Genomic DNA, 121896 nt, shown 5'->3' on the forward strand with positions numbered 1-121896 from the left:
CATCTTAACCACCCGCAACCATCAGAGGATGTATATGCAAAGGAGCAGAAAAACCCAGAAATGTAAGAAGGAACAATAGAAATAAGGATAAATGTATATATAGCTATGTATAGTAATATAGATAAATAAGTATTGTATTATAATGTAGGAATTATATAAATGAGTAAGGATTTAGGAATTAAGTTATGAATTTATTTGTAGTAAATGACTTTAATTGACACTAATAGAGATATACACTGTTATGAAAACACTGCAAAATGTGGTAACATGGTTCTCTTTTTAAAATATTTTTTTCTTGAAACTTTGAATAAATGAAATAAAAAAGAAGAAGAAGAGAATTGTCATTACTCATATCTTTCTTCTAAGAATGCCTACCTTCTGAAGGCAGAAGAACCTGGCCAGAGAAGAAGATGGCAACCTCAAGAAAATGCAAGCTATTAATTGGGTCATAAATTAATTCGGAACACAGGATGTCACCTCCTATCATGTCACATAGTTGAACTTTCATTCTTGGTATGGATAATGTCGGTGTTTTCTAACTTTAGCAACTTCCGGATGTGTGGACTTCAACTCCCAGAATTCTCAGCAAAGACCACATGGAATTATGGGAAATGAAATCCACCTATCAGGAAGCTGTCAAGGCTGAGAAAACATTGACCAGTACTAACTGGACAATTCCTCTATAAGTGTTCAGACAAGAGTTAAGCTGAGATCTATTTAGGAGGCACTTCAAAGATCTCACGTTCAATGAATGTTTTGGCAGCTTTTATTTATTTTTGTAGAAGCGTTTGTGGATTACCTACATCCAGAAACGAGATGACCCTGACTCACAACAACAAATAAAAACATAAACTAAAAAGTCTTGGTCATCTTGACTGAAACTAGCCAACTAGCAGCACAGACCTCATGATTAGGTTTTAAAAAGAACATTTTTAAACCAGTAAAAAGGCCAAACTTTTTTTGTTGTTGTTTAAAGTCTTGCTGTTTTTAAATTGTTTTACAAGAAAAGAAGGGCCAGATAAGGAAGTTCTTCACTCTATTGGAAACAGATGGTTAAAAATTATCATAACTCAAGGAGCCCATTCAAATGCAGGTGTTTGTGGGCAGCTATGAATGGCCAAGTACTATGAAGATAACAGTCATATCACAGACTTAAGCAGGTCTTCCAAAAACATACGATATAAAATGGAAGACAGAAAGATTATCATTCAAGGAAGGATTGCAAGAAAAATGGAGAATAAAATCCTGTTTTGCAGAAGTTCATTCTAGGCCCTAGGGGATATAACCCCAAGTCCTCAATTTTGGATATTATATCCTCAGTTAAAACCAAGTAGATTAAAAGCTGGGCTTCCTGCCTGGGTAGGGAGTTTGACTAGAAGACTTCTAAAACCCCTTCCAACTCTGTTATTCTATTCTTCTTATCTAACTGCACAACTTGAAGATCAGTTTAGGTCAGAATATTGACTAATACGGTTCTGGGTAAGGCATCACATTTATCATGATACAAGTAATTCTCAATTTACAACAGTTCATTTACTGACGGTTCGAAGTTACAACGGCACTGAAAAAGTGACTTATGGCCAATTTTGACCTTCTGACAAGCAAAATCAATGGGGAAGCCAGATTCACTTAACAATCGCGTTACTTAACTTGACAGCTGCAGTGACTCACTTAATGACGGTGGCAAGAAAGGTCTAAAATGGGGCAAAACTCACTTCACAGCTGCCTCGCTTAGCAACGGAACTGTAAGGCCTTTTAGTGAAACACCATTTGAGGCAAGCTAAGTGTTTTGTACATCTGTTCAAACTGTGAAAATAACTCAATAATTTACAGTACTTCAGCTGTTCCTTCACTATGAGCCAGGTAAAATTGTTATACAGAACAACAGAACAGAATAATGGAGTTGGAAGGGACCTTGGAGGTCTTCTAGTCCAACCCCCTGCACAAGCAAGGAGACCCTAAACCTGTGATGGCGAACCTATGGCACGCTTGCCACAGGTGGCATGCAAAGCCATTTGTGCCGGCAGGCGAGCTGCAGGCAAACTTATCTCACTGCGCATGTGTGCACCCACAGCTGATTTTCGGCCAGAGGCTTGAGGAAGGCTTCTGCAGGCTTTTCAGGCCGAAAACTAGGTCCGTTTTATCACTTCCTGTTTTTCCAGAAATACCGGAAGTGACAAAACAGATCTAGTTTTCGGCCCGAAAAGCCTTCACAAGCCTTCCTCAAGCCTCTGGGAGGCTGAAAAAGGCCTCAAACGGGCCGAAAATCAGCTGTGAGGCACAGTGCAGGTAAGGGGGCAGCGTGGGTGGGTGGGGATTGTGCACACATGTGTGGGGGCCGTGGGGGGCCACTCATTGCCTTCTGGGTGCTGGCACGCGAGTGTGCAAGCATGAGCACAATTTTAGGCACAGGAGCCCAAAAAGATTATCCACCACTGCCCTAGACCATTTCAGACAAATAGCTATCCAATCTCTCCTTGGAAACCTCCAGTGATGGAGCACCTACAACTTCTGGAGTTCTGTGTAATATTTTTAAGACACCTGTTAACTCTCATTTAACTTTACTTTGAATGGTTCTTCATTATTTCCTTCAATAAAAATATCCTTTTTGTTCTCAGTATGCATTCAAAATCTTTTTGAGTGAACTTCTACATGAAGATGAAAACTCAAAACAGCATATGTGGATTTCAGTCCTTTTAGAAATGCGAAGCAATGCTACATAAATTGTTCCAGATCCTGCAAAATCCTAATTCAAAAGACCTTGATTCATAAATAGGAATAAAATAAATATTCTCAGTACTTTTGCCGTAGTTCTGTTTGCCACAGCCTGTCTCTTAAGTTCTGGCTCAGGTTACATCTCCACCTCAACCCCCAAACCTGAAAAGTTGGGATTTATATACAGGTAGTCCTCGACTTCCAATAGTTCATTTAGTGACTGTTCAAAGTAATGACATTACTGGAAAAAAGGGTGACTTATGACTGTTTTTCACACTTAACGACCATTGCAGCACCTCCGTGGTCACATGATCAAAATTGGACTATTTATGCCGGTTGCAGCATCTCGGGGTCATGTAATCCCCTTTTGTGACCTTCTGACAAGTGGAAGTTGTTACTTCTAGTAGCAAGTTGTTACTAACTTAACAACTGCAGAGACTCAATTAACAAGAAAGGTTGTAAAATCGAGCAAAACTCACTTAACAAATGTTTCATTTAGCAACATATATTTTGCAGTCCGTTGCGGTCGTAACTCAAGGACTGCCTCTACTTACTAAGCATCCACAGTATGTGTCCTCTGGGTAAGTAACAGTATTAATCACAGCTAAAAGTTGCCAGCTTTACTTAAATCGCATGACAAAACCATAGAAGCTTAATTAGATTTTATGTAATGCTAAATACCAGGCATGGTTGGATCTCATGTTGTTTTGTTTTGTTTTAAGTGAAAGAGGAAAGCTTTCATTTTAGTTGAAAGAGGGTATTTTTTTTTAACCCTTTACCTTGAGCAAATAGCAAGTGTCGGAGGGGGGGAAATCACAAATGTACACAAATTCAGTCTCTGCTGGTTCTACAGAAGAAAAACCTCAGGGCAATATTTTAAGGCCTCAGCCAGCCTAATTTAATGGGAACTCAACTTCTTAAAAAGACGTTTAGAATTGCAGGCAATATTGAAGTCCGATATTAGTGTCTGCTTTATTGCAAATATTCATTTCAGTTGCAATCTGTTGCTGAATAAGATCATATAATGGGAGGGAATAAAGCCAAAAATAACAGCGGTAAATTACAGGTAGTCATCAACTTACAACAGTTAATTTAGAAGTTACGATGATGATGATGATGACACTTGAAAAAAGAAACTTACAACCAATTTTCACAATCATTCCATGGTGAATGATTCCCTTCACTACTGTGGCAAGAAAGGTTGCAAAATGGGGCAAAATTCACTTAACAAAGGTTTCACCTAATGATGGAAATGTTGGGTTCAGTTGCAGTCATAAGTTGAGGATTAGCTGCCTCTATAAATGGAGAACTGAATCAAGCTGGACTACAAAAAAAAATGGAATTCCTTTTGTTTTCATCTGCACGTTTGGGACAGTTTTAGCACAACACACAAAACACTGCTAACCCTAATGTACCATTGAAAGATCATAAGCCATTTTCTGTCTCAGCCAGTCCTACCTCAAAGGAGTGTTGTTAAACCAAAAACACAAAGAGTGGGGAACAGCAAGAAAACTATAGATGCAATCCACTTGAGATTGTGAGATAGAAATGAAGCAAAATAAAACTAATTAAATGTTATCCAACTATAGTGTAGAATGGGATGGGATGGGATGGAATGGAATGGAATGGAATGGAATGGAATGGAATAGAATAGAATAGAATAGAATAGAATAGAATAGAATAGAATAGAATAGAATAGAATAGGAATTCTTTATTGGCCAAGTGTGATTGGACACACAAGGAATTTGTCTTGGTGCAAGTACTCTCAGTGTACATAAAAGAAAAGATACATTTGTCAAGAGTCAAGAATCACAAGGTACAATACTTAATAATAGTCATACGGTACAATAAAGCAATCAAATCAACAGGAAACAGTCAATATAGATCGTAAGCGACAAAGTTACAGTCATACAGTCACAAGTGGGAGGGGATGGGCGGTAAGGCACCTACATTTTAAAATTTGAACCTAACATTTGTAGATTTTTTTTCTTTTTCTTCTTCTTATTATTTTGGCTCCTGTGCATTGACCCTCCTACATTTTGAGCCACCTTTCACCTGTCATAAACACATTCACATGCAAATTATATAGCATCCTATTCCTGAAAGGTTTTGTGGACTTGACATGCAAATCCGCCACCTTCTTTGATCAGGACTCCATAGTCCAAAGGCCAAACAATTTCCTCCATTCTAAAGAAGAAGAAGGGGGGGGGGATCACTTTTAAATCATTTGTTTTCCCGTGATTTATCCTCCTGTAAGATTTGGTTTTTTAAGTCAGCCGAGAGAAATACCCACAAATCTTTTGCAAACCTTCGCAAAAGCTGGAATCCTGTATGTGTACATTTTAAAAAGAAAGAAAAAAGCAACATTATTGTGTCAAGGTTTCTATTCTTTCTGCTTGGAAGGGGGTTTCAAAACAAACTTTCACTTATGCAAACACAAAGCTGCAGAAGGAGGTTAAAAAAAAAAAAGGGAAACCGTCGGTCCCTTGCCGACTTCCACGTTAATTTTGAACTGATTTTGCAATATTTGGCTGATACACACCTACAGGCCCAAGGTGACGTTTGGTGGGGGTAGTAGAGAGAGCATTGAGAGTAATCTGTCTATTCCAAATAAATCCAAATCCTCTTTCTAGACTGATCCAAAATCCACAGAAGAGGAAAAAGGGGAAAAGAGAGAAAGAGAGACCTAGGGAATCATTTTTTTTAAAAAAAGAAAAAGGACAGTAACACTTATGAAACTGGCGACTCACCAGCTAAAACGCTCAGCACCTTACTAGACAGCTTAAACCGACTTGCCCGGGGCCAGCGACCTGTTTGGTGTGTAAGTCTTGTGGACTTCACGAAGTTCTACCCCCCCCCCCCAACCCGGTCCCGGATTCCCGAAGGACACGTTTGGTTCCCCACCTCTCCCCATTTACCTTCACGCTGGATCTCTTGGTCCTCGATTCTGCCTCCATGTTATCCCGAGAGTCCTTTTTCGTTAGGTTAGTTCTCAACTTGTACGAGGTGGTGTTGGAAGATTTAATGAATAATCCAGAGACTTGCTGGGACGAATTGGAGTCCTCCGGATCTTTGTTACTGTGATAAACCACCCGGCTGTCAGATATATGAATGCTGGGAGCACAACCCATGGCTGTTTTCTTTGCGGTTTTTTCCCCTCCTAAGCCGCTAGATCTCAAGGTTACTTCTCTCTCTCTCAGTCTCTCTCTCTTTTTTTAATTTCCCTCACTCGCTTGGGAACGTTGTCCTTTTTTTTTTTCCCAAAAGGGGTTAACAACAGGCCGTTTCTGCCGAATGGTCCAGGGTCCCCCTCCACGCCGTCAGCTGCTTCTCAGGCACGGCCCCCCAAATCCGGAGAAACATCGTTCCGGGCGGCCCCTCCGAAGGTCTGGATCCGAAGGCGCAGTGGGTGCGGCGAGGTAGAAGAGAGGGGGCTTGAAATTCCGGCTGGGCACTTAAATCACGACATTCTCTCTCTCTCTCTCTCTCTCTCTTTTTTTTTTTCCTTCCCCCCCTCTCCCCTCCACGCAAAAGGGGAGAGGGAAAAATAGTCACCCCCTCTTTCTCCCCAAGGTTTGGGGGGGATTAAGAGGAGGGGAGGAGACACATCACTTCTGGGCGGCGCTTCTCCCAGAACACCCCCCCACACACCCCTTTCTCTCTCTCTTAGCAAATCGACCTAGTCCGGTTTGGGGAAGGGGCGAAGGTGGGGTGGAGGGGTCTCAATGGAGACCTTGCAATGAAAAGGCAAGGTAGGGGCGCCTCTCTGCTCCCACCCCAAGCCCAGCCCCTCGCCTGGCACACCTCGCCCCCCTCCTGCCCGCACCCGCTCTCCCTGCGCACATTGGCAGCCCCCTCCCCGCTTTCTCGAGCTCCCAAACGCGGCTCCCCTAGCCGGGCTGGGAGGGGGTGGCGGCGACGGGCCCCCTCCGGGGTTATGCTCCCGCCTTCATGGAGCGCCCGTCCGAGTCATCTCCGCGGACAGACCCTCGTCCCCCCCCTTCCCTCCCTCCCTCCCTTTCCCACCGCGGCGCTTGCTTTGCAACCCTCCCCCACCCCACCACCACCACGACCCCACCAGGGAGCCGGGGAAGCGCATTCACACGTTCGCCTCCCCCTTTCTGCCCCAAAGAGGCTTCCCCCTTCCGCCGCAACCTCGAGCAGGTCCCGCAGATTCCACCACGGGAAGGGCCTGCAAGGCAGATGGGGCCACCCAGTTGCGCGCCCCCTCCGCTCCCTCCCCGCCCCCAAAAAAGAGAGAGGAGGGGGAGAGAAGAACCGTCCAAAGGAGAAGACAGGAGGAATGGGGTGGGGGCAATGCAGAAAGGGACGGGGGCGGGGGCTGGAGGAAAAGGAGGGAATCCTAAACTTTAGAAGGATCCAGAGCACAAGAAGCCGATCTGCTCGCCGGGGACTGACCCCCCCGCCGCCACCAACGCCGCCAACCCCACCAACCCCGCCGTCGCCGCCTCTTCTTGCCCCAGCACCATCGCTCTGCGCTCTTGGCCGATCCGTCCTCCCCCCTTCCCCTCCCCACCCCCCCAAAAAGTCTCGCTTTGGTTTGGGGCACCCAAAGCGCTGCCAAATCCAAGCCCCGGAGGAGGAGAGTGGAGAGGGAGGGGGGGGGGGAGAGAAATCTAGGCAGGGAGGGGAGGGGGCGTCCGATCTGCTGCGGAATGAATTAAAATGGCGAGAGAAGGGGGGCTGCCGCTCGGTGCCCAAAGCCAGCTGCAGCCGAGGCGAGGCGCGGATCCCAGGCAAGGGCGCACCGCCGGCGGCTCCTCGCGCTCCTGCAAAGGGTCGGCTCGGCTCGGCTCCTCCGGCTTTGCAAAGGGCTGCCTCGGCTGCGGCGGCGGCGGCGGCGGCGGTTCCTGCTTCTGCTCCCGCCCCGCAAGGGAGCCCCGGGGCCGTTCAGCTTGGCGGCTCCCCCCAGCAGCCTCCCTGGCTCGCCAGTCCGCTCCGGCGGAGTTTGACAGCCCCGGCGGGGCGCAGCATCGGCGCGGGCGGCGGCGCAGCCAATAAAAGTCCCCGCAAGGGCTGACCTCCAGCCTTTAGTGGCGTCAATGCAAACGAGCTTCCCGGCCCAATCCGGAGCCACCGGCGGCGGCGGCGGAGCGAACTTCAAACGCGCCTCGCTCCGCCCGCCCGACGCCCGCCAGGGGCGCCCTTGCAAGGCGGAGGCGGGGGGTGCGGGGAGAACCGAGCGCGCCCCGGGCGGTGCAGCAGCCCGGAGGGAAAGTTCCTTGGTTGCCAGCCTTGGCGGGGGTGGGGAGGAATCCCGCATTTGCAACCCCGCCTTTCCTTGCCTTCCTCCCCACCCACCGCACCCCAGGAACTCCCCGCGACTGGAAGGGGCAGACGGGGGGGGGGGCAGTTTCCACGCCTCCGCCTTCCTGCGCTCCGGAGCGCCCGCAGATGATGAGGTTCCAGGTGGGAAATCTTCAGAGATCCCGGGAAAAGGCAAGACCCCCGGAAGATGCTTGGATGGAGAAGTCAGGCTCAGATGGTGTTGCACACGAACGACAGACACACAGAGACAGACAGACACGCAAACACACACATACAGACACACGAACCTGGCCTCCTTCAGACACTGGCAAAATTTCAGGAGCAGCATTTATAGAAGCTTTGAATTTTGCAGGATAGCTTTTAAACCGTTTTTATTCAACAGCGGAGGCCCCTGTTACTTCTGTGGCTTGTATTCTGTTGAATAGCAATCGTTGGGATTAAATATTTATACACACACACACACATATATACATACATACATACAGTCAATATATATGTTTGATTGTTGTGCCTTGAGGCCAGGTGTGTTTTTGTTGTTGTTTTGACACCTGGACAAGCCTACAGGTTTCTTTTTGTCAAGGCTTTTCAGAAGGGCTTTGCCTTCTTTCCTCCTTTCCCAGGGCTAAGAGAGAATTTTATTTTTATTTATTTTATTTTATTTGTCAGTCACTTATAAGATAATAGGTATAAGTATAAACATGAGTAAGAATACAGGAAATAGCTACAAATAAATGGGGACAAAAGGACAGGAACAGGAGGCACGATGGTGTGCAAGCACCCTTAGTGTGCATGCATAAGAATGACTGGCCCAAGGCCACCCAGCTAGCTTCCTGCCTCAGATGAGACTAGAACTCACTTCTCTCAGTTTCGGCCCCCACAATGTCTTAACTGTCATATCAAGCTGGCTCTCAGCCCTGGTACTATATAAGAATTTAATACAAATGTAGAAGGGTAAGTTTAGTGAATTGGCCACATCTAATAAATACAGAGAACCAACCTGCAATGCATACTTATTATTATTATTTAGCGTGTGAAGAGAACATGACAAAAGAGAGGTAAACATATACACACACAATCCACATAATTATATAGAAAACTTCTGTGGGGATATTAGCAGTGGCCTAATAACTGGATGTCCAATTCAGCTATCCAGGTGATCTTTAGAGTTGCTTCCTGCAGGTCTTCTAAGGAATAGCTGCGAATCAGGAATCAGAGAACACACATCATGGACAATTTTGCACAATATGTTTAATAGTTTAACAGAAATGTATAAAGCAACACAAAGTAGTAGTTCTGTCTAATAAAACCCAAGTGTCAATACACACAATAACTTTCATGATATTAAGTCACTTTTTATCCAGAGTCAAAAGAATGTTTTCAAAAATATCATTGTTAGGATTTATTTTAGATGTTTGGAGCTAGATTGTAAAATATCTGGACATCCAGATTAGGCAGTCCAGTTTTGGCTCTTATTATAAGGAACAAGGCCTCTTTAAATTCTTTCATAATCCAGACTCACTTCTGTTTTCTTTTGGGGTTAAGAAAGGAGAACAAGAGATTTCTAGGCCAAAAGTGAAAAAAATTCCGATAGAAGAGGAGGTGATTAAGAAAATAATAGAAAGTGCAGAAATGAGTAAATTGACATTAGAAATTAGAGAGCAAGAAGATAAAGAATATTATAAAATATGGGATTTATTTTATCAATGGCTATAAGAAAATAGGGAAATAAAATATACTATAATGATATAGTAAAGTTAAGATAATACAATGATATAATATAACTGATTATAATAAAATGAATGATATTATGAACTCGGTTTTGTAAAAGTTGAGATTTGCTCGAAAAGGATGACATGAATTCATAATTATAGTGTAATAAGGAGTTAATAATAATATAGTATGCATATTTGATCTATTTAACATGAATTTTAATCTAAATTTAGAAGGGAAAGACTGTTGATATTGTGCATGAGAGATGTGTACCAACTGACACACCATACAATGGAAAGATGGTTTTATTTTATGTTTTATGTTTGTATTTGCCAATGTTTGTTGTCAAAATAAAATAAAAACATTTAAAAAAAAGAGATTTCCAGGACATTCCTACAAATGGATCATCAAAACAAGAATATTTACTGAAGTATCCCATAGGTGCTTTGTTTAAGAGACAATTGGACTTTCTGGTTTTTTTCTTTTGAAGCCTTTTCGCTTCTCACCCAGGAAGCTTCTGAATTCATTCTGAATCCGAATGAGGATTCTTGGATGAGAAGCGAAACGTCTTCCAAAAAAACCCAGAAAATCCAGTTGCTTCCTGAAAAAAGCACCTTTGGGGCAACCATGACCCGGAGGACCGAGAATCTCCATAGACATTTATTGAAGCAGTCAAGGATGGCCATGGAGTGGGGTGGAGGAATGTCCAAAAAGTCAGAAGGGCAGGTGTGAGATCAAAGCCCTCTCCCTTTGGATCTCGGTTGCTGCATCTTAGGCAAAAGGCCTTCCTTGCCAGAAAATGCATTACTAAATTAGAAAGGCAAGAGAAGAGCTGATGGCCATTTTACGCCGACGATGTTCCTCAAAAGCCATGCTCGGTGCCAACAGTCACAGTGACAGCAAATGTTAGGACTGCAGAGCGTGAAACGCTGGGCTTTTAAGACAAAGAACAGTACAGTTCAGCAACCTGGAAACCTGCCATCTACCAAGCCCAATCTATGTCCTCAGCCATTCAGAACATCTGATAGCAATCTTCCAAAATCCCTGCCTGGATTTTGTTTTTTTGTTTTTTTCATCCTTCACTCGGGGTGTCCAGGACCAAACTTGGATGTCAGAGTCACCAATTTTTGGGAGGCGATGACTTGGAGTTGATTGGAACTGCTACGTAGAAAGATGGGTTCAGGATCGAGGTAGTGTTCTGACCAAGACTTCCTGAGACAGTAAACAATCACATGCTGTTCCCAAAAACCTTTCTTTTTATTTCAACAGCTGTGAATTATATGCATTCACAGCCCGTAATGAGTCCCACACAGTTTATGAATAGTCCAACAGAAGTCTGCCACATGGATAAGGCTGATAAGAACCCACCTTTATCTAACTTGAAATGCTGCCAATGACTAAATTGCCAATTAGCTGTACAAGGCCAAACAGAGCACAAAGTCAACACAGAGCTTCAGAGTTAAACCAACCATAATGAATAAAGTTGCTTCCTGCAAAGGCTCACTTCCCTTTGCCCCTCCTTTATGTCGTATGGGAGGGGCCAATCATCTCCAAGCCTTACTCCCAAGTCGTCCTTTTTGTCTTAACTATTCTTGCCTTCTGTCAGCTCTGTGCAAGTGCACACTGGGAACAGGCTCCCCCTGTTCCTCTGCCTCGCTGCTGTCCGATTCTGGAGGCTCCAGTCTCATCACATAACTCGCAGATGGCCATGGCCCCATCTCTGTATCGGATGCAGGACCCTCGTCTGAGCCCTCCCCAGACTTCAGGACTGGCCCATGTTCCTCCCCACTGTCCGACCTCACCTTGTGACCACAACTGAGCCCAAAATGTATGTTGCCATGTGAGAAATTGGTTATGTGAGTTATGCCCTGTTTGGGGGCGTTTCTTGCCCCATTTGCTAAGGGAATCACTGCAGTTGTTAAATTGGTAACACAGTTGTTAAGTGAATCTGGTTGCCCTATGGCCCTTTGCTTGTCAGAAGGTTGCAAAAGGGATCACATGACCCTGGGATACTGCAGCCATCATAAAGGTGAATCCACTGTCAAGCATCCGAATGTAAATCACGTGACCTGTGATGACCAGGGCATGGCACAAAAGCCACAAAGTCACAAAAGTAGGTAAAGTCCCTTTAATACCTCCAATTTAGCCCCCAATGTCCAGTTATCATCGCCTGGAGAAAAAACTCTCCCAAGAACAGTTTTTAAAGGGACTTTATCTATTTTTGTGACTTTGTTGCTTTTGTGCCACGCCCCAGGTCATCACATTTTGCTTCCAGAAACTTTGCCGTGCACAGTTTGCCCTTTTAAATAGTCTTCCCAACTGCAGCCAATGAAGGGGATCAGGGCCCTTTCCTTCCCCATAAACCACGCAACTCACGTTGCTTTGTTCTCCATTCCTCCCTTTGTGCTCTAGGATGAAGAGGGTGGGCCTGGGTCTTCCTCTGAATGCCCAACCAAACTGTGCCCTTCCCCAGTTTCTTCCACAGCCACTGGAGCCACACTCCCACTCCCGGTCAGCTGTTCCACCTCCCCCTCGGAACCAGATTCCAACAGGGGCATGACATGACCACAGGGATGCTGCAATGGTCATAAGTGTGAAAAATGGTCATAAGTCGCTTTTTTCAATGCTGTTGTAACTTCAAACAGTCACTAAGTGAACTGTTGTAAGTCAAAGATTGCTTGTGTTTGTTTGTTCTCTAGCCCTTCATGCCTCTTCTCTCTTCGATGCCCTTAAACCTAGAGTATTTATTTTATTATTTTATTTTATTCTATTACAATCTATTCTAGGGAGACCAGATAATTTCTATGTGAAGCATCCTCTTCAGGACTCAAATCCAGCCATCCCTTGTGCAGTAGCAAAATTTTGTGTTGCTGTAATGATAATAAGGAAAAACTAGTTAAAGAACAGTAAGCTCCTTATTTTTATCAATATTTTGCTTAGTTACCTTCTAATTTTAGACATCTATTTTAATATATAATCTTATTATCTTAGAGTTAGATAAATAAACAAGGTGCTATTGTAACAAGGTGTTCAGCGTGTACCATATTCAATTTATTTTACAAAGGTCAAATTTATAACTGCACCTTCTTCTCTTTGTTAATGCTAATTATTTATCATTCTTTTTACTGAGCCCAGAGCTGTGAATGCTCCAACACTGGAAGTTTCTAAGAAGGGATTGGACTCCCATTTGTCTGAAGTGGTATAGGGTTTTCTGCCAGAGCAGTGGGTTGGACTAGAAGACCTCCAAAGTCCCTTCCAACTTTGTGATTCTGCATTCAGCATTACCTCATGTTGCTGGTCATTGACCAAATAGGTAAATAAATTCCAATTTCCAATTTCAATTTATTTATTAAATTTGTTGGCCGCCCTCCTCGTTGCAAGGTTGAGTTTGGCAAACTGGGTGTACTGGAAGCTACAAAATATATATATATTTGTGACTCTGTGTGTGTGTGTGTGTGTGTGTGTGTGTGTGTGTGTGTGTGCGCGCGTTCTTGTGGCCTCAGGGTGCTCACCTCTGAACTAGAGAAAGCAGCTGTGAAAGCATGATTATAACCTGCGGGGAAATCATTCCTGTTAGATCTTCAGTTGCACACCTATTCCAGGCATGGAAGCCTTGATGTTTAATGAAATTTAATGAAGCCACCCAGAGTCATCGTACAGGGTGGCCCACAACTTTAGTAAATTCTTAAGTTGGTTTTTTTTTCCCTCCCCTTCTATTCAATCGTGTCTGATTCTCAGAGAGTGTATGCGCACGTGTTACTTACTTATTAATATGTTATCTATAAGAGACAAGGAATACTTGCCCGTTATTATTTATTATTGTTTATTACGAACTATCAAACCTATTATCAAATGTAATAGAAAGAAATATGTTTACCGTCCTATTAGTACGTTTACTATTTTTTATTTCTGTATACTCGTAGGTTCATATCTTTTTAATCCATTGCAAATAAATAAAGTTCGTTTTAAAACTCAAAGAGAGAGAGAAAGAGAAAGAAAGAGAGAGAGTGCGTGCAGAAGTCCCTGCAGTTGGCTTGCCTTTTTCAGAAGTGGTTTTTGCCATTGTTTTCTTTTCCAGGGCTGGGGGAACGTGACTGGCCCAGTCACCCAGCTGGCATTGTGCCCAGCGGGTAGGCTTCAAAAATGTTAGCGATGGGTTCTCTGCCCGGTGGCTGGGTGGGCGGGGCCATGATGGGCGGGGCCTTGTTGACCTCCTCCACCAGGGCAGGAGGGGGGGGGCGCAGTTTTTTTGACCTCCCAGGTCTCCGCAGGCTTTCCTCGAGCCTCCAGGAGGGCCTCCCTGGGCTCTGGAGGTTCTCTAGAAGCCAGAAACAGGCCCATTTCCGGCCTTCCCAAACTTCCGGGAGGCCCATTTTTTTCACCCTCCTCAAGCCACCCTGCACTTATCTGCATGGGGACTCCTGGGAGAGATGGGCTGGGCTGGGCTGGGCTGGGCTGGGCAAGCCAAGAGTGGGAACCGAACTGCACAGAATCTTAGGGGCTCTCCTGAACCCCTGCAAACCCCCCAGCAGCCCCCCCCCTCCATTATTGTGCCTAAGTGAGTGACTGGAATTCACAGTCAATTCCTGTCTAGGAAGATTCTCAGTCATCCAGATGATGGTTGTCCCAAAGGTGCTTTTTTTTTTTTTCAAGAGGCAATTGGACTTTCTGGTTTTTCTTTGAAGACGTTTCGCTTCTTATCCAAGAAGCTTCTTCAGCTCTGACTCGATGGTAGGGAATGGGGAATCCAGAAAGTCCAGTTTCCTCTTGAAAAAAATATTGCAATATAACTAAACCCAGTCAAAGTCTATCCCAAAGGTGCTTTTTCAAGAGACACTTGGACTTTCCGGTTTTTCTTTGAAGCCGTTTCACTTCTCATCCAAGAAGCTTCTTCGGCTCTGATTGAAACATTCCCCACCAATCCAGTCAGAGCTGAAGAAGCTTCTTGGATGAGACGCAAAATGTCTCCAAAGAAAAACCAGAAAGACCAGTTGCCTCTCGCAAAAAGCACCTTTAGGTCACAGTTTCCCAGTTTCTAGCCTGATGCCTTCATTACTACTCCACGCTGACTCTTGCAATTAAGTTGTTAACTTTATCCTCTACCTCCTAGAATAGTGAGAAATGTTTGCTGTCATCTTTCCAGAGCTTGCTTTTACTTAATTGGGAATAATTGCTGTCTCCTTTCATCTTTTGATCAGCGATAGGTGCTTGTGGTTAGGTTTCCTGGGAAGAACTGCATAATTAAATCCCAGAAAAGCATTGATGAAAGTGAGCAGGACAACCTATTAATCAATAGCAACAGTGACATCCATGAAACAACCAGACATGAACAATATTACTTGCAAGGTTCCCGCCCCCCCTGCTTAAATAGCATGAAAGAACAACGTTTGGTTTTAAGTGCTCTTGTAGTTTTGTGTGATTTATAAAGCAGATTTTATGATGCATAAAATCAAGTGTATTTTTTTTAAGCACGAAGTCCAAGCTGAATAAAACGGATTGAATCAAGCAAGATTCAGTTAACTATGGATAAGGAGCTGTGCAAAATGCAGCCTTTGTTTTTAAGCACAAGTACAAATGCAGCAAAATTAAGGGAGGCAGGGAATGTATGCAGTTTTCCAAAAGTTATGCAACCATCATCATTTTTTTCCACCGAATGCACTCATGGTTTCTTTCTGGTTCCTTTATAAAGCCATCTAACAACTACCAAACTAACAATGGAGCTGATGCTAACCTATTCCATAGGGTTTGTGTGTATACTGACTCTCACTGTATTCAAACTGAGTAAGAGTAGCAACATAAAGTTTACGACTTTATGCAACAGGCTAATCCGGAGTAGTCAACCTTTTTATACTTACCGCCCACTTTTGTATCTCTGTTAGTAGCAAAGTTTTCTCTAACCGCCCACCGGTTCCATAGTAATGGTGATTTATAAAGTAGGGGACAAAACCTCTACCGCCCACCATGAAAGCTGGAATGCCCACTAGTGGGCAGTAGGGACCAGGTTGACTACCACTGGGCTAACCCATAAGCCGCCGTTCATAAGCCACAGGGTTCACCTATTGCACTAAGCCAAACCTAAACCAAATCCGTGTAGTATCGATTAAGGTGTTGATCTAGGATGCAATGATTATCCTTCATTTATAACTTGCATTTCTTCTATGGTACTCAAGATGGCAGAATTCCTGGACGCAATGTCTGCTCCAAGGTTATTCCCATCTGGAGTTATTAGCAAAACTGTTTTGGTCTAAGCCTTCGTGCTGTGAATTCACACCAAAGAAGCTTTTATAAAGTGGCTGATGGCAAGATTGAAGACTGCCGGCATAATCAATTCTGCAACCTTGTTGCAAGCATGGATTGCCAACGAAATTCCAGTCCCAACGGCAGATATAAATTGAGGATAACCCCTAGGGGAAAAAAATCAGCTCTGTATGCAATTACAACATAGAGAAAGAAGCAGGTAAATAGAGCTTGTCTCTCATTACTAAAAAAAAAGAGATGATTTATTTACTTCCCTTTTGTTATATGAAAGAAGAAAAATAGGGGCAGACTGATCATTTCCTAATATATGCTGATATATAATGTCCTGAATTTTCCATTTAAATGGTGGTAACGGATGAACAGGAAACCAGAGTTCTTAAAAAATTCTCTCTCAACCCCCTCCCTATTATACATACATACATACATACATTGCTTTGACTAATTCCAGAAAATTAATATCATTTAACGTTTTTTTTTCCTGTTTAGCTTAAAATGTTCAGAAGTTTTGAGTCAGCTTTCTCTGGGGACAAAGTACAGGTATGCAAGAAAACAGCAAAGTGGAAGGAAAGGAGAAAACAGCATGAAAAAGCCATTCGTACTGAACAAACAAGCTTTGGAAACAGAGTGGAGATTTCAAAACATCATACCAAAACTTTCTACCTATTTAAACTTGAAAATGGCATAAGTGTGTGTGTGTGTGTGTGTGTGTGTGTGTGTGTGTGTATTCTTAAGTTTTCACGGGTACTTACATGTATGGCATTCAGCTTTGTTTGGGTATTTTCCCACGTCATTGTAGTTGTGCTTTTAAAGTTGTAGCAACGTTTCGGCAGAATCTCATCTGCCATCATCAGGCTTCTGTATAGTGTTCATCTGTGAGTCAGACTTTTACAGTGGTTTCAGATTTAAATTTGGGGTAGCCTACTGCTGTGCCAGAATGTTTTTTTCTTCACCCTGATTGGTTGGGAGCCTTGGTCTATGTTTATTGGTCTTGGAGTTTGCTGTGTTCTGCTTGATTGGTGTTTCTAATATCTTCTGTCTGTTTTGTGGCTCTTTTTGTGTCTTGATTGGCTGGCAACATTGTGTTCCTGTGTGGTGTGGAGATAGATAGATAGATAGATAGATAGATAGATAGATAGATAGATAGATAGATAGATAGATAGATAGATAGATAGATAGATGCTCTGCTGAAAGAAAATACCAATTTTTAATCCCTGGACTTCAGTCTTCTCCAACTGGTGTCCAATTATATGTTGGGAAATTAAAAGGATTGAAGTGCAATGTATCCGAAGGAACTAGAGAAGGAGCTTCACTAGGATGTTTCTACTTAGGAACCTGGTTTTTCTACTATCTTTCCAGTGGTGGGATTCAAAAATTTTTACTACCAGTTCTGTGGGTGTGGTGTGGCTTGGTGGGCGTTGCTTGGCAGGCATGGCAGGGGAAGGATATACTGTAAAATCTCTATTCCCTCCCCACTCCTGGGGAAAGGTTACTGCAAAATCCCCATTCCCTCCGCACCCCACTAACCTGCTTTCCAGCTCTGTTCTCCTGTGCAGGGCAACCAAAGAAGACCCAGCCAATCAGCTGGGACTCGGGAGAATAGATGGGGGTGGGGCCAGTCAGAGGTGGGATTTGCCGGTTCTCCGAACTACTCAAAATTTCGGCTACTGGTTCTCCAGAACTGGTCAGAACTGGCTAAATACCATCTCTGTATCTTTCCAACCCCAGATTTCAACCCCATGTCGAAAAAAGGCAAGATGGCGGCCACAGCAAATGACAGAAGCTTTCTCCTTTGCATCTTTCGCAAGGCAGGCCTTTTATTCTGAAAAGTGTTGTATTCCTCCATGGGGAATTACAACAGAGACAAGCTTGTGTTTCTAAACTAAACTAAACTAAATTTCCATGGGTTTTAACTGTACCATTTACATGATCCGTGCACTTAACATGTTTACATTTCAGAGAAGATGGTGGAGAATGACCATCTTTGGCGATAGCGGGTTCACAGAAAAATAAAAATAACACATGAAATGCATATGCAAAACCCAGGATAAGTTTTCCTCACTCTCCTCACCCCACCCCAGGCATTTTGAGTGACGCATAATGGATGGGGAAACAGAACTGAAAATACACACCAAGACAAAACATAGAACATAGAACAACAGAGTTGGAAGGGACCTTTGAGGTCATCTAGTCCAACCCACTACTTGAGTAGGGGAGCTATTCCAAATATTAGCCTCTACCTGGGATCAAACTCACAGCCTCCTGATTGTGAGATGAGAATTCCACCTCCAGGCTACCACACATTATTCAAAAGAATGACATATTTCACTGTGTGATCTCAGCAAGCTGGACAGCTTCCTATCCAGAGCCCCCCCCCCCAAAAAAAAAAAAGAAAGTTGCACCGGCTTAGGATCATGCAGGTTTAGGATATGACCCTTAAAGGCAGGGAAAATAGGAGAATGAAAGGAGAAATTTCTTACGGTAAATATAGCACCTCATTTACAATATCTGAATTTAAATGATGCCCTAAAAACTTATGGTGGCTCATCCATGCTGAGATGAATGAATTGCAGATTGAAATTCAACTGTTATAGCGTAATGGATTGGGAGAACCTAGCCAACTGATGTTTGTTGTTTGTTCAATAAACAACCATTTAAAAAACAACAACAGGTAACCATGTTGTGTTAACACAACCAATAAACAGGAAATTTGCCTTTGATTTGTGTTAAGTTTTAGAGATCAAACTCGCATTATCATTCCATGGAAGAAAGGAACCAATAGTCTCTGATGAGGTAGAGATGTCCCAGAATTTTGCAAACATTGAGATGATTTCATAATTTTGTGTCGGGCTACCAAAAATCTGGACTACATGTTAAGTTCTAGTTCATCTGATTTATTGCTCAGGCCTACACACAAGAATCTAGCCAATTTAACAGTCAGCACTAAACTGCGGCTAGATAAGAGTTAATAGAATCCAAGAGGGGTTGTATTTAGACCAGTTGTGGGAATGTAATGATTCCAGGCTGATTCCTCTTTTGACTCCAACCCCACCCCACCCCATTCTCTGCCTATCCTACATTTTGTGCGCTCAAGTCGGTCTTGATTCCTGGTTGCAACAGAAGAAGTCCGTGCCATTTTCTTGGTAGGATTTTCTGAATGTGGTTGTTTGTGCTGCCTTCTTTCCTAGGCTGAGAAAAGGGACATGCCCAACATCACCTTGTTGGCTTTGTGCTCAAGAAATGGAACTCGTGGTCTACTAATTTCTGGCCTGGTGCTTTTATAATGGTTGGGAAGAATACCAGAAACAGGATGTGAGCCCTATACAAGGGACTACAAAAACCTACATCGTCATACATTATCTTTATACACTCTGCAACATACAAAATGCTGCCATCTTTTACCCCCCTGTCTTTAGGATCATGCCCTGCAAAACAGCAGCCTTATTTAACAGTGCAAGAAAATGAGCAGTGTGAGCTATGCTCTCTAAATCCAAGAAAGCTATAACTCCCACAGAGCAAGCTTACCAAAAGAGTTCTCCATCAACTATTCCTTAAATAACCATGTGAGGCTCAAGGCTGTTGATTTTCTTCCATATTTCAAGACCCTTTGAGAGCTGAAGGCAGAAGAATCAGCTATCGCTTGGGGGTTATTTAATCCCACATTCCCCATAGCATTGGGACTCTTCTAAAACAGTGTCTTTCAAGCTTGGGAGCTTTCAGATGTGTGGACTTCAAGTCCCAGAATTCCCCAACCAGCCTGCAATCCTGAAACTGGCTGGGGAATTCTGGGAGTTGAAGTCCACACAGCAGAAAGTCACTACGTTTGAAAAACACTGCTTCCAAAGCTCACAGACAGCTAGGCTATATCTGATAAAGCTCTCCTACATCAATTTGCCAAGGAGGCAAGAAAGCAAAACCAAAGAAAACAAGGAATTCCCAGATGTCAAAACTCAGGTTTTGTAGAGAGCTAAAAAATGCTTTTGACAAGGTACCAGACGTTCCTTGAATACTTGGAATGTGCCTCAGTTAAAGGCTGCTACTCATAAAAAAATGCCTTTGAGGAGCTTCAAAGATTCTCATCTCAAAAGCAGGCAGATTCTGCAACATTTCTCCAACACCCTAAAGCTGAGAAAGTTCTACTATGAACTTTGAAAAAGCAACTTTAGGGTGACCTGGGCCATGTTTGCTTTTCACATAACAAATGACCACCACTTTGCCTTCTAAGAATCATTTCCTGGTAACCATCTAGAGCAGGGGTATCCAACCTTGGCAACTTTAAGACCTGTGGACTTCAGCTCCCAGAATTCCCCAGCCTTGACTCTTGACCTATCAAACGATATTAAGTGTAGCCTCTCACTACAATACCTAAATCCAGGAGTGGGTGAATTTCAGTGATTTCACAATTGCAGATGAGTGAAGCCAGGACTTTTTAAAAATGAATTTATTGACAGAAAGGAGACAGCATTGTATTAAAAAGAATGTTAAGCATATTTTATGTTTAATAATTCATATGTTTGGGAAACTCTTCTGTTGGATTTCAGCAACAATGATGGTTCCATATTCCCAAGGGGTAGACTTGTAAGGCATGTGTGATACAACCAATGTTGTAATTACCGGTACTCAAGTTTTAGGGAACACAAATTGGAACAATAGTTATGTAACTAATGTATCGGAGTCAGACTTCACAAGAAATGTTGCAAGGTTGTTTTCTTTCTTAAAAAACAACTTTGAAGTTAATCCAAGAAATGACCTATAACCAAGAGATTGTTGTGGCACATCCTTTTTACCTTTTCATTCAAATATGGACATAACCAACTTTGTGAAACTGATTTTATTAAATAATTTACTTAGGACTGTTTATTTTTTTCCCCAAGATTCCACAGGCGTCTGAATCACAAATGTGAGGTGGATGGTGATAGCAATCAAATAAATGAAGCAGGGGAAATTTAAATTGGCTGGGGAATTTCCAGCAAAATTTGAACCAACCTAGGTTCTTATAAGAAAACTTGGCTATGATCAGAACAAACAAGAGCTACAGCAGAGCCTTGAATACAACCTTCTCTGTGTAAAGGAATTAATCTCAGCAATCAGCCTATTAGTTCCAAGGCAACTAGAAATTTATGTTGAATTGAAATGTTAAAATGTAGAAGAATTACCAGTCAGTTTACTGAAGAGAATGTATAAGAAAATTCCATAGGAAGAGCATCTTTGGGGACCTTGTACAAATTATATATATTTTTCCTTGTATTATATTTTTGAAAAGATATATCTGCATATTATTAAGTGTGCATGTTTGGTACTGGTGGTAACATGGGTTGGAGATGAATATGTGCTCCCATCACTAGAGGTTTTCAAAAACAGAATAGAAAACCATTTGGACAACCAGGATGGTATAAGGCACCTACCATATGCAGGGGGGTTGGACTAAAAGACCTCCCAGGTCCCTTTCAGCCCTATGATTTGAGGAGAACTCTAAGATGCTATCTTTCCTTACATATCCAGTATGACCTCAAAACTGAGGTGTCCTTGGTGCTCTCAGCTTGCTTGTTTTCTTGCAGACTAGAGGTGGTGTATTCAGCTGGTTCTGACCAGTTCTGGAGAACCAGTAGTGGAAATTTTGAGTGGTTCGGAGAACCGGCAAATACCACCTCTGACTGGAGATTTTACAGTATCCTTCCCCTGCCATGCCCACCAAGCCACGCCCACAGAACCGGTAGTAAAAAAAAAGGAATCCCACCACTGTTGCAGACATTTCATTACCCAACTAGATAACATAATCAGTGCTAGTAAGGAGCATTGTTTGCTATCAGTTTATAGTCTGGTGACTTGCCTGTCTGTGTGGATGGGAGTGGTCTTAGAGATTCTTTGGTTGGGCTGTTTTCTTATGGTTTCTTTGGCAGTTTCTTAATTGGGGTATTGTTTACTTGATTGTTGGTCTGAAGTTAACCTTGGAGTTAATCTAGACTGATCTGGGTGCTGATTCCTGGTGGAAAGGTGCTTGGATCTTTTTGTTCCTTTTTTGGCTGGTTGATTGTTTCTTTTGCACAGTCTATAGATGTTCTTTTTTTAAAAAATAAAGTTTTATTTGGGTTTTCACACATACAAAATACAAGTAAAACATCTTTTTTGAAAATAGCATGGTCCCGGGTTGAACTTCTTTATACAGACACAAACTCAATTTCATGCTCATTTTTGTGTTCTATTCCATATCTTATACTATTCTACATTTTCTATATAGTTTTTCCCCTCTTTTAATTTTCTCAATTTTATTTTGATTATCTCATCTCAATTCAAATCATTATGTTTATACTTTTGTCTGTTCTGTTTCAATTTCATATTATCTTTTCTCATTAAACAAATTTTCTCCTGTAGTTACTAATTGGAGAATGACACCTTTATATCTTTTAATTATATCAATTCAACTCTTATTCAAACTTCAATATATACCTTAAGGTTATGACCTTCAATATAATACATAATACATAACTTCCAATCGAATTCTGCTTGGAGGATACATTCTTATAATACACACTATATTCTTTTTTTTAAAAAAAGAAGTATAAATATATGTAATTATAAATCCTCATTCCATTCCAATTCAGTTCTATCATTAATAATCATTAAAGTCTTAACATCTTTAACATTTCTTTTCAATTAAATATCATACTTCCTTAAAGACACATATATTCTCCATAATTAATTTTTCCCTTATTTCTCTTCAACATATGTTTTATAAATCATTAAATATACCTTTTGTTACATTTATTTATTGACAAGCATTCCACTAAGTTACGATAACTATTTTATCAAACATTTTAATCATACATTGTTTCATATTTTCTGAAATTATTTCTATTTCTAATATAACAATACTATCTTATGTACCTTTTCAGAATCCCTTTTCCATTATCTCTAAATAGGCCCTGTTTCTCTATATTTTGCTTCTGTCCTTTATAACTTCTTTTCCTCTCTTTCTTCCCTCTCTTCTTCTCCCTCCCCTTTTTTTTACCCCCTTGTCTCTCTACTTCTAATTCTCTCTTCTGCATTTCCCTCTTCTGTTGCTTTCTGATTTTATACTTATTTTTCACTCTATTCTTTTTTGGGGTTGTTTTTCCCAATCTTAAACTTTCCATTCTCTTTCCCCCCTTTCCTTTTTGTTCCCCACCTAAGATTACTTGTTCATTAAAGATGGCTTCTTCTTTGTCCCAATCTTCTTGTTCTGCAGGCATTTCTTGTTGTTTCTCATAGTTCCAAATCTCCATTTCTAAGAACTGAAATACGAAGCCAAATGAACCTCTCCCTTCTTGTGCATCTTCTTTGTACTTTTTAAGTTCCATTTTCAGTTCTTCTAAAAGTGGAGCCATTTTAAACAGTTTTAAACAACCACCCAATTGATTTTAGCCATTAAAATGCAATAACCAAGAATCCAGAGATCACCAAGTAATCCAAATAGTCCCAATCTGTTTCTTCTTATTTCTTTTTCACTTTCTCTTCCTGGGGTTTTACTATTTTGTTGCGATGTTTCAGTTAAGATGTATCTTTTGGAAGTCTTCTTGAGATTTTGCTGTAAGTTCTTTTTAATTCCAGGCAGTCTCCTCCCTTCCAGATCCTGCCCTTTTATTCTTTTTCTCTCCTTTCCTGGTTTCAAAAGCTTTTAATTATCCAGAAATCTTTATTATCCCTTTGGCTTTTTATTTTCAGCATTAAATGCCTATTAATGTCAAAGAGGATCTTTTTCCAATTTCTTGCTTAAGTCGCTTAGCTGTCAGTATAGGAAGAGGAGGAAAAAAAAGTCTATAGATGTTCTTAATGTCCATGTGTCTATCAATGGCTGATTTGACAGAGTGCCAGGCTTTTAGAAATTTCCTGGCGTTTTTGGACTTGGCTTGTTCTGGGATGGTCACATTTTCCCAACTGAAACTGTGGTTAAGTCTGTCTCTATGTTGTGAAATTAAAAGAGTTTTCATCACAACTTCTGACTGCCAGTTGGTGTTCATGGATGCGTTCTGCCAGTCTTCAGCCTGTTGGTCTTACCTAGTGGTTGTACCTCAAAAACTCTCTCTCTTTCTCCTTCTTCCAATCTGCCCAAACTAAGTCATCACCTTCCCCTTTCAGGAGCTGCCAAAAGCATATTTACATTAGTTGCAATCTTTTTTGTTGTTTTTTTAAAGCACCCACTCAATTAGAGCAGGACAATAGAGCAAACACAGCAATTGCTTCCTACAATTGTTCGCAGCAGCTTGCAAGTAAGACAATCGGCTGAGGATAAAAGTTGGCCAGGCAGTTTGCTACTTCTTCTTCTTTGTTTTTTTTACTGTCCAGTTCCATTAGGGGAAGAGAGGCGTATTTCATAACTCCCATTGCCAAAAAAGGGGGTGTTATTCTCGCCTTACTTGAAAGCCTTGATGACAGAGCTGTTTGCAAGGATGTCTAGCCACCACCAGTAGTGTTTCAAGAATCGAGTCGGCACATTTTTCATTCCAAAACAATAGACTTCCATGAGGAAGTGGCCTATAGAATAGAATAACAGAGTTGGAAGGGAACTTGGAGGTCCTCTAGTCCAACCCCCTGCTTAGGCAGGAAACCCTACACCACTTCAGACAAATGGTTATCCAATCTCTTCTTAAAACTTCCAGTGTTGGAGCAATCACAACTTCTGAAGGCAAGTCGTTCCCCTGATTAATTGTTCTAACTGCCAGGAAATTTCTCCTTTGTTCTAGGTTGCTTCTCTCCTTGATTAGTTTCCACCCATTGCTTCTTGTCCTGCTTTCAGGTGCTTTGGAGAATAGCTTGACTCCCTCTTCTTTGGGGCAGCCCCTGAGATATTGGAACACTGCTATCATGTCTCCCCTAATCCTTCTTTTCATTAAATTAGCCTCTAGTCCCCTAATCATCTTTGTTGCTCTTATTTGCACTCTTTCTAGAGTCTCAACATCTTTTTTACATCGTGGCGACCAAAACTGAATGCAGTATTCCAAGTGTGGCCTTACCAAGGCATTATGAAGTGGCATTATATCATGAAACAGAAGAAACCTATCGATTGTGTCTCGATGATCCCATTGGTAAATGTGCATATTGTGCAGACTTCAGGAGGCATTGTTTTATTCATTACTGTTTTTCCTCAACAAGTCTAAGGCAGGGTACCCTTTGTCCCCTCCTCTGATTTCATGCAACAAATCTGAAATCTTAGCTAAGAGAGAAAAATAGTGGCTGGCCCCAAACCTATCTGATCTAGCAATATCATTTAGGCTTATATACTGCCCCAAATACTTTGGCCACCTCATGACAAGGAAGGACTCACTGGAGAAGAGCGTAATGCTGGGAAGGATTGAGGGCAATAGAAGAAAAAGGGGATGACAGAGAATGAGGTGGCTGGATGGAGTCACTGAAGCAATTGGCATGAGCTTAAATGGACTCCAGAAGATGGTAGAGGACAGCAAGGCCTGGAGGAACATTGTCCATGGGGTCGCGATGGTGAGACATGACTTCTCAACTAACAACTAACAACAACAACATCTGCCCCATAGGACTTTACAGCACTCTATGAGCTATTTACAATCTAAATATGATTTGCTTGAGCTACGGTGGCACAATGGTCAGCGTGCAGTACTGCAGTCTACTTCTACTGTCTGCTGGCTGCCTACAATTTTGGCAGTTCGAATCTCATCAGGCTCAAGGTTGACTCAGCCGTCCATCCTTCCAAGGTGGGTAAAATAAAGACCTAGATTGTTGGGGGAAAGAGGCTGACTCTGTAAAACCACTTACAGAGGGCTGTAAAGCACTGTAAAGCGGTATATAGGTCTAAGTGCTATTGCATATTGCCCCCAACAATATGGGTTCTCATTTTACCGACCTTGGAAGGATGGAAGACTGAGTCAACCTTGAGCACTATCAAGATCGAACTCCAGGCTGTGGGCAGAGTTTGCTTGCAATCTTGCATTGTAACCATTGTGCCATCAGAGCTCCTGGTGAAAAGCTGAGGGTTACCTTGGATCTGAGCCTTCCTATCCATCTTTCTACCTTATACAACTACATTTGCAGTAGACTTGGTTGGCATCCAACAATGGGATGAAGACACGACGAACCCTAACTAAGGTAGTTCAGTCTGCGTATTTATTTCAGTGCTCATGTCTTTATTCAATGTGATTTATTCCTGTATCTCTTTATTAATCCTGTTTTGACTGTTGAACTGATCTAAATCACTTTTCATCTGTGCGGAGAACTCCAATTATTGATATGGATTCCCAGCGCCACAACATTTAAGTAAATAAACCATGAGCTGAAATTCCACACCTGGGAATTCACTAATCCTAGGTATCCAAAGTCAGAGAGAGATAGTCTAAAGCCATTAAAAAAAAATTTTCCCATTGTTATTGCTCAGTAGAAGCTATGGGGAGTTTTCTTATGGAACTGTCCAGGAGCATCTGTGAACCAATAAAAAGAAACATGGTTTCAATCATATAATTGAAGTTTTAACTTTTTTTTTTTTTTTGACCCCACTGCAGATGCCCTGAACCATTTTAAAAGCTGCTGTTGATGTGTTTTGCAAAACATGACTGTTTTAGGTCAGGGGATCTGTGCAGCCAAAAGCTGTTTGGGTACAATTCCCAGAAGTTCTTGATCTTCGTGACCAAGAGTGAAGGCAACTGGGAAATTGCAATTCATAGCCCCACCTAAGAATCACAGCTCCCGTTTTCTTTTTCTTGGGATCTGCAGAAGACTCATGGATAGCCTTGTCCCCTTGGGAAAAGAAGGAGACCAAATACAGGGGCCCTCTGAATTGATCTTCTTCCAGCTGGATGAGTAAGATAGCAGCACATCATTCAGCAAAAACTGCTGTCCTTCCAATAAAACAATGTTCTTTGACCTCAGCAACTTGAAGACAGGTAGACTTCAACTCCCAGAATTCCTTGGTCTGCATGAAGTTGAAATTCAATCCATCTTGAAATTGCTGAGGTTGAAAAGCCTTTCTTTCTTTCTTTCTTTCTTTCTTTCTTTCTTTCTTTCTTTCTTTCTTTCTTTCTTTCTTTCTTTCTTTCTTTCTTTCTTCCTTCCTTCCTTCCTTCCTTCCTTCCTTCCTTCTTTCCTTCCTTCCTTCCTTCTCTCTCTCTCTTTCCTTTCCTACCTTCTTTTTCTTTCTTTCTCTCTTTCCTCCCTTCCTTTCTTCTTCCTTTCTCTCTTTCCCTCCCTCCATCCCTCCCTTCTTCCCTCCCTTCCTTCCTTCCTTCCATTTTAAATGTTAACACCACCCATTTGTTTAAATGTTCTAGGCAATTTACCACATAATAGAACAAAATATAAAGATACTGTTGAAAGGCTGTCAAAATGCCTTTCTTCTGAGGATTCGATTTTCCTCCTGGGAGAGCTCCGGTGCAAGGATACAGACAACTGCTTGAAAGCTGGATCTTTTTATTTTCAGGAAGACGAGAGATAGCAAGAAGTCTGCGTTCCTGGGGCTAGCTAGCTTTGTATGATAAGCCCCTGATTTTTTATACCTTTTCTCCTTTTGTGTGTGTGTGTGCTTGTGTTTCTATTTCTTAATGTTTTGAAACCCAATGGTTTGATTGGGTTATCAGTTTCGTCCTAGTCTTTTTTTTTTTTTTGCTTAATGGTTTCTTATATTTGTTTTGTGGCAATCTCCTATCTGTCTCCTTTGCAATATATTTTGTGTCTTTTTTCTGTTTGTTTTGCTGATTTGGCATGTCTTGTGTTTGTAAGGGTTTTCTTTTCTTGTTTCCTTAGTTTTCTTAATTATTTGGGCTTTTGTCTAAGGGGCTTCTTTAATACCTTTTATTTGATTTCTTTTCCTACGCAAGTTTGTTTTATGGCTGGCTTGATGTTCCATTGGGCTTTTCCTGCTTGGGTGACACCACTGTCCTCGTGAAATTCCCTTTCCACAATACAATAAAAGCACAGGTTAAAAACAGGGTTAAGAACAAAATTAAAACTTACAAGTTTAAAAAACCTCAAGTTCCAACATTCAGAAAGTTAAAATGTTATCAAGGCAGCTGGAAGGGCCCTCAAGAGGTCAGAGGTCATCCCCAGGGTTCCTACATTCCTAGACTCTCCACTGCTAATTGGCAGGCCCAGGTCTTAACCTTCTTCTGGAAAACCAAAAGAATGGAGGCCCACCTCACCTCTGAACACCAGTTGTTCCAAAGTGAGGGGGAAACAGAGAAGGCTACCCCTAAGCAGGAGCATCGATTAATTAATTTGTACATGGAATGGTGGGGAAACACCATTAGTCCTCTGAATTCCTATTCACCACCTTTCAAACTAATCTTATGTAAACCTCCTTCCACCTAGAAGCCTAAACTTCTGTTCAGCTTAACGTTTTTGGAAATCTTCCAAGGCACTGGGATAAATTAGCTCATCCTGTATATTCTCTGGGTTTGTTCACAGAGGATAAGATCAGCTACTGGATTTTCACCCCCCTGGATTTGAACAGCTGCCCTATGCAAACAATCCATGATCATAAATGTCAATTTAGGTTTTTTTTTAGACTTTGAAAAACTCGGGTGGAGAAGGCAAAGCTAGGGAATATTTCCATTTGCAAGAGTTTCTCAGACATGAAAGTATATGACCGACAGAAGTACAGTATTTGTACAATGACCTAAGTCATGGTTTATTGAATAAACCATAATGATTGGCTTGTCTAGCAGGCTTATCAAATACACCGCATTAGTGTGGATTAGTGAAATGCGTAAAATATGTTGGCAACCAGTAGCTATCTCATCAGAAACACCCGTAGTCCCTCAGCAGGTTATGAACAGACTGTTTTATAGAGCTATGTTCATAGGAATATATTTACATAATCAAATTAAACATCAAACCAACCCAGAAGATTTAAAACCTTGATAAAAACAGCAAAGAACAAGTCAGACATTACCCCACAGGAAAAAAAAACCCCTTTGTATTAGCGGAAGAAACAACATTAAGAAAAGGAAGACCATTAAATCTGTTGACCAAAGAACTAAATTTGAAACTCATATAATTTTTTTAAAAAATAGTCCTGGCAAACCTCCAGGTAGAAAGTCCGTTTGGCTGTCTGGAATGTAAAACCAACTGTCAATATTGCATTTTTCTTATCTAATGTTGACAGAGAGGGACGGAGAGAAAGAGTCTGGAATAGGGCTTGGCAAAGAAATCTTGGCTTTAGAAAGTTCATGAGATTCTCCAATCAACAGGTCTTCTCCAACCTGTTGATTTCAACTCCCACTATTCTTTCCATAACAACACAAATCTTGATTCTGTCATTTTTATTAGTTCATAGGACTAAGCATAACGACCTCAATAACTGAGGATTCTGGGAGTTTCAATCCTGCTACATCTTAGAATGCAGACTGGAAAAAAAAAAGGTCTGTAGGCCAGGGGTCTCTCATGCTGGCTGAGGAATTCTGGGAGTTGGAGTCCACAAGTCTTAAAGTTGTCAAGTTTGAAGATTCCTAACCTTGAATGTGGTGGCTCAGTGGCTAAGACGCTGAGCTTATCAATCAGAAAGGTCAGTAGTTCAAATCCCTAGTGCTGCATAACGGAGTGAGCTCCCATTACTTGTCCCAGTTTCTGCCAACCTAGCAGTTCAAAAGCATGTAAAAAAAATGCAAGTAGAAAAATAGGGGCCACTTTGGTGGGAAGGTGACAGCATTCCATGCACCTTTGGCGTTTAGTCATGCTGGCCACATGGCCACGGAGAAGTCTTCGGACAACGCTGGCTCTTCAGCTTTGTAATGGAGATGAGCACCATCCCCTAGAGCCGGAAACGACTAGCACGTTTTTAACTTGGGCCATCGATCACTTCTACTCTGGAAGAATTCATGGCTGAAGCAAGAGCAAAACCTGACCATTAGGCTTGGAAGCCATCCTTTCTCCAATAAGTGGTAGAAACCGAATGGTCTTGGTTTATAATTCTTCAAGATCAGCTATTTCAGGAGATAAATCACTGAATATCTTAACTAAGCCCAATCTGAAAATACCTCAAGGATGTAGTTAAATGCCATTCTGTGGGGTGTAACACATTCAACATGTCTAATGCTGTCCCTTATCTGATCATTCCCCAGACTAAGTTTCTTGGCACATTCTTCCAAGGTTTTTCCCACTTATTATTACAGTGTGTTATGTTCTGCTATTTTTTTTCTCTTTCTTTGTATATATATTTTATTATACATACATATGTTATGGAAGGCACAATGACTAAGTCAGAGGTGGTATTCAGCAGGTTCTGACCAGTTCTGGAGAACTGGTAGTGGAAATTTTGAGTAGTTCGCAAATCCCACCTCTGACTGGCCCCACTCCCATCTATTCTCTGCCTCCTGAGTCCCAACTGATCGGCTGGGTCTCCTTTGGTTGCCCTGCACAGGAGAACGGAGCTGAAAAGCAGGCTAGTGAGGTGGGGAGGGAAGGGATTTTGCACCCACCAAGCCACGCCCACCAAGCCACATCACACCCACCAAGCCACGCCCAGAACCGGTAGTAAAAAAAATTTGAATCCCACCACTGGACTAAGTGATCAAAGACACTGAGCTTGTCAACTGGAGAGCTAACCGCCAGGGTTTGAGACCCAAACGTTGTGAGTTCCCGTCCCTTGCTCCAGCTCCTGCCCACCTAGCCATTCAAAAGCATGCAAATGTGAGTAGATAAATAGGTACCACTTCGGTGGGACAGCATTGGTGTATAGTCATGCCAGCTGCATGGACATAGAAGGATCTTCAGACAAGGCTGGCTCCCTCAGCCAAAAAAAATAAAACAGAGATGAGCACTGCCCCCTACAGTCAGACAGGGGAAATGTTTACCTTTACTATAACATTGCAGTGTGTCTTATGGCAATTGGTGGTATAGAACTGTATCACGCAATATAATATAAAAGGTGCGTGATTCCCCAGCAATTTTTCTGCAGAGGTCATCCAGTTCTGGAATGCCCTCCAGAGTCAAACAGACTCACCATTTACTTTGGTCGCTTTCCACTTGCAAGCAAATATGTGAGGTTTTTTTTCTTCCCTTTCTTTTCAATTTTTTTTTAAACATTGGGTTTTATGCTGCAGCGTTTTTTTAAAAAAATATTTCTGATGCATCACTATTTATTATGGTTACTTACCTACTAAGCCTTGCAGCCTGCTGTTTTTCATTTAAACAGTTTTATCAGTTATATTAAAAGTTGCTGTAGGAAAATATTCTTTGGAAGGAGAGCATATAATTTTTTTTTTTTAAATAAACAAAGGATGGTTTGCCAAAGTCCACATGAATTCTGACTGGAAGGGTTCCAAGGCTTCAGTGGAAATGCTTCCCAATTAAACGTTCATACCGATACAATTTTATCTCAGGAAGCATTTGAATCAGATTCATACCTGGCTACTACGTTAACCTACCAAGTTACATAATATAAGCCAGGGACAGTTTCATGTCCAAAGCGCGGAGGGCGGGGTGGGGGGGGGGGAACCTTTGGAAATTTGGTTAAGTTGTGACTTTGAACTAGCCTTGTGCTATTTATAGCCTTGATTAAGCTACTATTACAGATTGGTATTTCAGCAATATAATGGGCTTTATATATTATGATTATTTTGGCTGTACTGTTTTATGATCTGTTGCTACAGCAAAAACTTTATATATATTATTAAGCTTTTTCAGGAAATTATTTATTTTAAAAAACTGATTCCCTTTCTCTCTCCATCTCTCTCTCTCTCCATTTCTCTTGCTCTCTCTCTCTCTCTCCATCTCTTTTTTTCCACCTCTCTCTTTTTCTCCCCCTCTCTCCATCTTTTTCTCTTTCCATTTCGCTCTCTTTCTCTCTCTCTCCTTCTCCCTCTCTCCATCCCTTTCTCTTTGTTTTTTTCTCATTTGATATACAAATAGTTTCCGACTTACAACAATTTGTTTAGTGACCGTTCAAAGTTACACTGAAAAAGGTGACTCATAACTGTTTTTCACACTTACAACCATTGGAGGATGCCTACGGTCATGTGATCAAAACCCAGATGTTTGGCAATTGACTCATCTTTATGGTAGTTGCAGGGTTTCTGGGGTCATTTGACTCCCCCTTTTCCCTCTATTTTATTCTACTACTCTAATTCCTATTTCTATTCCTAATTCTGCTCTGCTCTGTTCTATTCTATTCTCTGTTCTATTCTATTCTACTCTACTCTACTAATTCCTATTCTTGTTCTGTTCTGTTCTGTTCTGTTCTATTCTTCTATTCCATTCTATTCTTTTGTAATTTCTATTCTACTCTACTCCACTCTACTCTAATTCTTATTCCTGTTCTGTTCTGTTCTATTCTTTTATAATTTCTATTCTATTCTTTTGTAATTTCTATTCTACTCCACTCTACTCTAATTCCTATTCTTGTTCTGTTCTGTTCTATCTTTTATAAATTCTGTTCTGTTCTGTTCTATTCTATTCTTTTGTAATTTCTATTCTACTCCACTCTACTCTAATTCCTATTCTTGTTCTGTTCTTTTATAAATTCTGTTCTGTTCTATTCTATTCTATTCTATTCTATTCTATTCTATTCTATTCTATTCTATTCTTTTGTAATTTCTATTCTACTCCACTCTACTCTAATTCCTATTCTTGTTCTGTTCTGTTCTTTTATAAATTCTGTTCTGTTCTGTTCTGTTCTGTTCTGTTCTTTTCTGTTCTATTCTATTCTATTCCATTCCATTCCATTCTTTTGTAATTTCTATTCTACTCCACTCTAATTCCTATTCCTGTTCTGTTCTATTCTATTCTTTTATAATTTTTATTCTATTCTATTTTATTCTATTTTATTCTATTCTATTCTGTTCTATTCTATCCTTTTATAATTTCTGCTCTGTTCTACTCTACTCTAATTCCTATTCTTGTTCTGTTCTGTTCTATACTATTCTATTCTATTCTTTTATAAGTTCTATTCTATTCCATCCTATTTGCTGATTGCACCTAATTGCTGATTTTGCTGCTGCCTAAGCAATCAATCTCTTGCAGGTGTCCAGTCCATCCTCTAACCTTTTGGAAACCCACTCAGAATCACGTGACTTGCTCTGGAAAACTGAACCTGTTTCACTCAGGGAACAGGATGAGATTAATATAAAGCCTTGAACCTGACCCAGCTGGCACCGTATGACTTTTCTCACCCATAGGAAATAATATGGGGAGGGGTTCTTTTCCTTCTGCCCGCCCTGAGTTTCTTTTTTTAAACTGGATGTCCAAATGGCTGCTCTAGCAATGTGTGAACTGAGGACAAGTTCGCCATCAGCCGTCGCCGTAGGTTAGAAGGACATCCAAAGTAAAGAGAAATCTGGCAACAGTCCACGACCACTTCTCCTAAAGACGGAAGGTGGATAAGACGGCTGGGATAAGAAGGAATGTTGTTTCTTGTAGGGAAGAGTTATGAAGTTAAATTGTGCTGATTTAAAATCGTATCTGGCCCAGCAACGTTGCAAGCTAGCGTTTATAAATGATCCAGCACTATGACACAAAAAGCAAACAAGCATACACACACACACACACAAACACAAACACACACACAAAGAAAGAAAGAACAAGTTTTACAGGTAGTTCTCAACTTACAAACATTCATTTAGGGACCATTTAAAGTTATAACGGTGCTGGAAAAGCGACTCGTGACCGTTTTTGAGCCGTGGTGGCGCAGTGGTTATTCATTACTGTTTTTCCTCAAGGAGTCTAAGGCCTTTGCACTCTCCTCTGATTTCGTGCAACAAATCTGAAATCTTAGCTAAGAGAGAGGAGAGTGGCTGGCCCCAAACCCATCCGATCTAGCAATAGCAATAGCAGTTAGGCATATATACTGCCCCTTAGGGCTTTACAGCCCTCTCTCTGGGCTGTTTACAATATAAACATGATTTGCTTGAGCTACAGTGGCGCAGTAGTTAGAGTGCAGTACTGCAGGATGCTTATGCTGACTGCTGGCTGCCTGAAATTTGGCAGTTCGAATCTTACCAGGCTCAAGGTTGACTTAGCTTCCCATCCTTCCGAGGTGGGTCAAATGAGGAGCCAGATTATTGGGGGCTAGAGGCTGACTCTGTAAAACTGCTTAGAGAGGGCTGTAAAGCACTGTAAAGTGGCATATAAGTCTAAGTGTTATTGCATATTGCCCCCAACAATCTGGGATCTCGTTTTACCGACCTTGGAAGGTTGAAAGTCTGAGTCAACCTTGAGCACTATCAAGATCGAACTCCAGGCTGTGGGCAGAGTTTGCCTGCAATCCTGCATTGTAACCACTGTGCCATCAGAGCTCCTGGTGAAAAGCTGAGGGTTACCTTGGATATGAGCCTTGGTATATGTAAGTCTAAGTGCTATTAGGAAAGAAGGAAGGAAGGAAGGAAGGAAGGAAGGAAGGAAGGAAGGAAGGAAGGAAGGAAGGAAGGAAGGAAGGAAGTTGAGAAGGAAGCAAGGGAAACCACTTAGAGAGGGCTGTAAAGCACTGTCAAGTGGTATAAACTGCCGTTGCTATTGCTAATCTTCACACTTGTGACCATTGCATCATCCCCATAGTCACGTGAACAAAATTCAGACACTTGGCATCTGACTCAAATTAATGATGATTAATGATTAATAATGTCCCGGAATCACGAGATCCCCTTTTGTGGACCTCCGGACAAGCCAAGTCCATGGAAAAGCCAGATTCACTTAACAACTGTGTTACTAACTTAACAACTGCAGGACTCACTTAACAACTGTGGCAAGGAAGGTCATAAAAATAGGGCAAAACTCACTCAACACATGTTTCAGCAACATATATTTTGGGCTCCATTGTAGTCATAAATCGAGGACTACCTGTATACCTCATGTACCTCATGGCAGTACCGTAGCCAGACATGTTCTTGTCCAAGCTGCATATATTGGAGGGCTCTGCCTATCATCAAGATTGTTTCCATCAGAAGAATAGCAACAGCAATAGCACTTAGACTTATATACCACTTTATAGTGCTTTACAGCCCTCTCTAAGCGGTTTATAGAGTCAGCCTCTTGCCCCCCACAATCTGGGTCCTCATTTTACTCATCTTGGAAGGATGGAAGGCTGAGTCACCCTTGAGCCTGGTGAGATTCGAACTGCCAAATTTTAGGCAGCTGGCAGGCAGTAGAAGTAGCCCGCAGTACTGCACTCTAACCACTGCGCCACAGAGGCTCATAAAGAAGAAGAAAAGTCCTAACTCAGATGTGATAGGATCAATACACAAGTAACAGACCCTTTTGCCTTTTTGATTCCGAGGATACATCTTAGTTACGCTTTTTCCAAGGTCTTGATTTACACACGTTGCTAGCATCTTATGTTTCTTTTAAAAAGCAAATAACATTCACCTTGGTCTGCACATCAACCCCTTTGGCCATCCCTGATCCAGATGTTAAAGATGAACACTGGAGGCTTTGAAAAAGAGATTGGACTGCCATCTGTCAGAAATGGTGTAGAGTCTCCTGCTTGGGCAAGGGGTTGGACTAAATGACCTATAAGGTCCCTTCCAACTCTGTTAATCTAAAGTAACCAAGTACAACACACACAAATTAAATGAATATCCAGGAATTCAAAGTGATTAGTTTTTAAGACCTTGAAACCAAAGCCACTCCACCTGCGGTTCCACTACATAACCCATACAACTCTTTTTCTTGGCCCCACACCCTCTGTGATCACAATTGCCCAAGCTCATGGCACAATTCCTCACCAAACTGTGGCTTCTGCTAAGGACTCCAGAGAAAGATGGTGTTTCTAAAGCTCTCTTAAGAACCCAAATCCTTTAATCATCACATCGTACCTCACCGAGTTCTTAAGATGCACCAAACAACTGGAGGTGTTTCATGGCTGTCCTCAGCAGTGACAGAAGATGTGATCAGCATAAGCTGGTTTCTGGTCTTCTTCTTCTTCACATTAGCTCTCTTCTTAAAACCAAACCAGGTTGCATCCAAGGAGACCCAGGAAGAGTGGAAGTTCCCAAAACAAAACAAAACAAAACAAAAAAAGAAAATTCAATAGGTTATCCAGTCCTGTTTTCAGATATTATATGTGTGTCTGTCTATCAGGTGCACAGTTGCTTAGCAACCCATCTGTTTACGTCACTATAGGTAATAAAGTCGACTTACATCCATGTGAGGTATTGGATTGGGTAAATATCGTCGTTGGGATGGAAAAAAAACAACCTCAGGGTGGAAGAGAATTTCATTTGGAAATCTCATCTTCTGAGTCCAGGGTGGTGGGGCTCAGCATAGGTCAAGAATTAACAACTGGTTCCTGCACTTTTTCCTCGTTATTTAAATAGGCATAGGAATATGATAACAAACTGTATTTTTAGTATGATGCCATCAGGAAATTTGTAGAGGAGGGAGAATCTGGAGCAATAAACTTCTTCTGGTACTAAGCTGAATCATCACGGAAAAGTATAGAATAACATGAATATATTTGGCATATTATGTGTAAATACATCCAATTAGTGGGAACTTCTGGGAACTTTAATCTTGATCTCCCAGTTAGGGAAAGCTTATGGATGCCATTTGGTATTAAATTAAAAATAGAACAATTCCCCAAAATTACAGCGCTAAACAAGCTTTCAATGAAAACACAAAGGATAGTACTTATTTTTCATTATAGTATCCTTGCATTTTAGCCTTCTTGCATTTGGCTAATCTCTGCTGATTTGACACTCTGATCAGCTACTCCCTGTTTAAAAGTAGCAGTATCTCTCATTCAACAAGCGGGCATCGGTTTGTCAAGTATCTCTCCATCCATCTGTCCATCCATCCTGTGTCTCCAAAGTGGCAAGCGGTATTTCCTTGGTTGGGAAAAGAGACTAAAGAACCATCCACTCATAATTTTGTATTCAACAACTGCATGTGATTTCAAAACTCTGTGCCGGAAAAAGTCAATCAGATCTTATGAAGGGTGTGCTTCAAATCATTTTAATGAAGTGAAAATTCAGAGAGAGAGAGAGAAGGGGAGAGAAAGCAGAACCTCTTGGTTAGATTAACCTTCCAAATCTTGGGTTTCCAAATCTAGCAGAAAGGGAAGGAAAATTCAGCATCTATATTTTTAACAGGGGTTAAGAGCCAAGAAAAAATGGGCAGCGCTGCAGTTTTCCTCCTTTCTCCCGTGACAATCTGCAAATGATAAAGTATCTTCTAGGTAACACTTAAAGGTACAGGGTTCAGCTGCGATCCTATCCATCAACTTTAAATTACCTGGGGGCCCTCCAGATAGTTTGGATTCCAACTGCTTCTGAACCCACACAGCAGAGCCAATAGTCTAGGATTATAGGAACAGTAGTCCAGAAACATTTGGAAAACAGCAGGTTGTGTGCAGCCTCTGTGATTCCTTTCTTAATAAAGGGAATCGATTAATCCATCAGTTAAGAATCACTAAGTAGAAATGTTATGCAGGTGCTGAAGTCCAAGAGGCAATAGATGGAAACTCATCAAGGAGAGAAGCAACCTAGAATTTCCTAATATTTACAACAATTAATCAGTTGGACAACTTGCCTCCAGAAGTTGCAAATGCTCCAACACTGGAGGTTTATAAGAAGAGGTTGGATAACCATTTGTCTGGAGTGGTATAGGGTTTGCTGCCTAAGCAGGGGATTGGACTAGAAGACCTCTAATGACCCTTCCAATTCTGTTATTCTGTTACCTAGTGTGGCTAACCCAGACCTGGTTTTCTAATGTTTTGGTAAGTGGTCTCTGCTATAATAATCTCCAGTGCCTTCCACTGATGTTCTAAGGGGCATTGTGGGTAATTATCACAGTGGTTTCTCATTGCTTTTTACCATCCTAGAATGGGCTGCAGAAGCAAATTAATTTAGAAACAGTTGACTTCTATAGATGCCTATATTGTAAATACAAGCTTGAGTGATTCAAGAGACAATATTGTATTTATTTTAAATATTTAGGACATGCTTAGGTCCCCAAAACCCCAAACAAAGGAGGCCCAATGTTTGTTATTTTAAGGTGCTGACTAGAGTTCAGGAGATTCAGGTTTAAGTCTGCCCTCAGTCATATGAATGGACTAGTCTGGGCACACACACACACACTCACACACACCACAGCCAAATCTACTTCATTTTAGGCCTCCTCAAACATCTAAAATAATGGTGGGATATAAGTCTGACAAACAAGCAAAAATGCTGAATATAAATAAATAAGGGAGAATTGCAATAGGACAAACAGGGCTGAGGCCATGGGACTTTTGAACCTCCATACCAGCTCTTCCTTAGCCTTCAAGCTTAAGGCAGAATACAGAGAAGTGTATGAGGAATAAATCAGAATACAGAATAACAGCACTGATTAATTGTTATCGCTCTCAGAAAATTTATCCTCAGCTTTAGGTTGGTTCTCTCCTTGGTGAGTTTCCATCCATTGCTGCTTCTTCAGGTGCTGATGGGTCATCTGCTAAAATAAAGCCAGATCATGGCACACACCTAAAAGTAAATCAGGAAGACTGCAATTGTGGGGTCTGTGTCTGGCAAGAACAAAGAATGCTTATCCACAGGAAATATGCCTGTGTAAATCTTGTAATAATCCTGGCTAATTAGAAAGCTGATAAAAGTAAACACGAGTTAGACAATTTGCAGGCCTCTGCTAAAAGTTAGGTCTGCAGCAAATGAAATGTCTATTAGATAATTCCTAGGGGATTCATTAGCCAAGACTTGGGAACAGAGACAGGTAGAGACCAATAGAACAAATTGTAGAATTATCACTAAAATGTTTAGTAGGTGATATTTCTTATTATCTCGCTTTCTCCCACCTTCTCCTTTAGAGAAAATGTGTACAACTTGCTCAATCCTTTGTTCTTGGCTCTTGGCATTTTGACCAGAAGCCCTTTTCCTTGGAGTACTCCAATAAAAAGCAATCAGCAAACCTGCACCTCGTGTCTGGTGTCTGTTCTTGGCTTTGGCACCAGGCTCAGACCCGAATTGGGTTGTTGGCCCTATTCTCCAAATTAGCAATGCCCTCCCTTGGAGCCCCTCTCCAGCAACGACTGCTCCGCACCATGTTTTGGCTCTGCTCAGCCCTCCTTACAAATTCTGCAGACCTGACTGGTTGCCCCAATTCAAGGCCAGGTCTTGCTGCCCTGCTGCTCAGACGTCGCTTGGCTAACCTCCCTGCCCCGCCCCCCCCACTCCAATAATAACCTCGTTCTCCTGAGTGGCTATCAGCTTCTTGTCTCATGGGAGACAAGATGTGGGAGGCTATTTTGACGGGCAGGGAACACACAACATCCCGTCCTCTCTCCCCCACCCCCATTGCAACATGGGGAGCTGCTCCGTATAATCTCTGCAGCTGCTCTGGATGTAGGTCAGGGGAAGGCTGCTTTCACAATACATAACAGAATAACAGAGTTGTAAGGGACCTTGGAGGTCTTCTAGTCCAACCCCCTGCTCAGGCAGGAAGCCCTCTACTATTTTAGGCAAACGCTTGTCCAATCTTTTCTTTAAAAACCTCCAGTGTTGGAGCATTCACAATTTCCAGAGGCAAGCTGTTCCACAGGTTAATTGTTCTGTCAGGAAATTTCTTCTTAATTCCAGGTTGCTTCTCTCTTTGATATGTTTCCATCCGTTGCTTCTTGTCTGTCTGCTGAAGTCCTCGTAGAGTTGAGGGGGGGGGAGTCTTAGCCCCTTAGCCCCATCTGTAAGGCCAAAATTGGAGCAGCAATTTGGACAACTATTGTTGGGACAATTGAATGATTTTAGACCCCGGAGTTAATTATTCCTTGGGGGGAGGGGGCTCTTTGCATAGCCATGCGTATGACTTCCATTCTAGAATTGCAAGTAATTTGTTTCTTTCCCTCCATTTTCCCTTCCTCTCTGTCTTTCTGTTTCTCTCTCCCTCTCACCCTCCCTCCTCTCTCTCTCTCTCTCTCTTTCTCTCTCTCACACACACATACATGCACACACGTTGCCTACGTCATTACAGCAAAACAAAGCAAAAGGCTCGCCAGCAGCTTCTCCTGTGTGGCTGATATTTTCAAACACTTCAGTCAGAAGACAGTTACGATTACAGAAGGTGTGGGGTGGGGGGGATCATGCACGCACAGGCAGTTCCCTGAAGCATCATGATGTTTTGGGACAGCCCCGTGCATGTTTAACGTGAACCATCACAGAATTCAAGGAGGATGGGAAAAAAAGTAATAATTGTGTGGAGGGACCTTCGGCTCCCACATTTGCTGATGTCACAAAAACTGAAGCGTTTGGGTATCATTTGGTGGGCTTGGAACTGCTAGATTCTGAAGTTTATTTTAACTTCAGTTTTCTACTTCAAGTGGCTATGCCACAGAGGTTTTGCAGTATTTCTGATAGATAGATAGATAGATAGATAGATAGATAGATAGATAGATAGATAGATAGATAGATAGATAGATAGATAGATAGATAGATGATAGGAAAACTGGTGCCAGGGAGCACCCATATTTTTGGAACCCAAATGCAAAAACGGATGCTAGGGCAAGGCTCAAGTTGGAATTCCATGCTTAAAAATGGTATCGCTTGTTATTTTTAAAAATTGAACCTTTTTGGTCCGTGGGGAAGAGGATGCCTCAGCCAGGAATATCGGTGCCAGGGGAGGCAAATATTTTTTGAAATCAAATGCAGAAATGGACATCAGGATGAGATTTGCTGTAGAATAAAATGCTTTAAAATGGTGTTGCTTGCTTTTTTTTTTTTTAAGAGACTTTTTGGTGCCAGGGGAAGAAAACGGGTGATGCCGCAGTTAGGAAAACTAGCGCCTAGGGAGGAAAATATTTTTGGAACCCAAATGCAAAAACGGACACTAGGACGAGATTCAGGATAGAATATAGATGAGAGGAGGGAGGAGGGAGGGGTGGGAGAGAAAGAGAGAGAGGGAGGATGGATGGAGAGATGGAGATGATAGAAGATAAATAGATGATGATAGATGATAGATGGAGATAGACAGGCAGGCAGGCAAGATTTCTCCAGACTTCCCTCCTATTTCCCTAAACAGTAGATGGTGGGAGAATTTAGAAACTCTGATGCCCAAAGGATGAATTTTCTTTGTTTCTATATTTGGGTGATTTCAACCTATAATTTCTTTAATAAAATAAAATCATGGATAATAGGCACCACACCGCATTCAGTCCTTAAGCAAGATTTATTTAATGGTGCATTTTAATCAAAGAATCCTAAGAAATATGTTCACCCCAAAACCTGCCTGCATGCTTAGCTCAACCTTGCTTTAGATTGTCCATTATTTTATCCATAAAGAAGGCAATACACTTTTGAAATAATACTCATACAAAGTTATTCCAATATACCTTGGTATGTGACAAGTCTGTACAGTTTTTTTTTAAATTAAATAATATGATTGTGGTTTATTCCTTTGATCACTTTGAGTTCATAACTCTTATCTTGGCATTAGGAGACTAAATTAAGCAGAAAAAGGAACAGAATGAGAAGAAAGGGGAAACTAATAGATCTCTTGAGAATGAAGCAGTACTATAATTTTAAAAATGCAAAATATTATGCTATAAATTGTTTGGTAATAAATTGAATTCATAGATAACTATCAATTCAATGTGGCTTATTCCCAGACATCTATAAAAATGGTTGTTGACATACTTAGCTTCATAGGAGAGAGGTGTCAAGGTTGGATTGGCAGAAGAAGTCATCTCTGGTTTAACAACCTGTGTTATAAGTATGAATCTTATTCCACAATGGAGCAGAATTAATCCAACCTTTTTGTTGCTAGTTCCCACAATGGGAATTTTTCTTTCTCCTATTTGGGTTGTCATAGCTGCTGTTTGAAATGTTTACATGGCCACATCTATGTGTTTGCATTTATATACCAATATATTATAAAGTGGTATTAAGGCCACACTTGGAATATTTGCATCCAGTTTCAGTCGCCACGATGTAAAAAAGATGTTGAGATTCTAGAAAGAGTGCAGAGAAGAGCAACCAAGAGGATTAGGGAACTGGAGGATAAAACATATGAAGAATGGTTGCTGGAACTGGACATGGCTGGTCTAGTAAAGAGAAGGAGCAGGGGAGATATGATAGCAGTATTCCAATATTGGAGGGGCTGCCCCCAAAAGAAGAGGGAGTCAAACTATTCTCCAAAACACCTGAAGGCAGGACAAGAAGCAACGGGTGGAAATTAATCAAGAAGAGAAGCAACTTAGAACTAAGGAGAAATTTCCTGACAGTTCAAACAATTAACCAGTGGAACAACTTGCCTCTAGAGGCTGTGGATGGTCCAACACTAGAAGTTTTTAAGAAGAGATTGGACAACCATTTGTCTGAAGTGGTGTAGGGTTTCCTGCCTAAGCAGGGGGTTGGACTAGAAGACCTCCAAGGTCCCTTCCAAACTCTGTTATTCTATTCTATTCTATTCTATTCTATTCTATATACAGTTGCAACTGAGGTGATATGCGTGGTTTTTGGGGTTAAATTTCCAGGGATTTAGGGAGAGAGAACTCTGAAAGGATTATTATTCTGGCAATTCAGATGCTTCTACCAAGGGATCCCCAATGAGAAAAATAAGCAGAATGCCTGGGAAGTAAACACAGCTTTTCGTAAATCTGGTCAGGAACACTTGATTGAACACTGCCTCGCTCAATCCTTTGCACGAAAACAAGCAGGCTCAGCTTCGTAAGTCCTTAAATAAAACACATTTGTTTTTATTTGTGCCTTAAATAAAACAATTTTGCATGCTCCCTTGAGAAAGGATGCTTCTATTTTATGATCAGCGGTGTTAGCCAAATCTCTGTTATGTGAGCACTGTTTTCTTCCATTCCTTATAAAGAGTTTAGGATTCACATTTTTAATTTGGTCACCAATTCCCCACTGGGTTCATTCATTCTGGGAAGGAAGAAGGCAGCTGGCCAACCTGAAATTTCGAATTGCTTTGTGTTGTTGATAAATGGTTTATTTTGGTTCTTTTTCAAGGTCAGCAGCCGTGGCCGCTTTTCAGAGCTGGCTTTATGAATCAATTGACAATCTTGCTCCATTGCAAAGTGGTAACAGTCCAATGATGCATCGGGTCGCTTGTAAAATTTCCACCCTTTGATGCATCTTTTTGTAACTTGTGTGAATTTCAGATCAAAAGTTTCTTTGCCAATAGAAGAGAATATTTGTAATTCAGAATTGAAAGAGTTATTTATTTATTTGATTTATTTGATTTGTCAATCGCTTATAAGACAATAGGTAAAAGTATAAACATGAGTAAGAATACAGGTAATAGGTACGAATAAGTTAGTTACTTTACTTTGTTGTCATTGCACCTCATACAACGAAATTAAATGCCATCTTCAGTGTACAATTATAACTATAAAAATAAAACACAAACATACATCCTTTACATTCTATACACTTGAATTGAAAACCGCTGATATTGCATTAATATTGCACTTGGTGCAATATTAATCCTTGATGCTCTCTGGGTTTGGCTGTTTTCTTGCAGATGTTTCATTACCCAACTAAGTAAAGTTATCAGTGCTAGAAGGGGGTGAAGTTTGGAGGAGGAGGAGGAGGAGGAGGAGGACTGAGGGTTCTTGGTGCAGTCCAAGTTGGTGGTTTACTAGCAGATATTTCATTACCAAACTAAGTAGCATAGTGCAGTGAATAAGTTTCACAATAAAATGTATCAATGTGGTGAATAAAACTTTATTCATTTTTCATTTGTCAAGGCCTACTTCACCCTGAAAGACAAGGCTGCAGCAGGAATAGCAGACTGAAGTTCTGGTGACTGACCTGTCGTTCACCCCAAATACTCTCGCTGTAGGTTGAAAATTAGCAGATCAGAATCAACTTTTGCAAGCATCACCCTCTTCCTGTTTTGATGGTTTTCTACAGGTGGAGCTAGGCTCACCGTTGAGTGAAGAATACAACTGAGTTATTAACTGTTTAGAAAATATCTGATGGGTATATAGTTCCTATTGGCAGTTAGCTGGTGCCCAGGAGCTTTAGAAGATGCTGGTAATTTTAAAGCATCTTTCAGTACATAAACAAACCTCCAGTGATGGAGAACCTGCAACTTTGGAAAGCTGTTCCACTGGTTTATTGTCCTCACCATCAGGAAATTTCTCCTTAGTTCTAGACAGGATCTCTTCTTGATAAGTTTCCATCCATTACTTCTTGTCCTGTCGTCAGTGCTTTGGAGAATAGGTTGACCCCTTCTTGTTTGTTGCAGCCTCTCAAATATTGTAGGGCTGTTATCATGTCACTCCTAGTCCTTTCTCTTTGTTAGATGAGACATATACCCAGTTCCTGCAACTGTTCATTGTGTGCTTTGGCCTCCAGTCCCCTAATCATCTCAGTTTGCTCGTCTCTTCAAGTCATCCAAACCAAAACATTGAGTACAAACTTCAGAAGGTCTAAATAGCTTGGGGAACAATGTTCTATGGTGGCTGAAGTGTTGGGGCTTTGCGGAGAGGCCTTTTTTGAAACCGTCAATTTACAATGGAGCTCCCTCAATCCAGAGGTGGGATTCAGCAGATTCTGACCAGTTCTGGAGAACTGGTAGTGGAAATTTTGAGTAGTTTGGAGACCCAGCAAATCTCACCTCTGACTGGCCCCGCCAACCCCATCTATTCTCTGCCTCCTGAGTCTCAGCTGATCGGCTGGGTCTTTTTTTGTTGCCCTGCACAGGAGAACGGAGCTGGAAAGCAGGTTAGTGGGGCAGGGAAGGGAATGGGGATTTTGCAGTATCCTTCCCCTGCCACACCCACCAAGCCACACCCACCAAACCATGCCCACAGAACTGGAAGTAAAAAAATAATAATCCTACCACTGCCCCAATCATTTGGAGGAGGTCACTTCCTCTCAGTCCTTGGTTCCTCACAGGAGGGTTGTGAGGGTTACTCTTGAGGAAGAAAAGTGAGTCTGAAAATATATCAATAAACTCCTCTCCGAGGTAGCTAGGTAGGCCAGAGATCTCCAAACTTGGCAAGTTTAAGACTTGTGGACTTCAACTCCCAGAATTCTCCAGCCAACCGAGCTATGCTGAGGAATTCTGGGCGTTGAAGTCCACAATTCTTAAACTTGCTAAGTTTGGGGACCCCTGATGTAGGCAATAAAGTCCCAACCTGTGGGATAATGTTGAATGAGTAGGTACAGAGAAGAGCAGCCTCAGTAACTGAGACCCCTGCTTATAGATTGCCCTTCCCTAAGGAGGTTCACCTGGCACAATTGCATAGCTTTTAAAAAATTCTATAAGTCTTTGCTGCGGGTATTTTACATTTGAATGGTTTAATCAATAATGTCAAACAGCGTCCCTAGAGATATACTTAGCCCTGTTCAAGCTTTTGGAAAGCATATTTATTGCTTGTTGGTTTCAATGCAGGTGATGTTCGCTTCCATAGCAGCTCTGGGCAATTCACAATACAACAAGCAATAAAAACACAATACAGAAGAAAACAAGATGGGATCCAATTGCTTGGAGGAAAAAAAAAAACAGATCCAAATCCTTCCCAAAAGAATCCATCCTGGCCTAAGTCTTCCTTTTTAAATGGGTCTTTTAGGATTGTGATGCCTAGTGGGTAAAGAGCAAGATTTTCGCTTGCACTGCATTGCTTCTTTGTCTTTTGAGACGGCTCGGCTGAACTCACAATACACCCCCTTGCCTCCGAGTTAGAGTGGGACAGGATGGAAATGTGGCTAGTTAATTAACCACAAGAAGTTGTTCTGCCTTGGCTCATTTTGCCTGCACTCATGTTGCAGTTTATCTTCTTAATCTTCTAATTTGTGATGTGACTTGAGAAGATTTGCTTTGTAAATCAAAAGGCAGTTTGAAAAATAACAAAAATAACTGGATGTTCCCGCAAAACGTTTGGCGCTACCACACTGCCCTCTAGTGCAATTTCCACCTCCGTTTCCTTTCCCCCAGGGTGCAACTTTGCAAAAGAAATCAAAACACGACTAAAAAAGAAAAGCAAACACCTACTAGAAAGGGCATCTTGGGGGGGTGGGGGCGGAATCCAAGCTTTTACCACCAGGTGAGATTCTATCCCAGGCTGAGAAAAAGCTTTCAGAACGAAGTACGGAGAAAACAGTCAGATTCACACTTTCAGTATGTATTCCCCATGCATGCCTGTTTACGCTCTTATAATCCCTTCTTCTCCGAGGTAAATATATACATTAATTCCAATTTGCTAATTTTAGAACGAAGCAGGGAGAGAACAGTCAGATTCACACTTTCAGTATGTATTCCCCATGCATGTTTGTTTACTCTTTTATAATCCCTTCCTCTCCAATGTAAAATACATACATTAATTCCAACTTGATCATTATCCCAGCATCAGGATGAACACGCCAAAGGGTTGGGGAATGAAAAGTATGAAACTGTTTAGTCTTGTCACTTTTAAACAGGAAGCCCAGTTGCAATCACACAATTCCACACTTTGTGACAGCAGTTGCTGGTCCAAAGCTTGGTTGCTAAACAAGGACTACATATAAAGTTTCCAGTCTTACTCTGATGCCAAATGTTAAATTTGAGGTCTGCCACATGCAAAGAAAGGGATGCCATGGCTCAGTGGCTAAGATGCTGAGCTCGTCAACCAGAAAGGTCAGGAGTTTGGCGGTTCGAATCCCTAGCGCCGCGTAACGGAGTGAGCTCCCATCACTGGTCCCAGCTTCTGCCGACCTAGCAGTTTGAAAGCACGTAAAAAATGCAAATAGAAAAATAGGGACCACCTTTGGTGGGAAGGGAACAGCGTTCCGTGCACCTTTGGTGTTTAGTCATGCCGGCCACATGACCACGGAGACGTCTTCGGACAGCGCTGGCTCTTCGGCTTTGTAACGGAGATGAGCACCGCCCCATAGAGCCAGAAACAACTAGCACATATGTGCAAGGGGAACCTTTACCTTTACATGCAAAGACATGGCAAAGGAGTTGTTCAGCCTCTGAGCTCCAGTAAATCACTGTCAAAATATTTTGCCCAGGAAGTAAAAAAAATCAATCAATCTGGTAGCATACGAAAGAATCAATCTCAAAACTGCATGAGTGCAAAGGTGTTTTATTGGCATAAATACATAGAGAAATCCTTTTTAGGTAGCATTAGGTTAATCATGTGCTTTCTGCCGAGAATTATTAAGTACGTTTGATTTATGTAAACAGATTCTGCCAAACAACCTGGGTTAGATTGGCACCCATCAAGGAAAGACTGAAACAAAGCAAGGCAAAAACGAAAAGGGTACAAAATACTAAAAGACTGGAAATACATTGGGAGGGAAGCATTTTCAGACTAGAGGCATCTAATCAAAAAAATTTGGGAGAAGGGAATTAAACGGAAGCATTTAGAGACTTAATAGATAGCAGTGGATATAATTCTTCTGAAGCAGCTATATGTGATGACTTACGTTGGGGAGCAGACAAATCATACATTTCTAGGACAAATATCTCCCTTGTCCAGCAATGCAAATCTCTCTTTTGATCCATCTAATAGCCACCCATTCTTGGTGGGGGGGAAAGCTCCATGCATCTGATATCCAGAACATGAATAATTTTCACTTTACTGCCAACAAGCCCAAATGTGACCTTCACCATATATAACTTCTCATCTGGACATTAACAGAGAAACAGAATAACAGAATTGGAAGGGACCTTGGAGGTCTTCTAGTCCAACCCACTGCTCAGTTGGAACCTGTACCATTTCAGACAAATGGTTGTCAAATCTCGTCTGAAAAGCCTCCACAACCTGTCCCATTGATTAATTGTTCTAACTTTAGCTGGGCGTAATGGGGACTGTAGTCTAATACAATCATTGGGTCTAGCAAGGTTTATAAAAGTCAGCAGTTCACCAGCCTGGTGTAGTTTAAGTAACATCTGCATAAGAATGCATTTTGTAAAAAAAAATTAGCTTAACCTAAATAGTGTAAAATACAAAAGTAGTACAAATCTGGGCCCATCTCTGGTTTTTCTGTCTTGCCTTAAATTACACATTGTATGATCTTCTGATCGAACCTTAAAGACTATTAAATGGGATTGGAAAGATTCACATTCAATTAATTTTTTCTAGCTGCCTTCCTGTAATAGGTTTTAGCAGAGGTAGATTTGTAATGTCAGCCATGAAACTCGGGAATCTAGGAGGTTATCACAAAACTTTGCATATTCTTGGAGTGAAGATTAAAAAAAGGGAGAGTCCAGATGTTGTCCAAAATGCCAGCTGGAAGACCCCCCCTCTCCGGTCTAAGGGCCAGCTCGCTACACATTATTTTAGGAAGGCCCTTGCATATTCGAAGGCTGTAGGACCTTTATATTGCTTTCAATGGGATTTACACAAAGTAAAGTCAACGGGGGAAGCCAGATTGGCTTAATGACCATGGAATTCTCTTAACAACCATGGCAAAAAAGGTTTGTAAAATAGGATGTGACTCATTAAGTGACTACATTAGCAATGGAAGTTGCAACCACAACTGTTTTCATAAGACAAGGACCACCTGCATGAAGTTGCTCTCCTTGGTCCTGAAATGTTGAGCCTATGGAACTTAGCCCCATCCCAACTCTTAAGGGCCCTGATGTCCTATGTTTCTTCTGGCTTAAGCTGTCATGGGCCTAAATGACTACGGTCATGATGAAACAAGACTATTCAACGTTGCGTATGACAAGGAAGGGTTTTTTCCCCCATCTTCACTGATGGCATGTTATCTGTGTAGGCATGTAATACGACCATGGAAAGAGGTCAATTTTCTGAATAAGGCTGCAGCCCTATCAGCTTGTAGTAAACTAACTCAAAAACACAACACTTGCTTCTGTATATATAGTCACAATGTCCACTCAGATGTGTAAATCGCAGAATACCTGCCCATGTAATGGAAGCAATCTCTCCAATGCCAATCATTTATCAAGGAGCACTAATTACCTATGGTCCTAGTTCCCGGTTCATCATGTGTAAATAGACCCTTAGGATGCACCTGGGGATCGGGAGGGCACAAGTTAGGAGGAGGAACCTGATTCAAAGCACAGCAACTCATGCATCTATGCTGATTTTTTTTTTAAAGGAGCCAGGAGAAGCTACCCTCTTCATCTTACAACTCATGTATTCCCACTGGATGGTGGCCTGTGCTTCAGACAGACCTCCTCCTAATCAAAATAAGACTTCAAGGTGCCACGGCGACGTATGTCACAGGTCCAGCAGTGGAACCCTCCTCCCAAGGAATTGGCGTGGCGGATGTTCACTTTGATGGTTGAAATGCCTGCAGGCAAGAATTGGAAAAATGAAAAAAATATACCTATGCAGGAAGAAGTTATTAAGAAAATTATGGACTGTGCTGATATGAGTAAATTGACATTTAAAATTAGAGAGCAAGAAGATAAACAATTTTATATGATATGGGATTTGTTTTATCAATGGTTGGACAAAAAGACATGGTAATGTAATAGCTTAGATAATTTTGTAATAGAAGTTCAATAGATTGATATAAAATATAATTTACAGACATATATAACCATTGGATGAAAGTACAATATAAATTTTAAAATAAAATTTGGAATATCTTGTATAGAATGATGGAATAAATAGTTTAGTCATGGATGATAAATAACTGATAAATATATAAACATATGTTAGTTTGACAATGGGAAAATGTATATAAACTGTGAGTAATGACTACAAAAGGATAGCACAAAAGATTTGTAACCAACTGACACACTGTATGTATATAAAATGGAAGATGGTTTTACATTTTTATGTTTGTTTGTATATGTTTGTCTTAAAATAAAAACTTTTATATGTTAAAAAAAAAGAAATGCCTGCAGACAAAAGAAGAGAAGGCAACTTCTTGAAGGTAATTTCCCCACCTCCCCATGGAATTAATGAAAAGTCAAACATGGGCATACAAAGTAATAGGCTTTCTATGGCACTGCATGTAAGCCTTGGTAAGAAGACTCTATGAAGGTCTAAAATCCCATGGTCCCAATGTTTGCCCAATCAGGGAGGGGTCATAGCAATAGCACTTAGACTTATATTCCACTTCACAGTGCTTTGCAGCCCTCTCTAAGTGGTTTACAGAGTCAGCCTATTGCAGGGGTGGGATTCTACAGGTTCGCAGCTATTCGCTGGAACCAGTTGTTAACAGTCTAAGCAGTTTGGAGAACCAGTTTTTAGAAGAAATTACTGGCCTAATCCTGTAAGGAAGGCAGGAAGGAAACATTCTGGTGTTGCTTACAGAAACTGCCTCTCCGTTAACCCTTTTTACATTCTTGGCAGGACTAGACTTCCTGTCCCAGGAACATCTCTGGAGTTTTTTTTCCCTCCTTTGCTGGTACTTTGCTTGTGTGGAGTGATTCAAAGTTACAATGGCACTGAAAAAAGTGACTTATGACCATTTTTCACACTTACAACTGTTACAGCATCCCCACAGTCATGAGAGGCCAGGCGAGGAGATGCATGCCTCGATGTGAGTGATATTGAGTTGGCCACGCCCAGCCAGTCACATGACTACCAAGCCACACCCACCAACTAAGCCACACTCACAGAACCTGTTAAAAAATTTGAATCCCACCCATGGCCTATTGCCTCCAACAATCTGGGTCTTCATTTTACCGACCTCAGAAGGATGGAAGGCTGAGTCAACCTTGAGCGCTAAGAATCCAACTTCTGGAGTGAACCATGAGTTAGCCTGCAGGACTGTATTATAATAACTGCATTACCATGGCTCTTACACCTTACATCTTTTTTTTTTCCAGGGCTGATCAGAAAAATGAAGTGGTACCTCTTTGAGGGAGACCTCACATATCTCTAAAACATGAAGAGGCTTTAGCCTTCTCTTAACCTTGAAGAAAGATCAGGGCATAGGAGTCTTCAAGGTCAGGAGGCCAGCCATATCTCCAGATCTCAAAAGGACTGATCAGGTGTAAAGTTCAACATTTTGCGCCTACAACAGCTTTTGCTGACTTGGTGGCCTTCAAAGATGTCAAACTTCCAAACTCCAATGTGCACTTTGGATCTAGAAGAGATTCACGCTTCTGGAGGACACTTAAGTTGGAGAAATGGTGAATTGGAAGAATCTGGGTTAAATTATCCTTAGGAAAACGTGTGCTCTACAGACACAAACTCTGAAAATAATTGTTCCATGAAATTTTGGCCCATCTAGCTAAATTGGTCTTACCTAGGCTTTCAAAGAGCTTCTGGATCGGGGTTTCGTTGGCATCTACCATCACACGTTTCTCATCTAGCATCAGGACGTTCATGGAAAGCCATTTTGAAGACATCCACAGTGGATGATCTAGAGATGAAAACATTAGCACTCATGGATGTCTCACAACCATCCCAACAGAACATTGGCTTCCCAAGTCATGGCTGCCAAAGCCAAACCTACTGTCAGGGATGAGAGGAAGTGGTGGGTGAATGATTGTCCAGCCTGCCTTCTTGAAGAGATCGATCTAAGAGAATCAGGAAGAAAAACAGAGAGCTTCACACTGGAAATCATATTGTTTTCTACATACCTTCTCCAGCTGTGCACTAAGTCTGTTAGCTTCTCTGTTATTACATAAAAATGATGGGTGAATCATCAATTTAATCTGCCCAGCAACCAAGAATAGGATCAAAATGGAAGACTGGCTTCTCTTCCAATGCCAGTTTCAACCTTTGCATCTTGTTTGGTGCTAATATCTTCTTTCTTTCCTTTTTAGCAAAGTCTGATTTCCTGTGTGCATGTGTATGTAATGGAATGTGTGGGTGACGTCAGGGAATGAGGGGACGAGGTGTTGCCTAGGAAACAGATAAGAGAGGCAGGAGCCCCCAGTGGCTTAATGATCAGAGGAAGAAACTTGGAAGGATCCACCTTTCTAAAGGATCGAACAGTTAAGACCGGCGGTAGGAAGTTATACTTTTCGATTTGCAAGAATTTGTTAATGCAGCCTTACAATAAAGTAAGAATTAGTTCATCTATTCCTGCTTCCTGTCTGGTTTACCTGGGAGAGCTGACAGTGTGTATTTAAATGTTCTTACATTCCTTTTTCATTCACAGTCCAAGTTTAGCACTTTTTAAAAAAGCTGCAGCAAGAATGGGAAATTGCTGAAGTCCTCAGATTGCGACCCTCAGTCTTTTAATTGCATTAAGTAGAGATAAGGATGCTGAAGAACAAAGATTTGCATAACACAGTAACCCATAAATCATAGCTAGCAAGCCATACTGTTCCCCCTTCCCCCCGCCCCCCCCCCCAAAAAATATGTCCTGCTATATTATGATTTTATGCAATGGAATAATTTCACATATTAGGCCAGGAAGATTTTAAAAAAAGATATATGGCATACATGATGTGGTTTGCAAATTGTATTCCTATCCTTTGGTGTGTTGTGGGAACACAGCGAAAGTTGTCCATCGCAAGAAACAGCACACACCAACTTATTCCTCACATTTGAAACGTCAGCAAATGGAATATCTCTTCTATATTTCTTAGCTCACCAAAATTAGCTCATCAAACTCACCGGTTTGTTCCCGTACCCAAACTCACTATACAGAAAGTTGGTATCTCTAGGAAGGCAATTTTTTCCCCCAGTATCATTCTTATTTAGAATGGTTAGAAAGGTTATAAGTCAAGGACTAGCTGAAGTTCCCCATTCCCCTGTGAAGCCCCATTACCTCATTACAGGGACGATCTGGATTAGAAAGCACAAGCCCAGGGCCAATGATATTAAAAGTAGCATCGATGTGCATCGGGTTGGGGTCTTTGAAAGAAATAGTATGGACTCTGTAGTCCGGAGCAAGATGTCTCTTCATCCACTCAATGCCCATGAAATTTGTAACCTGTGACATTGGAGAAAGGAAAGCAAAAATGCATCTGGTTTGTAATTCAAGTTTTTTAATACAAGCTTAATTAAACTTCCCTCCATCATCTGAATCAAACTGGATATTTGGACTTTCCCAAATTTTGTAAATTCAGTCCTCTTACAGTGATAAGCCCAGTTCAGTGTTCAATTTCTTTATTCTGGGTAGCAATGACTAGCCAAGATAAAATACATTTATTTAGAACTAGCACTGGACTAGGAAGCAATTCCAGTGTCCACACCTGTAAATACAACCTTTAAACCTCAATAACTGTCTGGTTTGGCTCTGCAACCCAACAAGACGGACACAGACTTCAGAGAGTAATTAGGATTGCAGAAAAAACAGTTGCTACCAACCTGCCTTCCATCGAGGACCTGTATAGTGCAGGAGTCAAAAAGAGGGCTATGAAAATATCTACAGACCCCTCATATCCTGTTTCAACTCCTACTCTCAAAACGATGCTATAGAGCACTGCACACCAGAACAACTTGACACAAGGACAGCGCCATCACTCTGCTAAACAAATAATTCCCTCAACACTGTCCAACTATTTACTAAGTCTGCACTACGATTACTATTAATCCTCTCATCCTTTCACCCATCTCCTCCCACTTATGACTGTATGACTGTAACTTAGTTGCTTGTATCCTAGCGATTTTTATTGACTGTTTCCTAATATGATTTGATTGCTTATTGTACCCTATGACTGTTATTAAGTGTTGTACCTTATGATTCTTGACAAATGTATCTTTTCTCTTATGTACACTGAGAGCCTTTGCACCAAGACAAATTCTTTGTGTGTCCAATCACACTTGGCCAATAAAGAATTCTATTCTATTCTATTCTATTCTATTCTATTCTATTCTATTCTATTCTATTCTATTCTATTCTATTCTATCCTATCCTATTCTACTCTACTCTATTCTATTCTATTCTGGAGGCACGTTGTTCCACTGATTAATTGTTCTAACTGTCAATAGTGATTTTTATTGTTTGTTTCCTAATATGATTTGATTGGTTATTGTACCCTATGACTATTATTAAGTGTTGCACCTTATGATTCTTGAATCTTGATGAATGTATCTTTTCTTTTATGTACACTGAAAGCATTTGCACCAGACAAATTCCTTGTGTGTCCAATCACACTTGGCCAATAAAGAATTCTATTCTATTCTATTCTATTCTATTCTATTCTATATCAAATTTAATCTTACTGAGAGGTGTGATGAAAAGGGATTTTGTGTAACGGTTAAGGTATTGGCTTAGAAACCAGGAGACAGTGAATTTACTTCTATCCTAGACAGGGAAGCTTGTTTTAATTTATAGTAGTGTGCTCACACGTTTTCTTTTGGCTGAACTTGTTAACTTTGAAAAAAAAAAGAAAAAAATAACCATGCACGTATAGGACTTATAGATATATAAGATTTAAGGAACACTTGAGGGGGGGGGTCTTAATTGACTTACCTGACTTCTTTGCACAAAGATATCTCTTCCAGCTCTTATGAAGTCTGCAGCATCAAAACACGGCTCGAATTCAGTGGTGACAAATTTCCCCTGGGCAGCCAACTTGTGCCTGTCCTCCACTGTGCGGATGGGATAATCCTAATTTTTAAAACAGACATAACGCATAATCCCTGGCACCCAGCAAGCATACAGCCTTAGGGACTGCAGCAAGGAAAGTGCAGTGCCCAGAAAAGAAAAAAGGCACTTGTATATAAACGAACCCCACTCCCTCCCAGCACTGATTATGTTACCTAGTTGGGTAATGAAACATCTGCAAGGAAACAGTCAAGTTCAGAAAGCATCAAAAACCTGACAGTCATTGTCCTCCTCCTCTTCCTCCTTCCCCTCTTCCCCTTTCCATCCTCCTCCACTCCACAAACCTCACTCCCTTCTAGCAGTGATGATATTATCTAGCTGGGTAATGAAATGTCTGCAAAACAACCAAGTTCAGAAAGCATCAAAGATCCCACAGTCATTTTCCCCTCTTCCTCCTCTCCTCCTTCCCTCCTCCTCCACTTCACAAACCTCACTCCCTTCTAGCACTGATGGTATTATCTAGCTGGGTAATGAAATGTCTGCAAAACAACCAAGTTCAGAAAGCATCAAAGATCCCACAGTCATTTTCCCCTCTTCCTCCTCCTCCTCCTTCCCTCCTGCTCCACTCAAGTTCAAACCTCACTCCTTCTAGCACTGATGATATTACCTAGTTGGATAATGAGACGTCTGCAAGAAAACAACCAAGCTTAGAGAGCCCCAAGGACCCCCTAGATCAAACCTGAGCCCCAAATATTCTCTCCTATTGATCATTTTGGAGAATCAGAAAATGCTACCTGGTCGTAAAGCTCATCAGACATCGTGGGCTTCGGTGCTGTTGTCCATTTGGCTCCCTGGTGAAAATACTCTTTAATGACTGGGCGATATGCTCTATATTCAAAGAAACGGGCTCGCCACGCCATTGGCGCTTCAATGATTTCATTTCCAATTACAAGTAAAATGTCTCTCGGCATGGCTGCGTACATGCCTGCCAGGGAAATGAACACACACATAGCCTGTTATTCCATCTCTATGCTTTAGTATATAATGCACACTGCTGATACACAACCACAACTTTCAAAGTTTCCAGTGCGCTTGCTATTTTCATGATGCAAATTAAAATAAAAATATAACAAGGATAATCAAAATCCCAGCAATTCTTTTTTTCCAGTTATAAAAGAAGACATGATGGTCAGCAACCCACATCCTATGTGTGCTTTAGAAAAGAAAGTGCAACAATTTGTACATTCACTCACACAGGCGATGTGCATGAAATTAATCTTTTGGGGATAGCACTAATTTAGCAGGTAAAGTGGTTCTCAGAAAATGATGTCCTACAATAGCTCCATCCTGTTTTTATCAACCCCATAGTAGATAGATAGAATAGAATAGAATTCTTTTATTGGCCAAGTGTGATTGGACACACAAGGAATTTGTCTTGGTGCAAATGCTCTCAGTGTACATAAAAGAGAAGATACATTCGTCAAGAATCATCAGGTACGACACTTAATAATAATCATAGGGTATAATAATTGTAATTCAAATACTAATTGTAAACATACTATAAAATAGTTTATTTTGTTTTCATTGGCCTTTAATGTTTTTTACTTGGCCTTCCCTTTCTCTTGCCTGCGCTATTCTCCTAACATTCCTCCTTGCTAATAATTTTCCTTACCTGTTACGCTTCCCTTGCTGTTTTCATTTTTTTAAAATGATTTTTTTAAAATACATATAGACCTTGGCATATTGTAGTTTATTTAGTGACTGTTTGCAGTTACAATGGCATTGAAAAAAATGATTTATGGTCACTTTTCACACTTACGACCATTGCAACATCCCCATGGCCACATGATGAAAATTCAGAGGCTTGGCAACTGTCATGTACTTATGCCTGTTGCCTTGTTCCGGGGGTCACATGGTCTCCTTTTGGGACCTTCTGACAAGCGAAGTCAATGGAGGAAGCCAGATTCACTTAACAACCACATTACTAACTTAACAACCGCAGTGATCCACTTAACAACTATGGCAAGAAAGGTCATAAAACAAGGCAAAAATAGTCTCACTTAGCAACAGAGATTTGGGGCACAATTGTGGTGGTCATAGGTGAAGGATCACTGTAAAAGTAAAAATTGTGTTTCTGGAATATAATGGGTTGTTTTGCGACCCAATGTTTAAAATAATAAATAAGGTGTCTCTATAATCATTAATAATGAGTATATATAATAAGGAGCCACAGTGGCACAGTGGTTAGAGTGCAGTACTGCAGGCTATTTCTGCTGACTGCCGGCTGCCTGCAATTTGGCAGCTCAAATCCTCACCAGGCTCAAGGTTGACTCAGCCTTCCATCCTTTCGAGATGAGTTAAATGAGGACCCAGATTGTCGGGGGCAATAGGCTGACTCTCTAAACCGCTTAGAGAGGGCTGTAAAGCACTATAAAGTGGTATATAAGTCTAAGTGCTATTGCTATTACTATAATATAATCATTAATAACTATAACCTAGCATATAATAACTATAATCTAATTAATAACTATAATCATTAATAACAAATAAGGGATGCAGTGGCTCAGAGGCTAAGATGCTGAACTTGTCAGTCAGAAAGGTTGGCAGTTCGCCAGTTTGAATCCCTAGCACTGCATCACAGAGTGAGCTCCCATTCCTTGTCCCAACTTCTGCCAACCTAGCAGTTTGAAAGCATGTAAAAATGCAAGTAGAAAAATAGGGACCCCTTTGGTGGGAAGGTCACAGCGTTCTGTGTGCCTTCAGTGTTTAGTCCTGCCAGCCACATGACCACGGAGACGTCTTTGGACAGTGCTGGCTCTTCGGCTTTGTAACAGAGATGAGCATCGCCCCCTAGAGCCAGAAACGACTAGCAGATATGTGCGAAGGGAACCTTTACCTATAAACATTAAGCGGGTAGATTACAGAAAACGCCCAGATGTAAAGCACTAAACTTTGTTGAAAGTAAAAAAAGTACCAGTAGATTCAAAATCAGGCGTTTTATATCGGGTTGACCAGTTGAGAACTTCTGGCCTCTTCACAGTCACTCCTTCCATCTTCAAAATAGTGCACATTTCTTCAATCTCAGCAATTGCTTTCTTGATATAATCCTCAGGAAAACTCTGGCCTCCGTACTTCTGATAAAATTCCCAGTACTTATCATAGGTATTAGCCTGGGGAATCAACAAAAAAGAAAACAAACTCGGTCTGAAACAAACCATTTACAGACAATTGCACAAATGTTTTTTCCAACAGATGAAGAAAAGGACGCGTCTTCTTGCAGAGAGGAATCACTGACACCCCTAAGAAGGGGAAATTCCATATCACACTTTGTTGTGGTTTGTTGAGTAAATCATGACTGGGATCACAAACATTAATAGTAATAGCAATAGCACTTAGACTTATATACCGCTTCACAGTGTTTTACAGACCTCTCTTAGCGTTTTACAGAGTCAGCCTCTTGTCCCCAGAAATTTGGCTCCTCATTTTACCAACCTTGGAAGGATGGAAGGCTGAGCCAACCTTGAGCCTGGTGAGATTTGAACTGCCAAATTGCAGGCAGAGGCAGGCAGCAGAAATAGCCTGCAGTACTGCACTCTAACCACTGCGCCACCGTGGCTCATTAAACTGGTAGCTATGGTTGAGATAGCACAATTATCAAGTTCATCCAACATGTGAAGCCCAAATTAGCACCATTATGCTGAGAGCTTGCCCTCTGTATAAACCAGGTAAAAGTGTCAGATTAGCCTGAAGACCTAAACATGAGAAGACAGAAGAAGAAGAAAAAAACCAACGAGGTAACATCATCCATGCTAAGCAGGAGTGGGTTTTGCCTTGATGATGTTACCTAGCTGGGTAATAAAATGTCTGCAAGAAAACAACCAAGCTCAGAGAACACCGAGGATCGAAGTTCAATCCTGAGCTACAAATATTATCTTCTATTGAAATTCATCTGTGCATTTTCAAACTCCAAGGCATGTCATTGAAAAACAATTAAGAGGATGAAAAGAGGCATCAAGAGAAGGAAAGAACAATTTTGCATATTTCAGCTGTGAGTCCAGGCAGGGCCCATCCCAACGGGATTAAATGGAAGAAATGCCTTCCGGGTTAAAAGTTCCATACTGGAGGGATCTCTTCTCCTGTCTTCATTTTGGGATTGTTAGGCCCATGGTACAAGCGGTCCCTATTCTAAATTGCATAATATCCTGACCACAGTGGCACAGTGGTTAGAATACAGCACTGCAATCTACTTCTGCTGACTACTGGATGACTGCAGTTTGGCAGTTCAAATCTCACCAGGCTCAAGGTTGACTCAGCCTTCCATCCTTCCGAGGTGGGTAAAAGGAGGACCAAGATTGTTGGGGGCAAGAGGCTGACTCTGTAAACCGCTTAGAGAGGGCTGTAAAGCACTGTGAAGCAGTATAGAAGTCTCAGTGCTAAATGATGTAATAGCTATTGCTATTATAGTATATTTGGAACATTGAGGTAAAAGCCTCAAAATTCTAAGCCCAGTGCATCCTTCCCCAAGTATATCATCTACATGGCTGTTTATTTTATTTATTTAGCACATGACTAGAACATGATGGAAGAGAAGTAAACATATGCACACAATCCGCATAATTATATACAAAACTTCCACAGGGGTACGACAGTGGCCTCATAACTGGAGGTCCAATTCAGCTATCTAGGCGACTGCTTCTGGGGTTGGTTCATGCTGATCTTCAATCTATGGGGCCAAAGCAGAGGAGGTTTTCAGCAGGTTCTGACCAGTTCTGGAGAACCAGTAGCGGAAATTTTGAGTAGTTCGGAGAACCGGCCAATCCCACCTCTGACTGGCCCCGCCAACCCCATTTATTCTCCGCCTCCTATCGAGTCCCAGCTGATCGGCTGGGTCTTCTTTGGTTGCCCTGCACAGGAGAATGGAGCTGGAAAGCAGGTTAGTAGTAGGGTGGGGAAGGAATGGGGATTTTGCAGTAGCTTTCCCCTGCCACACCCACCAAGCCACATCCCCAAGCCATGCCCGGGAGTAAAAAAAAAAAAACTGGTAGTAAAAAATATTTGAATCCTACCACTGGGCCAAAGAATGTAGGCAGTCTTGCACGGTATGTTTAATAGTTAGCATATCGGCACCACAACTGCAACAAGGCGAATCCCTCCATCCCCACTAATACAGGGCAGAAGTGCTTCTTCAAGCATCACAACTAATTCTGTTAACTAATTCTGTTCGATTTCACCCAGACAGAGCAAGGCAGGCGATCCCTCCACCAGGTGGTTTGAGAGAGGGATCACTGTTGGGCAGGCTACAAGAAGGTACACAGGAGAAAAGACTTTCCTAGAAACCGTGATAAAGACTAGAGAACAGACTGTTCCTGCTCCTGTAGACCCCTCCCACAGGTCTCAACTCCATGCCCCAGTTGTTGTTGACCCTCAGGCTGTGAGTTTTGTGCCGCTGGAATGACTGCAGTAGCAGTTTTAATCACATGTACGGTTCAAGGGCCAGGAGAGATTTTTTTCCAGCAACAAGTAATAGTCCTAAAGCTTCTGAGATAAGTTGGTGTCATGTGGACTGGACCCCAAACAGCCAGCTCAGCAACTTTCAAGTTGTGTTTTCATTCATTTGTTTTCGGCTCTTCTAATTGTCATCTGAGACCATCGCTGCATCCAGCAGGGTTTGGGTTGGCCGTGCTTGCAAAATGTGATGAGTTCAGCTTCCACAATCCATAGCCCTGGGTGGACTTGGATCCATGAAAGCCCAGGCAATCACCCTTCTGTTGTTTTAAAGCACAATAATTGCTTTTGCTGCAAAAAAAATATATTAATGAATAAGATTCCCACTGTGGAAACTCATATGGGAGTCTAAAGCAAGGGTTTTCAAACTTGGCAAGTTTAAGACTTGTGGACTTCAACTCCCAGAATTCCTGAGCTAACGTGACTGGAGAAGGAATTCTGGGAGTTGAAGTCCACAAGTCTTAAAGCTGTCAAGTTTGAAGACCCCTGATCTATATCTATCTATCTATCTGTCTATCTATTTATCTATCTATCCATCATCATCATCATCATCTCTAATCAATATCTATCTGTTAATCATCTATCTATATCTATCTATATATCTTGTCTCTAATTTATAACATCTATAGCTCTGTCTATCTGTATTTGTCTATCATGTATCTATCTATCCTATCTATATCTATCTATCCTATATATCTATCATCTGTCATTCTAATCAATATCTATAGCTATCTGTAAGGTGCTTTGCAAAAGGCAACTGGGCTTTTTTTTTTGTTTTTCCTTGAAGACGTTTCGCTTCTCATCCAAGAAGCTTCTTCAGTTCTGAAGAAGTGAAGACCTGAAGACGCTTCTTGGATGAGAAGCAAAACATTTTCAAGGACAAACAAAGAGAGTCCAGCTGTCTCTTGAAAAAGCACCTTTGGGATTTTTCCAGCATGGTATAAGCTCTCCAACTTGAGCTGGAGGTTAAACTAGAAGGCCTCCAAGGTCCTTGGCCACGAAAGCTGGCTGGGTGATATTGGGCCATTTAACAGGAGATGGGGAGTTCTAGTCCTGCCTTAGCCATGAAAGCCAACTGGGTGATTTGGGGTCAGTCCCTCTCCCAATTCATCTCATAGGGTTGTTGTTGTTGTGGGGAAAATAGAAGGAAAATGTGTTGCATATGTTTACTGCCTTAAGTTGTTTGAAAAAAAATAATCAAGGCAGGATATAAATAAACAAAAAAACTTCACAAAGAGGAAAGAGTAGTATGGGCCGTGTCTTAGGCTCGTTTACCAAAGTGGGCATAAATTAAAAAGGAGGAGGAGGGGGGGAGGAGGGGGGAGGGGGAGAGGGGAGGAGAAGGAGGAGGAGAAGGAAAAGGAGAAGGAGGAGAAGGAGGAGGGGAAGAGGAAGGAGAAGGAGGAGAAGGAGAAAGCCAACATACTATAAGGCTGTTCTTCCTCAGTATTTGGAGATATAAAAAGCAGCCTTATCACATTCAAAGTTCCTTGAATTTCAGGGAGTAAAAACTCACCTTGACTTCAACTGTAAAAGGAGGAACACGGGCATTTTCGGCTCTCCCCACAATGACTTCTTCCAGTGGGTCCCATTCATTGTGGGAGCAGACAGGACAATTTTCTGGACTAGGATCAGGAACCTTGGAGGCTTCAGCAGCAGCAGCAGCAGCAGGACAGGGAGAATTGGAGGCCGCTGCAGCCTGGGTGCTCTGGAAAGTTCGCTGCACCCATCCTGTAACAACTCTTCCAAACTTGAATTTAAAAGCAAAAACAACCATCAGAAGAGGAGAAATCCCAGGGGTGTGACTAGATGGGGCCTGTCATAAGGTTTTGGGTTCTAGGCTAAGGAAACAAGGTGTCAGGGTTCCGGCGATTGCCCTAATTAAATCATGAACCTCGAGCCAAGCTTCAAAAGAATCCAAAGGATTTATTAGGAGCAACATGTCTGGCATTATCCCCGTTGAATCCAACTCTGACGCACGTGATTAATGATCACCTATGACCTTGTTTCTCCACTCCCCCCGGGTGTGTCATCAATCAGATTCTCCAACAAAGCACCTTCATGGGCTGGGCGTCATCAATCACATTCTCCAATGAAGGATTTTCATGGGCAGAGGATCCGGTAGCCTAGCTGCAATCTTTGTAAGATATGTGTGGAGTGTACTTCTGGATTTCATCCCCACCCCTTGCTTATGGCAACTCGAAAACAGGCATAGGAATGTTTTACGAGTTGACACAATGAGATATTCAGGATCCAGAAGGCCATCTTGAATTTTTTCTTTCACTTTTATTTGTAACCCAAGCAAGGTAAGGGTTGTTTCTTTCAATTATGAAGATTTATTTCAATCAAGTAGTATTTAAAGTAAAGCATGCAATGTTTCTCAACTTCACCGTTTAAGAATTGATTTCAGCTCCCAGCAATTCTGCAGCCAGCAGAGCCATTGCTGAGAAATTTGGGAATAGCAATAGCACTTTTAGACTTATATACCGCTACAGATTATAGATGTGATTAATTAATTCAGTGCATCCTATCAGATATGGTTTTTCTCTGGCTGGTACTTATAAACGATATCCAATTTTAATTCTAAGAAGGATTCGCCCTGCTTTCAGACTCTACATATTAACATAAAAGAAAGCTTCTTGCATCTTACCACACTAAGCTATAACGTGAGTTAGACTACTGCATTGAGTTTTACACAGGACTGCCCTTGAATACTTAGAAGCTGCAGCTAATCCAATACGTACCACCTTGCTTTCAGAGAAAAAATAGCCCGAGCAGTGTGATACCTAAGTTGAAATGGATGCATTGGTTACCAAAACACTTCTGGACCACATCTAGTTTTAACCACTAGAAACTGACTTGGTGCTTCAAGTTCCAATCCCAGGTTGAGTTAGGAAGTATGGGATTGGATAAATACCTCCATAATGGCTGGCTGACCAGTTCCCCAAGAAGAGAAGTTTCTATTTTGTGTGTTGCAAAGGAAAGTGATTCAATTGAGACGCAGACGATAGACCCTGGTTTGCTCATTTTTATGCTTATTTCCTTTGCAAAGTATACAGACAAGAGAAATTAGGATCATTTGAGACCTGCCGTAACAAGCAAGGGAAACTTCACATATGTCTTGAGCCCATCTGTTATTTGGGAATCAAATGTACATAGCTGTCAATCTCACCCAGGGCAGTGCAAAGCACGTTATGCTTTGTGAATCACAGTTTATGCTCAATGTGCCACACATACCCATCCTTTAACAGTAGAATTATGCAACGTTACTTAAACAAACCATAGCTTATAGCAGAGCCTGGGAATGAGGTCACAAAGACCAACTGAAAGCCTGGTGTTGAATCAGCCAGCCTAAGTGTCTACATCAACCCAGGATCCATCCGTGTTGGAAGATCACTGGCTTTCCCCCACCCTTTCCAACTTTCCAACGTTGCAAGAAAGGGAGCTTCAACTTTTAGCTAAGTTCTTCTACTCAAACCAAACCCCTTAGTAGAAGAGGCTGCACTTGTTCCCTACCAGCTGTTGGGAAAAACTAGACCAACATGCTGCCTAGGAGCAAGTATGTCCTATCTTCTTGCAGAGTGTAAATGATCAGCATTCCCAGCCCAAAATGGGAGGTAGGCATGTGTGCTGGGTCAGTAGAAGGTTGGAGAGGGAGGGAAGAGCTGCCCGCCCCCCAGAGAAGGCATGTTGGAGGATGGAAAGAGAAGATTAAAAAGATCTTATGCTATCAGGTTTGAAATTCTGGACCTGGACAACCTAGGACTTCCTACAGTCTGATCTAAGCTTAGTACACAAAATTATCTTCTACAACAGCGGTCTCCAACCTTGGCAACTTTAAGCCTGGTGGACTTCAACTTCCAGAATTCCCCAGCCAGCAAAGCTGGCTGGGGAATTCTGGGAGTTGAAGTCCTCCAGGCTTAAGGTTGCTACGGTTGGAGACCCCTGCTCTACAACGTCCTACCTGTCAACGACTACTTCAGCTTCAATCGCAATAACACACGGGCAAACAATAGATACAAACTCAAAGTAAACCTCCAAACTCGATGGCAGAAAATACAACTTCAGCAACAGAATGGTCAATGCCTGGATAAGAGATAATCAGAGTTGGAAGGGACCTTATAGGTCATTTAGTCCAACCCCCCACCCAAGCAGGAGACCCTACACCATTTCTGACAAGTGGCACTCCAATCTCTTCTTGAAAGTCTCAAGTGATGAAGCTCCCACAACTTCCGAGGGCAACTTCTGTTCCATGGGTTGATTGTTCTCACTGTTAGAAAGTTTCTCCTTATTTCCAGGTAGAATCTCTCCTTGTTCAGTTTCCATCTATTATTCCTTGTCTGGCCTATAGATGCTTTAGAAAATAGCTTGACCCCTTCCTCCTCTCTGTGGCAGCCCCTCAAATATTGGAAGACCGCTATCATGTCTCCCCTGGTCTTTCTCTTCACTAGACTAGCCAAGCCCAGTTCCTGTAACCGTTCTTCATATGTTTTAGTCTCCAGTCCCCTCATCATCCTGGTTGCTCTTCTCTGCACTTTTTCTAGAGTCTCAACAGCTTTTTTACAGTGTGGTGAACAAAACGTTTCATACGAGGCATTCAATTACATATGAAAACTCGTGTGAAAACGAATGTGACTCCCAGGATACTGCAGTTGTTGTAAGTTCACGCTGGTTGCCAAGTGCTCAAATTTTGGTAACTGGACCATGGAAACACTGCAACTATTGTAAGTACGAGGATTGGCGAGACGTAGGGAAAGTGCCATTATTGGTCTTACTCACTCCCCGATTCTGTCTTCCCTCCCATCTTCTTCCATGCATCCCCACTGAATCCTACGGTTGGAGCTGCATTTCAGGAAATCTTGTTCCTTTTAATAAAATCAATGTTTTTTTCCCACATGCTTCCAGACTTCCGATGTTTGGCTACTCTAGACTATACACATGTCTCTTCCTGCAAACTCACCATTTTGCAGTACACAGGAATCTCCGCTGGCGGTTATACATTTAGCTGATTAACCGTCTATCAAAGTTCAGCACGTTTTATCCAGCTCAGAAACTCTCTAGGAATGAAGAATTCCATGCCAAGACAAGAAAGGAAATGGGGAGACGGAGTGATGCTGTTTTGTCCTGTCTTTCCACTCCTATCTTCCTGCCTGAGCAATGAACTTGGTTTCTCCTTCGCTTGAAAAACCTCTATGGGCTCTTCCCAAAGCAGAAATTTCCTTGTCCATTTTTTTCTTGCACTGCTGAACTTGCAGAATGAAGTGATGACAATGAACTAGATTTGTCTCCTCAATTCTGAAATATCAGATACAGACAATCAGAGTTGGAAGGGACCTTGTAGGTCATCTAGTCCAACCCCCTGCCCAAGCAGGAGACCCTACTCCATTTCTGACAAGTGGCAGTCCAATCTCTCTTTGAAAGCCTCCAGTGATGAAGCTCCCACAACTTCTGAAGGCAACTTCTGTTCCATTGGTTGATTGTTCTCACTATTAAAGTTTCTTCTTCTTTCCAGGTTGAATCTCTCCTTGATCAGTTTCCATCCATTGTTCCTTGTCTGGCCTTCGGGTGCTTTGGAAAATAGCTTGACCCCTTCCTTTCTATGGCAGCCCCTCAAATATTGGAAGACTGTTCTCCTGTCTCCCCTGGTCCTTCTCTTCACTAGACTAGCCAGGCCCAGTTCCTGCAACCGTTCTTCATACGTTTTGGTCTCCAGTCCCCTAATCAACCTGGTTGCTCTTCTCTGCACTTTTTCTAGAGCCTCAACATCTTTTTTTAGCTTTTGTGGCTGCTGCTGCACACTGCTGGCTCATATTTCTGAATGCCATTTCAAGCAGAGGGTTTTTCAAATGCCCAGTGTCTCCTTCTCTGTGGGTGCATAAATCCACAACTGCGTGTTGATTCCTGGACACTGTCGAGATAGGTTTTCTTGGCAAGATTTCAGAAATTGTTTGCCATTGCCTCCTTCCCAAGGCCTGGAGGGAAGGAATGGGCCTCCCTCCAGTTGGCTTCATACCTAAAATGGAACTAGAATTCACAGTCTCCTGGTTCCTAGCCTGCTACCTTAACCACTACACCAAAATCTCTCTCTGTTTGCTCGCGGAGCCTGTAAATAATAGTTACCTGAAACTTATAGTAAAGAGAATATATACTTAATTATTCAGGTAGTAACTGCAGCCAGAATTGTATTTGCTCAAAACTGGAAAAGTGAAGATATTCCTATTGATGAAAATATGATTAGGAAAATATTAGGATGTGCAGAAATGAATAGATTAACACTGGCAATTAAAGACAAGGAGCAATCTGAATATTATAAGATATGGGAACTATTTTATCGATGGTTAGAGCAAAAACATGAAAACTAGAAACATCTAATAGAGTAGTGAAATAAGGAAAACATCTTAATAGAATTAAACATGGTGAGAAAAGGATTGTTATGATAGATATATTATATATACTAATAATAAGCAAAGATCTAAACATGTTATTGTTATAGTGTAAGAGATATTATGTATATTAATAACAAAATAAGAATGGAGAACTAATATCAATGTAATGAGTATGGTAGTAATTTTGATTATTGTCACACAAGGTATCTGTACCCAGATGACACACCGTTAAATGGAAGATAATTGTTTGTACTTATAATTTTTTTTTTAAATGTTAAAAAAAGAATGGGTCTGTTGACACCTCCATCTTGAGATTAAACTTTGGCACAGAAACACTCACTATCCCCAAATTTGCCCAGGACAAATGACATGTGTCAATTTAGACTCTGGACTTCTGGGCTGGAGGGAAGGTGAGCAGAATATTTCTTCCCAAGGAACAAGTCGAAATCAAAACTTTTATTAAACTTTAGGCCAGACTCTCTATGGAACAGATCTAATCCGATGTAAATGAAGAGTTACTAGTTCAAGAGGGGGCTTAGTTATAGTTCATTTTCACAACTTTTTCCCTTGTGTGAATGGAATGAAGGATTTAATCAAAATTAATCCAAAGGGGTCAAAGACACCAAGCTCTTTGGAGAGAAAGAGGGAAGATGGGAATTTCAAGGGCGTTTAAATTTGGCCCTGCTTTTTGGGGGGGTTGGATTATACCTACAAAGTCCTTTCCAACTCTGTTAATCTAATCTAAAGATTGGCAAAAAGCGTCACCTTTTTACAAACAAAAATGAAAATCCCTCTTTGAATTTTTCCTTCCAAATTTCCAAACGGATTAAATGGATTGGATCAAAATTGACCTTCAATGCAGAGAAACCCCTGAAAGGCAAGCTTTGAAAGTTTGCTCTGAGGTTTGTTTGTTTTTTATGTTCGATTTTAAACTCCCAGCTCCACTTCAGGGGAATCCATAGGAAACAGGATCTCACTCAAAAGCGCACCAACGCAACTCCCTGCGTTCATCACCTGCCCTTTGCGCGTGGAAGATGTTTCCGCGGCGCACCCTTAGAGCAATGCCTGGCATTGCTCGGATCGCTACCTAGGATCGCTAAACCACCACCCCGCCCCAGCCCCCTCGCCTGAATAGCAAAACGCTCTTGGCTCCGATCCTCGCTGCGCCCCTCCAGGCTTTCTCAGACTATCCCAAATCTGGTTTGTTGGCCCACAACGCGCCGAATCAGGTCTGGACAAGCCCCAGCAACGCTCTGAATTCAAACCGCATGCTGAGCTGGGCTTAGCTTCAACTTCGGCTGGGGGGCTCCCTGCGTCTCCCCGAGAATCAAGGAGCTGCGCCAATTCACAAAGCGCCGGTTTCCTTCGGCCGCCGGGTTCAGCGGGTTGTGGGAACGGAGCCAGAGGGGGCTGCTCTCCCCGCCGGCTTGCAGGGGCGCTTACCCTCGATCCAATGTAATGCACGGCTTCGGCCCCTCGACTACCTCCGCGCAGGCACCGCACGCGCAGCATCCTCGCTCTTTTTCCTCCCTGGGCTGGTCGGGAATCCCCTCCGGAGCAACCGTGCGCGCCCGCCCGCAACCGACCCGGCTCGCACCTACGGCTAAAGCCAAAGAAGATCTGGCGGGGTGGCCGCTTTTGAGAGCAGCTTTGCGCACGCCCCTTGCGCGGCGCCCATTGGCTGGCGGGCTGGCTCGGCCGGGCGGGTGGGTGGGTAGCGGGGGCAAGGCGAGCGCGGCCCCGACTTAGCCCGGGGCAGCATTCCTCCTTCTGGCTTGCTTTTTATAGCTGGAATGAATGGGGAAGGCTCCTGGGCGCTGCCGCTCGTTCCCAGCTCTCGGCGAGATCCAGGGGTCCAACCGTCGGTTGAATTGCGTCTTTAGCCAGATCCAAAACAAACCAGAGCCAAGCCCAGCTAAGGGGTCAAATTCTGCTAGGTGGTGGGTGGGACAACTGACCACAGCCAAGCCAGCTGGCTGCAGGGCAACTTGCCACGGCAAACTCGCCATGGGACAATTTAACACTCCTATTTAATTATTTAAAATAAACAAATATTTCGATTTTTTCATTCACATTTTGTTCTGTCTCTCCTTTTGCATCCTTTCTTTCATTACTCTATTCCACTATTCCTTAGATACCGTAGTGGTGTCACTCTTGTCCTGCAGCGAGTTGCCCCATGGTGAGTTGGCCGCAGCAAGTTGGCCATGGTGAGTTGGCCGCAGTGAGTAGGATGTGGTGAGTTGGCCACAGCGAGTAGGATGTGGTGAGTTGGCCATGGTGAGTTGGCCACAGCGAGTAGGATGTGGTGAGTTGGCCGCAGTGAGTAGGATGTGGAGAGTTGGGCATGGTGATTTGGCCACAGTGAGTTGGATGTGGTGAGTTGGCCACAGCGAGTAGGATGTGGTGAGCTGGCCATGGTGATTTGGCCGCAGCGAGTTGGATGTGGTGAATAGGCCATGGTGAGTTGGCCACAGTGAGTTGGATGTGGTGAGTTGGCCGCAGCGAGTAGGATGTGGTGAGCTGGCCATGGTGATTTGGCCGCAGCGAGTTGGATGTGGTGAATTGGCCATGGTGAGTTGGCCACAGTGAGTTGGATGTGGTGAGTTGGCCGCAGCGAGTAGGATGTGGTGAGCTGGCCATGGTGATTTGGCCACAGCGAGTTGGATGTGGTGAGTTGGGCATGGTGATTTGGCCACAGCAAGTAGGATGTGGTGAGTTGGCCACAGCGAGTTGGATGTGGTGAGCTGGCCATGGTGATTCGGCCACAGCAAGTAGGATGTGGTGAGTTGGCCACAGCGAGTTGGATGTGGAGAGTTGGCCAGGGTGATTTGGCCACAGCGAGTTGGATGTGGAGAGTTGGCCACAGCGAGTTGGATGTGGAGAGTTGGCCGCAGCGAGTAGGATGTGGTGAGTTGGCCATGGTGAGTTGGCCACAGCGAGTAGGATGTGGTGAGTTGGCCACAGCGAGTTGAATGTGGAGAGTTGGGCATGGTGATTTGGCCACAGTGAGTTGGATGTGGTGAGTTGGCCGCAGCGGTAGGATGTGGTGAGTTGGCCATGGTGAGTAAGATGTGGTGAGTTGGCCATGGTGATTTGGCCACAGCGAGTTGGATGTGGTGAGTTGGCCGCAGCGAGTTGGATGTGGTGAATTGGCCATGGTGATTTGGCCACAGCGAGTTGGATGTGGTGAGTTGGCCATGGTGAGTTGGCCACAGCGAGTAGGATGTGGTGAGTTGGCCACAGCGAGTAGGATGTGGTGAGTTGGCCATGGTGAGTTGGCCACAGCGAGTAGGATGTGGTGAGTTGGCCACAGCGAGTTGAATGTGGAGAGTTGGGCATGGTGATTTGGCCACAGTGAGTTGGATGTGGTGAGTTGGCCGCAGCGAGTAGGATGTGGTGAGTTGGCCATGGTGAGTAAGATGTGGTGAGTTGGCCATGGTGATTTGGCCACAGCGAGTTGGATGTGGTGAATGGGCCATGGTGATTTGGCCACAGCAAGTTGGATGTGGTGAGTTGGCCATGGTGAGTTGGCCACAGCGAGTAGGATGTGGTGAATTGGCCATGGTGATTTGGCTGTAGCGAGTAGGATGTGGTGAGTTGGCCATGGTGAGTTGGCCACAGCGAGTTGGATGTGGTGAATTGGCCATGGTGATTTGGCTGCAGTGAATAGGATGTGGTGTGTTGGCCATGGTGATTTGGGCACAGTGAGTTGGATGTGGTGAATTGGCCATGGTGAGTTGGCCACAGCGAGTTGGATGTGGTGAGTTGGCCACAGCGAGTTGGATGTGGTGAGTTGGCCGCAGCGAGTAGGATGTGGTAAGCTGGCCATGGTGATTTGGCCACAGCGAGTTAGATGTGGTGAGTTGGCCACAGCGAGTTGGATGTGGTGAGTTGGCCATGGTGATTTGGCCACAGCGAGTTGGATGTGGTGAGTTGGCCATGGTGAGTTGGCCACAGCGAGTAGGATGTGGTGAGTTGGCCACAGCGAGTAGGATGTGGTGAATTGGCCATGGTGATTTGGCTGTAGCGAGTAGGATGTGGTGAGTTGGCCATGGTGAGTTGGCCACAGCGAGTTGGATGTGGTGAATTGGCCATGGTGATTTGGCTGCAGTGAATAGGATGTGGTGTGTTGGCCATGGTGATTTGGGCACAGTGAGTTGGATGTGGTGAATTGGCCATGGTGAGTTGGCCACAGCGAGTTGGATGTGGTGAGTTGGCCGCAGCGAGTAGGATGTGGTGAGTTGGCCATGGTGAGTAAGATGTGGTGAGTTGGCCATGGTGATTTGGCCACAGCGAGTTGGATGTGGTGAGTTGGCCGCAGCGAGTTGGATGTGGTGAATTGGCCATGGTGATTTGGCCACAGCGAGTTGGATGTGGTGAGTTGGCCATGGTGAGTTGGCCACAGCGAGTAGGATGTGGTGAGTTGGCCACAGCGAGTAGGATGTGGTGAGTTGGCCATGGTGAGTTGGCCACAGCGAGTAGGATGTGGTGAGTTGGCCACAGCGAGTTGAATGTGGAGAGTTGGGCATGGTGATTTGGCCACAGTGAGTTGGATGTGGTGAGTTGGCCGCAGCGAGTAGGATGTGGTGAGTTGGCCATGGTGAGTAAGATGTGGTGAGTTGGCCATGGTGATTTGGCCACAGCGAGTTGGATGTGGTGAATGGGCCATGGTGATTTGGCCACAGCAAGTTGGATGTGGTGAGTTGGCCATGGTGAGTTGGCCACAGCGAGTAGGATGTGGTGAATTGGCCATGGTGATTTGGCTGTAGCGAGTAGGATGTGGTGAGTTGGCCATGGTGAGTTGGCCACAGCGAGTTGGATGTGGTGAATTGGCCATGGTGATTTGGCTGCAGTGAATAGGATGTGGTGTGTTGGCCATGGTGATTTGGGCACAGTGAGTTGGATGTGGTGAATTGGCCATGGTGAGTTGGCCACAGTGAGTTGGATGTGGTGAGTTGGCCACAGCGAGTTGGATGTGGTGAGTTGGCCGCAGCGAGTAGGATGTGGTAAGCTGGCCATGGTGATTTGGCCACAGCGAGTTAGATGTGGTGAGTTGGCCACAGCGAGTTGGATGTGGTGAGTTGGCCATGGTGATTTGGCCACAGCGAGTTGGATGTGGTGAGTTGGCCACGGTGATTTGGCCACAGCAAGAAGGATGTGGTGAGTTGGCCATGGTGATTTGGCCACAGCGAGTTGGATGTGGTGAGTTGGCCATGGTGATTTGGCCACAGCGAGTTGGATGTGGTGAGTTGGCCATGGTGATTTGGCCACAGCAAGTTGGATGTGGTGAGCTGGCCATGGTGAGTTGGCCACAGCGAGTTGGATGTGGTGAGCTGGCCATGGTGATTTGGCCGCAGCGAGTTGGATGTGATGAATTGGCCATGGTGAGTTGGCCACAGTGAGTTGGATGTGGTGAATTGGCCATGGTGAGTTGGCCACAGTGAGTTGGATGTGGTGAATTGGCCATGGTGATTTGGCCGCAGCGAGTTGGATATGGTGAATTGGCCATGGTGAGTTGGCCACAGTGAGTTGGATGTGGTGAGTTGGCCGCAGCGAGTAGGATATGGTGAGTTGGCCGTGGTGATTTGGCCACACCGAGTTGGATGTGGTGAGTTGGCCATGGTTATTTGGCCACAGCGCATTGGATGTGGTGATTTGGCTATTGTGAGTTGGCCACAGTGAGTAGGCTGTGGCAAGTTGTCATAGACCTGACATGGGTACCAGGTTTGGTACAGACATAGTGTATCATCCTATGCCAGGGATAGAAGCTTTTGGGTGGGCCAGTAACCAGATGACACAATTCCTGGGAAATGGGGTTTTTTAAAAATGAATTTTCTTCTTTTAGGGGGTTTTTCTTTTCTTTGTTTTGGGGTACGGTGAATGGTTTGTGTGGTCCTGGTGCTCTCTGCGCTTGGTTGTTTTCTTGCAGATGTTTCATTACCCAGGTAGGTAACATCATCAGTGCCAGCAGGCAAACCTTGAAATAGAAGGTCCATCTCTGGCCCCTGAGGGCTGGATGCTTCTCTGCCAAGCCTTTGCTCTTTCACTCCAGAGAGGATGACACTATTTTTTCCCCCATCATTCAGTGCTCCTCTCAGTGTTTCAGAGTTGCCCAGAATTTTTGTGATGTATATTTTTGATACCTTGGCTTGACATTCATTTCACGTTCCTGTTATTCTGGAAGGCAGCTCAGGTGAGGAAAGCTGGGAACGAAGCCAGGAAAAGCTGACAAAAACTTGGCTAGCTTGTGCACCTCTGGCCATAATTGAATTCCAGGGACAGCAGAAGACTGGGACTGAATGAAGAGGTGCTTGGTCATCTCCCTTGATTAAATTTGAATGAACCAGCTTTGATTTAGCAAGTTTCTGGTTAAAGTAGGCAATGGGTCAGCAGGATGAAAGACAAAGGGTCTTTCAGAAGTCTTCTGGCAAAGGTTCCTCAGAGGTCCTTGGTTCTCTCTGAGCTTGGTTGTTTTCTGGCAGATGTTTCTTTACCCAAACTAAGCACTGATGGTGTTACCTAGTTTGGGTAATGAAAGGTCCTCAAAGGATTAAAGAAAAGTTTTTCTCAAACAACAACAACTTCTTCTTCTTCTTCTTCTTCTTCTTCTTCTTCTTCTTCTTCTTCTTCTTCTTCTTCTTCTTCTTCTTCTTCTTCTTCTTCTTCTTCTTCTTCTTCTTCTTCTTCTTCTTCTTCTTCTTCTTCTTCTTCTCCTCCTCCTCCTCCTCCTCCTCCTCCTCCTCCTCCTCCTCCTCCTCCTCCTCCTCTTTCTTGCACCATATCCATCATCGGACATTGGCAATCATGTTGGCAATCCTATTTTTATCAATAGCCGCACGAAAAAGTGCCATTGAGTTTTATCCAAACCAGTCCCTTAGATTTTGATTAAACCCCCTTTATTTAATTTGCAATGAATTTCCTCTCCAACAAAGTCCTGGCCAACAGTCTTTCAAGATAGTTCCCAATTACAGACTTTTATCAGGCTTGGGGAATGGCCAGGCCGATATCTTTCATAAGCGCAATACTTATTGGCAAGAATGCAGAAATGAACTAATTATCCCCTGCAAAGCTCCACTCCCCTTTCTCTAGGGGAGGGCCATTCATCGCCCACCTGTGGCTTTACTCCCAAGTCAGCCCTTGTTCCTTAGCTGTTCCCTTCATCTGGTAACTCTGTGCATGCACACACTGGGAACAGGCTCCAGCTGTTCTTCTGCCTCACTGATGTCTGACTCCAAAGGCAGCTGATAACTATCAAACGGCCCTGACCCCATCTCTGCCTCTGACACAGAGCACTCATCAGAGCCTTCCCCAGACTCCAAGACTGGCCCATGTTCCACCCCAACCTCCTCACTGTCCTCTGTCGGGCCACAACACATGTAGGGTTTTTGCAGACCTGTGTCTAAAGATTGAATCGTGCCAACTGGACTAAACTGTTGGTCAGTCATCCAACAGTTTAGTCCAGTTGCCATGATTCAACCTTTAGACATCTTTGGCCTAGGTGATTGAGTCTTCACTGACCTGTTTCTGCAGACCAACCAGAGTTCTTGTAAGGAGGCAGACTACGTGAATGAGACTACAGATCCATCTAAGTCCTGCTTTTGGCACTAAGGACATCTCTCCAAGGTTTTTCAGCCTAAGGGGCGGTAGGGGGTCTTTCTTCATCCCATTTACAGATGCTGAGGATTGATGAGGCCACGTTCTGCACACGCAGAAGATGGCCTGTTTCCCAAATGGCTGATATTCATTTCCGTAGAGTAAATATGCTCTGGGCCACGAATACAGGGCTGACATCTTACACCCTGCTATTTCTTAAAGGCAGCCATGACCCCTGAATAGCATGGTAAGTTGAAGACACCAAATTTGGGGGGGGGGGGGTTAGATTTCATTCATACCAACATCCTCCAGAAAATTCGATGCAGACAGCCTGGGAAGAAGACGAGGAACACATCAACAATGATTTCCAGCAGCACATTTTGCAGAAATAATGTTGTCCCCTTGAGTGCAAAACCACTTTCGGCATAAATGCAGAAAGACATCTTGGTAGAGCTTTGATGGTGGCTTGCTATTATGTGCATTGGGATCAGTTTATCCTTAATAATGACTAGGAACAACATTATAATGCAATACCATAAAAAGTCCCAAGAGATTTCAGTGGCTTCAGATGGTTTTAGTAGAGAGAAGCTGTCAACTGATTTTATCTTGCTGGAAGCTAAGCAGGATCAAGCTGGGTTAGTGTTTGACTGAGACACTACCAGAACTGGAAGATAGTTAACAAAAGCTAAGTAGGGTTAGACCTGGTTACTTGGATGGGTAACCACCAGAAATGCTTTGAACTTTTAGCTAAATTGAATATGGACCTCTGGGAGTCAAAATCTACAAGGTGATGGATGTGGCATCCTAGCTGAAGCCCCTTTCAGATTTGTGTGTGATGTTGCTGCATATCGTGGTGGCCTTAGTGGTGAGGACACTCAAAAGGTTAAGAGTTCAATCCTAGGTAGCAGCAGATAGTTTTCTCCTAGGCCTCAAGGAGTTCTGCTGTGAACTCCTCATAGGCATCAGGAAGGGCATCCGGGTAGTAAATGCTCAGCTCCATCCAGTCACCCTGACTCTACCCTGAATAGGGACTACAGGGTTGTAAAAAAGGGAGTCTCTGCATATCTACAATGGAAGGGGCTTCACTCCTGACACTGCACACTTCTAACATATACATTTGATACACATTCCGTCCCTACCCCCAAATCCTGGCACAGAATTATTTGAATAGGTAACACATGGCTGTTACCTAGAAAACTACACGGGCTTATCCATCAATATTACTTAAGTTCCACGATTCATTGTAATTTACCAATTGCTAAAACTCAATGGAATCACAATTGAGGGTTGAAGGATCTTCTCAAGACAGCAGGGGAACCGTGTAACTTCCCCAAGAAAAGAGGGAGGGAGCTTCTCATCAGGAATCCAGTCCAACTACATGCCACATACGCACTACATGATAGCCAACAAATGCCTTCCTGAGGTGGGACAGTTATTGGAGTTAGCACAATCTCTTTCTGCAATTGGAAGGCCACCTCTAGACCGTGTTTCTTCTAAACTCAGTGGCTGAGCCACTAGAACTTCTCTTTCAATTGCATGTTAATAAATAACCAAACAGTATTTTTTTCCTATTTTAAAAAATACTGGACATATCGTAGAGGGGAGAACATTCCATTTAAACTAAGGAACAAAAGAGGGAAAAAAGAGAAGTGTTTGAGAATGTGAGAGAATAACAAGTCATAAAGTTTTACTTGAACGGTACAGAGTTTATTGGCTTCTTCAAAAATGTGATGTACAAAGAGGAAAAACAGAGAGAAAAAGGCATACGATTACCCCTTTATAAATGAATTGATATCAATGTTCGACATGTGTTTATATTGTATTTCGTAACTGAATTCCTAATATTTAAATGAGATGGGGTAATAATAGATGAAGATGTTAAAATTAAACATTTTTTCCACCATTTGTAAACATCCTTCTATTCAAACATTTTTGACCATAAAATGTTAGTTGAAATATAGCAAGAGAGATACAGTCTTAAGATTATGAAGTTTCTGATAAGGATGTTTTTTCGACCCTTGTAGAACTAGTATCGTTTTTTTCATGGTCATAAAACTGCACCCCATCCATTCCATTGTTTTGCTTGTTCCCAAACTGTATATATATATATAGGGCAATTCTGAAGACCAGCTACCACAACCAGTAAATCTTCCAGAATGAAACTGAGATGTGTAATAGCTGCCCTCCAAAAGAACGTATTTATAGCATCCAATTGTGACGTGAACCCATGTTGCATGGGTTCTTAAAACTCAGTATGTGAAGTAATAGTTACCACTTTACAAAGCTTTAGTAAGACCATACCTAGAATACGGCATCCAATTTTCATCACCACATTACAAAAAAGATGTTGAGATTTTGGAAAAAGTGCAGAGAAGAGCAACTAAGATGATAAATGGCCAGGAGACTAAAATATATGAAGAACAGTTGCAAGATTAGCTAGCCTGGAGAAGAGAAGGACTGGGGTTGACAGGATAACTGTATTCCAGTATTTGAGAGGCTGCCACAAAGAAGAAGAGGTCAACTTATTTTCCAAAGCACCAGAGGAAAGGACAACAAACTATGGATGGAAACTAATCAAGGAGAGAAGCAACCTGGAATTAAGGATAAACTTTCTAACAGTGAGAATAATTAAGCAGTGGAACCGCTTGCCTGCAGAAGTTATGGGTGTTTCATCACTGGAGGCTTTTTGAGAACAGCTGCAACTGTTCTTCATATGTTTTAGTGCATCCAACAAACCACGTTGTAAAAACTCTGGTTTACATAGTCAGTCTCTCTGGTACCCCCCTGTACTCCCTTCACTCAGAGATTATTAGGTTACTGTTCAATTCTACACAGCAAACCTCAAAAGTTTCGATGAAACTTCTTCTGAATAGTTGTGCGCAAGATTGGATTGTAGATATGTTCCAGACACTGGTGTTATTGCTGAAAGCAAAAAAATCTGCTGATCGGCCACAAATCAGGTCCATGAAATAGAAACTTGGCTGTTGGTAAATATTATCCTCTTTCCTGCACCAGCTGCAGTCTATGGCATGCAGGGTATCGTAATTCTTGACCTACTGTAAAAAAAAAAAAAAGAAGAAGAAGGCATGCAGTAGGGTGTCATTCCTGTTCAGGCCTAAAATAGAAGGACCAAAGAAAGTCCTGCCACAAAAGCTGGCTTGCGTACAGATAATATTATTGATAAAAATTGGCTGGCACATCACAATTCATTAATGCTTGGCTGCAAGTACACATCAGACCAACCTTGTAACCTCCACCATAGCTAAATTAATCTCACTCAGTAAGAGAGTCTTAGACTCAATAGTTAACCTTTAAATGTTTTGTTGTTAATCCAATTTAGAGTTAAGGTTTTTGTAAAATTTATACATAAGTATTTTGAATACAGTGTATTGTCCGGGCATAACTTTTTACCAAAGAAAAGAAAAAAAAAAGAAATAGTAACAGATATACTGATAGCAATAGTAATAGTGCAACAAAATGATTCTGACCATATTTATAATTATATTAGCTTATTTGTAATCCTTTTGATTATGTTGGCATATTTATAGTTATAAACAACGTCCTTGGTTTTACTTGAACATAACTCTGCTCTTTCTTCATCTAATTTTTACCTATTATCTCTAACCATTCATAAAACCTATTCGACATTAAGTTAAATTAAGTTAATCTCCTTTATCTTTTATTTTCCATGTCAGTCTAGCCATCTCTGCACAATCCAATATTTTCCTAATTATATTTTCACCAGAGGGGGTGTTCTCATTTTTCCAATATTGTGCAATTACAATTCTCGCTACAGTCAATACATGTAATATTAAATGTATCGTCCCCTTGGTTAATCCAATTTAGAGACCTACCCAATTCCACAAGTTGCCGCCTCTTAGAATTAGTCTATATAAGAAGGTCCAATCATGAGCACTAACATTATTTTTATTGTAAGACTAGCTTGATACCCCTGCTTCGCTACAAAACTATGTGGTCAGGCTTAGTTTTGGGGGAAGAAAATAAGGGCGGGAGGGGGAGAATTGAGCAATATGCCTCCCAGTTTAATTTCCAGATAACAAAATATTTAGTGGTACAGATTTTTAACACCTGTAGGCTAAGCACCTTCCACCATTCAATGTCTCCTTGGGTCATATTATCCCATCATTATCACAAATATGTGTTATTCAGTCTTGTGAGCACTTCCTTGATTTATGCAACAATATGCTGAACAAAACTTTGTTAAATCTTCAGTATTGGGGTCCCTTTGGCCAAAAGGGCAGTTTATTGATCTTATACTAGCTGGATACCTGTGCTTCGCTACAAAATGATGTGGCTGGGCTTAGTTTTTGGGGAGGAAAATAAGGGGAAAACAATTCTGTCTCTGCCTACCAGCATCCATTGATATTCATCTGGCAAGTGTCCTGTCAGTGTGGGAAAGAGTTGAGGGCTGTTTGGAAACTAAAACAGTATTTGCTGTGTGAGCAAGAAGGAGACAGCAAGGAGCCTAGGCAGGCTTAGCTTAACTGTTCTGTACTAAAGCTGCTTGGTGCTGTGAAACTAAAACTGAAACTGAAACTCCTCTTCTTGTGTTTTGCATTTGGAATGAAGGGAAGTAGAACTCCTTAGCATCAGAGCATGTTAATAATAATAATAATATACAAAATACTAATGCTCTGGTGGTTATTTCAAAAAATCCTTTCTTAGTGAGCACCTAGAAGCCAAGAGGAACATACGTATCAAATTTCACGTTTGTAGGCTTTACGGTTCTGGGTATTTTGTGATGATACGTGCCTGAGTGGTATTTCACATTTATCTAGGTTACATTACATTAACAGAATCTTGCAACTTGGAAAGCACATCTCTTCCCCTTCCTTTACAGATCAAGAAACTGGGGAAAGTGGAGGTGTTGGCCACACCTGATTTTTTTCTATGGGCTAAGATGCCTCTTATCTAATCCTTGCCTAGTCTGCTACTCCTCCTTTTCCTCCTCCTCCTCTTCCTCTCTGGCTCAAAAGATATTCTCACAGATCACTACAGTAGAGGAGGAACTACAGTACAGGAACATGCAATATTTGAAATCTTTATGAATGTTTCTTTCATATGCAGAGATTTCATAAACATGGGGCACCTTAAACCCATCATTACTAAGCCATAAGACTGTGCACTTAGTTTGATCTAGCTGCATGTTAAGCCAATGCAAACATTGTCGGTTCAAGAATGAATGTGATATATGATCTTAACTAACTCTAGTTGATAGTATTTGCTAATGATTAAATTAGCCATGACTTACCACACTGTCTGGACACTATTAAGGATTGCACAATCAGGGTATAGGAAAATTAATAAGCATATTGTCAACTTGTAAAACGATCGCTGGAATCCTGACACATACAGCATATGATAGCAATTGCTGATAGAATTTGAAAGCCAGAGACTATGGCTGGAAATGCAAGAAAATCCAGCAAATTCACACCCCAAAATAGGATTAAAAATCAAGCCAAAGAAAATATTCCTTACAAATGTTGGAAGTTAAAACCCACCCTTCTCCTAGAAAAATGAAATATTTTAGGATATATTAAAAAGGCAGAATGTTTCCCCTAAAAGAGAAGTAGCAACTCAAAAGGGCAGAAACTCAGCCCCCACCCCCTTTGTTAATGGTCCATTAAGGCCTGGGCCAGTCTATTCTACATAACAAAGATCTACCTCCTTCAGGCAGAGCCATTTAATTGCCCTTTATTGCATCACTCATCAAGTTTCAACCAAACCTAGCACACAGACAACCTACAAAGCTAGCTATGACTTCTGATAGCAACCAATCAGGATATTGTTCCTGTGCCCAGGAAATTTAAAACCAAAGAGGGTATAAAACCCAGGGACTCTCAGCATCTCTTTGCCCAAGAGCTCCAAGGCATGTGATCCTTCCTGTCCACCATTAAACCATCTTTCCAAACAGCCTCCATGTTTCCAGTGTCTTTTTCCCCCACTTGGAACTGAACCCAGAAGGATAATTCTTCCAACACAAACTCCAGACTTTTTTCTTAGCAAGCATTGACACGCTTATCCTTAACATTCAGTTTACCTTGGAGCAATCTAAAAAGTTGTCTTTCAGTAAAAAAAAAAAATTAAACGGAATATGAACACAATTCATTTATTCCTTTCCATTCCAAGTCTCGTGATTCAATAAAAATAATAATGAGTATAGCAACAATTAAACACAAAAGCAACCTAATCTGTTTAAGGTGTGTGTGTGTGTGTGTGTGTGTGTGTGTGTGTGTGCCATTAAAAAATAACTTCCTTTTGGTTGGTTGTTTTACTACTTTCACCTGCTGATTACAATATGATTTCTATTGAACGAGGTTGTTGTTTTTTTAAAGAAACTGAGACTTCACGGTATAATATTCCCTCTAGTGGACATCTTAAGAGTCTCTAAAAGCTTACATCTATATAGGGCATGTTTCTATCTTTCATTTTATATTATTACAATTTTATTAAATATTTTGACAAGGAAAAGAAAAAAGAAGGAAAAAAGGAAAAAAGAAACAGTGAATTTAGAAGCCTGATAGAATTTAAAAGAACTATGTTAGGCGTGAATTTTTAGTATTCCAATATCTTACACCGTTTTTAAAATTGATGACCATTTTAAAATGCAAGTAATAAATAGATATCAACAGCAAGAAGCAGCAAAGTATAAACCATAAAATAAGAAATGTGTGTAATTTATGCCCAAACAGTGAAAAATCTATCATTCTTTAACATATCACTGAAAATCAGAATGTCAGGACTACGTTAAGGGAAATGTAAGTTTCAGACATAATATGAACTCATATATAATAGAAGCATCGTTTTCAGGAATTAAATTCTGTGCCCAATTTACTTTCCTATTGTCCCATTTCAATAAAAACCATTGACGTTTGTAAGCTGCAGTTTATTACTGCAACTAATAGATGCATCTAGCTTGTTCTGTCTATGGAGATTCTCAGTCACCCATCAGGTCGTGGTTTTCCCCAAAAATGCTTTTCTTTTCAAGAGGCAACTAGACTTTCTGGTTTTTCTTTGAAGACGTTTCGCTTCTCGTCCAAGAAGCTTCTTCAGCTCTGACCGGATGGTGGAGAATGGAAGGGTCTAACGCCATCTAGCACAGGAACATCATTCCATATTGGGGATGCTCCTTTGGGTCACCTTAGCAATGGGCCAATCACTTTGGGAAGCCATCTCCTGGCCAACATCACCTGTCCCCAGCTACACCTGTGCGGCTTTCAGGACAGTACCTTCTCACTTCCAGGTGCCGCCAGACTCTTACCTGTCTGTGTAAAGGCGGAGGGGGGGGAGTTGGGAGACAGATTAAGCAGTGAAACTTTTTCCCGCGGTGGAAACCTGGTTGGAAAGGTAAGTCATCGCGGAAAGCGCTCCGGAGGCTCGGTTACGCGCACTTCGCGCCTCTTTCTGCGCGTCCGGGCGAGGGGGCGAGAGAAGGGGAGGGACGAGGAGCTGGACACGCCCCTCCTGGGTGCCACCAGGTCCCCCGAGCGCCCGGTGGCTTCTTCGGCGCACCTGTTGCCAGCTCGGCCAGCAGGGACACCTGTCTGGGGCACCTGTCATGCTCTCGGGCCTCTGCACGGCGCTGGCGGGGCTGCTGCTCCTGCCGCTGCTGGGGAGGCTGGCGTGCTCTTATTTCTTCCAGGACTTGTGGTTCTTCTTGAAGCTGCTGGCCGTGGGGCGGCGGGCCAGGCAGGGCGCGACGCGGCGCCCTCCGCGCACCTTGCTGGAGGTGTTCGGGCAGCGAGCGCGCCGGGCGCCCGACAAGCCGCTGCTCCTCTTCCGCGACGAGGTCTACACCTATCAGCAGGTGGAGCGGCGCAGCAACCAGGTGGCGCGGGCTCTGCGGGAGCACGCCGGGCTCCGGCAGGGCGACGGCGTGGCCCTTTACCTGGGCAATCAGCCCGCCTACCTCTGGGTCTGGCTGGGCTGCGCCAAGCTGGGCTGCGCCCTGGCCTGCCTCAACTGCAACATCCGAGGACGGTCGCTGGTGCACAGCTTCCAAGCCAGCGGGGCCAAGGTCTTGCTGGCCGACCCAGGTGAGGAGCGGGTGTCCCTTCCCTTCTCCAGGGTTGGGTCTCCATCGGCCAAGCCTCAGGTGCGTGGTGAGGTTGAGGCTGTGGGAAAGGCCGGAGAGGACCTGGTGCGCCCGCAATTCTGGGGGATGGGAAAGAGGGTCAGGGGGGCCTCCTGTTCTCCGAGGCTTTTAAAGGCTTCTGGATCAGAGAATAAGAACTTCATGGCACCTTCTCCCATCCTTGCTGTCCGTGGTCCCAGAATTGTTCCAATAGAAAGGGGAATGTATTAAAGGGAGAACTTCCAAATCTACACCCCAACTTGGGATTTTCAGAATAACAGAGTAACACAGTTGGAAGGGACCTTGGAGGTCTTCTAGTCCAACCACTTGCTCAAGCAGAAGACCCTATACTATGGGTTGTCCAATCTCTTCTTGAAAATCCTCAGTGTTGGAGCACCCACAATTTCTGAAAGCAAGTCATTCCACCAACGAATTGTTCTAAGTGTCAGGACATTTCTCCTTAGTTCTAGGTTGCTTCTCTCCTTCTTGATGAATTTCCATTTCCTTGATTTAAAATCTGTGCAGCTTCATTTTCCATACCAATAGTTCAGATTAGGTGTTAAATTGAACTGAAAGACAAAAGATTATGCCTGTATTTACGTCACTGAACATTTGCACCAGTTTTCCTTTCTCATTACTTGACGCAACTAGTTTTCCCCCCTTCTGTTCCGCATGGGGATCAGCTAAGCAGAAAGACTAAGCCAAGGGATGTTGGACAGGGAACAAAGTAAATGCAGGTCATGAGACACACCTGGGATAACGTTGATTTAACCGTATTGACGTTATGTATTTAAAAGAGTTATAGAGCCCCTTATCTTATTGTACCGCAATCCAGAAAAAAAACGGGGCTCACAAAACAGGAACGAAAACACTAAAAAACTATGGAATCACTACATAAAATCTTGTGTTCCTCCCCCAAAGAAAATACTTTACTACACCTTTATTGGATCCCAGCCTCACTCTACTACTCCAAGGCTGGTGGGAAGCTCTAACTCTTCAAAGCCTTCCAAGATGGTGGGAAAGGGGGCTGCCAGATCTAAAGGGAAGGTCGTTCTACAGGGCAGGGGCTGTTACAGAGAAGGCAGGCCTTCCAGTTCTTGCTAGATCACATTTACAAAAAAGGGACCTGGAATTCGCTCTACGTGACCCAACAGGACAGGCAGATATATCCTCAGGGAGAAGGCAGTCCAAGTAATAATTTGTCCACAGGCCATTTCAGGTTTTAAAAGTGATAACCAGCGCTTTGAAGTACAGGTTGAATCGAAGTTTCCAGACTTGATGAATTTGTCCCTCACCTTTAAAATTCCCAAGAAAGGCAAGCATAAAGCGAGTAGAACTTTATGCATCCTTCTCACCTGCAAGCCAGAAGGTTGGAAAAGAAAAATGCACAGAAAATGTGATTGCTTGGCCAGGTGCATCATTTGTTCAGTTTCTGAGAAGGACATGAATGCTCAGAGTTCTACCTGACAAACCGTAGAGTGATACCGGACTCTTTTAGAAGGATGTATAAATCGGGCAAAAAATCTGACACTGGTTTTCAATCTGAATTTGCAGTATAATTGGATTCAGGCTTCTGGTTCTGAAAACGGATACGATTCAGATGTCTGGATTACCTTGGAAAGAAATAGCACATTCAGAAGTATTTGAGTCCATCGGAATATTTTTGGAGGCACCTTATATTATTCAATGGTTCATTTGGAGGACTAATTCGATTCAGAGATTTTACTTTCGTCTATAGCTCATTTTGCAATTTTTAATAGAAAGAAAAGAAAGAGAGAGAAAAAGAGAGAGAAAAAGAGTGAGAGAAGAGGAAGGAAGGAAGGAAGGAAGGAAGGAAGGAAGGAAGGAAGGAAGGAAGGAAGGAAAGAAAGAAAGAAAGAAAGAAAGAAAGAAAGAAAGAAAGAAAGAAAGAAAGAAAGAAAGAAAGAAAGAAAGTGATCAAATCACTTTCCTGTTATAAGACCATAGCTTTCTATGTTCCCATTGTCCTGTTATATGGGGAAAAAAGACTTTATTTGACGCAGCTCCATTTTACCACTAATTTAACTTACTATATCTCTGTCTAGAGGCTGAAAAGAAGAATTAATCAATAAACCCTAGATTTATTTTGGACATCTGGGTCCAATCTGCATGGTAACTCAGACTGCAGTGAATAACCGCATATACAACTCTTTTGTAGTAACCGGTTACCAGATATTTCCCAGCTACTTTATTACAACAACATTCATGCCAATGGTCATATCATATTGGGGCTTAAAGGAATTGTAATCCTAAAATCTGGAAGGCAGCAGATTACCCCTGATTTAGCCCACCAAGGCACTCAAGGTGAAACTTGCCCTTTTCTGCATATTTCATCAAATCAGAACCTTGCAGGATTTGAGCAATGATACGTCTGCCTTGCCAACTCTTTATGCTGATTGATTTACGCAAGCTGCAGGGTATTATTAATGACTTATTCTCTTGATAAAGCTTTCCAAAAAGAGAACAATGCCACCGTGGCTCTTTTGGCAATGTTTCACGAGCCATAGAACAGAAGCACAGAAATAATCCGCAGAATTATTTGTTCGTGTCATTATAGGAGTCTATAAAAAAAAACAGTGCATGGAAGAACAAAGAAATTCCCTGGGATATTGAATCACTCTCACCTAGGAAATAGCTTAGCTCACTTAGAGATGGGTAAGGCGAGGGAGCAAAGGAGCCCTCCCTCTCCAGAATGAACTGGCACACAAGGGCCCTTTCAGTACAATGAAGACAAGGCGTTACACAATGTCAATGGCTAATACTGCTCCAAATGTATTGTCAAAATAAGATAAGTTTATTGTCATTTTTTTTTACTGTGAGCACACCGGCCCACATTCAAAATGAAATTCTGTTGCTTGTTCGTCAAGAGAAAGTATACATATCTACCCTGAGTTCCGGTTTGCAGCGCTTCGGGGCAGGCAGGAATCCACGATCATGCGTAGTTTCTGCCTGCGCTCGCCGCTGGAGTGCCCTGAGCCACCTGGCTTCAGGGCTAGCCACCTCCGTAGAAGGTGGTGAAGATTAGGGGGGATCTGGCAGGGTCGAGAGAAATCGCACCTCTCTTCCCTAGCCGGCTAAACCCCCTTTTCTGAAGGCGGTAGAGCGGCAGTCAGAAATGGCCACCACAAAGAAGCGCTCAGCCGGAAAAGAAAGTGCAGGAGGAGTTAAGAAGAAGTGAAAGTTTTTTTGCTGACTGGGACAAAGCAACAACGAAGGTACCCTGGAACTTAAAATTTGCGAAAGATACATCGTTCCCAGAGATTTACAAGCGGCAAATGGAAATTAAAAGGGAAAGTTCTTTTTTTTCACTGTCCTTCCTAATGTTGATAGTGAACAGAAATGCATGAGAAATTGGAAAAAACCGCTTTGGCATCAATAGGTAAACTGGATAATTAAATGCTAAAGGGATAATAAGGATTTCTGAACATTTAAAAAAAATGTTTGCTGTAGGTGGGAAAGGAGAGGAAAAGAATTGGAGCAGGATTTGGAAGTAAGGAGGAGATTGCCTAGATCATTAAATACTAACAAGACTTCTAAAAGATACATTTTAACTGGAACTTTATAACTAAACAATAACCCCAGAAAGAGAAAGTGAAGAAAGAAGAAAGTGCTAAAAGAAACAGCTTATTTGGATTGTTTGGTGACTTTGGGACTTTCGGAAATTATCTTTGAAGGACTAAAAACACCTAGGTGGTTGTTTTGGGGAAAAAATTTCTTTTTACAATGGCATCACTTGTGGATGAATTGAAAATTGAATTCAAAAAATACACAGAAGAAGAACAAGAAGGGAAAGACTCTCTTGGCACTCTTTTTCAATTTTTAGAAATGGCGATTTGCACCTATGAGAAACTGACTGTGCAACAAGATGATTGGGATAAAGAAGAAGCCATCTTTGATGAACAAGTAACTTTGTTTGGGGAAGAAAGGGAGAAGGAAGAAAAGAAAAGGGGGACTTTAAGATTTAAAAAAACAACCAAAAAAGAGAAAAATAAGGTGAAAAGTGGATACAATGTTAGAAAACAACAGAAAGGGGGAATGCAGAAGAAGAAAAGGGAGGTGGAGAGACAAGGGGGTAAAAAGGGCAGGGAGAAGAAGAAGCAAGGGAGGAAGGAAGGGATGAGAAGCTTCAATGGTGTGGAGCAAGATGTAAAGAAACAAGTTTCATTTAGAGATAATGGGTAAAATTTAATTGAAAAAAGGATTCTGCAAAGGTACATAAGATTGTATTGTTATATTTGTACTTAGAAATAATGTTAGAAAATTGGAAACAACATGTGATTAAAAAATGGGATAAAATATTCAGTGTAACTTAGTGAAATTTTTGTGAATAAAAGGAAGGCAATGAAATAAATAAAAATTGAAGTAGGAGGAAATGGGAACATTTTAATGATACAATGATTTAAAATATAAGTGATGTGAAGTGGGGGGGAAATAACTGGAAAGTATATGTTCCCATAAAAGTATGATATTCAATTGAAAAATAATGTGTAAAATGTTTAAGATTTAAATGAATATTAATATTAATGATAGATTTGAATTGGCATGGATAGTTGTTTTAATTATATTACATATTTATAAATTTTTCCTTTTTTTTAAATATAGTGTGTAACTTTAGAATGTATTAAACAGAATCCCAATGGAAGTTATGTACTATATTAAGTGTTATAAATTTAGGGGAAAGAGTTAAGGCGTCACACTCCAATTAGTGTACAGGAGAAATTTCGTTTAAAGAGAAAAGATAAATAGATAGCTGGAAACAGAACAGACAAAGAATAATAAGTATAATGATCTAAACTGAGATGAGATAAATAAAATAAAACTAAGAAAGTTAAACGAGGTGAGAAGCTATATAGAAAATGGAAAATGGTAATAAGATATGGAATGGTATATAAAATGAACATGAATTTGAATTTGTGTCTGTATGAAGAGATGTAACCCGGGAACAAGCAGCTTTCAGAAAAGATGTTTTATGTTTTTATGTTTTTTTTGTTTGTGTATTGTCTTTGAAACTTAATAAAATTTGTTCAAAAAAAAGAAAGAAAGTATATATATCTACCCAAACACATATATAACACACATATACACATGTTATACATGTACATAAATATATACCTGCACCAAACATATATAACAATGTTACACTGCTCAAGCATCACTTATGTGCCAGGTCCTGGATAGAAGGAAATGAACGATCAATGATCTTTTCTGCCATCCTCACCACTCTCTGCATCACTTTCCTGTCTGAAGCAGTAATGCTTCCAAACCAGATAGTAATGCAATATGACAGGATGCTCTCAATTGTCCCTCTCTAAAAAGTGGTAAGGACACGGAAGGAAAGATTACCAGATTAACAGAGTTGGAAAGGACCTAGTAGGTCATCTAATCCAACCCCACCCACCCACCCAAGCAGGAGACCCTGCCTATACCATTTCTGACAGAAGGCAGTCCAGTCTCTTCTTGAAAGACCAGTGATGAAGCTCCCACAATTCTGAAGGCAACTTCTGTTCCATGGGTAGATTGTTCTCACTGTCAGACTAAGACAAACTACTGTTGGACTTCTTGTTATAGACCAAAAGAAATGAAAATTTAATTTTGAGATTTGACAATTAGAAATTATTTATGAATACAGAAATACTGTGTCTTATTATTGATTTTAGATTAAGAGGTTAATATATTTTATACCTGTATCTGCACCAAAGAAAGTTAGCAGTTATTCTTCTATTTTCTCTTTCTCTTTTTTCTTTCTTTCTATTCTTTCTTTCTTTCTATTCGATTTATACTCCTGATATTGCTCCTTTTAACATCACTTTTTCCTAATCACTTCTTTTTTTGCCTCTTTTGTATTTTACCCTTTGCAGAAACTTAATTTAAAAAATTAAAAGTAAAGAAAGGATTATTAGTAATTATCCTTGGGAAGTTCATGCCATTAACCATGCATGACTGAATAAACCACAGTTGGCTAGGCTTACAATTGGGTGCTAAGCTATATGCCACATTTTCAGCCAAATAGCTGAATTCACACATTGCAAAGCTAAATCCTCCACAAAACCCTCCAAAATGTCTTCCAGTGATCCGTCAATCCAGGCAGCACTTTTGATGACAGGACCATCTAAATGTCTGTGGAGACTCTCAATCATCCAGGTCATGGTTGTCCCAGAGGTGCTGATGACAGGAGCTGAAGAAGCTTTTTGGATGAGAAGCTAAATGTCTTCAAAGAAAAACCAGAAAGTCTAGTTGCCTCTTGAAAAAGCACCTTTGGGACAATCATCTTCAAACTTGACAGCTTTAAGACTTGTGGACCTCAACTCCCAGAATTCCCCCTCCATTCATGTTAGCTCAGAAATTCTGGGAGTTGGAAGTCCACAAGTCTTAAACATGCCAAGTTTGAAGACCCTTGATCTAAAATAAGAAAGCACAGGTGTGGATGAATCATCTTCCTGCTTCCTTCTTAATATGATAACTTCTCTTCTTCTCTTCAAAGACTTAAAAGCATCCATTGAAGACATATTGCCCACCCTGAAGCAAGAAAATGTGCTTGTTTATTTCTTAAGTAGAACATCTGACACTGAAGGCGTGGACAGCTTCCTGGACAAGACAGATGCTGCTTCAGATGAATCTGTCCCAGTGTCTTGGAGATCAGATGTCACTTTCAAAAGCCCCGCCATGTACATTTATACCTCTGGAACTACAGGTAGAATAAAAGAAAAGTCACTAAATTGGCTCCTTGTTGATGATGGAAGATAATTAACATATTTGGGAGAACATCATCTTAGCTGAGAAGCAGGACTTGCAAGACAACTCTTGACACATTTTGAACATTGAATCCAACAAGTTAAATACTCCCAGATAAATTCATGTGTACTTGAGAAAGTACAGAAATACTGAAGATTGGATGAATGGTTATGATAGAGATAGATAGATAGATAGATAGATAGATAGATAGATAGATAGATAGATAGATAGATGATAGATAGATGGATGGATGGATGGATGGATGGATGGATGGACGGACGGACAGACAGACAGACAGACAGTCGTAGACTTTTAGAGTTACCTAGAGAGACAATATATATATAGATAGAATGAAAGATATAAAGGTAGATACTAGAAATAGCTAGCTAGCTGGAGAGATAAAGAGATTGTAGATTGATAGATTGGAGTGGGGGGAGGGAGGGAGAGAGAGGGAGAGAGGATTTCTCTCAGACTTGCTAACTTTTTAGATTAGAATAGCTCCTTTCAAATGGTAAAATGCTTTTTCATGTATAAAGATTATTTCAAAAATATACATACAAAGAAGATATACAACAGACGAGTCAAACCATCCCCAAATTAAATGATAAATATTGCAGATGCATGACATAGTACAGATGCTACTGTATGACTCTCTAAAGGAAAGAATCTGTTTGGGAAGTCAACTAACCTTTTTTTCACATAGGTCTCCCCAAAGCAGCAATGATTACTCATCTCCGTATATTATTAGCTTGTGGTTTGATCACACTGAGCGGTGTCACTTCAGAGGACGTTATTTATACCACTTTGCCATTATATCACAGCTCTGCCCTCTTGCTTGGAGTAAATGGTTGCATCATGCAAGGTAAGAAGCCTAAATGAAATTTTTAAAAAATATGTTTTAAATCAGGAAGATCTCTCTTGACAATCACATAGTCTTAAACACATTGTGGAAAAGCATTCAAAAGGTATTCTACTTTTATCTATCTGTTTCTAGGAACAAGCGCTGGATGAATCTAGAATCTTCTAGGAAGATTTTTAATGAATTATATGAAACTATTTCATTGTGAGTTAGATATGATCCAATTTGCCTCTTGGCACCGATTTTTACTCAAAAAGGAAGGAAGTTGTCAACCTGCTCCTCGTTTTACCTCCCTGTTAATTTTCCCTATAAATTCTACAGTCTAAAATCTAAGAAATACTGAAAGGTCATAAAAGGATGGAAAACTCAACAACTATCTTGCTCAGCAGTGGAAATTTTAGGCTCAATTGTGGTCATAAGTCAAGGACTTACCCGTATACCCCCTTAGCTATTACTCTTTGTAGGGTAATTACTATCTTTCCATGTAGACCACCATTGTTTCATATCTCTGAAGTTCTTCTGTCAAAAATTTTGAGATCCATTGCCTTCGTGCCCCAAACTTACCCAATGGTTAGAGCTGGTCATCGTTTGTCTCTCCGCACAGAGTTTTGCCTCTTAGATTCTGTATTCAAAGCCTGGATGTGTTTAATCACGTAGTAGTATCCCTCAGCAACCATGAGCACCATTGCTGCAGACTCTTGTTCTACAACAGGATAGAATTGCTCAACGGATATTGAGTTGAATACAAACTGTAGAAGATGTTCATTGTCTTCTATCATCCTTGGAGGTATCTACCCAAATAGACAACTAAGAAGGTGATGGATAGACTACTTTTCTTCAGCAGTAGGACTGAGAACATGTTAAATGTGTGGATAGATGCGTAATCTATTTCCCATTTTTCCCTTCATTCCCAGGTGCCACCCTAGTATTACGCTCAAAATTCTCTGCTTCTCAGTTTTGGGATGATTGTAGGAAATATAAGGTGACCGTCATACAGTACATTGGAGAGGTGCTTCGTTATTTATGCCATGTGCCCAAGGTAATCCTTCTTTGACCTCTTTCCTCTTATCGCTTTTGGATTCATCATCCCCGTTCACCAAATGGATTACTTCAACATGCAGAATAGAGGAAAGTGCAGTCTTTGGTGGTCTCTGAGCTTGGTTGTTTTCTTGCAGACATTTCATCACCAAACTAGGTAACATTATCAAAGCACTTCATTACCTAGTTTGATTGTGAAACGTCTGCAAGAAAACAACCAAGCTCAGAGAGCATCAAGGACCCCACAGTTCAGTCTGGAACTATGAATATTCTCTGCTATAAAGGAAGGTCTCTGGTGTCCTACTTTCCATCTCTCTTCTGATATTATTATATGCGTAAAAGGGTTAAGAGTGGAATATCCAAAGGGCACTCCCTATGGGACAGTGCATACTAATTACCTTCAATATTGCTTTTAGCGGCTTTAGAAAGTTGTGTGTCTTTTGATGTAGACAGCTAGATAATACGGAGGTTATAAATAGTGAGTTCTCTTCCTTTTTAAACTCTTCCTTGTGGTTCATGCCTCTCCCTGCTTTTTGCCAGCTCCCTGGTTTTTTGATGTTTGATGATGTTCAATCAATAAACATCAATCCATTTTCTTTCTTTCTTTTTTTGCTAGCTGGAATGAAAGGAGTGTGACCTTGCCCTATAAGTACAACTGTTCCAACTAAAAGCAAAGAATTAAAAGCAAAGAATTCACTCAGCTCAAGACAATTGGGAGAAGCTGTTAATTCCAAATGAATAGAAGTTTATTTCTGTAAAGATAAAGAGTGGAAATTTACATTTCTAAATATTTATATCGGCTCTAACCCCCTCATCTACAAACCAAACAGAAACAAATGGTTTATGAAACAATCTGAGAGATTGTAGAAGAATCTTTGGAGGTGTTTGTTTGATTTTAAAGAAGGCATAAAGCCACATAATGACTGGGGAGAAAGTGTCTGAAAGATTTTTTTCCATGAAGACAGCAAGCCAAACAAATAATTTCCCTTGATCACTAAAACTTGATTTTTTTCTAATTAGGCTTTAATTGTCTGATTTCAAGCCAGATAGCATGGCATTTGTTGGCTCCTTGAGATAATCTAGACAAGAAGTGCAAACTGCGAGGGTTAACATTACATTTAGTACAAGTTTACATTAACAGAGCAATTTTCCGAGTGGATCAGAAACCAAATTGCAAGTCTGAAATTATTTTCCCCCTCCTTTTACTTTCTAGAAAACTCACTCACGCATCATCACAAAATCTCTAGAACCGTAAAGCCTACAAACTTGAAATTTGGCACAAATGTTCCTCTTGGCTTCTAGGTGCTCACTAAGAAAGGATTTTTCCAAATGACCATCAGAGCATTAGTATTTCGGATATTATTATTATTAACACACTCTGATGCTAAGGAGTTCTACTCCCCCTCCCCACCTGAAAAGAAATCTGTTCCAAATGCAAAACACAAGCAGAGGAGAGGAGTTTCAGTTTTAGTTACACAGCACCAAGCAGCTTTAGTACCGAACAGTTAAGCTAAGCCTACCTAGGCTCCTTGCTGTCTCCTTCTTGCTCATACAGAAAATACTGTTTCAGTTTCCAAACAGCCCTCAACTCTCTCCCACACTGACAGGACACTAGCCAGATGAATATCAATGGATGCTGGTAGGCAGAGACAGATTTTTTTCCCCCTTATTTTCCTCCCCAAAAACTAAGCCCAGCCACATCGTTTTGTAGCGAAGCACAGGTATCCAGCTAGTATAAGATCAATAGACTGCTCTTTTGGCCAAAGGGACCCCAATACTGAAGATTTAACAAAGTTTTGTCCAGCATATTGTTAAAAGTACAATAGTTGCATAAATCAAGGAAGTGCTCACAAGACTGAATAACACATATTTGTGATAATAATGGGATAATATGATCCAAGGAGACATTGAATGGTGGAAGGTGCTTAGCCTACAGGTGTTAAAAATCTGTACCACTAAAGATTTTGTTATCTGGCAATTAAACCGGGAGGCATATTGCTCAATTTCTATTATAGTAACAGGAAAAACAGGAATTTTTTTTTGCACCTTCAGAAGTATTCATGCGTACTACTATTGTATGCAACATAGTAGTAATTGCTTGCCACATCTGAATAAATGGATATGAATTCCTCAGGGCAGAGTTACACATAAGTGAACAATATATGTTGCACAGATGGTTATTTGCAGCAACAAATCTAAGCCATTTCAATCCGTATTTTCTCTCTCCCTGGCATAATTTTGCAGTGTGTTTCTTTTGTGGTTATATACACAGCCGGTTTTAATGGCAGCTGCTTTTATTTTTCTCTTAACACCCAAAAGGATTAATGAGAAACAAAAGGACAAATAGCAGATCCGGAGGTTGATAATAGTCTGTTTCCCCTAGAGGGAAACTTTACTAGGTGGAAAAATTGATCTCAGAGGTTCACAATCAGAGAAAAGAAGGGAGCGAAAGAAAGCTAAGAAGGAAAAAAAATGTCAAGCAAACCAAAAGATTCATCTCTTAAAAATATACCAGGTTATTTAGAATTAGCCACTTTTACTTGTTTGGGTAAACTAAATTAACTAAAACTAGACACAATTTTCAAACTCTCAATGGTGTGTAAGAAAAGTGTCATGGAACCCGTAAAGATACAAGAGTTCCCAGGTGCTTATACTCAACACTTTAATGCACATTTAGTGACGTGTGCTTTGCTCCGAGCTTTGCGGCTGCACAGATGGCGTTAAAGCTTTTTCCTGGTGGCATAGAAAGAAGATGCACTTCTAGCTCAACCATTTTGCATGCATTCATCCAGATCGTTAGAAGATAGATTGAATTAGATGTATGGATAATATTCAATGTACAATCATCTACTTTGGCTGTATAGATTATCAAGTTATTCTTTTTTGTCTAGTTTACTGTTTCCCCACGTTGACAACTTTCAGATGAAAGAAAGAGAGAGAGTTCTGGACTTTCTCAACTGTGTTAATATCAGATACATGATATGGGTTCCAGACAGATGAGCTGTATTCAAGTATAGGTCTAGCAAATGTTTTGTATGCTCTAGTTAGTAGTGTGATATTACCAGAAAAGAAGCTACGTAGAATTAGGTTAACAACTCTTAATGCCTTTTTGGCTATGTAGTTACAGTGGACTGTAGCACTTAGTTCATTAGAGGTGAGTATTCCAAGGTCCTTTACAGAGCTTGGATCATCAACAAGATCTTGACTATTTAGCTTGTATTTTATTTTCTGATTTTTTTTGCCAATATGTAAGACAGAGCATTTATTTGTTGAGATTTGAGCATTTATTTGTTGACATTTGAGGAGTAAGGACTCCTTATTAGCACTGATGATGTCACCCAGGGATGAGATTCAAATTTTTTAACAACTGGTTCTGTGGGCATGGCTTAGTTGGTGGGTGTGGCTTGGTGGTCATGTGACTGGGTAGACGTGGCTTGGTGGTCATGTTATTGACTGGCCATGGCCAACTCAACATCACTCACATCAAGGCACGCATCTCCTCTCCCGGCCTCTCATGACTGTGGGGATGCTGCAACAGTCGTAAGTGTGAAAAATGGTCATAAGTCACTTTTTTCAGTGCCATTGTAACTTTGAATGGTCACTCCACACAAGCAAAGTACTAGCAAAGGAGGGGAAAAGACTCCAGAGATGTTCCTGAGACAGGAAGTCTAGTCCTGCCCAGAATGTAATAAGGGTTAACAAGAGAGGCAGTTTCTGTAAGCAACACCAGAATGTTTCCTTCCTGCCTTCCTTACAGGATTAGGCCAGTAATTTCTTCTAACAACCGGTTCTCCAGAACTGCTTAGAATGTTAACAACCGGTTCTAGTGAATAGGTGTGAACTGGTAGAATCCCAGCCCTGATGTCACCTCATTTGTGTCATGAAACATCTGAAAGAAAACAAGCAAGCTTAAAGAGCCCCAAGGAGCCCTCACGTCAACCCAGAGCTACAAATTTTCTCCTTTATTGGTAGTTCTAAATGAGCTGAGATCAATTCCAACAACTCTTAGCTATTCTTACCTTGGTCACTGCTGAGAATTCTGGGGGTAGAACTCAAGACATCTGGAATTAGTCACACAGCTTGAGAAATATTGGGCTAGCTTCAACAGGACAACATATTCTCTTCCTAAATAAAGGTTTGTTCCTTCTGGTAAATCAGTGTAGAATGCTTCTGTAACTATGAGACTGAAACCAGTTTATTTGTTCTCTACCAAGAAACCTTTGACACTCTTCTGAAATTGTGATCTGTCTCTTTGTAGAAAGACAACGACCAGAACCACATGGTAAGACTTGCGGTGGGAAATGGCTTACGGGCTGATATTTGGAGGGAATTCATCAGGAGATTTGGAGACATGCGCATTTTTGAGTTTTATGCGGCCACCGAAGCCAATGTTGGATTTGCTAATTACAGTGGAAAAATCGGAGCTGTGGGAAGATTGAATTACTTCCACAAGGTATGAAAAAGTAAAGATGTGTATCCTTTTAATTTGTATTTGCCAATTGGGTTTTTTTTTTTCCTACTATCCATCAGTGGTCTACCCTGAACCTCCTTTGAAAACTAATTTGCATGGGGCTTTCCTAAAAATGTAATTATTGTAAATAGGTCTCAATTATACATCCACAATTAAATCAAAAACTGAAGAAGGGGATGAACTCTTTATAGAATAATTCAGATAAAAGGTATACATTGGGGGGCATTTTGATTTGGAGCACTGAAGAACCTATATGTTTCCCTCAGTTCTATGAGCTGTCTTATGCATCAAGTACATATAAGTTTATGTATCAAGGAAGGATAGGACAGAGAGGTGAAGTTCAATTTCCTTGCTGAATTGGAGAAAGAAAAAAATGCTCTTCTTTTTGCTCTTCCTGTTTCTTTTCTTTTATTTATTTATTTATTTATTTATTTTATTTTATTTGAGGATCTCAGCCCCAGCTGAACACTGAGGTTAAAACTAGTTTTTCATTCCCAATTTTTCATATATGGAAACTTTCAAGCAACCAGTTAACAAATAAATTAAATATCTAAGTTGTTTATGCCCTCCTAACATTTCAAATTAGCTTGAGTTGACCCTGTGTCATATTTCCCCATGATTATGGGAATCCAAACCCAGTTCCTTACCTGTTGAGGATTAACGAGCCAAAACTAAGTATCCATAGCCTGTTGGACATTTTCTAGTTCATTTTAGAAGTATATGTGCAACATTTCTAAATTGGTTAGAGGATTGGACAACAACAAACCAAGGATAATCCTGAAGGCCACTATCAAACCATGCATCCCTGCAGCAAGACAATAATAAATTGCAGTTAAACTAGTTTATTTGCCTTCTTTAAAAAAAAAACCTGCTTTATTCATTGATTCCATTTGTATAATAAACTAAACCAAAATTGTATCTCAAAACAGCATGTCAAAGCAATAATTGTTTCAGTTCCTTATCTTTATAGCAAGCGGAATTGGCAATAATACTTAAAGAGGGAAGAAGATTTTCTCGGCATCACATTTCCGTTGTATATAATCTGTCTATATGAAATGAAAATGGATTCACATGTATTAATGCTGCACATATTGGCCCTATTTCTTAAATGGCAATTTTTTTAAAAAAAGGTTGCAGCACTTAAACCTATCTGGAGGGACTGCATATGTTCAAAAAAAGCATTGGAATCTCTGTTTTAAACCCCTAATGTGATCTTATGCTTTCCTTAGAAAATAGTACAATACGAGCTCATTAAGTATGATGTGGACAAAGATGAACCTGTCAGAGATGAAAATGGCTATTGCATAAAAGTTCCTAAAGGTATGTTTTGATATCTTTAATTGCCATTAAAATTCAGCACCAGATAACATGCTTCGAATTGTCTTTATGCTTTTAGGAAGAATCAATGCTCTATAGCCCATTTGAAAAACCTGGGAAAATAGAGACTATTGCTTAAATATCCAGACTTTAAAAATCAAAAACATCGTTAGAAATATACAACAAAAGGAGTTCTGTAGTTCAGGGCTCAGTAATGGATTGGTACCATCATTTATAGTCTTATATAATAGAAACCTTCCTGTCAATTTCTGTGGAGTTTGGAGCAAACTGTTCATGTTACAACCAGCCAAAAATACTTACACGAGGTAAGAACTTAGATCTAAGATAGGGGTCTCCAAACTTGGCAAATTTTTGTAGATTTCAACTCCCATAATTCCCCAGCCAGCTGGTTGAGGAATTTTGGGAGTTGCCACATGGAATATGTTAACTTTGGGGGCGGGAAGAAAAAGTTTGCTTTGGTATTAAAATAGACAGATGTGAGATATTCGTTGTTGTTTCCATGCTTTTGTCAATTACAGAACTTTTGCAGGGGGGTCTACAATGCATTCAGGCAGTCGGTGTTACTCTCCAGCAGACTTTCTATATCATTTTGTTTGAGTTTTGTGTTCCTCCTAGGTGAAGTGGGACTGTTAGTTTGCAAAATCACCCCGTTGACTCCATTTAGCGGTTATGCAGGATCAAAGAGCCTGACAGAAAAGAAGAAGCTGAGAAATGTTTTTCAGAATGGTGATGTGTACTTCAACAGCGGAGACCTTTTAATGGTTGATCGTGACAACTTTATTTATTTCCATGATCGAGTTGGAGATACATTCCGGTTTGTTTCTCTGTCTGTCTCTCTCTGTGACTCTCTCTCCCTCCCTCTCTTTCTTCCTCCCTCTCTCTCCCTCTCTCCCCCCTCTCCTTCCCTCCATCCCCACTCTCCCTCCCTCAACCCCTCTCTCTCCCTCCCGCTCTCTCCCTCCCTCTCCCCCCTCTCTCCCTCTCTTCCTCTTCCGTCCCTCTCCCATTCCCTCCCATCTCTCTCTCCCTCCTCTCTCTCCTCCTCCCTGTCCCCCTCTCTCCTCCCTCCTGCTCTCTCCCTCCCTCTCCCCTTCTCTCTCCCTCCCTCTCTCTCCCCCTCTCTCTCCCCCTCCCTCTCCCCCTCTCCCTCCCTCCGCTCTCCCTCCCTCTCCCCTCCCTCCCTCTCTCTCCCCCTCTCTCTCCCTCCCTCCCTCTCCCTCCCTCTTTCTCCCCCTCCCTCTCCCCTCTCTCCCTCTCTCTCCCCTCTCTCTCCCCTCCCTCTCCCCCTCTCTCCCTCCCTCTCCCCTCTCTCTCCCCTCCCTCTCCCCCTCTCTCCCTCCCTCCCGCTCTCTCCCTCCCTCCCGCTCTCTCCCCCTCCCTCTCCTCCCTCTCTCCCTCCCTCTCTCCCTCTCTCTCTTTTGTCTTCCTGTCAGCAGGAAATAAGTATAGATAGTTCATTATATTTTGAAATGTGGCAGATCTGTTTCAGCATTGAAACTGTAGTTTAATATTTAAGGAGTCCGTCAGTCAATTCCAGCACGCTGAAAGAAAACTATGAATTTGTAGTCAAATGGTCTAAGATATTATGTTGTAGGCTAAACATTAATAGGGCACATGGCAGCAACCTGTGACGGGACTCCAAAACTCTGGTTTCGACTAGACTCCTTAGCAATAGCGTCCTTTGAAGCTGCTCTCCAAGGTAGAACGAACCTTTCACAATTGAGTTGCATCTTCTGGATAGTTCATTGACTCCAAACCATGATTGATTGATCAGCCCTGGATTGATAGCCTTCTTCCACCCTGGTCCCCCGATACAATTCTTAGATTTGAGTTTCCCCCTCTAGCAGGCACTTGGGACTCATTTATGACAATAGTGTCGCTGTACTCTGTGCTTTTTAAAATGAATTCTGTTCCCTTAGATGGAAAGGAGAAAATGTGGCCACAACAGAAGTTGCCGATATTTTAGGACTGATCAACTTTATTCAAGAGGTGAATGTGTATGGTGTATCTGTGCCAGGTATGGAGCAAAGATAGCGTGTCTTCCAGGGGTAGAGGAAAGGAGGGAGGGAGGGAGGGAAAAGAGAGGTGGGAAGGAAGGAAAGGAGGGAGGGAAGAAGGAAGAGGAGGAGAATGGAGGGAGGGAGGAAAGGAAGGAAGGAAGGAAGGAAGGAAGGAAGGAAGGAAGGAAGGAAGGAAGGAAGGAAGGAAGGAAGGAAAGGAGGGAGGGAGGGAGGGAGGAAGGAAGGAAGGAAGGAAAGAAAAAGAGGAAAGGAAGGAAGGAAAGGAGGAAGGAAGGAAAAAGAGGGAGGGAAGAGGGCCAGACAGAATTGCAATTGTATCATTATGGATATCTTGACTTTTTTAAAACTCTATTCTATGAACATCCCTGAGAAGATTCTTGTTTTCTGGTCCATTTGCCTAAAATTTCCTCTTTGATTTTGAAAAAAAACCCATTAAAGTTAATACAAATACCCAAAAAATTGAGTTTCGTAAGAGTGAAAGAAAAGTTGAGAAAAGTCAATATGAATGGCAATTCTCTTGTAGGTCACGAAGGCCGAATAGGCATGGCATCCATACGCCTAGCAGATGGTTGTGAATTTAATGGGGAGATTCTCTACAAACATGTGACAGATTACTTGCCTCTTTACTCCAGACCTTATTTTGTGAGGATACAGGTAGGTCGTCTTCCATCTCTACCCATTTCTCAATTGGATAGGAAGTGCATTAGAGAATGAAAGCCATAATTTTCACGGATGGTGTTGCATCACATTGTTTGAAAGATCTCAGAACTTGCACATCCCCCATTGTGCTGTAATAAAGGTGGTCCTCAACTTACAACCAATTCACTTGGTGACCATCTGATGTTTACAACAGCTAATCACTGGTGGCCAATGATTCCCCCAGGTGTCCTGGGATCAATCCTCTGAATTCCCAGCAGCCATGCTAGACCAGCCTTTCTCCACCTCAACAACTTGAAGTGGTATGGACTTCAACTTCCAGAATGCTCCAGCCAGGATGCTGGCTGGAGGATTCTGGGCATTGAAATCCACCCATGTTGAAGCTGATGAGGATGTGCTAGATACTGTGCTAGATAGTTCAACTTCCAGCATGTCTGAAGGGTGCCATGTTCAAGGAGGCTTCCCAAGAGTCCTTTTCAGATGTTAAATCTGTCAAGAATAGCCTTTTGTTGAGCTTTGGCCTCGGGATTGTACTCTAATCAGCTTCATTTAACGATCCCATAATCCCTTATGGGAGTGTTTTAGTGGCCAGATGCCTTTCCTGTCCCAAATACGGAGTTTTGTTCAGCAGATATATTCTCATTGTCCCAGAGAGAGAAATATCTGCCTTTACCTAGGATCGAACTCACAGCCTCCTGATTGTGAGGCAAGAGCTCCACCTCTCGGCCACCGCAACACTCCTGGGATTATAGTCTAATGATGGGTTATTATTTAATTACTTGCATAACGGAGAAACAAAAATCCTTATGTTTACAAAGGAAGAATAATTATTTTTAAAGACTTTTACGCAACTTAGCATGGCTTTGCTGTTTCTTCTTGTTTTAATAGGATGCTCTTGAGGTCACGGGAACATTTAAATACCGGAAGGTGCAGTTAGCACAAGAAGGCTTCAATCCGGCAGTTGTCAAGGATGCCTTATATTTTGGGGATGATAAAGAGAAGACATATGTACCCTTGACAGAAGACATCTACAACTCGATATGTAGCAGCAGATGGAAACTATAGTGCTTCTGAATGTGTTACTATCTTTTTTTAAAGTATGTTGTTCGATAATTTTAGCAAGTTATGAAAAAAATGATTTTCAGTCCAATTGCACATTTATGCCTAGATTTTGGAATGTCCATACCTTACTAATTTTGTCAATATTTTAGAGGAAGGGCTGATGACCTTGGAACAAAGCTATTCTATCACCTCCGGACTGATCTGCTAATACAATTATATTCTACAAGTTTTGGAATCTTTAAAAGTTCATCATTTGTATAACCATACATCAGAAGCCTCCAATCTTGGCCACTTTAAGCCTGGTGGACTTCAACTCCCAGCAAAGCTGGCTGGGGAATTCTGAGAGTTGAAGTCCTCCAGGCTTAAAGTGGCCAAGATTGGAAATCCCTGCCATAGATTGTTGAGGATGTCAGAATGGTTCCCATTTGGCCCTCTCTGATCCTGTGCAAAATGAGGACATTCCCATCCCCCAAGGTAATAACTAACTGGACCAACCATGTAACGTGACTGTTGTAGCAGATACTCTGAGCAACCGCCAAACATTCCTTCATCTTATCATCTCAGAATCAGGGAGCCCTTTTTCAATATTAAGTCTTCTACTTCTGAAACATATCTTGTTTGCCAACTTCTTAACTCACCACATCCATGCATCCTCTGCCATGACAGTGTCTGTTTATTTGCTGTGAAAGCTGAAGATCTAGTCTAGGGAAGAGAAGGGCCAGGGGAGACATGATGGCAGTGTTCCAATATTTGAGGGGCTGCCACAGAGAGGAGCGGGGTCAAGTTATTTTCCAAGACACCTGAAGGCCAGACAAGGAATAATGGATGGAAACTGAACAAGGAGACATTCAACCTGGCAATAAAGAGAAATGACCTGACAGTGACAACAATCAACCCATGGAACAGAAGTTGCCTTCAGAAGTTGTGGGAGCTTCATCCCTGGAGGCTTTCAAGAAGAGACTGGACTACCATCTGTCAGAAATGGTGTAGGCTCTCCTGCTTGAACAAGGGTTTGGACTACTAGGTGACCTACAAGGTTCCTTCCAACTCTATTAATCTGAACTGAAATCGGAATCTCTGTGTAGGTCAGAAAGAGGTGACACTTTGTATATTAAGGGTCACTCTTTGTGTATCTCTAACCTCAACTTGCTCTCAGATGTTCCTATAAAAATGTTCTGCTGATTTTCATACCAGTGCGATCATAAGTAGTTTAATCAACACAATGCCCAATCTTCCATCACATAAATCTTTGCAATGTCTATTATGCTTGAACATCTCTTGTTCTTTCCATCCCTTTATTTTTTTAGAAAAAGCTTGGGATGTCTGCAGTATGATTTTTTTAAAAAAATTAGGATAGTGATGGTGGTGCAAAGTGCCTATGTTTTGTGTTTTTCATTTGCACTATTGTAGTTGCCATCTTCATTTTTTAAACCACACTTTTTGGATGCCCCTGTTGAAGGTTATAGTTATTCCAAATTGATTACATGCTTCACTCAAAGGAAGACAATGGGTAGTATCTCTTGAATGTTTGTATTTGCTGTGATTTGTGGCTTAGCTTGAATTTGACTCGGAGTGGGTTATTCAATAAAACCATGTCTCAACATAGTGTGGACCAAATCAATAATCAATCCGTGGAATCGATATGCCTGAAATGAAAACTGAAACTCTACGTGCCAAGACTAATTTTTTTTATTTACTTTATGAACTTACTCGGTATACAGGCTCTTTTTAAAAAAATAAGATCAGCAATTATGATATTACTGGGCCATAGATTATAATATTGCATACAAATAATCAGACTTAGGTTGTCATACTTTGGAAGAAGGCTCTTAAGAGCTAGATAATTGTCTGAAGAGGACAACAGGGCAATTGGAGACCACACTGAATGGTGCATTCAGGAAAACTGGGCATATGGTAAAACTGGGATTGTTTCTTCAGATCTTCTTTCTTGATCATCAGGATTTCTTTGGGCAGCTTGGAGAGGAATTTCCTGCTTGCGCAAGGTATGTTCTCCAAAGGACTGTCCAAGCTGAAGGAACGGACAGTTTTTGTCTTGTTTTGAGTGGAAAAACTCAAGACAGAAGGCAAGTCACAGTTGGTCAGATGTCGGCTGTTTTCTGTGAAGCCCTCATCTAAATGAGGCTCTTTGGCCTTTGGGATGTATGCGTTCAATAGTGACAATGAAGAGTTGAGAGATCCTCTACGCGGCTGCATGGTTATTCTGCTGAAAGGGACCACTTTACCCTTTTCTTTCTCTGTGAAAATAGGCGGAGCGATGCCCGCTGCTTTTGAACTGGAGTTGGTTAATTGATTGGGGATTTGGGCCTTCTCCTCTGGGATGAGGAGAGATTGATTGGAGATGTTCACTGCCGTCTGTTGGATGAGGGCCCAGTCTTGCTGAATATCCTCTCGGGTGGTGAACTGAGAAGTTACCGTGAAGCGAATGATCAACTTCTCCTGGATGGTTGCCGGGATGACAAACAGCTTTCCTGATTTGTTCAGGTCTTTTAAGAGCTTCTCGGTCATCCAGTTGGGACCCTGTTGGGAAAACATGAGAGTTTCTCAAAATAGCCATTGAGAAAGAATCAAAGATACATACCTGTCAGGGTTCTGGCAGTTACCCCACAATTAAATCATGAGTCTCGAGCCAAACTTCCAAAACTTCAAAAGGATTTATTGGGAGTTAACATGTCTGGCACTGCCTGGGTGTAGCCGACTCTGAGACACATCATTCATTGTCACCCTTGACCCTGGTTTTCCCCCACCCTCTGGGTGTATCCTAATTCATATTCTCCAGTGGGATGCATCCATAGCCAAGAGTCATCAATCATGCTCTCCAATTAGAATTATGCGAGGCAGAAACTTCAGTCACCTAGTTACCATCTTTGAAAACATTTATGGAATGCAGTTTGGGTTTTGCAAGCTGCTGCACTACTCCTCCCTCCTCCCTTTCTGTTGGCAACTCTAAAAAGACCATAGAAATATTTTATGAGTTGACACATACCCATGTACTGTTGAAAGGCATTAATAATCCTGTTTTGTCTTTTTTGCTATTTCACCGCCATTCCATATATACTCTTATATACTAGTCTCCCCAGCTGCCACCAATGAGGAGGATCATGGCCGCTTCCTCTCTTGTAAGTCAAGTTGTTGCCTCCTCTCTTCCTCCCTACATGCCCTAGGATGGAGAGGGGATGGGCCTGGTTCTTCCTCTGATTGCCCAGCCGGCCTCTGCCCTTCCCCAGCCTCCTCCACAACCTCTGGAGCCACACCTCCACTCCCAGTCGGCTGTTCCTCCTCTCCCTCGGAGTCCGACTCTAACAAGGGCATGACACAGTTATTAACTTATTTGAATCCCACCACTGGGTATATGGTCTCCTGCTTGAGCAGGGGGTTGGACTAGAAGACCTCCAAGGACCCTTCCAACTCTGTTACTCTGTTATTCTGCTATAACTGTCAACTTGACACTGTTCTAAGGAGCTGGAATTCAGTGCCCATCATTCCCCGCCAGCATGTTGGAGGAGAATGATGGGGTTTGAAGTCCAACGCACAGAGAGGGAAGCTGTTGTGGTTAGCCAGAAGCAGGTGTGGATGGCTGAGAAGACCGAGGACTCAGATGAGGAGCCAGGACCACTAGGGAGTGGACTGCTGCCTTCAGAGATTGTGGGGGCTGGCAGCAGCGATGAGGAGGTTCCCAAGGAGCCTGTGCTAACTGCTCGTCCACGCAGGATTACTCGTAGGAAAGAGTAGCTACAACAGCATGGGAGACTTAGGAGTAAGGCTGCAAGGTAATGGCCCCTCCTTCAAGAAGATAAAAGCCAGCTGTGAATCAGACGTTCTTTGCAGAAGGCAAAGACGTTTTGAAACTCCAGCCTCGTGGACATTCCAGTATCCTGAGTTTGTATTTGAAGATTCTTGTATTGCAAATTATTTCTTGTCTGTTATCTTTTGGCAAGACTCGCACAGTTTGGCAAGGCTTGTGCTTATTACAGCTAATTATTTTGCAGAAGCATTAAAAGGTTTCTGTTCTCTTTGGATTGTGTTTGATTTGTTGGAAAAGGGCGTGGGTCAGAACAGTAGCCCACTACAAGAGAATGGCATATGTTATAGTAAAATACAATAGGGAAATGTTACCTTTAGGCGAAAAACAACTAGTCCGAGATGCCTCTTAGCCGGGATTTCAAACAAGGGGTTGCTTCTGAGCAGTGACTCAAAATACTTGGCCATTTCAGTGCCCTGGGATTACCGAAAACAAAGCCAGCAATTATTTCCAATAGCAGAGCTACGCCGACAAATCTTTGAACCATCTACACAGGGTTGCCTGTAATTTGTAGTAGAGCAGATTGCTGCATTCAGGTAGTTCCTCAACTTACGCCCCCAAATATATGTTGCTAAGTGAGACCTTGATTCAGGGAGTTTTGCCACCGTTTTACGACTTTCCTTGCCACCATTGCTCAGCGAAACACTGCTGTTGTTAAATTAGCAACACGGTTGTTGAACAAATCTGGCTTCCTCATGGGATGCTGCAATGGTTATGAGTATGAAAAGAGCTCATAAGTCACTTTTCCAGTGCTGTTGTAACTTTGACTGGTCACTAAATGAACCGTCGTAAGTCGAGGACTACCTGTATTTTGTAGGACTTGAGAAAGTTTCCCCTTAGAGCTTATCTCATAGCTGGAGTCTCTCCCACCTAAAGATGACGTCCAGTGATTTTTTTTTTTTAGCCAATTCCAACCTCAAAATTCAGCAGGATTGTTTTTTAATAAATAATTTTTGTATTTTTAATATAATCATCCATCTTCAGTTGAACATTGTGCTGTCTGAGTACAAATATCTTTGTCAAACAATAATCAAAACTACAACTTCCTTCATTAAATTACTATTGATTCTGCAATCTTTAATAATATTCCACATATTAATTCTACAATATTAGCATAATAATATCCAACATACTGGTCATATCATTAAGTGTTGTACCTTAAGATTCTTGACAAATGTATCTTTTCTTTTTTGTATACTGAGAGTATTTGCACCAAGACAAATTCCTTGTGTGTCCAACCACACTAAATAAATAAAGAATTCTATAAAGAATTCTATAAATAAAGAATTCTATTCTATTCTATTCTATTCTATTCTATTCTATTCTATTCTATTCTATTCTATTCTATTCTATTTAACATATCTTCTTTATTTTTTTTCCCTATTTCTAACTTCCACCTTTATTATTTAACCATTGGTAAAATAGATCCCATACCATATAGTAGTCAGTTTGCTCTCTCTCCTTAATTGCCAGCGTTAATCTATTCGTTTCCGCACATTCTAATATTTTCCTAATCACATTCTCATCTGTAGGGATCTCTTCACTCTTCCAATTTTGTGCAGATACAATTCTAGCTGCAGTTAATTAATGCATGGATAATTAAATATGCCTTCCCTTTACTGTAAGTTTCAGGTAAAATCCCCAATATTTCTGGTTTTAAATCAATAGGCTGCTTTATCATCTTTTCCAGCCACATCTGTATTTTTGTCCAATATTTTTTTGCTTCTGCATCAGGAAGGTATTCTTATTTACATTTATTTTTCTAACTCACTTACGTGTCTGACATGGTCCTGAAGCTTTTTCACACCAAATGAGCGAATCACAAACCAGAGTTTTAGAGAGCGAAACCTTCGGCTCAGCGGGATTTGCCAATGCTGCAAAGGAAACCATACTTTTAAAATAAGAATAAATTATTATTAATAATAATAAAGGGTGTAGGGTTTCCTGCCTGAGCAAAGGGTTGGACTAGAAGACATCCAAAGTCCCTTCCAATTCTGTTATTCTGTTTAATGCAGGGGTGTCCAACCTTGGCAACTTTAAGACTTGTGGACTTCAACTCTCAGAATTCCTCAGCCAGCTTTGCTGGCTGAGGAATTCTGGGAGTTGAAGTCCACAAGTCTTAAAGTTGCCAAGGTTGGACACCCCTGGTTTAATGGCTCAGATAAAAGGGAAGTGGTGGGCAGCTCAGTGGAAATTTATTGTTGAATTGAAGGACCGTATGGCAAGGTTCACAGGCTGGCCCCAATCGTGGTTTGTTCAACCATGGTTTATTTCATGAATCGCAGCTGCATAATTGCATAACTCAATACACTAGCCAGAAAGCAAATGGACTACCTTATCACTCAAACAACAGTTCTGAACCAACCAGCATGAAATGACAGCAAAGTTGTTTAAGATTTAGTTAAAATCACATATTAATGGAAAGCATTAAACAAAAGCTAATTTTGACTTGTTAAAATTGCTAATTTCTACTGCATCCCTTTCAACTTGACAATTGGACTCTTTGTGTGATTTGCACAGACACACACCTTCAAGCTGAGTCTCATGCAATAACAAATCTATAGATTGTGTCTAAAAGTAAAATAAGTTAGCTGCCCATTTTTCAAGTGGGGGACGAGCTAGGGAAATGCTACCGGTCTACTTCACAAATTCCATTCTCTTCTGAATCTCATTTTGATTCCTTTCATTGCTGGGGTTTCTTTTTGTGCGGGGGAGGGGGTGGATTTTTGTGCCCTCTTCTTCCTTAAGGATAAGCTGAAAGTTCTCACCATGAAATCAGTCACTGATCCAGAATTTGGGTGTCTGAGATAGACAGGATTAACACTGAAAGTTTGCTGGAGCTTGTATTTATCTTTAACCCTTTTAGAAGATGAAAAAAGAGAACAAGATAAGCCGGTTGGGAAGAACCCCACGGATTGGGAATGTCAGGCGGGTGAGGGATAGAGAAAGTTTTTGGCACTCACCAGAACGCTGTGCAATCAAAATGAACCATCATCCATTTGGAAGGATTGAAGGCAAACGAATCGGCATATTCAATTCCCTTGAGAAAAAATCGGTATTCGGGACACAGAAATGCTGTTCCAGCGTAGGCAGCATCAATATGAAGCCAAAGACCTTCTTTAGCACCTGGAGAGAAATCATCATCATCTTTTAATTAGCCCATAATCCCTTGCGGTGTGGAGACTGGACAACTGAATGGATCTAGCAGAGTGTTTACTAGCTGGATGCCCCTCCTGTCGCCAATGTGGAAGTTTGTTCAGCAGATATTGATCTGACCCAAACCTGGTTCCAAGGTGTTGTGGTTAGCTGGCATCAGGTGCAGACGACTGAGGAGAGCGAGGAATCAGATGAGGGGCCAGGACCATGAGGGAGTGGACTACTGCCTTTAGAGATTGTGGGAGCTGGCAGCAGCAATGAGGAGGTTCCTGAGGAGCCTGTGCCAAGTACACATGCATGCAGGGCTGCTCCTAGGAAAGAGCAGTTACAACAGCACGGGCAACTCGGGAGTAAGGCTGCAAGGTAATGGCCCCTCCTTCAAGAAGATAAAAGCCAGCTGTGAAGCAAACGTTCTTTGCAGGAAGCAAAGTCATTTTGAAACTCAGCCTCATGGACATTACAGTTGGTATTTGAAGACTCTTGTAAACTATTTCTTATCTGTTTTTTGGCAGACTTGAAATCCCGTTCCTTCACAGGTAAAAGGCTGCTTCAAATCAATTAGCTTCGATAAGATTTTGCAAGGCTGCCAAGAACACCAGATAAAGTTACTAAGCAATAATTCCAACACAAAGAGTCTCCAAACACCAACTCAGATATTCCTAACATCCACCAGGCTCGAGTATAAAACTTCTTTGCCTTCTGCAAAGAACTGCGGTTTCTTGAGGAGGGGCAGCCTTACTCCCGAGTCATTCATGCTGCTGCAGCTGCTCTTTCCTTCCAGCAGGCCACAGGCTCTACGGGGACCTCTTCATTGCTGCTGCCACCCTCCACAATCTCCAAAGGCAGCATTCCACTCCCTGATGGTCCTGGCCTCATCCCTGCCTCGCACACAGGCCCCTCATCTGACCCCTTGCTCTCTGAGACCTCAGCCATCCCCACCTGCTGCCAGCGAACCACAACAGATATATTCACATTGTGCCCAGAGAGTAAAATATCTGTCTCTACTTAAGATCGAACTCACAGCCTCCTGATCGTGAGGCGAGAGTTCCACCTCTGAGCCACTGCACCACTCCTAGCACCTGGAGAGAAATCTGTGTCCAAAAATCCCATTTTATTGGATGGCTGATCATATGCAAACCCCCAAAGGACATGATATTTATTTATTTATTGGTTGGTTAAATATATTTCCTGCCTATCTCACCCTGTGGCTACTCCAGACAGTTTATAATAATAGAAAGCAAGAAAATGAAAGAAGTGTAAACAGAACAGAAATAAAATAATAGAACAGTGAAATTAACAATGAAAATGAACAAGAGAATGCATCCATACAATAACCAAAAAGATAGACAGATGTCAGGATTCCAGCAGTTACCCCATTTAAATTGTGAGTTTCAAGCCAAACTTCCAAAACTTAAAAAGGATTTATTGGGAGTTAACATGTCTGGCACTGCCTGGGTATAGCCGACTCTGAGACACATCATTCATTGTCACCCTTGACCCTGGTTTTCCCCCCACCCCCAGGTGTATCATAATTCATATTCTCCAGTGGGACACATCCATAGCCCAGAGTCATCAATCATGCTCTCCAGTTAGAATTTTGTGCAGCAGAAACTTCAGTCACCTAGTAACTATCTTTGAAAACATTTATGGAATGCACTGTCGATTTCCAAGCTGCTGCTCTGCTCCCCCCTCCCTTTCGGTTGGCAACTCTAAAAAGACCATAGAAATAGTTTATGAGTTGACAACAGATGGAGACCAGAGCGAAAAGGGAAGCAGGACACCAGCTCAGGAATTCTGGGAGTTGAAGTCCACAAGTCATAAAGCCGTCATAGTTGCCCATCCTGCTCTACGATATCTAAGCAAGAGGTTCCTTCAGGATTGTCCTGAATGAAGGAGCTGCACTGAGAAATCCCTCTGAAAGATCCCGAAGCATTTATCTTCTACTTCCCTGATCTGCCCTGGGAGATCAGGGATCTGAGAATACAGGTAGTCCTCGACTTATAACTGCTCACTCAGTGGCCATTCAAAGTTACAACGGCACTGAAAAACGTTCTTCATGGTTACAACCATTGTAGCATTCCTGTGGTCATGTGATTTACATTTGGATGCTTGACAACTGACTCATGTTTATGATGGTTTGCATTGCAATCTTCTGACCAGCAAAGTCAATGGGGAAGCCCGATTCGCTTAACAACCGGGTTACTAATTTAACAACTGCTAGAGATCCACTGAGCAAATGTGGCAAGAAAAGTTGTAAAATGGGGCAAAAGCTCCCTTAACAAAGGTCTCACTTAGCAACATAAATTTTGGGCTCAGTTGTGGTCGTACGTCGAGGACCATCTGTACTAGGAGGAGAAGCAGGCTTAGTTAACGACTAGATTTCCCAGGAAGGACCTTTTAGATAAGTGGGGTGTATAATTACTTACATATTGGACCTAGTTCTGAAAGGCAGTCAAAAGCACACACACCAGTTGTTCCGAGAGTAGCACAAACCTAGACAAAACCAGAAATTTATTAAAATGTTTTAAAAATAAATAAATTAGAAACTTAATTTAAGTTTCTTAAATTAAATTAACTTCTTCACTTATGGAGAATTGGAAAAATAGTATCTTCCTTCCTTCCTTCCCTTCCTTCCTTTCTTCTCTCCCATCAAACTCCTTCCTTCCTTCTATCATCTTCCTTCCTTCCTTCCTTCCTTCCTTCCTTCCTTCCTTCCTTCCTTCCTTCCTTCCTTCCTTCCTTCCTTCCTTCCTTCCTTCCTTCCTTCCTATTTTTGGATACATCAGCCTATAGAACTGTTGGGCCCATAACATCTAATTATCTACACAGACTTATATTTCACAATGGATTAAAAACCTTTCAGTCTATCTCGGTGTGATTAGCTCTTCCCCTATTCATTATCCGTTTTTAATTTTTTTTCCCCTGTTTTTGTATTTTGACTGATATACAGTTCGTGCTTTCTTAGATCCGCTGCCCACAGTATTGCAATTTGAAAAAGGGAAAGTTCTTTTACGAATTAAACATAATAAAAACAATGATATGTCTTTGTTAAACATTAAACCCATCTGCAAACGGCCACAAATGCAGGTCATTTTTTTTTTTGTAACTTTGAATGGTCCTAAGTCAAGGACAACGCAAATCTCCCTTTAACTCTGCGATAGGGTAGCAGGAAAAAAAACCCTGCGTGCTTTTCAGGTGGGATGGAGCGACGTCATACCACCCAGAGAGAGCGAGAACGAGCGACACTTACAAAGATAGGCACCAAGCCACGGCTTCGATCCTCCTCCATCGCTCTGCTCAGGGTTTCCCCTCTCAAGGCAAAATTCTCATCCACGGGCAGAAACCTCATTTTCACGAGGGAAATCAAACCTGCCTTTTCGACGGAGGAATGAGCCTGGATAAACAAGACGCAGATTGGAGACAATCCGTGGAGGATGACAGAAGGAAGCATAACAGGAAAGGACCTTTGAGGTCTTCTAGTCCAACTTTCTGCTCAAACAGGAAACGCTATGCTATTCCAGGCAAATGGCTGCTCGATCTTTTCTTAAAAACCTCCAGTGTTGGAGCATTCACAACTTCTGGAGGCAAATTGTTCCACTGATTTATTGTTCTAACTGTCAGGAAATTTCTCCTTAGTTCTAGGTTGCTTCTGTCTTTGATTAGCTTCCTTTGCATCCTTTCCTGTCTGCATCTCAGGTGCCTCAAACCTACCATTCCTAGGCGAGGCTGCCTCCTGCTGTTCAGAAAGTATAAATGGGGAAACACAGAATAATAAATAAGGAAGAATTTACCAGCTGAGTGTTTTTTCTCCTGTGGGGCTGGTCTGTCAGGGCAACCTGGTCTACCCGATTCTGGGATGAAGCATACCGATCCCACCAGAAAAAAACACTTACTCTCCCCTGCTACAGCCAACAAAGCAAGGAAAGCCCGTGGGTTAGAGGTTACTACATCTACGTAATATGTATGTAGCCCAGGTTCGAATCTCAGAAGGGTATGGCTAACTGTTGAGGGCTAAATAGCTTGAAATAGATCTATAGTAATCTCCCTTTATTTCTTTGTTGGTAAAACATAAATTTAACACTTTACGAGTTGGTTAGTTAAACCTGTGGCATGCCCTCTTCCCATCTGAGAACACAGCTGCATGAAAAAAGCCGATGTTCCAGACTCTAATGTATTTACATGTGTGAAAGAGGTGATGTGCATGTGACAGATATGAACAGGAAGCAGGAAGTAATGGATGGAAGCTTAATAAAGAGAGATCCAACCTAGAACTAAGGATAATTTCCTGACAGCAAGAACAAGTAATCAATGGGATGGTTTTTGCCTCTAGAAATTGTGTATGCGCCGTCACTAGAGATTTTCAAGAAAAGGTTGGACATCCATTTTGTCCAGAATGGTATAGGGTCCCCTGCTAGAGCAGAGGGTTCGACTAGATCAGTGTTCACCAACCTGTGGGTGGTCTGTGACAAAATTTTGGTGGTCTGCAGAAAAATGTCACCCCAAAGCACCCGCAAAGCAATTAATCTAGGCTGCGTGGGAACACAAGAGTTGTGTCACTTGCATTGTGAACAACACGAGGTAGTGAGGGGAGTGGGGAAAGGGCAGAAAGGGGGGAACTTGCCCCATGTGCCTCGCCTGGCCACCCGGCTGCTTCTTTCTGCTTCTTTCTTCTGCTTTTGGCTGCATGCAAAGAAAACAGCCAAAGTCTTTCTTTCTCTCCCCCAAACTCCACCAGAAATGAGTCTTTGGGACCCTGCAAGGCCTCCTGCTCCTGCTGCCAGCATGACAAATCTCACAAAGACTCATTTCTGGCGGAGTTTGGGGGAGAAAAAGAAAGACTTCTGCTGCTACTGCTGCTTTCCTTGCATGAAGCCAAAAGTCTCTTTCTCTCCCCCTGAAAATGGAGCTGAAGACAGTATCCTGCGATCCCAAATAAAGAATGATCAATCAGTAGGCAAACGGGGCAGGGAATTTTCCTGCAGACTTTTTTTGGGATTTTCCCAGAGTCTCTGGTCTACAGGATTTAAAATTATGAGTTTGGTGGTTCCTGAGGTCCAAAAGGTTGGCAACCCCTGGACTAGATGACCTTCAAGGTCCCTTCCAACTGTTATTCCGTATTCTATTCTGCATTTCTATTTCTAGGGCATGGTTATGGCCACCATCATTTTTGGCTTCTCTTCCCTGCCTTTGTTGACCATGATTATTATTTTTTTCCCAGATGGGGTTCCAGTAAAAACTTAACAACTTCACACAGAATGTATATGTAGTAAGAACTCACCTGATCAGAAGCATAGGCGATGAAGCGAGAATTCAGAATGGAATCATCTGCATTTGGCTCAGAGGTTTTCATTTCAAGAATTTTATTCTTTCTGGCTGCTAGGAGAGCGATTAGAGTTGATTCACTAACTGTGCTCTATAGGGAGAAGAAGAAAAAAAATCCCTCTAACAATAGCTTATATTTGATGTGAAAAATATCCTAGTCCCTCCAAATATCAAGATGATCCTAGGACTATGTCCAAACTCCAAAGGTCATAATCTATGTTGCAACTTCCTTCCCATTTTTCCCCATCAAATGTTTGCTGACTTTCTAACTGCAGAAGTTATAGATCACTTAATCTTAGAGCAATGGTACACACACTTCACTCCTCCAGATATTTTGGACCATAATCCTTTGCCATTGCCATGCAGAATTGAAAGCTGAAAGATCTGGAGAACATTGGACTGCATCTCCTCTGTCATTCCAGTGACAGTCTATTAGTCACAAATAATATTCACTTCTCAAAGCACTCCGCTTTTATTGTGTCTGCGGTCTCTGCAAGAATCTGATTATGAAATCTTATTGCAGAAGGGCAAATGACACCTGTAGTTCCTGGCTGAAGGAAGATTTATACCTTCCTGCAAATCAGCCTCTCTGTAGCCACTTAATTACAGGTACCCCTCAACGTATAACCACCTTTGAGGCCAGAATTAGCATTGCTAAGCAAGGGGCTAAAATGTATAAACTTTTATTAAAATTTGAAATGGAAGAAGAACAAGTAAAAAGAATGTACGATAACATGGGGTACAAAAATTGGTTAGAGTATGCAGATACTGTGATACCTCAGTATTCATCTTAATTGCTTCCGGGAGATGTGATAAGTACCAAAAATGATGAGTACCAAATTTTTCCCATAAGGAACAAGGCAGCTGACACTGACAGGTTCTAGCCTGTGCATTGAGTACCAAACAAGCAATGAGCACTGGGACAAAGTTTTCAGGTCAAAATGAATTGCGTGTCAGATTCAATGAGTTTCAAAGCAGTTGAGTACCAAAGTACCACTGCAGAAGAATGGGAAAATATGAAAGAATTTAAACTTACATTGTGTTATAATCTTACAGAGAACGTTCATAAAAGGATGCTCTGTTGGTATACGACACCAGAAAATTTATTCAGAGGGTATAAAGGCATTTTAAATTTGTGTTGGAACTAGAGAGTGGATGGCCTCTAAGATCCTCTTCAGTTCTATGATTTCCAACCTTCCTGCAAGTGAGTTTTGGAATTTGTTGCGCCAACGTATTTGGACGTCACCAAATTGGCCAAAGGACTTCCAGATTCAGCTATGTGTTCTAAGCAGGTTAACTCATTGCTCGCTCCTGGAGTTTGATTCTGATTGGCTCCGGGTTAATTCAGCCTTCCCTCCTTCCCAAGTGGGTAAAATGAGGACCCAGATTGTTGGGGCAATAGGCTGACTTTGTAAACTGCTTAGAGAAGGCTGTAAAGCACTGCAAAATGGTATATAAGTGCTATTGCTGTGCTCAGATTAACAACAGTGAACCTTGAGAATCAGTCACATGGGAAATGGGTAGGCACATTAAATCACTCACTCAACTGATCAATCAATTAATCCACTCGTTTACCTGCAGGATGCCACCACCTTTGCTGCCTGGATGATAATGCAAGAATGTTTCCGGAAGACCCATCATTTGAGCCAACCAATCCATCACATTCATTTCCAGTTCTGTGCAAGCTGGACTGGATGCCTTAAAGGAAGAAAATACAGTGAGTAACAGCATCGCATTGGATGAAAGTGAGGAGCTCTTGATGTACCAATGCTTAATGTTTTTCACTTTCTTTCAGCACATTGCATGGGGTTGTAGCCAAAATCCTGGCTCTCTTAAAGCAACCAAATCCCTTTGAAGATGCAACATTCTTTTGCTTTTGCACATGACAGATAGATTTGTGTTCTTCACACTTTGCCTAACAGCCGTGGGCAAAAGCAGAACCAGAAGTTTACATTGTAAAGACTAGACAAAGAAAAGGGAAGACACGTGACATTGGAATATTTCAGATAAACCCATCTCTGTGCCCTTTCTTATTATTTATCACTTGTCCCTACTAAATAAGCTTGCCAGCTGTGTTATGTCTGATATATGTTGGGTGGACAGAAACAATTTGGTTTGCTTGACCACAGGTTCTTGGCTGAATCTTCTCCCTGTGGCCACTCTGGGTCAGTTTGGCTGCTCTGTATGTTTTCTTCCAAGGGCATTTTAAGGAGTTTGTCTATTCTAGGAGACATTGGAGTACTCATCTCTAATGATCTAAGTGCTAGAGCCCACTGTAACTACATAGCCAAAAAGGCATTAAGAGTTGTTAATCTAATCCTATGTAGCTTCTTCTCTGGTAATATCACACTACTAACTAGAGCATACAAAACATTTGCTAGACCTATACTTGAATACAGCTCATCAGTCTGAAACCCGCATTATGTTTCTGATATTAACACAGTGGAGAAAGTCCAGAAATATTTCACAAGAAGAGTTCTCCACTCCTCTACTTGTTGCAGAATACCTTATGCCACCAGACTTGAAATTCTAGACCTCGACAACCTAGAACTACACCGCCTCCGGTCCTATCTAAGTACAGTATATAAAATCATACATTGCAATGTCCTACCTGCAAATGAATACTTCAGCTTCAACCATAACAATACAAGAGCACACAATAGGTACAAACTCAAGGTTAATCGCACCAAACTTGATTGCAGGAAATACAACTTCAGCAACAGAGTGGTCAATGTCTGGAATACTCTACCTGACTCTGTGGTTTCTTCCCCAAACCCCCAAAACTTTAACCTTAGATTGTCTACTATTGACCTCACCCCTTTCCTAAGAGGTCTCTAGGGGGCGTGCATAAGCACACCAATGTGCCTACCGTCCCTGTCCTATTGTTTCTTTTATTTTTCTTATACGTATCCATTTCATGTATTCATAACGATGTTTATACCTATACCTGTTACCTTATAATCGCTTGGCAAATCAAATAAATACTAAATACATCTCATAGGTTTACATGCTGAAGGGACCAGCTCTACAGTTCTTACTTCTATGTCGGTGGTGGCAAACTTTTGGCTCTCTGTGGGCATGCACACCATTACCCCAGCTCAGCTCTGCCACACATGCGCACACGCCTCCTGCCAGCCAGCTGATCTTCTGGTCTCTGCCGCGCATCTGCAGGGGGCGGGGCATGAGGGGGGCAGAGCACATGAGTGGGTCAGGGCACATAAGGGGGGGGTGCATACACAAGGGCACATAACGGGGGTGGGGCGCTCACATGCATGCACGGGAGCATACATGTGAATGCAGGGGGGCACATGCACGAACAGTGCACGTTACATTTTGGGTAAGCGCGCAATGGGCCCTCGGTGCCAAAAAGGTTTACCATCACCGTTCGGTGTTATTTGTTCCTGATGTTGTTGTGGGCCAAACCTGGGCACCAGGCTTCACAAATTTTAGGTCTTTTCTTATGATTGTGTCTGTGGGTCTTCTATACACACAGGGCATCGCAGTTATGTTTGTGGCACAAGTCCCACAACCAAGTTCTTCCTTTACACACAGACAGGCCCTCAACATTTACTGCAATAATAGTCATTTGTGGACTGAAAAAGGTCCTTTGTAGAGGTAGTCCTCGACTTATAACCACAATTGAGCCCAACATTTTGGTTGTTAAGTGAGTCATTTGCTAACTTTGTCCCATTTTACAACCTTTCTTGCCACAGATGCTAAGTGAATCACTGATATCAACACGATTGTTAAGTGAATAAAAACAAATCAATCAATCAAACTCGTTGACTAGAAACAATTCAGTGAGAAGGGCCTTCTAAATAGTGAGAATCATTTAAATGATCCGTGAAGTGTAGGTAGCTCTCCACTTATGACTTCAATTGAGCCTAACATTTTTGTTGCTAAACAAATCAGTTGTTAAATGAGTTTTCCCCCATTTTATGACTTTTCTGGCCACAGTTGTTAAGTGAATCACTGCCGTTGTTAAGTTAGTGACACAGTTGTTAAGTGATTCTGGCTTCCTCGTTGACTTCGCTTGTCAGATGGTCACAAAAGGGGATCACACATGACCCTGGAACACCGTAACCATCATAAACATGAGTCAGTTGACCAGCCTCTGCATTTTGATCAGGCGACCATGGGGATGCTGTAACGGTTGTAAGTGTGAAAAACGGACACTTTTTCAGTGCTGTTGTAACTTTGAACAGTGACAAAATGAACTGTTGTAAGTCAAGGACTACCTGTACCTCATCTGGCCACAGGTGGGACTGAGCCCCTCACTATACTTTGGATGTTTCCTAGGTTTGGTAGAGAACTCAGCTGACATGTCTGTGGGGGAAGGATAATTTGTCCCTGCAAGAGAAGGGAAACATCTCACCACTTAAAGTGCTTCCTCAAATTGTGGGCATTTGTTTACTCGGAAGAGAGACTGCCTGTCACATGGTGCCTCCTCCTGCTACCAGACTTCATTCCTAGCTACCGTCATTTCCTTCTGCTCGGCTTCTGAATAAGTTTTGTCATCGTGCAATTTTTACAGGCTTTCCTTGTCACATAATGCACAACTCAAGAGTAAACCAACCCATTGGCCTTGCCGGATATCTCCTGGTCTGTCGTAAGCAGAGACCAGTCTTCTAGTGTGACCCCTTTCTAAGAGTTTGTCAGGAAAAATGATTTGTAGACAAATATTCTGAAATATAGGTTGAGCAACCTACATACTGCTTCGCTGTTTATTAAGGCAGGAATTTCTGAAAAAGCACCCAAAGTTTTGAGTCGGTTTGAAACCGAAAGCAAAGGCAGAACACTTGGCATTCTCCACACCTGGCTACTCAGTGTCTTTCAAACTTGGCAAAGTTATGTGAACTTCAGTTCCCAGAATTCCCCAGTTACTATGCTTTAAATGCTATCTCTTTTCAGCCAACCTTCAAAAGATTCTCTCTCTCTTTTTTCTTATTTAGTTTAACCACGTGGAAACTTTAAGGAATGATATAGGTAATTGATCAATCCATGGTGCTTGTATATTATGACTATATAAACTCTGAGCATGTGCAAAATGACCTTAACCACTCTATTGCACTACCTGCTACATTGACACTATCTAATACTACTCTGCTTTATGCAGTGTGTGAATTGTGATTTGCCCTGGAGTTTGTTTTGTGTGTGCGTGTGTGTGTTTGAGATGCTGGGGTTTTGAGCAGAAGATCTTAATGCTGGAGTTACTTACCCAAGTAAATCCCAAACAGTTAATAGCATTTGCTAGCATATCTCCAAGGAGTGAAGGCCAGGAAGTCAGAGCTGGGAAATAGGCGTGCATTTGTGGACTTTGCCAATGGACAACCTAAAAGAAGAGAGGAGCACAGAAAAATAGGATGAGCTGGCCCAGCATGAAATGAAGAGGATGGAAAGAAAGACAGGATAATGAAATTAAACTGTCCAGGCAAAAGAAAGGAAACTCTCAGGATTCTTATTTTCCTTTGTCCCCTGATAATGCAAAAATTTCTTGAACAGCTGGCCTTCCTTGGCTAACACTGTTCTGGATTGGAAACTTAGCTATGTCAGAATAAGACAACAGCAAAGTACGTGCATAATGCTACCAAGAAAATTATATAGATCCATCCATAAAGACCTTAGGTTAACTGGAAGATGTTGTCTTTAATCAAGAAGATAAATTGTGATGCAACAGGTAATTGTACAACTATCAGGTCTCATAGCCAATGAGACAACCCTTCTTCACCTGTTGTGTGAGCAGCATCTATCTATCTATCATCCAATAAGAACTTCTTTGTGTTTGGAGCAGCGTTCTCTAACTCTCCAGGTGTGTATTTAGGAGTTCCCTCCATGGCATCTGGAAGACTGCTGGGAAGGATGACTTCAAAAACCAGTAAAGATGGCTAATGGAATGTAACTGAGTGACAGTTACACTTGTTTAAGCCTAACACTGATCTCAATCATACAAACTGATGATCCTGCATTGTAAAGAGAAAATGGTGCTTGGTTCTGATTTGTCATATCTAATGAGGGAGGGCATGGAAAGTTGCTCAAAAAAAGGAGTCTGTTTTTTGGTCACTGTTATCAAAACATATCTGATGCTGGGTGCAGTGATGAATCGGTACTGGCGTATTCAGATCTGCTGTATAAAGATGTTCTCTGTGAGATGAAAGAGATAGCTGAAGAAACTCACCAAGATTATTGTTCTCCATTTTAAGAGCACTGAGAAATTAGACTGTCCTCCTCAGTTCAAGTATCACTCTCAGAGGTGAATTACCAAGGCATAAAAATATAGTTCTTCTGAGAAATCAACAGAATACATATCTTTAGCTAGATCCTTTATTTTGGTTAGAATTTCTTTTCTCCCTCAGATATCTGGGATATATAATATCATATATGATATTATGACTCTTGACGAATGTACCTTTTCTGTTATGTACATTGAGAGCCTTTGCACCAAGACAGATTCCTTGTGTGTCCAATCACACTTGGCCAATAAAGAATTCTATCTATTCTATCTATTCTATCTACTTCTATTCTATTCTATTCTATTCTATTCTATTCTATTCTATTCTATTCTATTCTATTCTACTCTACCCTACCCTACCCTACCCTACCCTACCCTACCCTACCCTACTCTACTCTACTCTACTCTACTCTAATCTACTCTATATGTTGCTAAGGATCATCCTTGGAGCAACAAAACAACAGAGTTGGAGATCTTCTAGTGTAATGGCCAATTCAGGCAGGACCCTGAAGAAGTTCTGGGATGAGAAGTGAAACGCCTTCCGAGAGAAACACAAGAAAGTCCAGTTGCCTCCTGAAAAAGTATCTTTGGGACAGGAGACCCTACATACTATTTCAGACAAATGGTTGTCCAATCTCTTCTTAAAAACCAAACTGTGACCAGCTGAATTAGGAATGGGAAATGTGTGTCACCCTTTAAAAAATTGTGCCATGACTCCTATCATCCCTGACCATGGGCCATGCTTGCAAATGGATAGGAATCGGGATCCAATATCTGGGTCAATGATTTCTGCGTGTTGACTGTATATGATATATATGTATATGTAAATGTATATGTAAATGTAAATGTATCTATCTATCTATCTATCTATCTATCTATCTATCTATCTATCTATCTATGTATATGTATATGTAAATGTATGTGTGTGTGTGTGTGTGTGTGTGTGTGTGTGTGTGTGTATATATATATATATATGTATATGTAGAATAGAATAGAATAGAATAGAATAGAATAGAATAGAATAGAATAGAATAGAATAGAATAGAATAACAAAGTTGGAAGGGACCTTGGAGGTCTTCTAGTCCAACCCCCTGCTCAGGCAGGAAACCCTGCACCACTTCAGACAAACGGTTATCCAACATCTTTTTAAAAACTTCCAGTGTTGGAGCATTTACAACTTCTGGGGGCAAGTTGTTCCACTGGTTAATTGTTCTAATTGCCAGGAAATTTCTCCTTGGTTCTAAGTTGCTTTTCTCCTTGATTAGTTTCCACCTGTTGCTTCTTGTCCTGCCTTCAGGTGCTTTGGAGAATGGTTTGACTGACTCCCTCTTCTTTGTGGCAGCCCCTGAGGTGCATAGAAAGGCTGTCCAGTTCTCCATCCTTTCCTTTCTGCCCATTGGCCCTGCTGGTAAAGGTTCTAAGAGCTGAAATCACATCACATCTAGAGAATGCTAGGGGGGGGAGACCATTCCTTTACAAGCGCCCCTTTTCTCACAACATGCACACCTGTCCTTACCCCAGGCATAATGATGTTCTCTATGTCTCTGAAGATACTATCCCAGCTTTCTGGCTCCAAGGGGGCTCCATCCGGCAACTGATCTCTCATGTAACCTGGTTGCACATCAGGATATACTCGCCGTTCCCGGATGTTGGTGAGGTACTGGCAGATGTAGTCCACCATCTCTTTCCCTAGAAAGCGGTAGCAAGGAGAGCTCACAAACACCATTCCTGCCCATTGGGGACATTTTGCACATCCATGTTGAGACTGCCATAACTTTGCACATATAGCACGATAAGCATCAATAGAATCTCTCTAAGAAGTTTGCCTGCTGATGTCCTAAGAGCTAAACAGGAAACGAGTAGTCACAAATGCAGTCTTTAGCCACACATGCTTTACGTAAGTTTTATAGAGGGGTTTATTTCTGAGTAAATCTACATCCATACACTGTATCTACACACATAACAGTGTCCAATCCCATATGCATCCAACCATTGCAGCTAGTGAATAAAAAAGAATTTACCTGTAAGAAATCATGCCTATCTTTGGAGCTGCAAAATAAAGAAGAAGAGATCTTTTGCCTCTTCAAGAATTGGTGGAATCTAATTAGTCTGTAGAGATTCTCAGTCATCAAGGTCATGGTAATCAGATTCCAAAGGTGCTTTTTCAGGAGGCAACTGGGCTTTCTTGTTTTTCGTTGAAGGCCTTTCACTTCTCATCCAAGAAGCTTCTTCAGCTCTGACTGAATCTTCCATTCTCCACTATCCTGTCAGAGCTGAAGAAGCTTCTTGGATGAGCAGTGAAAGGCCTTCAAAGAAAAACAAGAAAGTCCAGTTGCCTCCTGAAAAAGCACCTTTGGAATCTGATTACCATCAGCTCCAGCTAGTATGGTAAGGAGTTGCAATCAGTTGATGTTTGGCAATATCCGAGGATCATACATCACCATGTCATGGCCAGTGGTGGAATAAGACAGAAGTAGGTTATATAGTCCCCTTCTAAGATGGTTTGAACAATTAGTCCTTCAGTCCCTCTCGATCATCTGCATTGGCTGGTGCTGATGTCCTCGAGATCCAAAACCTCTGGAGGACACATAATTGAACTCTTTGGGCGAAGGCTGGACTATCATAAGATGCTCCTAAAAAAATTGCAGGTAAACTATAAAAGCAGCAGCCTCCTTCTCTTAGATCAGTTTGCACCTGGTTTAGACAGGTGCTCTGTTTTTTTAAACATGGATGTTTCATTTCTGCAGCCATCAATAGTTGAATGGACTTACCTGATCTTCCATTCAGAAAATGGAAGTGAGCTGAATGCATCACCGGCCCAAATGAGAATCCATTGTACAAATCTCCTTGCATGCCCCTTCCCAGACTCACCTCTCCATCTGTATTCTTCCTGGTCCATGTAGACTTTTGCAAAGACTGCTTCTTTCTCTAATGGTTATCTGTGGTCTGCAGATAGCTATTTGCTCAGCTGAGTTGCCTTCCTCCGGCACCCTTTTATATCTTCTATCTGCCATGTCTATCCAACATTACGTCAGCAAATTATTAGGAAATCAGCCTCTGATGAAACCTCCCCATTTGCTTCACGGGCTTTGATATTCAGCAAATTGGAGTCCCATTCATTATATTACTACAGCAGGAAACAACATACACCCTGGCCAATAACGCATAGTAATAGTAATGGTGAAGCTAGTTAATCCACGCACAAAGACAGCACAGAAGAGCATTAAATTGTCAAATGCTTGGGTATTGAAAATAAATTCAGCAATCGTCTTCTAGGAAAATGCTGTATAATTAAACTACAGAAGACCAGATTTGGTTGGTTTTAGTTGATGCCATGTTTGGGAAAGAGAGAGAGAGAGAAAGACAGAGCAAAATACCAAAGGAAGAT

The 121896-nt window shown here is 41.8% G+C and overlaps 4 protein-coding genes across 6 annotated transcripts in view; 1 reads left to right on the plus strand and 3 right to left on the minus strand.

Annotated features, from left to right (window-relative positions):
• PDE8A (phosphodiesterase 8A) overlaps nt 1-6554 on the minus strand; it is a 115775-nt gene extending 109221 nt beyond the window's left edge. The window contains exon 1 of one of the 2 annotated variants that reach the window (XM_087941398.1): nt 5634-6554. In XM_087941398.1, the coding sequence (XP_087797524.1) occupies nt 5634-5846 (213 nt within the window). In that variant the 5' untranslated portion in view covers nt 5847-6554. The remainder of the gene's footprint in view (nt 1-5633) is intronic. The other variant, XM_087941399.1, reaches the window with a different exon arrangement.
• Nucleotides 6555-46892: 40338 nt separating this feature from the next.
• Nucleotides 46893-67893, minus strand: GATM (glycine amidinotransferase). The gene is made up of 9 exons (XM_087941400.1): nt 67538-67893; nt 61225-61458; nt 57178-57373; nt 54998-55188; nt 54129-54266; nt 52479-52643; nt 51213-51276; nt 51003-51119; nt 46893-49088 (listed from the first exon to the last, which is right to left on the minus strand). Exons 1-9 carry the CDS (start codon nt 67604-67606, stop codon nt 48976-48978), a joined length of 1287 nt encoding a protein of 428 aa, XP_087797526.1. The 5' UTR covers nt 67607-67893; the 3' UTR covers nt 46893-48975.
• Nucleotides 67894-81266: 13373 nt separating this feature from the next.
• SLC27A2 (solute carrier family 27 member 2) lies at nt 81267-101410 on the plus strand. Of its 2 annotated transcripts, XM_026709708.2 has the most exons (10): nt 81267-81744; nt 88285-88494; nt 89239-89397; nt 90309-90433; nt 94691-94885; nt 96133-96223; nt 96857-97055; nt 98161-98258; nt 98786-98916; nt 99808-101410. In XM_026709708.2, exons 1-10 carry the CDS (start codon nt 81267-81269, stop codon nt 99982-99984), a joined length of 1863 nt encoding a protein of 620 aa, XP_026565493.1. In that variant the 3' UTR covers nt 99985-101410. The 2 variants fall into 2 exon arrangements, with proteins under 2 accessions (XP_026565493.1, XP_026565494.1); XM_026709709.2 differs by lacking the exon at nt 89239-89397.
• Nucleotides 101411-101654: 244 nt separating this feature from the next.
• Nucleotides 101655-121469, minus strand: HDC (histidine decarboxylase). Its single transcript, XM_026709706.2, has 12 exons — nt 121380-121469; nt 120025-120197; nt 117498-117611; nt 113855-113977; nt 112236-112370; nt 110208-110351; nt 109384-109450; nt 106765-106927; nt 106570-106660; nt 105577-105675; nt 104116-104217; nt 101655-102519 (listed from the first exon to the last, which is right to left on the minus strand). The coding sequence occupies exons 1-12, from the start codon at nt 121405-121407 to the stop codon at nt 101818-101820; spliced, it is 1941 nt and encodes a 646-aa protein (XP_026565491.1). The 5' UTR covers nt 121408-121469; the 3' UTR covers nt 101655-101817.
• Nucleotides 121470-121896: the final 427 nt, after the last annotated feature.

This window comes from Pseudonaja textilis, chromosome 13 (genome assembly GCF_049901715.1).
Source record: "Pseudonaja textilis isolate UNSWEBS1 chromosome 13, rPseTex1.2, whole genome shotgun sequence".
Taxonomy (NCBI): domain Eukaryota; kingdom Metazoa; phylum Chordata; class Lepidosauria; order Squamata; family Elapidae; genus Pseudonaja; species Pseudonaja textilis.

Excerpts from the sequence above, each read along its gene's own strand:
- GATM (XM_087941400.1), bottom strand. The coding sequence starts at position 67,606 with ATGCTGCGCGTGCGGTGCCTGCGCGGAGGTAGTCGAGGGGCCGAAGCC. Across the intron at positions 51,277-52,478 it reads CAGATCGTCCCTGTAATGAG|ATCGATCTCTTCAAGAAGGC; the intron begins GTAATGGGGCTT and ends TGATTCTCTTAG. Across the intron at positions 49,089-51,002 it reads GAAGCTCTTTGAAAGCCTAG|GCATTTCAACCATCAAAGTG; the intron begins GTAAGACCAATT and ends TCTTGCCTGCAG.
- SLC27A2 (XM_026709708.2), top strand. The coding sequence starts at position 81,267 with ATGCTCTCGGGCCTCTGCACGGCGCTGGCGGGGCTGCTGCTCCTGCCG. Across the intron at positions 88,495-89,238 it reads TTATACCTCTGGAACTACAG|GTCTCCCCAAAGCAGCAATG; the intron begins GTAGAATAAAAG and ends TTTTTCACATAG. Across the intron at positions 98,917-99,807 it reads CTTATTTTGTGAGGATACAG|GATGCTCTTGAGGTCACGGG; the intron begins GTAGGTCGTCTT and ends TTGTTTTAATAG.
- HDC (XM_026709706.2), bottom strand. The coding sequence starts at position 121,407 with ATGGACCAGGAAGAATACAGATGGAGAG. Across the intron at positions 120,198-121,379 it reads GGAAGAATACAGATGGAGAG|GGAAAGAGATGGTGGACTAC; the intron begins GTGAGTCTGGGA and ends ACCGCTTTCTAG. Across the intron at positions 113,978-117,497 it reads ACTGTTTGGGATTTACTTGG|GCATCCAGTCCAGCTTGCAC; the intron begins GTAAGTAACTCC and ends TCTTCCTTTAAG.